Below are 131424 nucleotides of genomic sequence, written 5' to 3'. Positions count from 1 at the left end.
TGCAGTCTGATTCAGTGTATAGCAACCTACACAATTAGTGGTGCATTTTAACCAGAAACCATATGAATATTACAGCAAGGGTTTGAAAGCGAAGACTACATTCAGAGTTTTGTCATTTTCTCAGCCCGGCAAAACATAGTTAACATGTAAACTGCTGAATAAAGGTGAAAATCACGCACTAAATGTTTGTCTCGCCACGTATAATCAGACAGAAAGGCATCCATGGAAGAAAAGCGCAAATCCTGCAGCAGATTAACCTAAAAACAAAAATCATCGAACAAGAAAATATTACACCAGGGGCCTGTATCACGAAGCAGGATTTCTTGCTTAGCCGGATAGGTTGTTGGGTTTAAAGTAGTCTGGCCTATTTGGACCTTATCTTCATTCACTTACATTTAGCTCAGACTACCTTAAATCCAACAAGTTATCTAGCAAACAAGAAGTCCCGCTTCGTGGAACACGCCCCCAGAACTCACGTTTGCTTGTTTGGGTCAGATTCTGCAACGTTCTACCTGACGAACCACACGAAGTGCGATGCCCTCCACACCGCCACACTCGCCCCTGTGTGCCGCCCCGTCCGATGTGCATTTGTGTTATCAATCAACTTGCTTCTCCGAGCAAACAACAGACAAATGAATAAAGTAATTAGAAGCCACACAACAGTGTGATAGTCCTCCCACATTTAGGAGCCGATCGCTCCAGGTGAAGTAAATGAATTGGCCTGAGTGAAATGACTCAGCGGGGATCAGTATATCCGGGAACAGCGCAAACAGCCAATAAACAAAACATATTTACCTTCCTTATCAGCAGAAGAAGGAGGCTTCTTTTCAGCACAAAAATAAACACCAAAAAACGAAGTTTGCACATTGCCAGATTAATGGGCTGCAGCGTATTAGCATAATGCTATAGAACATCATTACTCTAATTGTGTTTCTATTTACAACAGCTATTCTAAATATGGCTTCATTACATGCGGATCTGAATGGGGCTGGACTGCAGCCTCACACATCCAAGGGTCAGGGGTTCGAATTTGGCACATCTAAATTGCCTATAGTGGACGTGTGTGTCTTGTGTAGATGACTGTCTTTTCATTTGAGGGTACCTGTGTTATTTATGGTTAGGATGTACAGTCTAGCCGCTACCTAGACCAAGATAAGCAGCGAGAGGGACAGACAGACAGAGAGACAGACAGAAAAGCAGAGAGAGACAGACAGAAAAACAGACAGACAGAAAAACAGACAGACAGAGAGAACGACAGAGAGACAATCAGACAGAAAGAGGGACAGAGAGTCACACAGAGGCAGACAGTGAGACAGTGAGACCCAGAGGTAGACAGAAAGACAGACAGGGTGACACACAGACAGTCAGACAGGTTGATTGATTTGAGGCTGACATCCCACCTGATAAGCCCTCCACCTGGCTCTGTCAGACACCAAACATAACCGGGGGACTGCATGGCTCCCGATTCCTCATCGGCATTTAGATTTCTCCCTCATTTCTATGGCTTAGTAACCTGCACGGGGTCCACATGCAGGGGCTGCATAAATCATGGCTGCCTCCTCTCTGCAAATGTACATCACTGCACAGTTACAGAGCATGATAGCACTGCAGGGAGGGCGACTCGGTCGACGCGCCAGGTTACGGAAAAGACAAATGACGCTTCGAAACGGCACAGAGTCTCGTGCGAAACCTGATGCATGGGACACAAGAGGCCAACAGCAGACCACAGACGTCGGGAAAGTTACTGTGAGTTCAGCAGAATCAGCTCCACTGAAAACAGAGGTGTCTTTATAAGCGTAAGAGGCGTGTCAGGGGCGTGACAAGAATGAAAGCAACTACACAGCATCCCATAAGAGATCCGGAACATTCCCTCCCAGCCTCATCAGCTACCGTTGCCAGAAACATACAAGCGTTCATGCCAGGCAGAGCTAGCAGAGATGGTGCATGGCGGGCAAGCCGAGGAGGGAGACCCATGTTGGCAGGCGGGCCCGCATGCACCAAACGGACCTGCCACATGCAGGGTACATGCGTGCGCTGCATGGTCGAGCTCACCTCCCTCCTGGCTCCGATGGGGGTTTCGACCTGCAAAGGACACAGTACTGTCAAGTACATTCCTACTATTTATAAGAGGTTTTCAGTTCTATTCCCCAATAAGCTAAATGTCACCGTTCCAGAACATTCTGGGTAAGCATAATATATAGTTGTTTGAGACTTTCTACGCAAGAGCACTTAAAAGATACACGGGAAAGCGCAAAGATAGGAATAGCAATCTGTTGGGCTCTGTTTAGGAACTTATCAAAACTCGCCTATTTTTAAACGAACCCCTTTAGCCAACAGCTTCGCCTGAACGCTCTGGCTGAGAAGTAGCAGTTCGGCTCGAGATGAAATTCACAGCAAGACAAAGGCTTCAGCAAGCTGTGAGTGGCGAGAACATTATGTTCACTAAATTTCACACAGAATGTATGATTCATTCTAAGAGGGTCTGTCTCACATGTGGGGGGGGGGGGGGGGGCAAAGGGAACGCACGTGAAGGCACAGACTTCCAGCCTCTAAATGAAACGTGAGATTATACAATTCCAACAGTCGTCACTGCGATATCCACTGTGGAAAAGGAGCAAGCTGACACCGAGCCGACCAGTTAAGGGTCCACTACACTCTCAGAAAAAAACTGTTTTCTACCCCATCATACAAAACAACATTAATGTCCCCCAATGGTACAGAACTGTACCTCAAAGTCCATTTCTGTACCTTAAAAGGTACATTTACCTACAGCTAAGGCACAATTGGCAGACGATTGAAAGTACAGCCCAAGTAATTGTACCCAGAAAGGGTCATTTTTTTCTGACAGCGTAGGTGAACCGAGGAGGTCCAAGGGCTGTGGGCCGCGCTCCACGAGAAGTAATCAGCATGTCTGCGTTTTCTCCAGTTCTGCTAAATTCTCCTTTAATCCTTAAAGGAGCTTTGTGTCGTTTTTTCCTATTTTTCTGTATTTCTGTCCTGCTGAGTAATGATAAGTTTTATATGGTGTGGTTCAAATAAACCTTTGGTCTGGCCCAGTTATAGTAGCCCTGTAACCACCAGTCAGGTGGATGTCTTTGTCTACCATAAGGTATTCCAGATCGCCTGAACACAGAGACCCAATGAGGCGTCTTACTGAACTGAAATGAAACTGCATTTGCCATACGTTCAAGTACAGGGACAGGGGATGCATTTTTTCACACATCCCATCTTCTTTAAAATGACCAGTTAAGACAAAAACGTAGATGTACCGTCAAAATGACATGATAAAATGAAAGGCATGAACATGCACCCCCACCCCTCCACTGGACCCTGTGGGAGTCGCAGCACTGGGGCAGCCAGTGCCCAGCTCCCTTGAACAGGGACACAGCTAAACCTTGTACAATGGGGTGGTGGGCTATTTACAGGTGGGGGGAGGGACACAACCACCTGAACACAACCAATGATCTTCCATGACAGACACAGGGTTCAAAGCCACAGAGCCACAGATCATCCTGCAACTAGAAAAAAAAAATGTAAGTTAATCTTGATAAATTGAACTATAAACTAGTAATACTCAGACATTAAATATATGCACATATATATACATATGGATACGTGCATGTCCAGGATAAATAGCGCAGTTGTAAGTAATAAGATGCACTGATGAATAATAAAAAATGATTCATCTGGTTATGCAGCCATCCCAGGACCAAGCACTTCTGCTGACAAGTTACACCAGCAATCAATGCAGGTTTCACATACAGCCCCTCAGTCCTGTGAGAATCTCCCCTGGCCACTGCTGGCTGTAGATGCATCTCTAGCTAGTAGGTTTGAGACATGACCTTCCTCCGTGAACCCTGCAGGTATGACAACTGGGTCATGTGTTTTTTCCTACTTCAGGAAAAGCTGGACTTAATCCACTCCTCGGAGATTCCAGTGCATTGTGTGAGCTGATTAGATTTTAAGGAGGTCCTGCGCATGTTTGGCATCTTCCCCATATCAGACGTCACACTCAAGGCCCATGAGTAAATCTGTCACGGCTCCCACGAGCATCCCTCCGCATACACAAAAGCGCCGTCTCTCCTCAGGACCCCTGCGTGGCCCCGCCCACCTCGGAGAATTCCGCTTAATTACAAAGCTGAAACCTGATTGGTCAGAGGCAAAGCCTGCCACTCAGCTGTTGGTTGGAACAAGCCGCCCAACTCTCTGTCCAGAAAGACCCACCATCACACAAGGACTGCGCTGCGTCCATTGACCGATACAGCGCTCACATCAGCTTTTATCACTAACACTATAAACTGATGCTCAATACCAGTCTTTCATCTTGTCCCTCAAGATTTCAGTTTCCAAAGTAGAAAAAAAAAGATATGAAAAAGATACAAAAATCTACAAATATGCACATAGCTATAGGAATTAACATCCCGTTAATTCCGATCAAAGCCTAACATAAATATACCATAACGTAAATATACGTTATTCGTTTATATGTGACCGATTCCCGCAAACCTGTGGTTCACACACCGGGAATGTTAAGAAAGACATTTTCTCATCCCGCTGGTAAATAACTGTCTTATTACATTCAAATATTCGAGCTCCTAGCCTCATGTTTGTATAAGTTAAGATTTCTTATGTATATTAAAATAAAATTAACGTGTGACTGAGAAGGGTGACTGGAGCAGAAAGTATGAGAGGAGATCGAGCCCGTTTCCCTGCCGCTTATAAATGCGCTTTATCTCCCAGCCCGCAGTTCCAACGCACCTGACCTACTTTAACACGAAAATACAGAAATACACGCATCTACGCCGGATACATCGATGGAGGATTGCCTTGCCTTTTAATTAATGTCGACCGGCTGCTACACGTTTACCTGGAAATAAACGCTTTATTAGATTCGCTGCAAACACGTATTTGGCGTTAGTGGTGTACATAGCCCACGTTTGGGAGAAAGCAGGCACGAATGCAATAGAAAATTAACAATTGATATAAACGTCCAGCTTCCAGTGAAATATTGTAAATGAGCCGATTAGTACAGGACATGGAATATCACAATGGAATATCATTACCGTCGGCAGCAGCGGCTCCATTTGCGCTCCTTGGTCCTTTGCGTCCATTCTTCCTTGCTGTTAATTCTCACGGTTTTACTGTGTTGCGTTCTTTCGCGTTAATATTTGGCGCTTCTGTGTCAGAATTAAATTTTACATAAATGAACTCTACATGGTCAGACGTCTGAAAGGATCCAGCAGCCTGTTCGTGCCGCCCGCTTTACTGCCAACTACCGCTAGTCGGATCGGACCGTGACAATTTATGACCGCCGCTCCTTATGTGAGGGACTTGCTCTGTTCTCATTGCCGCTTCCAGAGCACAGACACCAAAAGAAAGACAAATTAGTGGAAGTGTTTTAACAGAAATTAGTCGTGCAGCTGCAGGTAGCACATGTTTGATTAAATTTGTACTGTAAATAATGTGCATGTCAAAAAAATGTGAGATATGTCAGGGGTTTTAGAGAAGAGCTGTTCTCCACAAGTCAGTGATGATAAATCTCGAGTGAGTGGCCACTAGAGGGATGACCATCAAACCATTACTCTTACCATCCAATTTTTTATATTATAGATGCATTTTAACTGACGAAAACAGGGACACCTAATGTCAAAGATTCCATGTCATTGGGTTGCTTTCGTATACCAGAATTAACACATATCAAACATTTATCAGGAATTCTACTGGAACACAATTGTAATGTTCGTTCATTAATCGACCATGAAGTTTACTTATTCCCCCGATTCAACCTGAAGAATTTATACTGTGCCCTGCAAACAGTAGAAGGCCTGCATTTTGTAGCTTAACGTCGTCTTAAACACCGGGAGGCTCCTAAAATAGCGTCAAATGTAATAAATAATGTATTTCTGTAATTATAAAATCATCATCAGATGTCAGCCTTCCGTTTTGTGAGATGCCAAGCTGCACGTGACCGCAGCCTAGTCTGGAAATGCGGCATAATTCAGTCCTACTACTGTTGACCATGTGACCGTTTTCAACCAATAGCTTTTTACTTCGAGTCGATGGTGGAGATTTTCATAAACGCGAATAGATCGGCCTGTTTTCATATTCCTTTATGACGGTGGTAAGATTATGCACCTTAATCGTCATATGTACCTGGGTGCATGTAGTCACGTAAACCGTATTAAATAATTTTGGTTGTGATCGATGGGGGATTCGGTAAAGCTGGTTTGCTTATCGGATTAGTATAGCCGCCTTTCAACAGATCAGTCTCTGTGTATATGCTTATGCAAAAATAAAGATATTTACGAATTACGAATATTATCTATATAGAAATGTGCAGGGAGGGCGCCAGGGTGGTGCAGTGGTTTGAACTGTCGCCTCCCTGTCCACAGTCCAAAAACATGTTGAGGTTAATTGAAGTTACCAAATTGCTCGTAGGCGGCTGTGTGAATTAATGTGTCCTGTGATGGGGTGGTGCACCGTCCTGGGATCTTCCCTGGGATGGGCTCCGGACCGCTGGACCCTGAATAGGACAAAGCAGTAACAGAAGATGGATGGATTGAAATGTGCATATAGGTTTAAAAAACCCCAAGTTAAATAATGGCGACAAGAAGACTTAAGTACAGAATAACATGGACATCCGCCACATTCAGTGGAATAGTGTTTTTTACGAGTGTCCTGCTATCGTTTTGCATTACTTGGAACACAAGATGAGTTCCTAAATCATTAAATTTATTGCATTCATGCATTCGTTACTGTTTCTGCGTCATTTGTTTAGTGTCATTTTGTCCCTGAAAAGAGATCATTCTGATTTCAACTTGTAGTATGATGTAACTAATTATATCTGCTAAAAAGACATGTGCACCCGCAACAGTAGGCGACGTAAGGCAGTGACGCCAAACAGTCACAACCCTGGATGATTGTAGTTCCGCTAAGGAAAATGTCTTGCCCAGAAACGTGGTGCAGTAGCGCCCTCTACCAGAAAGTCTCTCCATTACTCCGCGAGGAAAGCAAAGATACTAGTGAACCAGCGATTCTGCTTCAAAAAATAATGCTTTAATAAATCGAGGCATGGTTCTGGGTGGATCTGTTGCTACCCAGGGGGTTTTGCCGATTGTCCGTTATTGGTTTCATCAAACTTAAATGCAAGAATTTCATACTGAATATATCAACATTGCTGGGCAATTCAAAGAGATGTTTCCTCATATAGGATTTATTTAAAAAAACATTTTTGGTAAAATTACATCACTGGGCAAAGAAAAGGTAAACTTGACATCCCACAGAAGTCCATCCACCCATTATCTGCCGCTTATCCAGGGTCGTGTCACTGGGGCAGTAGTCTCAGCAGGGATGCCCAGACCTCCCTCTCCCCAGCCACCTCCTCCAGCTCCTCTGGGGAATATCAAGGTGTTCCCAGGCCAGCCGAGAGACATCATCTCTCCAGTGTGTCCATTTTCTATACACACTGTCCTCTTCAGGGTTGTGGGAGGTCTGGGACCAATCCTGGAGGCTACGGGTTCAAGGCACCAACCCAGGATGGGGCACCAACTCATCTAAGGCATATTCAACACATTTAATAAATTATTGCTAAGGAACATTTTTGGCTAAATTGTCATCTTTTTCACATGACAACTTGCATATTTTCCATTTAATAGGGGAGACTGGGGATGGTTGTAACGTTTTTTTACATTTTTGCCTGAGTTTTTTTTATGGAATCCCATTTAAAATTTGATACCACCTACCCGTGTCTTCGGTTATATAGCACAGGTTTTATCTCTGTATCATAAACAGACAATGATTTGTTTAGCCTCAAACACACGGAGATAAATGTTACAATTTACCCCATAGCCAGGGATAGTTCTAACACAGCTCTTGGTTAAATGTAGCATTATGAATGATGAAAAAGGTTTTTTTTTGTTAACAAAATTTGTGGAGGTGTATACATAGGTGTACAATTTATATTAATCACAATTAAAATGAAAGATCATAATAAAACCAAATGTCCTGCTGTCCACCAATTTTAATAACTGAATAATAATGTGCATTGAGGGCATCATTAGGCCCATTTTATGGGGGCTTTAGTGCCGTAGTGGGTGGGTGGGTAGCTTGAGAGGCAGCCGGGTGGACATTTGGAGAAGTATCACTACAGGCTAGCAGTGAACAGGTTTACAAAAGAGCAAAAATGTTAGCACTCTGAACTTGTATAAAAGATATTAACATGGGCACGGATTTGTTTGTATAATGTACAAAGCTTGCAGTGCTATCACAAAACATAAATGACGTCAAAATAATACTTCCCTACCTCTAATCTCTTTTTTCCTTACAAATCTGAGTGTGTCTGTTACAGGTCGCTCCTTCTTCGTATGTGAAACAAAGGCTAAACTGAGCACATGCAGAGCGAACTGATCTGAGAAATACACTTTGTTACAACTATCCCAAGTTACAATCACCCCCGGTCTCCCCCATACCCGCATGTTTAACTTACGTTATCGTACACTAGGGGGCGTCCGAGGCACACGGAGGCTCTAGCAGTTTCCGTGGGCCCAGCACTTCACAGAAATACCAAAATGTACTGTCATCTACCAGGGTGACGCTGGCAGGGGGCCCCAAGGTGATCTTTTTGTCAAGGGGCCTGGAATTTTTAAGTACGCCCCCGCATACTCTATTTTACCTGCGAATTATAAGCAGTCGGGTGCAATCCTCAAAAGGCCCAGCTGTGTCTGCTGTATCTCAGCAACCGCGCGAGTAATACCAACGTCACTTTGCATAAGACATCGTTTTTTAAAGAATGCGCTTCATAACAAGTACTGTTAGCTTAGGCCTGAGAGAAATACCCATTTTATATACATTTTCCATAATCGTAGATCCAGTATAGGGCCGAGGTAATGGAGATATGTGAAATATAAAATTACTCAGAAATGCATTAAATGTGTGTAATTCGTGCAAAATCACTTTTGTAGTTATATTTACGTTTGGTTATGACATTATATTCGTTGCATTATTTCTTCTTTTTGCAGTTCCCCAAAATACGCTAATTATGAAATAATGATCAATCACTTTTTATTCCGGTAAATACTCAATATTGAACATATTAAATATACGCCTAACCTCATTAATATACGTCTAACAAATGTGTAACACATACGTCAGATGCAAAGTGTCCTTTTTGTGTTATTTGTTATTGTATTACTTGTCATCTGTATCCTGCGACGAAGTAACCACGTAACAGTTGTTACTAGACTGGACGTCCTGAGGCTCAGAGGTTAATATGGTCACGCGAGACTCCCAGGTTTGATTTTGCGTTCTTCTCAAATTGAGAGCAAAGATGCGATAAACAATTACCTGTCTTGATTAATCGGTGTATGTCCCATGATTTGGAGCTCGTGTTACGTGTTAATTGCCTCGTATTCCCTCAAAATTTTACACAGGAAGAGAGAATCCGTCTTTGCTGGTATGCTTAGACGCTTCTCAGAAAATCGATAAGAATTTGTTTTACGTGGAGGTATTATAATTGTCCACATTTGCATATTTCTAAAACAATTATTTTAGACGTGTTATAATAATGATCAAAATAGTTTACTGACCTTTTCCAATGTATTCCACCCTTATACGCCATTTTAAGAAATTGCTATCATAACAATGACTCAAATGAAATGTATTAATTTCAAAAGCGATTATTGCATCAAATTATGTTGGTGGAATGAACAAAATTTTAAAGTCACTCAAACGTCGGGAAATCTTATATGATATGCGGGAAATATCGTAAAAGGTCTACAGATTCGCTTTAACTTCACATGTTAATCTCAATGTTTAAACAATTTCGGAAAATCCATCCAGTTTTTTTTTAATTTTCCGCGCACACCAGGCTCCCGATCGATTGAAAATAGCCGAAAGTCAAAGTCACCATATACAGCAATTGCATACTACAAATCAGTGCACATTAACAGTTTATGAAAAATAAATACGTAAAATAAAAACAACAATTACGGGGAACTCGATTAGTCATCACAGTATTCGTTATTTGACGTGAATTTTAACTGAAAGATATAAATAATTTGGAAAAATTGCTAAATTCAATTCATTTTTGACACCAAAACAAGAAACAACATGATTTTCAGAACATATCCCAGTCATTCTATTTATGTGAATACAGACTTAAATAAACGGTCTCCATAGAGTAGTTTTTTCGCATGGTCGTGGCGTTTTCGGCTAACATATAGGGAACCGGTTTCCTTTCCTGATCCTGACTATGCTGCCTTGATCAAAGTAGCCAATCTGTGATCTTGATGGACGGAAGGCGAGATCGTCCAGTCCTTTTGGGTCTGTGTCTTCTTCAACCAGCTAGGTGACACGTAGACTTGTTGCCTGTTGTACTGGGTACTGAGTACTTAATCCCGAGGGATGTGTGTAGCATCGCAGCGGTGTAGCCGGCCAAGAGCCGGGGAGCAATGAAAATGTTTTTGCCCCGGCAACTTCGTAAGATAACAGGAGGCGTTTTCAGCAAAATCGGCAGCAACTTTCCCGCAAAATACATTATTAATTTCTTAGAAATATATTTAATTAGATATTATTGCATTAAACGGTGATTCAGCATCTTCAAAATATATTTTTACCAAGTCGTCAAACTGAAATATTTTCCAACTATGGTAGTTGAAAATAATCCCACTTAAATAGGGCAATAGTTGTAATCTGAAAGCCTTTTAACTAAATGTCCCGTTGCTGTTTAAAAATCTACCAAACGATACAAGAAACGACCCAGCATCTGAAGCATGAAAAGTTTAATATTATTCAAAATTGCAATATTAAAAAGAACTGACGTCCACTTCGCATTTTCTTCTCGCTTTCAAAAAGCACGTTTATTTATTTTATAGGGATCAATTATTTTATTCAGCGTTAAGCGCTATTTGTAATTACGTGTCATTTTTTCATATGCAATAGCATTTTAATTAATGCAGTAAATATACGTGGATCCCACATTTTGTAGTGGATATGAAAATGCTCGAGACACTGTTTAAATACAGCATCTGTCATTGTACATAATATGGCCTAATAAAGATCTTATAACCTGTCATGTCAAAAATGCCACATGGGACCCCCCCTGTCATGCCCGGCTCGTCCGCTCCTCGTGTGTGCCACGCCCCCTGCCTTCCCACGTGTATTTCCCTGATTGTACCCCGCTGTATCGGATTACTTTGATTAGTCTTGTCTGGTTTTAAGTCCTGGTCTTACTTGTTAGCGGTGTCCGTCATTGATGTTGTTGATATCTGTTGCCGTCCTGTTTCCCCGTTTCCCGGACTTCCCCATTAAACTCCCGTTTTGCCCCGTATTCCGCTTGCCTGCTTGCTCCTTCCACGCCTGCCCGCTTCGCCCGACCGCGTCCCGTGACACCCCCCCCCCCTTGAAATGTGCTATCAAATCCATTCCAGACATACTTAAGCTTAAACGCTCGACTACAGAAACAAACAAAATAACTCACTAAAACGTCATTCATGTAGCAATCTTACCGTTTCGTTAGTTTAAAAAATTCGCATTAAAAACAAGTAGTACGGCTATATTCCCAGAACATTAACGAATGCATGAAGTGATGACGTTAATGAAGTAATTTACATGCTCGTATTTAAAATAAAATATCCGATATGGTTAATTCTCCTCCCTACCCAAATAGCTGCAATATATTTTCCACATAAAAGGAAAGTATTTTATGCTTCCGAATATTGCTGTAAAAACTAATTGCCTCGTGAAATAAAGTACATTTAAATGCTATTTGCATTTTGATAATACGTTTATAGCCTTAGTAACGAAAGGATAAAAATAAACGCTTTTTAAAAATGAAAAAGCTTGATATGAGCGCACCTACTGTCCCTGGGGGTGATAATCATTTCTGTCTAATGTCTGAAGAGCTTGAGCCACAGGTGTCTGTAGGAACGAATCCACTTAGCGCTGCCGAGAAGCAGTAAAATAACTCCAGGTTGGTATGGCTGTGCGTAATACTATAGCCTGCGATGGAGTAACCCAGCTGTATTTAGCTAGACTAAATGAGATCGCTTTCACCGTCGATCCATGGAAAGTGTGATGAATGCCATCCGCCGGCGAGTAATTTGTCATCCTGCTAAATAAAAAAAAAATGTCCAGGTTTTAATCGATGAACATATTAGGCTGGTTTTTGTAAGACGACTTCAGGGTCGTCCAGCTACATATCTAAATGGTAAACAATCTGCTGCTTCTGTTAAAGAGAGGACCACAACACTTTGGAAGAAAACGTAAAATCCTTTCGCAACGTCAAATCAAACAACTAGTCCTGTATTTCCATCATAGGCATACCTATCGATTAGAATTATTCTGCCGTGGGTTGGCGTCCCATCCTGCGTTTTCCCGCCTTGCACTCGTAGCTTCCAGCATAGGCTCCAAACCCTCTGCGATGCTGAATAGTACAAGTCAGTATAGAAAATGGATGGAAGCATGAATGGATGTATAGGAATAATAAAATCTGCTCAAATGTCGATATACACTAAAGCAAAACACCAGCGCTGTATTTAAGGAGTTATTTAAACTTACAGGCGATCTGCATTGACGACTTTATTGGGGTTTCGCCGATATCAGCTGACAATTTATTCGAAGCTGAGTTTAACTCAAGTGAATAAACGTTGGAGGAACTGCCCAGTTAAGCCACAGCCATTGCTGACACAGGTGCATAATTTAAGTGTCACAAAGTCTTACGCAGGAGAGTGGTTGTACAGAAAATGTGACTTTCCACTTGGCACCAGCAGAGGACGCCATTTCTCCGAGTCAGCTGAAAATGCCAGTTTTAATCTTACGTCAAATATTCAAGTTATACAGAAATAAAGGATCATTTGAAGATTACATTTTTTCATCTTTTAAAGTATTTACCTGGCACCAAAATCTCTTGGATCTGATGAAATGTAATGGAAATATCCTGGACATTCGAATTAAAAATGAAAACCTCTTTATTGGTCAAAAACGATTTGAGAACAGGGCGTTTTTTAAAAAAAAAACAACTGAGAGAAATCTTGCATTACTTTGGCCCAACCATAAACTAAAAGACAAGACAACAGACATATTACAAGGCCTTTAAGAACACATCAAAAGCCGTGACATAAATGTCATGCATGTTACTGCTGTGAATGTGACAGCAACAACACTATAAATACCAGGACTCAGTTAAAACGATACATGTGTATTTTATTATTTGAGCAGCCTGTCCCTGTGCCCTTCAGACACACAGTTCAGCAGCAGTATGCCACACCCCGGGACACAGCGTGCACGCTGCTATTAATGCAGCTATTAATGCAGCTCACTTACGTACTGAAGCCATTATTTGCAAAGTCACCTGACTAGGAGTTTCAGGTCCAAAGTAAAAACATTTAGAAATCGCAGAAACAGGCTTGAGGGCGTAGATTCCAATCAGGGTTAGCAGGTCGCCGAAAACAAACGAGTAGATGAGCACGAGTTCCGGAACCGTGGAGGACAGGTCTGGGCAAAGGGTCAATTTTAATGTAGAAATTACATATGCAGGAAACCAGCAATCTCAGTCCAAGTTCAGACTTTTTAAATGTTTATTTCCAAAGGAAAAGCACAAAAAAAAAAAAAAAAAACAATATAATGTACAGACAGGCATCACTGAAAGACCACAGTATCCAACATGGCCGCTAGGCACTGCACGATATTCGACGTCATCAGGACATCCACGTGTTCCTCTAAGTGGCGTTTGGGGTCCTGTGAGGTGCAAGCAAGAGTAACAGAAAGGCTGTTCAGATTTAAGGCAGAGACGGCCTTAAATGTATTAATTAAATTTCATTATACATGCAATAAAATCCAAAAAAACTAATTGAACTGAGATACAGGCTTCAGTGAACAACTACTAACCAAGCTAACCCAGGATGTTTATGCATTTTCCCCAGTATTGAGGGGCATAATTCATAGTCAGGAGGAACAGACCAACTCCTGTGACACCTTACCTGCTTTCCAACATTCTTAATTGCGAGCTGTTCTGGGGTCATCTTGTCCTCTTCTTCTACAGCCTGAACAGGTCAGACAGAAAAGTGTGTCGGTCAGGTCATGTGATGCAGATACCACTGGCACGGCATCACCTCCCGCGGGCCGCAGAGCCGGGTCACCTTGTTGTAGTTCTTGGCCAGCTCCAGCATCTCCTTGACGATGGTCTCGTTAAGCTTGCAGTGCTCGCTGTAGTCCTGCAGCGTCAGACCTTCCATCCAGCTCTTCTTGTGTAGGTTCAGCAGCATCTGAGGGGCAGTGAGAGCGGGCATCATATCAAGGGGATTCCAGTAGGAGGACTGGCCGAGTGACGCCCCGAGATAAAATACGTCTCCCTCCCTCACACAAAATAGTCCCCACGCTCGCTCAAACCGCTGTGCTCCGTAACACGTCCTTGAGGAAACTAAACGTTCCTCCTTCCACCTTCTACTGCTGCGGTTTTAAAGCTACATAAGAGGTTACAAACCTTCTGCTCCAGCTCGTTTTTCCTGTAGTTGATGGTGATTGAGTAGTAATGCCTGTTCAGGCCGTGGATTAAAGCCTAGGAAGAAAGTACAAGCAGGGCAGCCGTAAGGGTGACTGAACTAACAGCCATTCATTAATGACAGCGACGCCACAAAATCCGACGAGAGCAAACTTAAAAGCCAATCAGCATTACAGCAAAACAAACCGCTCTTCCATTAACGATGCCTAATGCTAGTTATAACAAACAGATTCCGTCTATGAGAGCTTTTAGGTTCCACCGGGCAAAACTATTATGGTTAGAGAAGCAAATGTCACTCAGATATTATAGACATCTACTAAACCAGACAATTAGCTGGTGATGTGGACAAGGTGTGCATGAGCAGGGAGGTCTGCAAACTGTGTTGCAGACTGGCCCCCCAGGACTGGAAATGGGGAACCCTGATTCAAGCTGAAGAAGTCTATCATGAACAAGTTTGGATGAAGGCAGACAACTCCCCAGCACCCCAAGGAATAGGGCAATGCTATGGCTAGTGTAGGGTGCATTTCCACGTCCCACACGGGCCTGATTCGACAGGGGAGGCCCACCCCATCCTCCAGTGCCTTCTGGAGTATGTCAGAGCGACAGACATAAATGGAGGATCAACCGCCAACACGATGACTCGACATGGGTTATTAGTATGGTGTCGGGCCACGGCGTTACAGTATCTCCACGTCTACTCACCACGTCTACTCATCGGCCACTTCCGAGATACACCTGGCTGCAATCTAATTAGCTTCCTAGCTGTGGAGTTGCTTACTTGGATAGACGGCTTGTTCAGATGCCCGAGGTTGGATGTCGTTTGCCTTGGCTCGTGCCCCAGAACCATCATGTTGGCGTTGATAAGTCTAAAGGCGTCAATGACGACCTACAAAAACAGGATTCGGGGGGGAAAATAAGTGCCTGGCCTTTTCTTGAACTGAAAATAATGTTAGTCGTGTACAAGGGGCCCTCCTGGCAGTAGTGGTTTACAAGTCCGTATTAGTGGTACCCGCCAGGTGTCTACACCACCCAGAATGGCTGTCCGCGTTGGGGGGCACAAGTTGATTAAAAATGACCCAGTCTCACACCTCCCCACCTGCATCCTTGCTTAAAGAAAACTCACACCACCACCCACATATGACCACCTATCATCCAGCGTTACCAGCGGGACCAAAAGCCTGAGTAACCATCCTCGCACTTCACTGGCATTAACACTTCGCACTTTGCAGACGTGCTGTGTGTGGTGCGAACCCTCTGTCACACAGATTTACAGACTGAGCAGAGGAGACTGCTGACAGTCACCCCCTGCTGTCTATGAGCAGGAAATAAGGGCTTGGTTTGCAATGGCACACACGGTGGGGGGGGGGGGGGGGGGGGGGGGCACAAAAAAGGATGATGACAGTTTCCTTCCAAATAAAGCCCTTCAAAGAGAAGCTAACTAATCATTAACCTTCTCGCACTGCAAAAAAATGGAAAAATTCAGACAAAAATTTTACAAAACGCACGCATATCACACAGTACATACATCAAAAAGTCATTCTGATGAAGATTCGATACACTGAGCAAAGAAACTCAAAGTAAACTACCTCATACATATCCAGGTAACTAATACTTATCCTTAGACATAAAAATGACTGCAGCCCCTATAAGCTAACTCGCTACATCAACACCCAGCTGCCGATCTGAGATACTTTTGGACAGGTTACACCCCAACCCTGTCCCCTGGCTGGGGGCCCCGTCATACCTTTCCTTTGACACTCTGGATGGGATCAACCACCACGGCAACGGCACGCTCCGACAGGGCCTCGAAGCTCTGCTGGGTGTTGATGTCCACTCCTGAGAGCCAGCAGCCAAAACCAGGATGGCTGTGGTACCAGCCCACCACCATCTCAGGCCTGCAGCACACAGTGGAGGTCACAGATTCCAGTGAAAAGGGGAGGGGGTACGGGAAATCAGCAGGAATCAGGCTCTTATTCTGTGGCTATTACCCTGGAATTCCATCTCCCGGACCATCAACTGAACAGGAGGGCCAAGCAGGATATCAGACATCCAGACAAGACCCCTAGATCATTATCCTCGTTCATTACAAAGCACCAACCCCCAAAGTCAACCCACCTACATTCAAAACACAGTGATGAGAACATATAGACCAATATGAGCGGTGTTACACTCCGTAAAGCTACATGCTGGCTTTCGATTGGAGGGATCGGACGACAGGCTGCTCACCGGCCTGTCTGCTTGAGCATGTCCAACATCTTAGCCTGAAAGACGGGGTCCACCGCTTCCACACTCACGCCCTGTTTCAGGCAGAGATAGACGTCATCAGAGAAGCCATCCAGCTGACTGGAGTGCAAATGCAGACAGATTCACAGACGGCAACAGCAGAGAGCGGTGCTCACCGTTCCAGACTGCGGCATGGCGAACACGTCGATCACCCGCACGGTGTAGTCGTCCACGAACTCGCCCAGCATCAGGCCCATGACCTCCATCGGCACGCCGGCCCGACCGTGTTTCAGCATCTGCGAAAGACGCCGGTCTCCCTTAGTAACAGCCAAAGCCAGTCCCGTGGTCACGTGGCCCGAGATCCAGCTGCTGTTTCTGACCGTACCTTGAGCAGGGCCAGAGAGGAGATGTACACCTGCTCGGCCGTGTCCACTGCGGGGGCATCCGTTGGGGGGCCCTGTAAGAGCAAACATGCAGATCAGACATATTCTAGTGGGAAGTGGAAACAATGCTAGCATTAATGCTAAAAACATTTATTTGTACCAAAGTAGCAAACTGAGAAAGAGACCAACCACTGGACTCGAGATCGAAGATCTAGGAAATCTAGATCCCCCAAATCCAGTCCTGGAGGGCCAGTCTATACCACAGTTTGCAGATTTCAACCTTATTCAGCTGCCATCTTATTCACCTTATTCAGTTCAGCTAATCTGTAGGTTTAGTAGGTATGTTTGAGCAGAGAAATCTGCAAACTGCAGACTGGCCCCCCAGGGCTGGGATTGGGGGATCAACGCTGACTTCATCGACAAGACAAGACTCATCTCCGCAACAAACTTCTTGAAAAGTTCCATGGGAAAGACAATTCAAATGTACTGTACTTGGCAACTCCAGGAGAGCCGCAATTTAAAAACGACTGAAATACAAACATGAAATAAAATCCGTAAAGGCATCCAGTCTTCTTGATGACGAGACATCCATAACACAGCCTATGGGAGTTAAAGCCCTAAAATAGAATAATTACCAGGATCTGTACACACAGTCACTGGCATGTGCCACACGTTCAATAATGCCACATCAGAGTGGCTGACAGCAGCCCATGTGCCATGTGCTAAGGACAGACGTTTGCTGCTGCGAGGACCAATCACTGCCATATGCTTCACTGCAGGAAGTAACACAGTTATCCCAGCCGACCTCACCGGCACTGGGGTTTGAACTGCTACCAATTATTGGGCTAAACTTGGATCCTTTTATATATATATTAAAAAAAATGCAAAGGTGCTCACTAAGGACTCATGAGGCAGATACTGCAAAGGTATCCTGATGCAGCCAATATAACCTATCAGAGATCAACGCAAGCGAGCACCATGTTCAAAGTGATCATTTAACAGGCGCTTTGGGAGCAGAGCTGGAAACCCGGAACCACAAGCGAAAGTTAAGATTAAAACGATAAATCCGAGTACATGGCCGGGGCCAGTCCTCCTATATACACTTTAGTACTCAGTGAGGACAAACGAAGCGTCACCTCAGGAGGCACAGCATATCAAACACACCCCATTCACAAGCAGCGTCCAACAGCATCCACATGCCACACACAGAAACTGCTCTGATTTCCTTAAATAATGAAGAACATTCTAAGAAAGGGCTGCTGAATTTGAAATTGAAATAATCACACAATGTTAGACGCTGCAGTTTTGGCTTCCCCTCAAGTCCTACAGACTCAGAGTACTACAAAGGAGTACAATATAAGGGCAAGGTCACTCCCAAACCCAGTTCACTGAGAAGTAGCCTATTCTTAATCAACCTGTTAATTTTCTTCCCAAGATTTATATTTGTTAGCGAACACAATTCTGCAATTAGCAACACAGCATGGATGATGCAAAAATAAACTGAACAAGGAGACTCCAAGCTCAGGTCGAACAAAGGATGTGATTTTATAAAACTATGAATCCTATATTAGGACAGTCTTCCTTCAGTCTATTTTTAAATATGACATTAAGTCTTTCCAGCATTAAGCATTAAATGTTTGCAGAATTTTAAATGCTAGATGGATGAGAGACAAGTCCCCCCCCCCCCCCCAGGTCATTTGGGTGCATATATATATACACATACAACATTCCATCATTGGGGAAAGCAGTGCATACAAATGCTTTACAAATGAGCGCATACAGCTGGCATCCAACGAGGGGTTTATTCAGGACATAATGCGTACCTGTCCCAGGCCGGGCATCCCGCCCCCGAGTCTGAGCAGCCGGTCCATGATTCTGCAGGGAGAAGCAGCAAACAGGCACAAAACAAATCGTCATGAGCATATCTACAAGTCACTGGAGGCTCCGAAGACATCAAACCACAACGTACTGTTCGCCGATGTCAAAATAACCTGCCTAACAAACAAACATGAGGTCTTGTCTACCCCCAGGGCAATGCTTCGAAACCATGCAGCCGCCCTTCTCCACCTCCTCACGTGGAGTTTGACAGATCGGCCAGTAAACATGCCCGAGTCTGACCCACACCAAAAGCGAGGTCTGGGGGTGGCAGCGAGGGGCGCTGCCGGGCAGCTGCTGGGTTACGCTTCCAAATGCCACTAATGAACACATCCATTCCAACAACTGCGGTCTGCAAATAATCATAATGGTCAAGTAACCGAGACACTGTCAGAAACAGCTGAAGGTGTCCATTCTATCAATATGTTCATTAGCAAATAAAAAACGTTTAATCTTAATCATATACATGAGCGCAGAATAACGTTGATTAAAAAGCGATTAACTGCAATTCCTGGAAGAGTCAAGGACTGAATTAAGACGGTTTTTTTGTAAAACTCGTCGGAAGGTAGAGCAGCCATCTTAATCACTTCATACACTGCATTCTTATTACCAGAGAAATAGTTATTAACGATGAGAGACAACTATATAAACTCAAGACATTAACCTCAAAGAACTAAGAAGAGGAGTGAATTTTCATCTGCAATTCATGGTATATGTACAGTAAGCATTACCTTACAAATTCATAAACTGCACTACCGGCACAGCCTTATATACATCTATGTGCATGTATTAATCGCTTGTATTTCATTCCAATATCAATCCTCAAAAGCTAGTCGGGCTAACGGAGAAGCAAAACCAACGATAACACATTAAGTCCCTGACAGCTTACTTTCCCCCTGTAATTTTCGCCAAAAATGCCTCGCTTTTTTTTCGAGTTCGCAAACTCACTATTCGTTGATTTATTTGATTTATTGAAAGCCTTTATTAGTTTGTTGATATTCTTCCACGGCATTAACAAGGAGTGACAGTGCAGATGTCAGCTAGCAGGGAGGCGAACAACCACCGACGCGGCCCTGTACTAGATAGCCCCAGAGTTTTAGATATTGGCAGCATAGTTCTTGACCCGCGGAAATCTGCATTAATATTTTAGTAAAGTCATATGAGTGCGTCCCGAATAACCAGTCAGCTAATTAGCCAGTTCATGCTAAAGGCGTTCATGCTAACGTTAGCGCACTAGCATGCTAACAGAGCCGGCTAACACTTGCGGTATCCGCTATAAATTCGTCCATTATTGCTTTAACACAGAAGTCCGCCGCCATCAAATCTGACCCACGAGAAGAGAAATTTATCTGTTATACTAATAAATCTCCAATACCTGTATTAAACCCCCCTGAAAGCGGAACAAACAAAGACTCCGCGTTGAAAAAACTCGACGAAGCCCGCAATGAATCAGCCGGATTTCATTCAACACGGCGGGCGGCTGCGCCAGGAACGTATCCGGGGGCAGCGCGTGGAGCCCGCCCCTCCGGGTCGCGAGATCCGGTAAAAAACGCTAGACTGGTACGCCACGCGCCTGGCCTGCCAGTCGGGAAGTGGCAGGCAGAGTTTGTATCTATCGGATAATAGGCTTGATGAAAAATTAACAGGGATAAACCAAAAGTCGAACTAGCCTATATTGAAAACTGTACATGCTGTAAGCAAAATATGGAATTATACAAATTATGGACCTGCAGTGTACATTATATTATAGCTTACATTATACTTGGGCAGCTAAAGACAGACAGTCAGTGAATTAACCCATATTTGTATGGTTGGGCGAATAATTCTAAACTATTAAGGCGTATGATTATACAAAGTCATTATACAAAATACAAAATCAGTACAATCAGTTTGTGAAATATGCATGTATTTTTCTCATAAATGTATTTTATGAAAAATTAATTAATTGTTGAAGTGCATAGGTAGGTCTACTTTATTAGAGATGTGATAAAACATTCCATGAATGATGAAATAATAATTCATGTTGATATTTGTGTTTATTACGTCCATTACACAACACTGTAAAAAATTGCAATCCCTTTTTAATGTATAAGAAAGTTACTTTTGATGACATATGTGCGTATCCTTATACAAATGTCCATTCAAAACTATGGGTATTTTGGCAAATTAGCAAAAACTGAGCGATAGATTTTTTGCTACGGTAGCAAATTCTGGCAATGCAGCAAAAATGGCAGAATGCCTACGCCAAGCACTGCCAATATGACAGTGGAAGATAACTGAAAATAAATATAGCTGCTGATTTCCTGGCAAGCAGCAAGTCATACTGTCCTCACAAGTCGCACTCATCTTGCTGAACAGCGGCTCTCACCCACACGAGCAGCAGTGAAGATTCTTTGCAGCCCACAATATGCTGCAGTGCCTCCGTGGGCTGTCTCTTCCCACTTCTGATCTCTCCTCCTGAACCCAGGAACAAAGACACACCATGAAGGAAAATGCGCGCATGCATTTTTAATGTTAATGCATGCAGTATTTATAGACATCCCCCGAGAATACGTCTGCCAGTCCAGCGTTATCGGTAACAAAAACTAAAACTGCAAGAAAAAAAATCCGTAAACTGAAATTGTCAGGGTCAGCACCTGTTGTCCCAGTCTTTCGTATCCCTTCCCCATTTGGCCAGCAGGTGTCGCTGGCCATCCTGTCCCTCCTGTCACCCTTTGTTTTCCCCTGCTCCCTGTCAGCTGAGTCTGTGGCTATGTATTAACCCCTTTGTTGTGTGTTCAAATCCCGCCTCCTCTGTTTTTGTGTTTTGTTTAATTAGTTTCATCAGTTTTTCTAATTCCCGTGATTTTGTGGTTTGTTTTCTGTTTTGGTTTCTTGCTTTGTGCCTTGGTTGTGTTTTACCTGTCTTTCTTATTCCCTGGTGTTAGATTCTGTTTTCCTTGTTTTTTTTGTCAGTTTCTTAGTTTCCCAGTTTACTTTCTGAGTTCCTTGTTTTAATAGTTTCACCTCTTGCCTCTTTTCTTGGGTTAGTTCCTTTGTGTTCTCCCTGATTGGTTAATCAGGGAGATTGGCAGGACCGGATGGCTGTCTGTCTATGCTGGACTACCTCCACCTCCCCATTTCCGCCACCCATTGCAAGTCGTGTCATTTTTATGTTGTAAGGTGTAGTGACCATGTGCTTATGTTGCTGAGGTGTTTTTTTTTCAGTTCCTACAATGTCCTCCCCACTGGAGTACAGTCTGGGGGATGTTTTTTATTCTCCTCCTCTCTCCTCATGATATTCTGTTTCTTTTCTTCTCTCTGCCCGTCTCCCAACCGGTCTACCCCCTGACTGTGATGTTTTGTGTATATGTATGGTTGGTTGATGGTCAGTTTTTTTTTCCACTGGTACTTGTGACTAGTGACATGGTGTATTGCAACAGCAATAAAGGGTTTTCATCATCATCATCATCATCATCAATTGTTTCATGTTTCACTCCTGCTGTGTGGTTACCCGGTCCAAAGCAGTTCATTCTGTCAGGGATCCAGGCAGGTTTGGCACTGGGATGAGGCATGGTGCAGGCAAGAACAGGGATGTGGACGACCCACTTGCGACTCATGGGAACTGAAGGGGTTTATTAACGAAAACAGAAAACATTAGGAACATGACAAAATAAGAGGACCATGAGGGAAAAGGGACACGATAGACTGGTGCTGACTCTGACAGAAATGAAATAAGATATGCAACAAACACAACTAAATGAAAGTTATAAATATTGAGTCAGAAACTATAGTAATTATTTGTTTATCTTTAATTACGATTAATAATACTTGGAAAATATATATCTCATTTTGAGAACATTAGTAGAGTGAGTTCAGCAAACGTTTTGCCCTGTGTTACTGTGTAAATCAACAACCAATGAAGACAAGCAATGCTACAATCATAGCACAACACGGCTTGGGCTTCAAAAACTGCTTTCATTGGTGTGATGTTTATAATCGTTGTGTTCAGAATTTCAAGATATGCTGTGTAGCGCAAGTAAGACAGAAAACAATTACTTATTTGAAGTAGTTGGATCTTGGGAACAAAATGTTACAATGAATTTATTTATGGTTTATTTTCTCGGTCAATAAAACGTTGCTTTGTGTAATTAAAGTATATGTTCCTTCTATACGAAAAACGCCAACCCACTTTTGCAGAAGTGCTCCACTTTACCCAAACAAGCTCATCAAGAAATGAGAGGTGCCTCTCTATGTCTTAATCCCATTTCATTCTTAAATATTACAGAAATTGTTTAAATGTCCACACAGAACATTTTAAAGAGATATGCAGCTAATAGAAAAAGATATTTGTTTGAGCAAATGGCTTTCACGAGATTTTTCTAAATCATTTCCCAAAAAGTGTCTGCTTTCGCGTATTTAATTCTATGCCTACCTGACAATTCTGTGAAGATCAGAAACATAAAATAGTTTCACAACTTCCAGACTCTCCCTAGAAATAAAAATACTAAAACTTAAAGTAAAATTAAAATACAGTCGAACCTTCCGTGGGGCTTAGGGGTGCAGCCCCCCGCGATCTGGGAAAACCACGTAATTGTTTTGGTGCCCTGGGCAAGCCACATAAAAAAGACAGGAGACACGCGAGATACAACGATCACTGTGAGATATCACACGGATGGCGTCTTCAAAACCAGCACTGTACACAGATTTTACGCATTTACGAGTTACAAAACTCTTTCTGTGTCTGCAGCAAAACTCCCAAAAAAATCCTATTTCATTTCTTATGCTAACCCTGCGATATATTGAAACCGTTATCGTGTAAGTCGCGATGCAAAAGCATCAACTGTATATAACATCCACCCATCCATCCATCCATCCATTTTCCAAACCGCTTATCCTTTTGTATCGCGGGGGGTCCGGAGCCTATCCCGGAAGCTATGGGCAGTAGGCAGGGAACAACCTAGGATGGGGGGCCAGCCCATCATAGTTGTATATAACAATTAAATATAAATATATCTTTAAAATGGAGAATAAAAACTAATGAAACCACACAAAAAACGAACTCAAACTAAACTGGATTTCAAACGAAAATAATATAAAAATAAAAACTAAATAAAAAATGTAATCCAAGCCTAACAAAGCTGGTCTGTTAAGAAAAGGCGTTTTGCCTTGAACAGACCACAGGAGGAAATTTTACAATATTCGCTGTCGCCACCTACTGAATTAATTAATCCATGCATCTTTCAATGGCTTATCTTACAATGGACAGAAAGGGTCCACAGCCCATCACTGTACATATACAGGCATGCCACGGAAAATTCAGCGATGCCAGCCAACACAGTTGTGCATGTCTTCGGATATCTGCATAACTTGGAGCTGAAAACATAGGCCTGTAGAGAGCAGAAGTGAGATTCAGCAGATGTTCAGCAAAGGAGCAGCTGAGTATGTAGCCGAGGCCTGGTAAAGAACTTTGAGCTGCATTTCAGGTATAAAAGGTGCTATATAAATACAGATTATTATTGTTGTTGTTGTTGTTCTTAATTCTATTAATATAATGCAGTTTAGGGGGTGGCATGGTGGTGCAGTGGTTAGCACTGTTGCCTCACACCTCTGGGACCCGGGTTTGAGTCTCCGCCTGGGTCACATGTGTGTGGAGTTTGCATGTTCTCCCCATGTCGTCGTGGGGTTTCCTCCGGGTACTCCAGCTTCCTCTGGGTACACTGGTTTCCCCCCACAGTCCGAAGACATGCTGAGGCTAATTGGAGTTGCTGTAGGTGTGCATGTGTGAGTGAATGGTGTGTGAGTGTGCCCTGCGATGGGCTGGCCCCCCATCCTGGGTTGTTCCCTGCCTCGTGCCCATTGCTTCCGGGATAGGCTCTGGACCCCCCACGACCCAATAGGATAAGCGGTTTGGAAAATGGATGGATGGATGGATGGATGGATAATGCAGTTTTTTTCTACTCAAACTAGGACTGAGTATATGTCCATCCATCCATTTTCCAAACCGCTTATCCTACTGGGTCGCGGGGGGTCCGGAGCCTATCCCGGAAGCACTGGGCACGAGGCAGGGAACAACCCAGGATGGGGGGCCAGCCCATCGCAGGGCACACTCACACACCATTCACGCACACATGCACACCTATGGGCAATTTAGCAACTCCAATTAGCCTCAGCATGTCTTTGGACCGTGGGGGGAAACCGGAGTACCCGGAGGAAACCCCACGGCGACATAGGGAGAACATGCAAACTCCGCACACATGTGACCCAGGCGGAGACTCGAACCCGGGTCCCAGAGGTGTGAGGCAACAGTGCTAACCACTGCACCACCATGCCGCCCCCCTGAATATATGTATTTCCAAATTTATGAAATTTCAATCCTTTCCACTGTCAGTCCTTGGGGGGGCACATCTGGCGACAGGGTTTACCAGCCTGCTCAACATCTCCTTAGAACAGGCCGTCGTTCCCACCTGTCTCAAGACTGCTACCATTATACCTGATCCAAACCAGGCAGAAGTCAGGTCCCTGAATGACTGTCGTCCAGTGGCCCAGACCCCCATAATCATGAAGTGCTTTGAACGACTAGTCCCAAGTCACATAAAGAAATACACCTTACCTTCCCTGGACTCAACCCACCCCGAACCCAACCTCTTCATAGGTGTGCCATCTAGTGAGTGTTACAGTCTAATAGCTTCTATCCCCAGTCTGTCACACTGCTAAACAGACTGGGCCCACCCCCTCACAAGAGCACCACACTCACTCCCGCCTCACCCCCACCCCCTCACAAGAGCACCACACTCACCCCCGCCTCACCCCCACCCCCTCACAAGAGCACCACACTCACTCCCGCCTCACCCCCACCCCCTCACAAGAGCACCACACTCACTCCCGCCTCACCCCCACCCCCTCACAAGAGCACCACACTCACTCCCGCCTCACCCCCACCCCCTCACAAGAGCACCACACTCACCCCCGCCACACCCCCACCCCCTCACAAGAGCACCACACTCACCCCCGCCTCACCCCCACCCCCTCACAAGAGCACCACACTCACTCCCGCCTCACCCCCACCCCCTCACAAGAGCACCACACTCACTCCCGCCTCACCCCCACCCCCTCACAAGAGCACCACACTCACCCCCGCCTCACCCCCACCCCCTCACAAGAGCACCACACTCACTCCCGCCTCACCCCCACCCCCTCACAAGAGCACCACACTCACTCCCCGCCTCACCCCCACCCCCTCACAAGAGCACCACACTCACCCCCGCCTCACCCCCACCCCCTCACAAGAGCACCACACTCACCCCCGCCTCACCCCCACCCCCTCACAAGAGCACCACACTCACTCCCGCCTCACCCCCACCCCCTCACAAGAGCACCACACTCACCCCCGCCTCACCCCCACCCCCTCACAAGAGCACCACACTCTCCCCCGCCTCACCCCCACCCCCTCACAAGAGCACCACACTCACTCCCCGCCTCACCCCCACCCCCTCACAAGAGCACCACACTCACTCCCGCCTCACCCCCACCCCCTCACAAGAGCACCACACTCACTCCCCGCCTCACCCCCACCCCCTCACAAGAGCACCACACTCACCCCCGCCTCACCCCCACCCCCTCACAAGAGCACCACACTCACCCCCGCCTCACCCCCACCCCCTCACAAGAGCACCACACTCACCCCCGCCTCACCCCCACCCCCTCACAAGAGCACCACACTCACCCCCGCCTCACCCCCACCCCCTCACAAGAGCACCACACTCTCCCCCGCCTCACCCCCACCCCCTCACAAGAGCACCACACTCACCCCCGCCTCACCCCCACCCCCTCACAAGAGCACCACACTCACCCCCGCCTCACCCCCACCCCCTCACAAGAGCACCACACTCACTCCCGCCTCACCCCCACCCCCTCACAAGAGCACCACACTCTCCCCCGCCTCACCCCCACCCCCTCACAAGAGCACCACACTCACCCCCGCCTCACCCCCACCCCCTCACAAGAGCACCACACTCACCCCCCGCCTCACCCCCACCCCCTCACAAGAGCACCACACTCACTCCCGCCTCACCCCCACCCCCTCACAAGAGCACCACACTGAAATGTACTGACTTCTCCACACCACACACATCAGGCACTACACACACAGAATATGCACTCATGGTGACTGCATGACAATGCTGCTGTCACAGTGATCTTAGTATGCAGGTGGCTTAATAGGCAGGGAAGCACACTTGTAATTGAAAGATTGCTGGTTCAAATCCTCGACCAGCAAGGTTCCGCCCCCAAGCACTGCTGCCCGGGCACTGAATTAGCTGCCCCCTGCTATGTCACATATGGGTTAAATGCAGAGGACGCATTTCGTTGTTGTGTGCTGTGGTGTGTCAACAATGACAATTAATCACTAAATTCTAATTCTAGTACCACTATTGTGTTCTATGTAATCCATTATACTATGCAATTCTGCTGGACATGATCATTATCTTGCAGTAATACTACAACTCTCAACCGTTGCCCTTCTCAGGTGCAATAGGTATCCCATGTGCAATTATTCATGTGTAATACACCTCGTACGCTTTCAACTGAGTACTGCATTTTTGCATTTGTACATTGCAAATATTGTACAATATTGTACATTTGTACATTACATATGCATTTAACATATATCGGGTGATAAATGTGTCCACAATACTCATTCACAGTATTGCGCTGTAATGAGCTACATTATAACGCAATAGTCACTTTGGCTAATCGAACAATATGTAACACAGCTCCACAGTTTTTTGATACTGTAATTCTTTTATTGAAGCAATTTAAGTATCTTGCTCAAGCAGGTAAAGTTGATTCCCTCCCGGCGTGAATCAAAATGCCACTTCTGGTCCTCCAACGTCACCAGGTGCCCTAAAATAACATGGTACAGTATTACAGTGAGGAAGTATACGTGACATTTAAATTAACGAATGAGATTAAGTAAAACCACTTTTATCCTCGAAGCACTAACAGTTATTAATCATTAAAGGAAGTACCAACGGACCTTTCTGCATTACACTGCATATAATGCTACATTAGCTCGTTTATAACAGTAGGTTGGTAACTTCAGGCGTTTGTACCCAGCTTGTTTTTACGCAGTATTCTTACATTGCAAAACACATTTGAACCCACACTAACTTTAGCGAAACAACGAAAGCGGATGACTTAATGGCAAATGTTGCGACCCTGTACTGGGTAAGCGTTTAAAAGTTGGACGGATGTTTAATAACCAAAGAAATTTCTAACTTAATTGGACCTGCCTTAACATACTTCAATGAAGTTTTGACGTTTAGCAATATAACCCCGGAAGTGAAATTTCCTACGATGTTGTACTTGATTTTATTTATCTTGCGCCACCTACTGACATCCTCCAATGCTGCTTCATAGAAAAGATACCTTCCATCCATCCATCCATCCATCGTGCTGGGTATCGGGGAGCTGAATGCGACATGGTGGAGTGAGGAAACACTGCCGCTCACTTTGCCTTTGTTTAACCCTTATATATTATTTATGAAAAATAATAATGTATGTAGGCCTATCTCCCGCGACCTGGGCCAGGATAAACAACTGGAAGATGGGCAAATCATACAAAAACCTGCCATTTTAGCAGAGCTGTGTATACTTTTTATATTCACTGCCTGTTTATTTGTGCGATACCCTACCGACACAGTTGAAACGTTTCTAACAAAAACTAACTTAAGTAAAAATGTGCAAAACTCAATTAGAATTCCAACCCAGATGTGTACTGCATCAGCCGACAAGGTTCAAAATCGAAAACCAAGATTATTATGACAAACGTCACCTTTGTAACCCATTGAGTAAACGATGGTAAAAAGATATAGTTGCGATATCTCTGCATGACACGTGTTACGAAAACAGTGGGCAGAATTCTACCTACCGCTAGATGGCAGACTGAACGAATTTTAAAGTAACGAGGCTGGTGCCCCGAGTTACACTGCGGCCTTACGCTTACAGAGATGCGCATGCAGTGGTACGTTTGCAGGTTCTCTCGGGTTTCTGTGCGTTTCCTTTCGTTATGCGATGCCTCCAGATCACCTTGAGTGTGTCGGTGCGCTGCCTGCAGTCATGGGATTAATTCCGTGCTTGTCGCGACGCTGTATTCCGTAAACAATTCGGGGAAAATCAATGCATGAGAAAAAATTAAGTTTCTTCATTTTTTTCCAAGATCTCCAAGGACCGCTGTTTGAACCTGAAGCAGCTTTAGAAAATAGAAAAAAGTGCCGACATTAGCGTGCAATATTCATTCACCGCATCTTTACTGACAATTCAATCGTGGCTCATCAAAGATCTTATTTTTAACTCGTTAATTTTATTCCACGACTCTGTTCTGTAAAAGCGAATGGAAGATGGTTGGATGACAGAAAAAAACACAGACCCGTTGTATTAGCCGTATGGATATTAGTTAGTCATGTCAGATAAGATTAACCTAAGCGCTAAATTTCATACATCTGAGTAAGAGCACAGTTTAATCTAGGCTACATTTTACCGAATATGTATTACATTATGTACACATACCATACGTGACAAGGATTTTAAGAGGGTTCCCTCTGTGAATAAGGAGACCAGATGTTCCCTGCTTTCACACCAGCACTGCGCCCACGGCTAACTGTCCAATAAGCACGCTCAGCCTGAATGGTCTTGACAGGGTTAATAATTTATTACGTTTCCAACACACGCACAGCACAGACACAGGAACGATAAGGGAGCCCCACCGAAACGGGGTCTCGTGAACAGGTCACAATCAGTTCTTAGTGCGCCGTCTGTTCGTTTTAAAGCACCACAGTTTGGTTGAAATATAATTGGTGCTTAGATCTTTACCAGGCAGCTGCGGTTTGCTTCGACCTGCTTCCCATCGCTGAACATTCACCTGAGGTTATACGCAGAGGCCGCTTGCTGCTCGCGGGACAGCACGTGACCAAGCATTTCACGATGGCAGAGAATAAAAGGCCTTTTGGATGATATGGTTTTGGCATTGTGTGCATGTTCCAGGTGAGTCCTCCATATCTATCTTCACCCGTGTGTGTGTGTGTGTGTGTGTGTGTGTGTGTGTGTGTGTGTGTGTGTGTGTGTGTGTGTGTGTGTGTGTGTGTGTGTGTGTGTGACACAGGATGCTAGTAATTTTAACCAGCCTTTTCCTGGAAGTGCAGACGGCTAAGCTGTGAGCTGCCTGAAGCTGAAAGCACAGCGAATAAGGAAGCGGATGTGTGATTAGCAGTTTGCCGGTTCACATCGAAGAAAGGGGCATATTGCCTGTTTAAGAAGAACACTGGAGACCAGTCACAACCAGAGACACATCCACATGGTCAGGGGACCCCCCCCCCCCCCCCCCTAACATTTCTAGTGATTATGTAATTGTCAAGTGGGGAGTGGGGACTCGGTAAAAGTTATTGGCTGGGGGGGGGTTGTTTAAAATTTTAGTGAGAAAAGTTAATTGAGGCCTCATATTCGCAGAGGTCCCTGGTCTTCAGCCTGGGTGAACCTCTGCATTAAAGCACTTCTGTGTGTTTCTGAGTCAAATTGAATGTCAATAATATAAACGGGTAAAGTGAGGTGTAAGTGACACTGTTCACTTCAGACATATATATATATATATATATATATATATATATATATATATATATATATATATATATATATGAAGCATTGGTAAAAGCATTAGGAGATGTTATCCCGAGGACCAGTGATGTCATCAAATCAAATGGCCAATTAAGGGAAAGATAAGTGAAAACACGAGCCGGGATTGGCTTCTGGATTCCTGCAGCCCAGCAGTTTGGTCAGTGGGATCCCCGTGTCGCCCTCACCCCCCCCCCCCCCCCCCCCCCCCGCCTTGGCCTGCCACACCCTCAGCGTCTGCAACATTCCTCCTGCAACCTTCTGACCCCAGAAGACATAAAATACAGCCTCCAAGACATAGCTGTAAGGGGGGGGGTGCTAGATATTCAGAGGGACTTAATTTCCTCATATGAGCCGAGGTGCCAAGTGGGCTTGAAGTCAAAAAGAGAAAAGAGTTGGGATAATATTGACATTGACACATTCTTACGCTTATAATTCTTGCATGGCATTTAAAAACATTTATATATAACTTCATTAAACATGGCACATTAAAACAATATGGCACATTTTTATAAAACCATCATTGTTGGAACCTTGGTTTGAAAGCAGCTTCATAATCCTCTGAGTGTCAGTTCTGCTGTAAGAGTGTCAGCCTTTGTACTGAATAAGTAGAGTTAGGCTTGAAGTGTCCCTCCCCTGAGAGTTAAACATTCACCACAGGCCTTCCTAGTAGTCCAATCGGAGCCCAGAGGCAAAGGACACTTCCAATTGGTTACTAATCTGAGATGGACAGCACTGTCCTGCAATGAGACAGCTTAATCAGATTCATAATCTCATGAACAATTGGCAGTCATAATTAATTGCATGATTAATATTAAAATCTTAGGATGGTGAAAATCAATCGATGTTCTTCACACATTTGCATTTTGTTCTGGTTACTAGGTTAGCAATCGGATTTCAGTGGCTTTTGCGCGTCTCTGTCACGGCGGCCTGCATGTCGTGATAACTTACCCGGAGCCTCCACCCTTGAGTGCTCCCTATCCTCGGGAGATGGCCAACAAAGATAAAAGTCTGCATCTGAATTTTACCAATGGGAATGCAAATCCACAGTGACATCACAGGACGCACCGTGGAAGGAAAACAGGATTATGACACAGATTTATAAACATGTACCCGTTGTGAGAAACTGTCGAACTTTCAGAATTCTGCCTTTCTAATGAGCCTTTCCTCTGCCAGATCTTTGAAACAATTTCAGCTAAAGTCAATGTAACAGCCAAGAAAAGACTGAAATATTAATTTACTTGTGCATACCGACTCCTCTGTGGAACCTGTAGGAGGAGCCGTGCCAGAGCGTCAAAATATAAACATTGCAAAAAAGAGGTCGCTTCCTCAAACTCCTCTCATTAAGCTGAGGCAGCCATTACCATGTAGAGTGATGCTTTCCCATTCAGATCGGCGGTATAATGCTCCGCACGACATCTGTAGCGTTCCGGTATGTAGGTATCTTATTTCTCCTCACGGTCTGGAAACCAAAAATGGCAGCACGCTGACTTTTGTTAGAAACTCCTGTTGCCATGGGCAGGAAAATATTTTAAATTTAAATTTAGGATGCGCAGATTTTTCCACGAATCCCCGTAAGGATTATTTAGCCTCAGTCACAAAAGTTGGCACGTCTTGGACTCCTCTCATGCCTGAGCCTGGCTCCAGAGTGATGAGCGGGCAGCGACCACAGCACCACCAGGGTCGCCCTGATTAATGCCAGTACAGAATTCAGAAAACCGAACTGGCGACTGTTATTTCCAAGTGGGAATCAGGAAAGGGAGGACAAAGGCTTCCAAGCCCACAGTTGGTGGGCCTGTTCTGCTTTATTGGTCACAGGCTGCTTTCACCCACTTCCCATTGGCTACTTTATTGCTTCCCATGAGGTATAATGCAGGCAGTGACTGACAGCATGCAGTAATATCGCTCACCATGAGTTTTAAAGCCTGGTTTTTCCCCATTAGTGGTAGGAACCTGCCCTGTGGCACTTAATCCATCACTTGATATCCAGCTGAGAAAACAGGTGGAACTGTAAGTCGTTTAGCCCTGGATTGAAAAGAAACTAAAAAATGTGAGTTTTTCTGGGTAAAAGTGTGCACACGTGACATGAAAACACAGCTATTCCTGCACTGACATCATCTGGGGCTCGGTGCTTTGCCAAACACACAAAGAGCAGAAACAAACATGTTTTACCAAGCAGGTACATGCCGTTCCGACGGTCTGTGCATTCATTCTCCTGAACAGCTTGTTTGGACTGTAGTAAGACTTGTGACAGTGTCTCTTTCAGGTCGCGTCATTGTACGCCTGCGTTGATGACCGCCCGCTTCGGTACTTATATCTGACTTGTAAGTGGCCATGGAGATCTTCTACCCCATTAATAAATGCGAACATTTTTGTGCTTGTGGTTAGTCAGTAACCTGCCTGTATTCCGTTTGTTGTTCCGTATGAATGAACTGGAAGTGTTTGGAAGTCATTTTGGTTAGGGGACGAATAAAAGCCATTCTGCTGTAGAGATGCTATCGGTCTGTAACAAGAAAGATCAACAAACAGCCAGGAGAGAGATAAACAACTATCCTCTGGCATCGCTTGCAAGGGACAACTTAGCACTACTGGGTAATGCTGTACATTAACTGCACATTCATAATGCATTCATAGAACATTCATAAGCAGCATGAACTACCTTAACATACATTAATAACAAACTTCACATGGTTATATGATTATAATGTTTGTCATTAACGTATATTAAACCTGTTAGGGTATGTCAGGACCTTAACGTATACTTGCATGCTGCTTATGAATGTTCTACGAATGCTTTATGAAGGTGCCGTTAATGTAACACATTACCCACTATTGCTTATTTGGAGATAGGTGCTCTATGTCCCGGAAGGGTGTCCCGATTGTTCACGTTCAGGTGGAAGTGTGACCCCGTAACTCCTGCCAGTCTGAACATAGAGCATAGTAGCATGTTTTGAATACACAAATTAAGAAAATGCTGCCTCATCATCAATAAGTGAAGCCATAAGTTGTTTTTTGGGTATTGCCCTCTCTCACTGCCGACGTAAGAGGCAGAGTTAACCCTGGCTGGTACTGTGTCCTTACAGCGGATGGAAACAAGTAAAAACATTCAGCGGATTGTTCCTGAACATGTCTGGGCACAGGACTGCCATTATTTTCCTGTCACATCCACTAGATCTTTTCGAATCTCTGTTGAATTTCCGGTGGGTGGTCTACATTCTGCACTGTCTGACGTAACCAGCGACAGTTAGCAAGCATGAAAAATCCATTTCAAATCCATCCTTACATCTTGTGTTCTACATAGGCCTATGAGGTGATTTTTTTTTTATATTGCTGAAATTGCTTTCAGTTGCTGTCAAGGCAGCTGGGATGGAAATTCTCAGCAGCGGTGCGGTAAAGGGGACCCCCCCCTCGGAGAGGTTAGCATCACGGGATCCCAGGCCGTCACTGACTCGGCTGCAGCCACGCCCAGTAATCTCTCCGCGTTTCTTCGGATGGTCGTAGCGAACGACAGCGACCTACCTCGTCACAGACGCTGGCACGATCGCAAGCAGACACACAGATAGCAGTGCACCGGTCAGTGCCGTGGCAGTGTGAAGCAGTACACTGGTAAATTCCCTCTCTGCTTTAGTTTCATGCCAGTGCATCACAGGGCAGGTGAGCGATGCCAGTTAGACTAAGTGCATTAGACAGTACTAAGTGCATGTGGAACACTAAACCGGAGCGTGCCTCTGGATCTTTGTGCGTTAAGCTCAAAGTTCTATCCATCCATCCATCCATCCATCCATCCATCTTCCAAAACCGATTATCAATTACATGGTTATGTTGGGAAGCACAGGACCCAAGGCAGGGAACACTGTGCAGGATGTCAGTCCTTTGTAGGGCACACACACACACACACACACACACATACACTCACACACACACAGACACACACTTACACACTCATACACACACACACACAGTCACACACACAGACACACACACTCACACACACACAGTCACACACACACACACTCAGTCACACACACAGACACACACTCACACACACAGTCACACACTCACACACACTCAGTCACACACACTCACACACACATAGACACACACTCACACACACAGACACACACTCACACACACAGACACACATACACACACACACACACACACCAAGGACTCCAGCTAACCACGTGCTTTCAGACTGTTGGAGCCAAGCTGTGCAAACTAGAGGAGAGCATACAAACGGCACACACACACATACACACGCACACACACACACACAGAGCCAGAGATGTGGGCCAGAATTACTTCCGGAAAAATCCAGCTAAAGTCACAGCTAAAAATGTGGAATGGGGGAGAAATATGCCGTAACTCCATATGTGCCATGGCGTATGTGACTAAATGGCACAGCCTTGAATGTCCTCTATGGAGGGAGCCTGGGGGGCCGGAGGCCAGGCCTAGGGGGGGTGGGGGCAGAGCCATCCTCATCTGCCGCATGTGATCCTCTGCCCTCGCGTGCAGGGGCCACTAGACGGTTACCCTCTTATCCAGCAGCTGCGCAATCTGTCACCATCCCCCCCCAACCCCTCTCCACCATTAGCCCCGCCCCTTCCTCTCCACCTTTCCTGCTCAGACCGGGCTCCCACTGAACGACTTGATTAAACTCAGGAAAAGCAGCTTCACCTGGCCAACATCCCTGCCGCGGTGTCTCCCCGCTCAGATTCCCCTCCCAGCATGCCCTGCTCCTGCTCCTGGAACGCAGTGCTGTCATTCTCTTACGCTCTAACCTTTAAATGGGAAATGACCCTTCAGAACTCTGCTTTATTGGACCGGCGGAGGTAAAGTATACATTAACATTCGGAATCAGAAAACTTTTATTATCCTGGAGGAAATTGTTTGCATTGCATTGTGCCCCCAGGCTCCAGACCCCCACGACCTTGAAGAGGACTGGTGGTTACAGGAATCGGATGGATGGAAATTGTTTGCGATCACAGACTGCACAGTACAATACCACACAAAAAGACAGAGATAGGCGAGACGCAGTACCATATACAACGATTTCTGCATTAAAATAAATAAGTAAAAAATAGAGAGATGGTGATTAATAGGTGGATGATTATGATGATTAAAACAGTAAATATTACACTAGGCAGTTTAATAAAGAGAGATATTTATAGAAATAGGTGTCACTGCACAGGTGCCCTGAGTGATTCAGTGGTTGTACAGTTTCATGGCCGGCAGAAGGAATGATGTCCTGAGGCATCCAGCCGAGCATTTTCATTTGAGCAAGAGCTTGTTGTGCTCTTTGTTAAGCAATTAGTGATCGACAAATTGAAATTCAGACTTTATGTGTTCAGATCAGCCTTGTATCAGAAATGATTCTCTCATTAATTTTGTCCCTGAATGTGGTCGGCGGGAGGGGGGGGGGGGGGGGGGGGACTGACAGGGGCAAGTGGGAGGTAAGAAACCCCAAGAGGATAATAGGGTAGCTGGAATAGCACCTAGTGCTGTTCTTAGGGAACTGGTTTCATATCCAGAAGGATATTGGTTCTCATCTGTGCAATATGAGCCAATATCGGAATTGGATGAAGGGAAATTCAGGTATATAAATTAATAAGGACAGTAAAATAATAACCATTGGGTTGCTGGATTGAGGTGTTTGACGACGTGGGACGTTTCCCAGAAGAAACGCCTAAAACACCGTGAGTTCACAGCCACAGAGTTCTGACAGCACAGGAGATCCCAATATGCAGCAAGGACGCATCTCCTCTTACATCCATGAAGACGAAATCGCCAGAATAATGCAGCCTCATCCACAGGCTCCTGTTATGTCGGCGGAGTTTCAATGATCGGTCGCACCACTACGTCTTCTGGAAAGACCACCTGGCAGTATTTGAGAGAAGATCGGGGCCCAGTCAGCCATTATTCATGGTGCTAAGCCTGAAATTCAATACTCATATTTATGAAATATAAAATTATAAATCATCTGCAAACAGTCCCCGCCATGTCGCCGATTCCTAATCCGAGTCTCGGCACCCGGCTGTGCTGTTTTTTCCCCTAGCTGAGCTCGGAATTAATTATTTTTGATTAAGCTTCCTGAACGAATGACAAGATTGAATCGTGTTAAATCTAACGCATGCCAGACATTTTTTTTCACCCGAATTTATCCGAGGAAAATCTGTGACTGTTGAAGATAATGATAACGCTGCTTTAAAAATGTGGATGAATAGTACCCTGCAGTAATCGTTACTTTAATTAATAACAATTTATCAGTTAAATATATGTTTAGGCCTACGTTTCCGGCGCGTTTGTGCTTTAACTGCTGTTTTCTTTATATCATAATCAATGAAGTCAACGCTAAATTTACCGCTGAACAATATCATTTAAATTATATTATCAAATCCCTCCCTGATTGCTTGAGCACTAAAAACAATTGAAAAGTCATAGTGAGCCCTTAGATGCTTGTTCTTCTTAACACGTTTGGATATGTGCCATTTTTCCAATCAACAGCCCCCTTGGGGATAATTAATTTAGATGCTGACTGAGACTAAGAAAAAAAACAGGTTACATAGGCGGGGACACCCAGGGACACCCAGGGATATCCAGGGACAGCCCAGGACACCCAGGGACACCCAGGGACAGCCAGGGACACCCAGGGACATCCAGGGACACCCAGGGACAGCCCAGGACACCCAGGGACACCCAGGGACAGCCAGGGACACCCAGGGACATCCAGGGACACCCAGGGACAGCCCAGGACACCCAGGGACAGCCCAGGACACCCAGGGACAGCCAGGGACACCCAGGGACATCCAGGGACACCCAGGGACAGCCCAGGACATCCAGGGACACCCAGGGACAGCCCAGGACATCCAGGGACACCCAGGACAGCCAGGGACACCCAGGACACCCAGAACAGCCTGGGACACCCAGGGACAGCCCAGGACATCCAGGGACACCCAGGACACCCAGGGACACCCAGGGACACCCAGGACACCCAGGACAGCCTGGGACACCCAGGGACACCCAGGGAATGCCTTGGATGGTACCCAGCCTTACACACTCACAAACACCACCATAAATAATAATTATTATTACTGTCCATCCATCCATCCATCCATCCATTCATTTTCTTTACCCACTTGTCCTATTCAGGGTTGCAGGGAGTCCAGAATGTATCCCGGAGGCTGCGGATATAAGACAGAGATGGGTGCCAACCCATCACAGGGCACGCTCACACACCATCCATCCATCCATTTTCCAAACCGCTTATCCTACTGGGTTGCGGAGGGTCCGGAGCCTATCCCAGAAGCAATGGGCATGAGGCAGGGAACAACCCAGGATGGGGGGGCAGCCCATCGCAGGGCACACTCACACACCATTCACTCACACATGCACATCTACGGGCAATTTAGCGACTCGCTCACACAACATTATTTTTATTGTTATTATTATCATTATTTTTATTGTTATTATTATTATTATTATTATTATGCTAGTAGTAGAGAAGCAAAGACAAAGTAGTAAAGTGATATAATCCCAGTTACTATGTAACTGCAAAGGACATTTTCTGCAGTTGCTGCCGGCCGCTTTGTGCAGGATTAATCTGCTCGTCACCTGCAGCTCCCCTTCCCGCCGCTACCTGTCGGCATGCGTATCTGGACCAGCCACGCTTAGGAAATCTCAAGCGGGGGGGGGGGGGGGGGGGGGCTGGTGCTGCACGGTCCGCATCCAGACAGACGGGAAGAGATCCTGAAGCTTTGCTCCCCCCAAACCAAAGGAACACAAACAAACCGCTGTAGGTCTGATACATAGTAAAGGCTAGACTTTTGGTGGGGGGAGAGAAGGGGAAGTGGGGGAGGGGCAGTGCCAAAGGAATGTGTGTGTGTAGGGGGGGGGGAGCATATTTCAGGAACCTGGAGAACAAGTTTTTGAGGAATGTGCCAAGAAGGAGAAAGGGGGCGATTGCTGAATGATCTCCAACTTAAATAAAGGAGGAGGGCTATACATGTGTTGATGACTGTTTTCTTCTAACTACATGCTTAAAAAAGAACAAGGTCAGCCAAAAAGCCCCCCACCCCCTTCACGCCATAACAGGTCCAAATTCAATGCCGAGTTTCTCCCCCAGAGCTTCCCTTCGTGCCCCCGCGACACAAACACACACAAATGTCTTTTATAACTCTCTAAAAGGGGTCACAACTGCTGTGAGTCATGAAGCAGGCATGTCTGCATCTGGGGCTGGAAAAAAGCCGCCAACAGGAAGTCAGCCCCCCCCCCCCCCCCCCCACCACCACCACTTCCCAGATTCCCATCAGGAGCACAGTGCTGTGTGGAGCACTGCAGATAAGGGTGCAAAATTCATACTGGGGAAATTCAAGCTATCAGAGAGAAGATATGGAGGAAAGAGAAGGTGGACCACGCAGGAAGGAAGACCATCTCATTATTCTGCTTTTTTCTTACTTTATGTCAAACAGTCTGGTTTTATCCAGTTACACTTACGTATTACTAATCTCCTGGAATTATTCAGTGTAACTACTCTGTTCAAAGGTACAGCTCCTCGTATGCATTCAGACACATTCATACAAAGGAACATACATAATGATGATTTCGACCCCCCATTCATAAAATAGAACAGAACATTTCCCCAGAATAGTCTACGATATCTTTTTTCAATGCCATGACAGAATTTCTTTTCCTAGAATTCAGCCTCACAAACCATTAATGAGACATTTCATTCCATAATTATTGTCCATCCCTGTCCTGTGATAACATTTTAGAAGAATGTGTGGTGATTCATTTCTTAATTCATTTTAAAATTGGATTTTAATGTTTCTTTTCTCTGTAAATGCATTATGGTTCGGAGTATTACAACTGGCAGTTAATATGTTTTTATCAATCACTCAAAAAGACATAAACTGCTATATATTAAATTCTGACCGAAAATTCAAAAATCCCAAATTGCCTGTAGGTTAAATCTCTTTGAATGCACAAAAATAGAACATAAATACCTACTGACTGATGCTTCCATGAGATGATATAATTATCCTGAATAAAATTTGTTTTTTATCCAGAAAGCTGTAGGATTCACAAACTGTAAGATTATCCCAGAAAACACAGTAGAATCTCGATTCATCTGAGACGAGGGTTCGAGTGATTCATAACTGGACATTTAATATTGCATGTTTAAATCGGAAACTCATATAGAACCTTTCAGAAAGAGGCTGAATCTTCAGGGCACAAAATGATGGACTATCCTACACAGGAAGTGACCCGGAGCAAGTAAATTTAGTGATGTAACCGTGGCAGCAGTTTCCACCTCATGACACCGGGAAGATTAACATCCGGAGGGACCTGGCAACGATTATGGGCGTTGCTGCCAACTTATCTACGTCTATGACATCAGAGTCCGAAGGGAACCATTTTCAAATGATTTCTGAGGTGAATTAGAGGCAGGTACCTTCAGAACCATGTGCCGAAATCCAATTAGCCACTAATGGGGCATAAACAAGGATGTCAATAGTGGGTCATCAACTGGAACATTTGGTTAGCCAACCATTAGCAGCACTGGCACACTGACTGGTGTCACTGTCAGGCAGGTTAGGGTGGTGATACCGAATCTTACTGCTATCCGATCTTCCTGTTTCTGGGTTTTGATGGCCTCGATGAGTCAACGCTGAAAGTCACTCCGGATGAGTCAGCCATTTTTCAGAATGTCAGTATTAATCGTAGGTCCTCTGGGATTAAGTGCTGCGAATTCCTGCAGTGTCACCAACAGAGCTGTCGTCCGCTGAGTCATCAATATTCCCTCACGTTTACAACCTCGTTGTCCCCTATGATGACCCAAGATGGGTCTTACTGAAAATAATTCATACGAGTGAAGTAATTTCTTGAAAACTTGCGACAGGTGAACCAGGTATCGCCCAGGCAAGAATTATTGCGAAATGCACTAATGACAGCAAACACTCAACCTTTAATGGCATATTTTCTTGTGAACTCATGAAAATCAAAGATTTGTTGTTTAAAAGCAGGCGTGATGTGTCATTCAGGACTTATTAACTGATAATGCTGTATATCTGTTCTTTTAAGCCTTATGGTGGAGGCAGAACAATTCAAAACAATAGCTGGGTGGCAGAATGGAACAGCTCTCTGAAGCGTGGTTTAATATATGGTATGAAAGACGGAGGTGTTAGTCACCGTCACTGGGACGCCCAGCAGAGCAAACCCAACCAAGCTGACCCATCTGCAGCCCTGTGGTTGGATCACTTGGTCTCCGGGCTGAACGGGGTGTCTGTTTGTCAGAGGTTGTGAGGTGTGTCTGCGTGTTCCTCTTGCACAGTGGTGGCATTGCGTGCTCACCCACCTACATATCTCCACGCCAGGACCGGGTGTGTGTGTGTATGTGTGTGTGTGGGTGTGTGTGCTGCTTGCTGGCCTGCAGTCCACGTGATGCTGAGCGGCAGCCCCTGCACTCGCATTTGCCTTTGGCTGCCAAGCCTGCATTTGCGCTTGTCTTCCATGAACAATCCCGCCATTCCTGAGGATGTCTTTGCTCAGACTGTGATGTTATTCTCTGTCTGTCCTGAACACAAAAAGATACCATCAGGGCAGTCGGAGGGTCATGGACACCTGAGCAGATTCAGGAACCCCAGCATGTAAATCAGAGCTGCAAAATTTACTGCTGGGGGCCATTCACTGAACAAAATCTATTGAGCTTCCCCCCCCCTACCCCCGATCCGCCACTTGGCAAAAGTTTTTGTCCAGAAGCCTAGAATGTCTAGCTACACCTCCCAATATCATGTTAGCATTTGTGTTTTGCAAGTTTTCCATCTATGTCATTCCCATGTCCTTGGACGGAAATTCCCATGATTGTGTGTGTGTGTGTGTGTGTATGTGCTAATGCCACTTTATATGTGTGAAGTCCACAGAATTCCCCTGCCCTTATGCGGATCTGGCCGTAACCCCCCCCGGCCCCCCCCCCCACCTCCACACACAGGCTGGGCTCTTCCGCTCCACTGTCACTGGGCTCTCCTGCCACCGCACAGACCAGGGCAGCACCAGCAGAACCAGGACTCGGCCCCTATATTTCTCAACACCCCGGCTATATGATCCGGAACGAAAACCCGCTGTGAATGTTCAGTGCAGCACAGAAACCCGGAATAGCCAATCTGTGGTGAGTCAGTACGGAAAAGTTTGAGGAATTGTTCCCGTTGCCTTGAAATGACCCGTCAGAATTCACTTCCTAACCCTAAACCACATATATCCACCCCATACCCCCACCATTCCTGATTTTATATTAATTGTAATAAGGCACTAATACCATTTTTAAAGAGCCAAACCCTCATTAAGTCCTGCAATACATTCAAAAGAGTGTATACAGTATTATTCGCTGTGGATGGTTCAGTATTGATTTCCATCTGTTAGCGTGGAATGTTCTTGAATATTTTGCTCAAAATATGTATCGAGAGCATTTTACAATTACAAAGAGGGCGGAATGAGGTTTTTGCTTGCAAGAAAGATCCAAACAAAGCTAAATTCATTCCAAATGTCTGTCTGGTATCCATCGCTGTGTTCGCCTCTCTCGCGTGAATAAAACTAGGACTCCACAGCAAGGGGATCCCAAAATATATATTGTGGTTGCAGCTGAATATGTCAGGAATGTGAGCGTCGAAGAGCTCTGCGGACAGGTCTAACAGGCACCCGCCTCACCGGCCAGATCGCTGGCCGTGCCCTCGCTGCAGGTTCATCGAAATCGCCAGCAGATCCGTGTTTTATTTCATCCTGCAGGTGCTGTTAGGAATCATCACCGCTCTGTCACTGATCCAAATCTCAAGAAGACATGACTAGGCCCTAGAAAGTTCTTCCATTTAGAGTTAGGAGTGCCCTTCCGAACACCCCTCCAGCAAAATTCTGACTGAGGACATTATTGGTGACCACTTAGGTGGCTGGCTAATTTATTAACTATCCAAATATCAATATCTTAATGAGGGAGAGTGCATAAAGTATGCTACTCGTTTTAAAAATGAAAGATCAATAAAGATGACAAGCAATTATTACATACACTAGAATTATTCATACGATGCCGGCTGTGAAGGCGTCCCTCCGTTCGTTTCAGCGGTCTACAAAGAAGCGTCTTTATACGAATCTATAGCTGTAATTGTAAAGATGTGCGGAGCTCCCCGAAGAAATAAATGGCACCGTCGATTTAATTAATAATTTAACAAATTCATTATTAAAACGCCTTTCAACGGATCGGGCCTTAATGAGATCTACATTAACACGGATTAAATCAAACGTGCACGGTCCCGGATCTTGCTTTGCTAGGCTGCAGAGCCGGGCGGCGCGGGGAAGCTCGCGCGTGCCCTCGCTGCTCAGTCTCTCTTTGGGTGGGGGTGTGAGCCGGGATTTAGGACAAGCGGAACGGAACCGGGGGAAACGCAGGGCTGACATCCAGTTCCTGCGCGCTGCCTCTAAACTTGGATCTTCATGGGAAAAGAGTGGAAACGGCAGATGTACCCCCAGTATAATTACTACTATCCTCAATACCTGCCGACTAAGGTAATAAAAAAGGCTGATCGGCGAGCGCATCGGGAGATTGGAGGTTCATGTCTGCGGCTCATTGTTACTTCTTTCAGTATTTTTGAAGTTTTCGCACTTAACGCGATCGATCTTGTAACGGGAATAATATATGTCGGATTTCGGGAGTGGCTTTTAATGCCGAATTTGCAGTCGTGTTTCTAAGTGATAGATTAGGGGGGTGATTCTGTTTGTTTTGCGTTTAATCTTAAATTATAGCCGCACGCTTCCATGTTTCAAGGATAATCAGAAAAATAACCTTGCAGATTTTTTCCCGATCTTTTTTTTTTTTTACTACTATATCTCCATTTATAGTAGTGATCATGTAGATAACTGATGTTTCCCCTTCTTGTTTGGAAGTCTAGCTGTTTGTGAATAGCTACATTAAAGACCTTGCAGTACAAAGAAAAGGCTGATGTGAACAACGGGATTTTCGGCTTTTGTGAACATTATGATAAATTAATTTTCTGTTTTCTTGCACGCTTTCGGTTTAGTTGTAGGACTTGTGCCAAAGCTTATCTGCACAGTGCAGTCTTGCTGCGTCCATAATGCGCGCCTGTTGAGCAGTTACTGAAGTTCAAGTTCATGGTCGTCATACGGGACTTTTGCTTTTCAATCCTCTGCGTTACATCCATGTTTTCTTTTAAACTTTCATGTCTCATGTCGTGGCTCATTTCGAAACTGAATGTTTACGTAGCTTTCGATTTTTTTTTCTTTTTGCAGTTTCGGGCATGTTTTAAAGAACTTTAGCCGTGGTGTAGAACCAAGATTATTTTATTACATTTTTTCTTTTTAACATCTGTTGTTTCAAGACGGCAATTGTGTACATTGCGTGTTTACTTGGGCCTTTGTTACTTGTTTAGGCATTGAACGTTAATGTGGTTTGAACTATCGTTACTATGAGAAAGTATTAGGAAATTGTCACTGCAAGCTCTTTTGGGTAACTTAAAACCCTATAAAAATGGGAGTGTGTTAGTGATGGACTAGAAGGCAGCATCAATTAGATAATGAGTCATAGGAGGTCCAGCCCTGTGCCGAACCCTCCGCGGGATCTGGATACCTCTCAGTTTAGGCGTGTGCGAGCATTTATCTTGTAATCCCTAAAACCGAAAACCTGCAGCTCACCTACAGAACCGAGAGCAGGAATGTGAACCCTACGTGTTTGGCCCAAGTGTTCAATGGAGTCACCCATATTATGAATATCCATAATATAAATATTGAAAAATTAAAAGGCATTTAGTGAATCGTGTGAAGGAAAATATAGAAAAGACGATAATATTCTAAGTGGTAAATGGCGGAGAATCATATTGTTTACTTAATCCGTCCTTAACCAAAATTCTCGGGGGTGTTTGTCAAAGCAAAATTTCTCAGTTGGCTAGGTTAACTTAAGCTAGACGTCGTGATTGTTAAAGAATCTTCACATCACAACAGACCCACAAATTTATGGCTGCTGATGTCAACTCGGCAAGAGATCTGTAAGGAAGCAGAGGTGTGGGATTTTGTATGCTATCATCAAAATGCTGGTGGATCGAGTATCAAGATCTAAGACTCACCCTGGTGATCAATGCTGCAGGTCAGTCACATCGCAGAGGGACTGTAGGCTGTTTTGTTACTCCCCAGGAATCAGTAGGGTTCATTTAGGTGAAAAATAAGAGCCGCCGGCATTTGGTTGGTGTAAACGCTTTACTAATTGGGCCACTTTGCAGTCAGCGTATCTGAAAAAGCAGATGCGAAGAAATCGTCCTCGGTAACAGTACCGCACTGGGATTCCTCTGATGCAGGTGTCAGTGTGAAATTAACATGCTGTTGTGTCAGTTGCTGCATCTGACACTTTCCCGAATTGCTTTAGATCAGAGGTGTAAAATGGAGGAGGGGGGGGGCTTGTCTGCTAGTTTTTATTATGTTCTTTGGGGCTGCAATGATTTGCCCAGTTTAAAGATAAATATGACTTATTAGTGGCCTTACATTTGCCTCTGCTGTTATAAATTGACGAGTGAGAGGATCCAGTCGCAGAAGGTTTTATTTCTAGAACTGTACTCCAAGACACAAGACCGTACATAATAGAGCAGGAAAGCGTACCGCGAAGATAAACCAAAGTCCAAAAACCCACTCATGCCGGAGGTCCAGTCAATGCGAAACAGAGAAAGTTAACCAAATCCAAGACAATAACCAAGAACAGCAAGGCAATAGCTGAAACAAAAGCTGTACACAAAAGCGCATAACCAGCGACTGGCTGACCGCGCTTTCTCTCTGTTTGCGTCACTTTGGACGAAGGCATCTGATAAATAAATAAAATGTGAAATGTAAATAATCAGACAATGACAGATTAGTGTGATGCGAACATGCAGTACCTCACAATAAACTAAAGTACTCCGGAGTGAACGAGTCCTAAGCTACGTGTGCGCTACAGCCGGGACTAGGTGGTAGTGGCAACGAAATATGTAGGATAAAATGTTAATTTAGTCATTAAAACTTTCCCCAATTAGCGCTAATAAGGTAAATATCTTTCTTAAGCAATGGGGTCATAGTTTTATGCACAGGTTAGGCAGACAATGTGATGATTTATAGAAATGCAGAACTGAAAAGTTGTATTTCTTTTAAAATGTGCCTGTTTACGACTTGACATTCTCCTTATTCTGTATCTTGATGCATTACGAAAGCTCGAAGTTACGCGTGCTCAGCTTTCAACACGAGCGTGTCGACGGTACCCTGTGGTTAATTTCCCCACCTTTTTAATCGGTTTTCCTGATTAATTTTAAGAGCTGCAGCGGGGACTAAAAGTTAATGGCTTTAGAATAACAGCTAAAATTCAATGCCTCTGTGCAGGATGGTATTCTGCCAACGGAATAAAGGGCCTTTTGTCCCGCCAGTCATCGGTGAAATCCCCGTAACCTTCGGGGACAACAGAGCGCGCAATCAGCCAATTAAAAACAGCGCTGGGTGTCCTATCTGTTGGTGGCGCGTCCTTGTTAACCTTAACCTCCGACCGGGGGGTTCTGGGAGGGGGTTAAGCGTGTTAATTGCCGTCGGATATAACGTGCAGCATACGAAACAATGGGATTGTGCATCAGGCAAAAAAAAGCCGTGAGCACGGGTTACAATGCAGCTTGGAGAGCCGCCGGGCTGTGAAGGGCGCACCATCAAATGTGTCGCTTGCAGTCGGGCTAAAATGGGCGGCCTTTGTGCTGCTCTTGACTCTGGTCCTTGAAACTTTTGACAGGAGAAGAATGAGGGCCAGCTCGCTGCCTACGGACTGTCCGATCGCTGAAAAGAGCGAGCTTTAGCTGGGAGGCTGGTCGGGATTTTCTGATTCACGCCGGCACTGAATCCTTGAGTCCTGCAAAGACCCGCATGGCGACACAAATATACATTTAAATTCGTGTTCCGATCATGACCCCGTTTATTAAAACCTCCCAGTGAGATTGGCGTGCCGCTGGGCGCAAATAAATCGGACCCTCATTTTAAGCGTTCAAGATAAGCGGTATGGGAGCCACATTTATTTTGGTTTTAATTAATTCCGTCAGTGTCATTATTTCGCTCTGAACATATTTTTGAACACAATTCGTTTTTTTTTTTTGAACATGCATACGAGTGAAAATGGGGATTCCCATTGCGACGCATTTTTGATATCTTAAAGAAAAACACGTTCTAGTTATTTTAACACATCATCGATCTGAATGAGAAACGAAGATTTAATAACACTTGTGTTTTATTGAATTTTTGCCCGGGTTTCGCCGTAAATTTTTATAATACCGAACAAATTGAACTGGAGGTCTGTGGAGTTTTCCCTGCTAGATGTCTGGGACATCATTCTTTGGAAAGTTATTTGGCTGGATTACTTTTATTGGAAGAAGAGTCTGACGTGTCTGAATGCAATTTTACAGTAAATATCAGTAAATATTACGTTGCCATATCACTCTGAACATTGTGCTCTCAATCACTGAAAGTACCCAAAACTCAATGTTCTTGTAATGGAGAATCGTAATTTGTTGTATGCCTTGATGTTTTATTGCAGTTTTTCACGCATTGCACAAATTTAACGTCTATACTTTGCCAGGATCAACACCATTTGTTCGCCCGCTGAGCTCCCCCCTCCTGTTTAGATGTGGTGGATTTCGACACGTTGGGACTATTATAATAAAACCGCAGAAGGCTGTTTTCCCAGCAATCAAAGAGTCGGGGGGGCAAATCAGCTTTTGGATGGCATCCAGCACTGTTACCAGATGTGCAAACTATAGCCCCAAACGCCCTTTAAACGTCCATGTTGAACGCTTTGTAATGGAACTAAATGAACTCATAAGAAATGGTTTTAAATATATGTGCTCCACATAGATAGTGGGTCAACTTTCACTCTACCTTGTGATCCGTGCTGACTTATTAAGCCCTAGGAAATGGCGTAATTTACTGTCTTGACCATTGTAAATTAAGTTGTCATCTTGTCAGCTAAACTCGTTCTGAGGGGTATATGCCCTTGGCGTAACATGCATGTACCGTCTGGGCGATTAAAAAGCAAGACATCTTGGTTAATAGCGAATTTCTTAGGTTCAAACGGGAGACGAATGCGATACTGTGTTTTTCTGATCAGTGAGTCCCACGAAACATTTACATGGTTATTGGGGAAAAAAACATGAAATCCGGAGCAGGTAAAACGACCGACTAACTCGTGTCATATTTAACCTCCAGCGTTTATTTTCTTCCCGCTCAGACATATTAAACTGGCAAGGGTGAGTAATATATTTAAAATGTTTTGGTCGGTTTGCTTACACCATTCACGGGTGTGTCAATTCTGTAATCATCTTAAAAAAATCCAGAGTCTTAGGATTTATAATAAAGTATTTAACATCACTGCTTCTGCAGCTCTCTGGTCCAGTATGGGAAACTGGCTGCATGTTGTTGCCTGTTGATATATCCAAATGTATAATGTACGCTGTGACAGAAGACCGTTGTGTTGCATTGTCCATCAGGAACGTGCCTAGCTGTAGGCGTTAGGAAACTCTTGTGGAGTTAGGTGTCTGTAGACCAGCACCTCTCCCATAATCATAGTTGTCTGAATTCTGCTGTAGTGTAGTATCACTGTCACGTCATAATTCCGTTGCATGTTTTCTAGGTTAGTGGTTAAAACCTCTTCTCTGGGGCCCCCTCTCCCCCCACCTCTTCTTTGTATTTGTTACACCCCCCGCGGTACACCTGATTCTGCTAATTAATTGCTCATCAAGCCCTTGATAAACCAATTCAGGTGCACTGATGGAGGATCGTAAACACGTAGCATAGCTGCCGACCCTAGAGGAGAGACTGGCTCGCTGTCGGTTTCATCCAGGACTATATTTATTTGTCCCAGTCTGTGATGCATCCTCCAGTATCCCGCTACACTGATCCCACACTACAGAGCCCTAAGTGACAGTTACGGAGGTGAAATAAGTTACCCAGAAATGAGATGCGCTTGCGTCCCGCGCTTGGTGTAACATTTTCTCTGCTGCAGCCCCATGGCATTTATTGACTTGAATTGGCAAGTCCGTCCTCCTGCTCTGGAGAAAATAGCTTAACCATGACGACCTCCATAGAAACCAAAGGTCCCTTCTTGAGCAATGGACTGTTGACAGCAAAACGCAACAGGACGATATTGTATCTCAGATGGCTGTCGCCCAAGTAAACATCATCCACCATCTGAACGAAGGCCTGGTCTCTGTGTCATGTGACTCCCACCCCCCTTCTCCAGGGACCAGTGTGTTTGATGGAGGGAGGATTAATTCTTCATTGTGACAGAGTGTCCAATAACACAGGAGTTCCCAAATCTGGTCCAGGCACAAAACACAGGGTTGTTAAATCCTTTTGTTTAGAATCTGGCTCCATCTTTAACTAAACAAAATTATTGAACATAATTGCACAAATCATTTTTTAAATGATGTTTATATATATGTATTTTTAAATATTACAAACTGAATGATGCAAGACTTACACAAGGTAACAAGCCTCACCATCTGAATGTTACAGATCTATGTTTAAACTTAAACTGTTGCAAATTACAGTTATTTCAGCAATCGAATTACGTGTGAAGCTGCTTGATTCACTCGAGGACAGCAGGAGGCGTGGCGGCTAGGGACCTTGTCATTCTCAGTGAGGAGGAGGACCGTCCTTGTATGGCTGGATAATATACTGATTCATATATTTGCAGAGTGAGGTGCAGGTCGTCGCCGCCTCTTTGCTGTATGTATGGTATTTACGCTCCTGATTCGAGGCACTCGAAGCCCTTTTTATGTGCCTTCCTGCCCCACCCCCACCGCGCATACGCACGCAACTGCACCTCCCTCGGAGGCAGGTTTCTCGACTCACTGCAACAGCCAGCCAGTCTTCCTGCGCACGGGGCGTGCTTGCGCGTAAGCGCGCACACGCGCACACGTACGCAGTCGCGCGCTGCCAGCCCAGCGTGACGCCCCCGGAGCTGTCAGAGATGCTTCCCCCCCCGCCTCACAAGGGCTTCAGCTCCCGCGCCCACCTCTCGCAGCCGGCCAGGAAGGTAAATACGGCTTGTTTTTTGCCCGAGTTCTTTCGCAGTCCCCGTCCCTTGTTGTCTCTCTCTCCCTCTCCCTCCTCCTGTCAGTAATGACCGGAGCTGGAGGTTATGTTGGGGAAGAGGAAGTTACACGGGGAGAAGTTCGAGCTCTTTAAAAGGAAGTGTCGGTCCCCTCCGCGACGGCAGCCCGAGCCCCCGTCTGATGTCGCTCGGGACCCCTCGCGCGCATTACGTTGCCCCTTGCCAGTTTAGAGGAGAAAGCGAGGGATCATTTTACACGGCTCACAACTTTTTAAAGAGATTAGCTGACCAGCGGAGGTGGGGTTTAGGGTACGGAATGATGCTTTTGGCTTTTCTATCTTCATGTGTGTTTGTACAACCGGAGTTTCCCGTAAACAGCCATTAGGGGATCTGACGGAGATCCAGGGAGGGACGGAAGCTCTGCTGGTTTCTTCGGCAAGCAGGAGAAATGAAAATGAAAGGGGAGAGAGAGGAGGGGCGACTTGTTCTGGATCATTTGTGTGCTCTGTAGGCTCAGCAGACAGCTGTGTTGTGTCAAAACAACCACATTAGGAAGTAATGTGAGGTTTCGAGCCTGTGTGGTTTTTGCCAGGCCTTTACGGAAAAGCCCTCCGCAGGTCCGACAGATCTGAAGAACAAATAGCGGTATTGCGACCTCGTTTGGGAGGGACAGTATTGCAAGAGGCAGTATGTTTTTTTTTTTTTTTTTTGTTTTTGTTTTTTTTCTGGTTTCCTTAGCAGACTCCAAACAAAATCTGTGCAAAACCTATGGGTTCATGTTTCCTCTAGCTTATGAAGCAGCAGGATTAATGTGGGGATCTGATATTTTCTGGGAAGGTTTTTAAAATAAAGTTGACATACCCAAGATAATATCAACCCAGTTTTCCAATGTATTGGTACAGGGACTCAAGACATCTGTCCATTAATGAAATTCCATTACAATTACACAACATACTGTTCTACAAAGGATTGCTATTAATTTTATCCTAAACTGTAAAACTAATGAGACGGTAGGTTATCGCCAGGAATGTCGTATTTACCAGTTATGTTGTAATGAGTGATACTGAAATATTTTTGTGTAGCAGCATTCCACAGCCAGAAATGCAGACAGAAACGTTATACATTAGCATGTTTCCATTCAGAAGAGGGTGTTTCACTCACTGCCCGCTCACTGGCAGTGACCTCTGCACAGTGCTGATTCCCGTCTCTGTCCTCTGCCACCATACACCGCGCCTCTCCCCCGCCTCCGCCCCAGACCTTCTACTGCTGTTTCTGACCTCTGCCATTGTGAAAATCTCTGCTACATTGTAGTTCTGTTGTAAGCAGGACCGGGGTAGCAATTGGTACCGTCATTGTCACTGGAAGGTTCTGGGGCTCTGAGTATGGTACCCTGTTATACCATCAATGGCGATCATGCGGGCTGTGGAGCGTGGTCGGGGCTGAGTGAGCTGGCCACGTGTGGGGTACCCAGGACGTGTGAGGGGTATGCAGACAGCCAACACCAAAGGGGCGACACTGCCTGGAGAAGAAGGGAGCCTTAAAATAACGTTGTCAGAGATAGAGGAGCACCGAAGCTATTGGTTCACAGGTTGTGAACCGCTAAGTACGAGTCCCTGGAGGGGGAAGTGCTGTTGTACCCTAGAGCAAAGTCTGTGAAGTGCAAAAACTGTAAGGTGCTTTGGACAATATTATGAGCTGGTAGCAATGAAATGTACAGGTAAGAGTGACAAGAGAAGAAATGTCATGGTTATTGAGTAACATTTTTGAAAAGGTTCTGACTGGAGAATGATATTTATATTTTTTTCATTTCTCATGAATGATTTTGGGTGGTAGTGCTGCCTGACACCTCCAGGCTGCCTGGTTCGAATCTAGCCTTGGGTCTGTGTGTGCAGTTTGCGTGTTCTCCTTGTGCTGTGGTGCTTTCCACCCACAGACGGTACCTGTAGTGTAAGATTGTACATGCAAGTGTGCACCTGTGTGGGCCCTGTGATGATCTGGCATCCTGTTCAGGATGTACCCCAGCATGGCTCCCTACGTCACCCGGGACAGGCTCCAGGCTGCCCCCATGACCAGCTCCAATCAAGATCAATGGTTTTATAAATAGAAATAAGTTCAAAAAACCCCTCTTGCTTCACTTTTGACTCACTGCTCTGAGCCTGTTGTTGACATTGCCGTGTTTACAGTCATCAGAGGAACAGATGTCGTGAGCCGCGTTAGCCGTTAGCGCCAGGGCCGCCAGACTCGCTAGAGGAAACGTGCGAGGCGTACGGACAGTAAGTGTCCACCGAGCTTCGGCGACGCTAATCTAGCTAGCGGGGAGGTTGGCGTCGGAGCTCAGTCTTTGGGTCGCGCTGTTCGTTTTGAGGACAGGAAATGCAGCAAGGTAAGCGAAGGTATCTCTGCAGACTCTTCCCCCCCCAAATAGGGCTTTTAATGAGCCAAAGTGTCCATTCTGTTTTTATTTTTTGATATTTATTTTCTCCTGTAGATAAATATCGTTCTTTCAGTGCAGGGACCTACCTCCTCAGGGTGTGTATGGCTTTAATACTGGTGGCGGGAAGCTGCTTCTTGGTTCATTTCTGTCCCAGTCCAGGTGTTTTCTACTTACCGCCTCTTTTCTGCCACAGGAATGTTTGTGATTTGGCTGCGTGGCTGAGTGACTCTCTCTCTCTCTCTCTCTCTCTCTCTCTCTCTCGCTCTCTCTCTCTCTCTCTCGCTCTCTCTCTCTCTCGCTCTCTCTCGCTCTCTCTCGCTCTCTCTCGCTCTCTCCCCCTCCCCCCCTCCCCCGTGGTCCGTGGCAGCTGTTAGCCAGTGGCGTGCCTGGCGACACAGGCAGCTGGGGGCCACCTCCCCGGCTGTGACTCGCCAACCAGAACTTCCAGTTCTGACACGGCAACCGGCGGTTCCGGTTCACACCGTCGCGCCGGCCTGTTTTTCGGAGCGTGTCCAGGGGGCGGGGAAAGGAGACAGTTGCGTACATATCAGAATTGCTTTATTGGCCCTCGTCTCTGTCATTTGCTTAAGGGAGGGGCGCGACCTCTACTATCCGCAGGTGTGACTCCTGAGCTGGATTCCACAGCACATGTCTTGAATTTCTTGGGCTGTCCCCACTGTCCGTTGTGTGTCCCTGTGGGAAATTTAATACAATAGTGAGGGGGGAATATGTATGTGTCTGTGACGTGGGTTGGAAAACTGGTGCGGTCAATTGCTTCATATTGGAGGGGAATTGAATTGAATTCGACTGAATCACAATCACCGTTCCACCATTACTAGTATTAAAACGTGATTCATCCAAGTGCATTGAATGCATGAGCAAAATGTTAAGCATGTCTCCCTCGCTTTCGTCTGCCGCGACTCGATTGTTTGGTTTTTACGTACCTTCATTAATGTTTGGGACAAACACATTGTTGAACGGCAGTGTTTTGTAACCTGGACCCATAACTTCGACAGGAATTTTCTTAGGGTTGGGAAATTGCATTGCAGTATTGAGCATATGATTGCAGCTTCACTTCCTAAACCTGAAATTGGAATAATCTGGATGCAGTTCCCTTTGTCCTGGTTTGTGTCCAACCTGCTTTTTGTTTAACAGGGACAATCAGGGATTTAGCAGGAAGAAGCATTTGCAGTCTTTCAGTGTTGTGAGAGGAAAGAGAAAGGTTCAGTTAAATTGTTCTTTTTTATTCCCTGTTGCAAATGATTTATAATGCACTTTACACGAAAGCCTTTATGTGCTGGTCGTCGTTCTCTCTCTCGATTTTAAATCACCTCTGTAATAAGCAGACATCTTCTCTCCTGTTTGAGTCATTTGCACGTCACGAGATCGAAGGTGACGTTTCCGCAGTATGAGACGACTCGATCCTCCCGGGATCGTCGTTCCTGTGTTATTTTTGGGACGGTGTCCCTGGGAGTTTTCCCATCCCATGCGACGTGGTTGCCATTGCCGTCGCAGTTAGCCGCAGTTAGCCAGATTGGCAGTGGACGCCAGTGTATTTACGGCTTCACCTGATTTTTATATCATCTGTACAAACACTGTTAATAAACACTGGCGCCTAACAAACGGAAAGTACGTGGGCGGAGTGTGGAGAGGTTTGCATAGGGATATTGCATCCATCCATTCAGCTTCCAACTGCTTATCGATTACGAAGCTGTTGGAGCCTGGAGCTCATCCCAGGAAGCACAGGGCATGTGACTTTGGACGGGGCACCGGTTCACCGCGAGAGGCTTGGATGGTCACTCGCATTCTTCTGTTATCTTTCAATTGGGCTATTTCCTAAATGGATGCCTATATTTACATTTGTCTGCAGCTTTTACCTATTTGACAGACTGTTCTTCCAGACTGATCTATGTCAGTACATGCTCGTTTAACAGTGAAATAAAAGTGAAATAAAATATTATTAGTAGTGGTGGTGGTAGTGGTGTGCTCCTCTCCGTCTGTAGCGCCCCCCTCTTTTGTTGGCAAAAGTGCTCTAGCTAACGTGTGGCATCATTAATAATAGATGGTGAGACGTCAGAGTGCCGACTGTTTGAACAGAGTAGCATCTCTTTATCAGAGGGACCGGAGGCTCTCCAGTTTCTCCCGATGCGTCTCCCCGTCCCACTTGTGTCCGTTCACCACTTCCTCTTTGGAGTTATCTGGTGTTCAGCATCATGGACCAACATGGAGAATTAGGAACATTGCTGTTTGCTTTAGAAGTTGTACCTTTTACAATGTTTATTTAATGCATTTGTGTGTGTCTGTGGGTGGGATGAAGGCTTCTGTGTGTGTGTGTGTGTGTGTGTGTGTGTGTGTGTGTGTGTGTGTGTGTGTGTGTGTGTGTGTGTGTGTGTGTTAGCCTAACCCTCAGGTCATAGGTGACCAAAGGTTTCCTCCATTTAGGCTTTTATGAGGTTTTCGGGAGCGTGTGGTGAGGGGGTGCTGTGGGTTGTATGGGATTATGTGTTGCTGTGGGGGAGGGGTGACCAAATTCAGTCTGTCATGTCATTCAATCATGGAAATAGGACTATTGAGGGTCACTGCCATAGCATAGTAACTGATTGAAAATAGCATTAAATTAATTCTGGCTGCTGTGACCTTTAGTGTGGTTTACAGCAAGCTGAGCTCTCATCCCAGTTGAATATGTAGGAGACCGGGACAACATAAATGACATCGCGACGTCACCATTGAAATGTAAATGTCAGGGGATTGTCCTCAGGGTGCTTCGTGAAAAGCCTCAGACAAATATTTGGTCAGAGTTAAAAAGGGTGGGGTTGTGGATTTAGGGCCATACACACCTTTTAAACGTGTAAAATTTTGTCATACGACTGTGCTTTTCTGTAGCTGAGTTGAGGAGCGTTTTCTCTACGTGTGACTCATATGCCCCTTGGCCTTGTAAGAGACGGGTATTGTCGATAATTGAGAGAGGTTTAGGTTTAGCTGGAGTTCTCCCAGCATGGTGATGTTGATAAAAGTTTAATTTCTTTAGTTCAATGAAAGAAAAGTTGGCGCACACTCTAACTGCCTCCTGTTAAACTGTAGCGAAATAGACCCTGTTAGAATTATGAATGAAACGACATGTTCTTTGTTACTTGCGAAACTGTAAAAATTGCCTTCGGATTTCCACCGCTTTGACTACGGAGCAGTTTATGGCCACTGCATGGAATGCGTGGTATGCATTCCGGAATGAACTAACCTAGGCTGGCGGGGATAGCCATGGGGCACGGTAGCGTTATCGACACTTCCATCGGTAAGCAAAGAGCTTGCTGTCGCATGGTAGAATTTGTATTTTTTTATTAGTTTCACATATGTATGTCTTGTGTTTGAATAGTTGTATTGTTTAATCGAAAGTACGGTGCAGGATATTCTATGCAAACCCTGCGTGACATAGCCAAGTGGTTCCTTCCACGGTGGGTGGGTCCTTGCTGCGGCGAACTGAAGGGGGATCAATGAACTCAGCTGAATGTACTAGTCGGGCGATCGAAGTTAAGATTGATCTTGGATACATTGTTATCTTTCCCTGGCATAGCGATTATTTCGGTGACGAATACACGCAAGAATAAGGATTACAGTGGATCGCTTCGTAATATTTAGCTGTATGTTGCATTTAGCTCCGATTCACAACTTTACTTAACCAGGCTTGTGGATACAAATACATAAAATAAACGCGGGGTGTTGGAGAAACTGAAAATAAAATTAGGATGATTTTTTCAAATACGGTAAACCCAGTCAGGACTACGTACCGCAAGCAGGTAAGATAAACTTGATTTTTTTTGCTAGGAAGCGAACGATCGATGGTTACACAGCAGTTTCGAACCGTGGTAAATAGGCCAATAGATGTACTTTACACCTTCGGGACGGGGTGCTGCAATAACAACTGATTTCTAAAATATTTTTTGCACATAATATATGCTATTGGGAGAGTTATATCTGTGCCTTATTTGTATCCTGGCATTGGCACATATTTTTATACATTTTAACCTTTATTTAAACTCAGTCGTTCTGCGCTGGTTGGTCATTTAAGTCTCAAGTCGGACATACCAGGGGTCAATATTTTTCGACTTACTCCAAAACTACTTGGCCGTAGCCTCACAGTGTGTTATTTTTATTGCTGTTGTCATTTTTAGACGTCTGTGGGTGATTATGAGAGATGGATAGTGTCCGCAGTTGGAATCGGCTCCTCAAAAACAGTCTAATTACTATATACAATGGAGTCCAATAATAATCAATTAGCTGGCAGAAACATCGCATTTAATGGATTATATCATTAAACTGTAATTTTTTAAAACGAATTTTCTTTTCCCCCATACACCATGTTGACATTTGCTGGTAAAATCGTTAGCCTTCGGAAACGCACGCATTCCTCGATTTGGACATTATTCATCGAGGTGACCTACAGCCGACTTTGATTTTCACGGATTGAAAATGACCAATGAAATATTGTCCAGCTGCATGATTTAGCGCGGGTGATGCGGTGCAGCACATTCTGGGTGATTTAGACGGGATTTACGAAATGATCCTCTATTAGTTATTTCACCCAGCATCGATGTAATGGAAAAAATACTGCCCTCGTTATATAGTAAGCCTCGCTTCCCTTTTCCTTATAACTTCTTCAGACACTTCCAGCATGTTCATGTTCATCCCTACTAAGTTTTAGCTTGCCGTTTCGGTCAGTTTTAGCCACAGTGCTTGATTTTATTTTATTTGTCCACGGGTTGAACTCTCGGTAGGAGATTAAAGAAATCGGATGTGAATCGCCAGTATGCGGTAGACTTTGATGAACCGGTCTCGGTCGCCGTGGGTGGAGGAATTAGAAGTGGGCTGGGGCTCGCTGGGCGAGGCTTGTTATTGGAAACCTCGTGGGTTGCCGTTGTGGATACGACGCACTCGGGCGGTCTGGAGCAGCCAGATAAGCAGAGGGATGCACTAGCTACCGCCATCCGCGTCGTCAAACCCCCCAGTCCCAGCTCTGCCCCGGGCTGCCGTCGCCGGACTATTTATGTGTGTGCGTAATTATGTGCGCTTGTGTATATTTATGCATATGTATGTATTTACCCACCCTATAGCGCCCAAGGCCGCTTGTCCGGCGTGGCAGCCCCGCGTCCTTTGGTGCGGTGATCAGATGATCGGTTGTCACGAACGGGGTCTTGTATTGCGGCCGTAACAAATTATATCACAAGATCTACAGCAGACACCGTGTGCTCCGGTCTCCCTGAGCAACAGAGAGGGCTGACCTTCCAAGAATTGTGTTTGACATTTTCCAGAATTTGCCGAGATTCACTTTTTAAGGTTTTATCATCGCTTGTGGTTATTAATGTTATGTTTATTTGGTAGGACCACGCATTTAGGCCTCGTTGTCTGATTTTCTCCAAATCTTGTTTAAATAAATGTACCAGAATTAAGTCTTGACTATTCCATAAATTACAGTCCCATCTGTATGAAACAAAAAGGTTTCACATAACATGGTACCTGTTACTTAATGAACAGTGCTGAGTTGCATCCTGAAAAAGACTTTGACAGCTTCTTACTTTTAAGACGCTGGGTAGAAGGAAGGCTTTGGTCTGAGTTATTTTCCTCTATCAGCTTGAGGGAGAATATTAAAATGGTGACATGCGTAGTTATGGGGGACTCGCTGATTACAGGGTGGGGAAAAAAACTGTCAGTGTCCAGTCCATGAACCCATGATTTAACAGCCGGAGAATCCAGTCAGTATCTCATTGCCTGTCAGTGTCGGGTGGTTGAAAGGTCACCCCCCCCCCCCCCCCCCATTAAGGAAGCCCACCATGGAAGCGGGGCCAATCTGTTACGGCAGCTTCCGCTTCTGACCCTGCTTCAGGCACGCCAGCCTTGACCTCTTCCCTCCGCCACGGCCATTTTGGAAGCACTGAGTGTGCCGTGCTTTAAGCGGGACCCTGTGGGATCCTGCAGGATCCCTGAAATCTTGTTTGCAGCCTCCTCATAAAGATCACTTTCTTGTTTTAATTTGGCCTGTCTTCCTCACTTATTTCCTTATTTTTAGTGCTACAGGTTGTTAATGTGGACGTTGCACTTTGCTCCGGGAGCGCCTCGCGCTTGATTAATAGGAGCACTGCGGATGCACGCCAGATTTGGGTCCTTCTTCGCCTGGGCTAATTGGATGCTTTCTCGGTACAAAGTGGGTCAGCAAGCCAGAAAGTGTGCAATTGTTCCCCCGGCGTTGGCGAGAGGCACTCTGCTCCAGAGGCCGCTTGTTAGTCCTCGATCTGACCCCCCCCTCCCGCCCACCCACTTGGTTATGCTTCTGCTCTGCGGAAAAGGTGGTATGCGGGGTAGGTGCTGTCAAAACTGTTGCTTGACAATTAACTGTGTTGAGTCAAGGGGACTGCTGTGACTTTTTGTTCAAATGAGGGCATTAGGTCCCAATTAGGAGTCATCATCTGTGATCTTAAGCTCTAGAAATGACTGAAGGTTGGGGCCGGGGGCTTTATGACCTGGAAGGGTGAATTCCTGGGCAACATAAAATGGCATGTCCACCGAGAGCTGGACATACAGAGATTGCAGAAGTGCCCTGATAGGTGGCGTCTGCATATTTACCAGAGGGCCTGTTTTTGGAGGAGAGTCCAGTTGCATTTTGCATTTGAGAGTCTCCCTTCCCACACGTGAGCTAAGGTGTGGATCGTAGGTGGCACGTGCAAGTTGCCATCTTGCTCTCAGTTGCCAGTATGTTTCCCCCCATGATGCGGTAGATTTATTGGGGAAACTGGGGTTTTAAAAGATCACACAGTTTAGGGGTTGCGTGGAATAAATTTATTAGGGAAAGTGCATAAGGCCAGAATTTTCAGTTCTGGAAATTGATTGGTTTGCATACAAAAAAACCAGTGATTCTCTGAGGCATAAATTCTGCTCTCTGCCATTTCCCAGTAGAAAGTTAAACACACCAGCATACTTTTGTTTTCAACTGGGAGTTTTTTTCCTGGAAAACAAAGGGACCATTCTCTTTTTAATATGCCGTTCTAGGTATTTGAGTAAAACAGTTTCTTTTGGTTATGTGAGAACAGCTCAGAAAATGAATAAACTGTCATTTTAGGTATAATATCCCTTTTAATGTTTCCTCAGGTTTTTTTCTGCCATAAAACTTTATTGATTGAAAATATTCATATATGCCATTTTTTTAAAACTGTTTCCTGTTCTTAAATCATGTTCTGATGTTTGAGGTGTTTCTCAGGTGCTGTAACGGTCAGCTGTGCTAACTTCATGTTCCGTTTCAGATTTGGGACATCATCAGAAATCGTCTCCTTTACCGATGTAAATTTTTCTGTGATTATGAGCTTTACTGCTCCTCGATAGAGTTGTTCATCCAAATCACTGTGGTCTTTTCACGTTCCTCTGGGTTTTTTTTCCTTTATAAATGACCTAGACAGGCTTTTGTTGTTGAAATGCTGCTTACGGAATTGGAATAGAGTTCTGGAAAAAGAGCCCTTTCTGGTTCCGATGGTGGATCCGTGGTTCCCGTTCGCGCATACCTGTGTTCGGGGGCCCAAGCATTCCCAGCCGAGGTGCCCTGTGTGCCCTGCGTCGTTATGCCTGTAGCTGTCCGTCTCCAAGACTGCAGTGGCGGGGTGGGGGGGGTCGGGGGCTGGTAAAGCACTTAAGCTGTTTTGACGGGGAGGCGAACAAAGACGCAAACGCCAAGTCGCCACGGGTCGTCCCGCGGCTGACTGTCGCCGCCGAGGCCTGTGCATGTCGTTAGGGGGCCAGAGCTGACGGTCGCCCCGCTTGGAAATCGCACCGTCTGCTCCCAGCCTCGCGTTGCAGCCCCGTCCCGCCAGGCATGCCGATAAATACATCCCTGTCGCCGAATGCTGCTCGTCCCCCCCGCCCTGCGGTGTAATGCCACACACACGGATGCCGAGGAGCTGATGTAACCCTGATATTCCTTCTTGGGGGGGAGAACTCGGCATGAGAATGAGGAAAAAAGATTGAGGCCATTTTATTTACATGCAAGATCATGGCACTTGGAGCTATTGTGAGTTTGCTGATAGTCCCCATCATTGGATGGAAAGCAATGGTTATTTGTGCGCGATAATTTTCTGAATAACTGTTTACCAGTTGTCACCTTCGATCTCATTCGCAGTATGTTGTTTGAGTCTGCGGAGATTCGTTCGCCTTGTGGGGGCTTGAGACAATACAGACATGTGGACACAGTCATATTTTCTTGACCGGAGAGGAATTTTTAAAGGCCTTGTTGTTTTTAAATGTCGTTGGTGTCGTAAGAATCGCACTGCAGATCGGGGGCTCCGGCGTGCACGCAGCTAGGGAAAGGCGAAGCCTGGGCGCCTGGAAAGCAGATAGCGAGCCCCCACCCCCAGGATTGAAGGAGTCCGAGTCCCACAGGAGAGACCCTGGACTTGGCTTACGGCCAGCTGAAAATGGCTGCTTTCAGTCAGTACTTCATGCTTCAGATTCCATGCGTTTCCTGGGGATGTGGGGGGGGGGGGGGGGTGTGGGTGTTGGGGGAGGGGAGCCATCTCACACATGCAGAAGTTTAGGAAGCACGCCATATTCGGCCTGCCTCTGCTAGCTGGACGTCATCCTGTATTCCTCATGCGGGGGTAGGAATACGGAGGATCGCTGTTGTGTGTGTCTGTCTTTGAATGAAGGTGACACTGTTGTTATGGTGATTTGATACTCCCCCCCCCCCCCTCCCTTCATTCTGTTCGGCCATTTAATATGTTCGGCTCCTAGCGGTCACATTTTATTACCAGTGGGTGACCGGGGGTAGAATTAACGACTCTCATAGTCCTTCTGGTCCCATGATCAAAATATTGCTCCGTTTGGCAAGTGCGAAATCGCATACCCCGTGATATGTGATTTGCGCTGGGCTGTGGTAGGGGGATCCACTGAAATTCAATAACTTTTACAGTTAGCAGTTTGCTACTATTAGCATTTCCATGTTTTCCTAGCCAGGGTTACATTATGAAGGCTCTCTGTTATTTCTGTTGCCCTGCAAAGACCTCTGGGTAATAAAGAGCTGCAGGAGTTGTTGTTTTTCGTGCAGACATGACTGGGTGGGAACCTTTATTTGGAAAGTTAAATGACAGCCTGATAGACAGTCTGGAATAATACACACTGGGTGTGGATACTGACGACTTGCAAAGTGCAATAAATGTGAACTTCCAGTCGTAATGTCACGACTTAAGCTGCAGAAACAGCCGCCCAGATTGAGATGCAACGGCTGTGTTCTTACAGATGTGTAGGAACTTGCCTGGTGATCAACAAAATGAGCTTTCATTTGTAGGTGGCAGTCTCGCATCTGTTATGTTGGCTGTTTTTTCTTAGCAGTGAATGAGGGGGTGAAGAGAGGAAGGGTGGGAACCATGCGATTCTGACGCGATGCTGGGGGGTGTGGGGCTCTGGAAGTGGAAGCCGACTTGTTTGGTCAGTTGTCTGTGGCGGGAGTGTTTACACAGAGACACACACACACACACACAGAGACACACACACACACACACAGAGACACACACACAGACAGGGCTAATGCTATGCTATGCTAATCCTGCTGCAACTGTGCCACCCACGCTATGCTAATGTGCTAAGCCCGCTGGATGCGTGGTTGCACCATCCTGATGCGCGATGCCTGTTGCGAGTGCCTCCGTAGCGTCACGCTAATGAGCATAGACTGCCGCTTCAGTAGCTGCTGGCGCCAGGATAATGCACGACGCCTTCTGCATGCGCAAATGCACCGCCGGCGCTGCGCTAACGTCCGGGGCCTGCCACTTCCTTAGCTTTCAGCGCTTTGCTACCGTGTCAAGCCTGCTGCCTGTGGAGCTGCTGCATCCAGGCTATGCTGTCGTCCGGAGCCTGCCGCTTGGGTAACCGTTGGCGCTATGCTAATGCGCGAAGCCTGCTACGTGCGCAGCAGCCACGGCTGCACCAGGCCGAGGCGCCAAGCCTTCTGCAGCGCTGGCTTGCATTGTGCTTGCATGCAGTACCTGCCACTTCTACAGCTGTCAGCGCCATGCTAATGGGTAAAGCTCTACACGTGGAGTCGTCTCATCGACGCTACGCTGACATGCAGAGCCTGTCTCTTCTGCGGCCGCATGCGTACAGCCCCCTACGTGTGCAGCCGCAGTGCTGGTGCTAATGCACAGAGCTATCAGTTCCCTTAACTGTCCTGTAGGGCAGCCAGGAAGTGTCTACCGAGTTCAGGTCCAGGACAGGGGGGCGACACTCTGGACCTAAGATCCCGCCCCCCTGCGTCCAGCCGCATCTACATCGTAGCTGGATTCTATCTTGTTCCGACGGTCTCCCCATCCACGCTGTCCTGCATTTCGTCCTTGACTTTGGCATAAACGTTTATGCGGCTAATTAATGCCCGCTGATATAAAATGTTATGTGATTCTTTTTAAGGCGGGGGGGGGGGGGGGGGTGGTCCTTCCGCTTGTGTAAAAAAAAAAAAAAAAAGTCTCTTAGCCGTTCTTGAAGTTGTATTACTGTGAACTAGCATGATTTTGAGACCGATCCAGTACTGATCCCCCTGTATGCTTCCCCCCCCCCCCCCCGCAGCCCCCAGCTGTGCCCTCCGGCCCACCCATGGCCCCCCCCAGCCCCAGCAGCAGCGCCAACCACAGCAGCAGCAACAGCAGCACGGCGGGCTGGGATCAGCTGAGCAAGACCAATCTGTACATCCGGGGTCTGCCGCCCGCAACCACTGACCACGACCTGGTCAAGCTCTGCCAGCCGTGAGTAACCAGTGATCCCTCTGGCCACGGCGTAGCACAGGAAGCGCAGAGCCCACCTGATAATTATATTTCGGCCATGGTATTGGGGGGGGGGGGGGCGGCCATTTTTAACTTGAAACTGAGCGCGAAGCACAGTTAGCATGTCGTCATGCTAATGAACAGGAGATATTTTATACTTACAGAGCTCACAGAAAGTCCTGGGGTGCTTGCTTAATTCTGTACAAACACTGCAAATTTAGTGGTTGCATAAGAAAAACCATTACTTCATTCGTTTACAAAAAGTATTAGGAACAACTGGAAGTTTTAAAGTGAATTATTCAGATACTTATAAATTGAAACCCAAATTATAGTTCTAAAGGAGCTGTTCTGATTTAGAAAGTTCATTGACAAGTAGTTGGCTGCTTTTTAATTAGTAACAACTTTGCATGTAACATAAAACACCAAACCTTTGTGTTTAGTATCCCTTTGGGAGCCAGTGACTACAATTGAAATTAATAGCCGAATGGCAAAAACAGAACTGAATGAGTTAAAAAATCATGACAATAAAAAGAAAATGTCTGCGGAAGATATGTGCAGATATGTTACACATTGCTTGTCAATGGACTTTTGTTATGAAACCAATAAATTTCGAACACTTAAGCATTCCAACACTTTCTGTGAGTGCTGCATGAAATCAGAGGACCCCCTAAAATCACCCTGAAGCGATTACTTCAGATTTGTTTCCATCAAAAAGTCCTTCAGAAAAATGTGAGTGAAGGGGCCATTTTAATTTACAATATTAATTTAAATCAGATTTTTGTAAATTTAATTATATACAATATGTGATGCGTAATTTAATTAAAGGAGTAATTATATTAATGCAGCAGCTGGTATTCCGGTATATTGCCATGTAACCTGGCTGTGAGAGACCTTTTGTCCTGTATCGTAACTAATCTGTGGTCATGCATGTATGTTGGATTTAAACAGTTTAGAGCACAGCTGGGTGCCTATAGAGGCCCAGTTTTGTGTGTTAATCCACATTGTGTCCTCTGCACTAAAAGCTAAAAGCAGTATTGGGGGGGGCTGGGTGTTATAGTGACAGACCGCAGCATGGTTGGTCACGCTGGGGAGTCTCCGAGGGCGATCGGTTTTAATTTGTGGGGAGAAATGACACGGCAGCCTGGGAGGGGGGGGCATGGGGAGTGGTTCCAGCTGACAGAATGGCGGGCAGAATCATTGTATTTCGCTGAGCTACGGTGACCTTAGAACCTTCATGCCCCCACCATCATGCCCCCACCTCCCCATCACTCCTCACTGCGGTGTCTCGCTTGTTGCCGTGGGAAACGTCTGTGAGTGAGATTCCGGTCTCTGGGGGCGCCCTAAGGCAGACTTTAAGAGTGGGGATTAATGCTAGGTGGTGGCGTTTGGGGTCAGCCGGTGCCTCCCCCCAACCCGTGTTCACGGCTCCCAGCTAATCCATGTCCAGATACTTGAAAGGTTTGACCTCTGACCTCTCCCTGCCAGCCCACTCGCTGTTGTCATTACTGGCGATTAGGTGGTATGTGCTAATCAAGATGTTTTTAAAGACCCTTCATGGCAGCTTAAAACTGCAGTGCTGCAGTTACGCTTGCGCTGTGCACTATGCGCGGGATGGCAGCGGTGCGGGACCCACCCATTTGGCCACTGCGTTGGTGCGTGTGTCCCACTGGGCCCCACCTCCAGCCATGACTGCCAGCACATTTTCGGACCGGGAATTTTGCTTGCATGCCTGCTCGTTTCCCTGCAGCATAACATGAGTGTGTCATGTGGATAGCGTGCGTGTGGCTGTGTGTTTTGTATTGAAACCTTACACAGTAGTGGTATCTGTGTGGGGTTCAGCCGCAAGACGCTCCAGTTTTGCATCTCCCCGCCTCCTCAGGAGCTTGGAGCAGTGCATGCCTGTCTCTGCATTACACCGCAGTGTGGGTGAAGGACACCTTTCCACCACTGGTGTCTGCGTCTTTTTCTACTCAAGTGTGAGATGCATGGTAACTGGAGTCTCAGGAGATCAGAAAAACCAGCCAGACCATCCGGCTGAGGGTTCGCCCACTGCGTTGTCATGGGAAGTGGGAAGGCTATAACAGCAGCTGATGTCGCCCCAATTAACCCCCCACTCCTTAAACGCTCTGTCCATGCAGCATGGAGCCAGTGTGCCTTTAGTCATGGCCCGCCTCTCCCCAGGCCACCCCCTCTGGAATACTAATCAGCCACTACGACTCGCTCGTTCGTCTTGCTGCGTGGACTGTCACATCGCGTCCTCTTCGCGGTCCAAAATTCTCACTTCATTTCTTAATCTTTGGGCACTCAGTTTATCGTAAATTCATGAAGCTTGCAGAAATGCAGAGCACGCTGTCTAACCATTTTCCATAACCGCTTACTCGGATGCGGGATTGCAGTGGCGGGGACAGGAAGTGAACGCACGGCCCTGGAGCCGTGAGACCGCTGTGCTGTCCCTTACAGAATATAATTAGTGATTAATATTAATAAAGATGGATAACCAGCTGAGTCGGCACCCTGTAAATGAAAACCTGCTGTTATCCTGCATCTCTACGTAACAGCTCTTTCATTACATGGTGTTTCTTGCAATTATCTGCAAACTGCTCTTTGGGACGTACCCACAAATTATCATTTTTTCCATTTCTGTGAGAGGGCTTGTTGTTTAATGGCACCGCCGTGATTCTTATCTGATTAATATAACACAGTTGGCCTCCAGATACGGTCCCCGTGATTCATTCGCAGTGGTAGGATGACTGCAGAAGCGCACGGTTCTGCTGGGGTCCTGCTCGCAGGCAGATTTGCATCGGTGTTTCCGCTTGGGGGGGGTGGCCCTCTCTGACTCGTGACGAGGTGCAGAAGACAGGCTGACAGCCTTGATCCTGCCCAGCTGTAGGGGTTGGAACAGCAGGTCACCCAGCTGCCTGTGCACGCTTGTTTGTGTGAACCACACTCATGTTGCATTTGGCATCTTTGGGTCAAGGTTTATTCACGTGTACGCTGCCCGATCGCTTCCCGGAAAGGGCCAAAGGTCAGCATTTTCTCTGACAGGAGCTCTCCTCTGCTTTCAGTCGGCTTCTGGGGCCTGCGTCATGCTTCCCGGCTCCCATTGGGCCTTGCAGTTCCGGTAGGCATGTTTCCGGATGCTGGAAAAAGCCCTCGCCCATATCCTCATTTTTGTGACGCATCTTGAATGCAAGTTTCTTCTCCGTTATCCTAACTTCTCGCAGCTGAGGGCTGGGCATGCTTGTTCTCTCCGCCTTTTTGACCACTAACCAGCGCAGTGCAGTATGAATTCCCGCATTCCTGCGAGGCCAGGGCAGCTAGCCATGGCGCTAACCAGAGGCACTGCGCTGGAGGGCTCATTTGCGGGATGTTCTGCTCTGCCCCTGGCATGCTGGAAGGGCCGTCTTTCGGTCTGTGGATTTTATGATGTTATTTCACTGCATTTGCTTCAGTTTTCAGTGAAATGCGAGTTCCTCAGTCCAGATGAGCAAACCAAAGTCCTCAAGCAGAGGCACGCTGGGGTGTGCATAATGACTGATGGGATTTATCCTCATGAGTTAAAGACTGCTGTTTTACACCTCTTGAGTGGGGGGGGGGCACCCTTCAGTCAGTCGTAAACATTTGCTTCAGTAAAAATCCCTTTCTCTAAAATAAGTACTAAATACCATAATGCAGAAGTGTCTTTGAAGCAAGGAAATGTGTAAATGGTTCCAGTGAGCATGAACTGTATCATGTAGCTAAAAGTTTAAATGTTTTCTAACAGTTTTATTTAAGATGTCGAACCTCCCTCCTCACTTCCCGTTCAGTCATTCTGCTGATCGTTGACATTCACACTGGCCGTCTCAGAATCATCAGCATGTCACCTGTATTAAGACAGACTCCTCCTCCTTAACTTTTGACCCCTGGCATTTACTGGGTGGCCCAGGTGGACAGCGTGCCGCCGACGTGCATTGACAGTCTTTGTGGTCGAAATGGGGGTGGTGGTGTGTGTTTTTTTTTTTTTTCCCCAGGGACAAAAGGCTTTTGGTTGGCGATTTGGGCTGTCGGCTCCTTCTGACACCCATGCACCCTCTCCCAGATCTCCTTGCTGCTCTTTTGTCGGGGTGATGTCGCCACTAGCAGCAGAGACGCTGCTCTACACTGGTCTCTGCTTGAACTCGGCCAACGATACAATTCTCTGTTCGCAGGTACGGGAAGATCGTTTCGACGAAGGCCATCCTTGACAAGACAACAAACAAATGCAAAGGTATGTATCGTTGATTGCTTGGATTTCACCTCATCATAAGGTGTGTGTGCGTGCGTGTGTGTGTGTGTTGCGGGATTGAGGGGTCTCCAGGCTGTGTTGTTCATTCACTTCAGACTAATTTTGATCCTGGGTACCAAGTCCTGTAAAGAATGTGTTACAGACCCGCATGGATAGTAGACAGTCATAGTTAAGTATCATGTAGTTAAATCAGATCTGGGAAATGGCTTATTTGTGTGTGTGGTTATGGTTCTTTAGCTCTGCTTTGTGTATTTGTCTGTTTACGGTAATAATTTCATTTCACTCAAGTGACATACTAGCAACCACTATGGTTGTTGACCATGACAAAGTAGATCAGTGCTTCCCAACTTCCACATTTTTGCTCCTTCCCAGATTTTTACCCGACAGCCCACATTTTCACTACTTGGAGCAAAAACGCGGCCGATCCCCGAGCGCCTGAGGACCGGGTTGGGAAACACGGCTTTAGGAAGCTGTGTGTGTGGAAGTCCGGCCTTGAGCCGTCTCTGGGAACCTCAGTCATGCTGAGGTCTTTGCTGTGCCTACAGCACACAGCCACCATCCCGTGTGTGAATGAGTGTTTTATCGTTAGAGTTCAAATAAGCCGCTCCAGCACCTTGGAACCCTTCGTCCTCCCGGGAGTTAGTTCCTGAGCTCCGTGTAGAGCAGGAGGTCAACGGGGGTCAAACGGGTGGCCGTATCAGCCAGGAACATGGGGGCAACTGAACGCCTCAGTCTGCCTGATAGTGACATCACAGCTCATTTTCATTAGTATTATTAGTAATATGTAGCTAGTTAAGTCAGGAGGTTTACGCCTGTGTCCTTACCTCTCACACTCCTGCTCTGGGGGAATCTAGCTGCGCTCTAGGTAATTTGGTCGCGGCCCCACTGACTGTTAATGCTGTTCCGAATGTACACTGCCCGCCTCACTCCCTGCCCGCCTCACTCCCTGCCCGCCTCACTCCCTGCCTGCCTTCTCTCCTAGGTTATGGCTTTGTGGATTTCGATAGCCCATCTGCCGCCCAGAAAGCCGTCGCTGCCTTGAAGACCACCGGTGTCCAGGTGCAGATGGCGAAGGTGAGGGTATGGCTCCATCCAGCCGTGCATGCTGCAGCCACCACCACTAGTCGGGGGGGGGGGGGGGGGGTCACATCAGCACAACCACACAACCACAACTCGACATCCATCCTCAGAATCCCCCTCCCCCATGTTCTGGGCCTCATGCCTCTATCACATCTCCAAGCCGAGGTCCCCCCCAACTTAGAACACAGTGATTGAATATGATTGACTATAACAATTTGGGTGAGATTTGTGGGGATTTTGGAGTGGGGGGGGGCATGTCATTGGCTGTCTTGCACAGAAGACTGTGATGCAATTCAACAGGGCGACTTGAAACTATGACTTTGTCTAGCGGCGCTTTCCCACGGCCACCATGAGCCAAGCAGAACCGCAAAGAGACTGTTTGTTTTCCATTATAAAGTATGCCAGTTGTACGTGAGCCGTGCCCACACTGTCATGGCCCCGCTTACTGCTAACCGAGCTGATTGGGTCGCCACCATCACTGGTTAAAATGCACAGAGATTCCGGTGTTCGGCATCGACATGCACAGAGATTCCGGCGTTCGGCATCGACATGCACAGAGATTCCGGCGTTCGGCATCGACATGCACAGAGATTCCGGCGTTCGGCATCGACATGCGCAGAGATTCCGGCGTTCGGCATCGACATGCGCAGAGATTCCGGTGTTCGGCATCGACATGCGCAGAGATTCCGGCGTTCGGCATCGACATGCGCAGAGATTCCGGCGTTCGGCATCGACATGCGCAGAGATTCCGGCGTTCGGCATCGACATGCGCAGAGATTCCGGCGTTCGGCATCGACATGCGCAGAGATTCCGGCGTTCGGCATCGACATGCGCAGAGATTCCGGCGTTCGGCATCGACATGCGCAGAGTTTCCGGCGTTCGGCATCGACTTGCGCAGAGTTTCCGGCGTTCGGCATCGACTTGCGCAGAGATACCGGCGTTCGGCATCGACATGCGCAGAGATACCGGCGTTCGGCATCGACATGCGCAGAGATACCGGCGTTCGGCATCGACATGCGCAGAGATACCGGCGTTCGGCATCGACATGCACAGATTATCTGAAGGAAAAATAAATTTTTAGTAGTATTCATTATTAGTAGTATTGCACATCGTGATGCATTCTCGATTTACTTCCAAGTTATAGAACAGCTGAACAGAATGCATTCATCATGCAGAATGCTAATTCCGCTACCGTTTGGTACTGACATAACACGGCGACTGTCACAGATGTGCTAGTGGAAATTAGTTAAGAGGTATACGGCGTGTGAACAGTAAATAAGCACCAAATGCCTTTACCAAGCCGCCCCTTCTGCAGTGGAAAACCGAAGTGAGCTGGAACCGCAGTGTAACCGGGCTGTGGCCTGTCTCTCTTCGCGGTACAGGCCAGGTACAGCCTGGTTCCTGTTTGCCAGTGGAAAAGTTCCATAATGTTGGCTCTCATTTTCACCCTAAACTTCTTCAGGTGTTCTGTAGCTCGCAGGGTTAGGGGTATGTGCCTACGTCCAGTGGGTTTAATTTAATTTCGTGACCATGGCTGATATGATCCTCTCTGCTATGTACCCAGCAGGAAGGGGGGGGAAGCTACAAACCAAAGGAAGCCATGTGAGCTGGAGTGGGTTGTGGGTTGGAGTGCTAACAGGAACAGGCAGGAGACATCGGGGGGGGGGGGGGGGCATCATCCTTGGCTCATCTAGGGACCCACAGCCGTCCGTGACCGTACCCGCCAATGGGATGTGGACCTGAACTCCTCTTGGCTTACCGGCTGCACCTTCACCGAAGCGAGACATGCCCCAAAGCCAAGAGCGGTCATTGGTCGTCATTTAACCACGGTCCCACTGAATTCAAGTCCTTCGTTCTCGTGGCCATGTGAGCTCAGTGTGCATGAGTCCCTTGAAGCGCGCGGGGGAGAACAGCAGCAGACTCCGTGTCTCATAGTCCATCACGGCTGGGGGCCCGAGGGGACGGGGGCTCCACGGCGACTTGGGGGGGGAACAAACAGCGTTACTCTCCCAGACATAGGAAATGGGAAGCGTGGTAATTGGAGGTTGTCACAGCAACCAGCTCCGTAAGCTGGGAAAGCGGAGCCCGTAAATCCGGGCAAGAATACGAGAATCTAATTCCCCACCAATCTCAGAATGCTAATGCCATCTTTGCAAAATTCCTCCGCCCTCGTTTCATTTTTAATTAAGATAAAACAGTTCTGGTGGGCTTGGCCGACTCTAATCCAGGTATTGTTCACCGTAAAGGCTATTAAAAATCTCAAGCCTTTCCGTTGACTTTTTTTTTTATTACCGAGACTTAGTGGGAGTTAATGGACTGGCTGACAAAGGCCTTTTCAAGCGTGCTTGTCTTTTCCAACAGAGGTATTCAAATACAGAGTCATTATTTAAATGGTGCCGGATGGAGAGGGGGGCTCTGTGTAGGGTGTAGCTGTAACGAGTTTCCTCCCAATTACGGAGGGGGTCCGGATCGCTCCCACTTTCCGTCCATTGCTGATTGCAGCACTTCACCCTGTTTACTCTCTCGGCCGTCAGTTCGAGACGCAGCAGCGGCAGCGTAAGCCGGTGAAAATGAGGCCCATCGTGGAGGGGTGCCTGTCCTCCGGCGCCCGCACCAAACACGCTCCGTCCTGGCCTCGGCATGTCCACTTCACCCCGCAGTCCCGAAAGTAGGCTGACCCAAACCGGCCGGCACCCTTTCCTCTAGCCCATCGTTTTCATAGAGCAGTTCAGCTCAGACTCGTGTCAGTGTGACTGCTCCCCCACCACCTGTGGTGACACATCTCCAAATGGCTGGTTAATGACGCACGATATGCTCGGAAGGATGTCGTATCCAGACCGGTAGGAGGCGGACTCTGTGTATGTATGAGGCGCCCCTGCACGCTTACCCCAGAGAACTTTCCGGAATGTGCCTCCCAGCTTTCACCTCTGAGACCCCCCCCCGTTCTACTGTTAGTCCTTTTCCATCACCAGCCCGTCTGATTCAAGTAATTAACACATGAAGATGATTAACTACTCATCGCACTCTCTATTGGTCGACCCAGGTGTGCTTTGCGCCGGTTCACCTGCCACATCTCCATGCGGTGATGTTACACAGCTGCTGCTCTCATCTATCTAAAGAGGGAGATGTGACCTTTCGAGCCACAGATCACGATGAGGGGGCTGCATCTTTAAAGAACTTCTTATATAAAGTACTTGTTGTTTTGACTGAAAATATAATGATCTGTTTAAGAAGTTCTGCTGGATTTCATTCAGCTTTTGTAAACACGAGCTCTGCATCGCGTCTCTGCTCCTGCCTGTGATGTTTATTTCTACGTGGGCTTTTTGTGCAAGAAGGTGTCTTGTGCGCAGGTTGCTGTCTGCTTGGCATAGCCTGATGTCTCCAGGTGAGCCAAGATGGTGGACAGTCTGCTGTTCACCACTATAGCTTATAATAATGGTGATGATAATGGTAAAAACCCAGAAAGGTGGGGGTGGAAGTGCCGGATCTTCTCAGCCTAAATACAGTGTAACTGGAGGATCTGCCGAGTTGAGGGTGATAAGGCTGCTAAATGCTGCTCTTTACTCCATTTGTAATGCGATCCTGCTGAAGTGACTAATTGCGTATCGATATACCGGGTGGGCGGGGTGGAGCATGTGAAAGCATGTGACGTAGACGTGGCGCTCTTTGGCAAGACCGCCAATCAGGCGCTCTCCATGAGCAGGCTGCAGTCACATGACTTTCAATGACAGGCTGATTGGCTGGTGTCACTGAACACTGCAGAAACAGATGTCTTGGTTTCTTGCCAGTTATCTGTCCACGGCCCACGGAGGCAGACAGACGGTACAGTTGTTTGCCTGTCTAAAATCTTTGAGTCGAAGACTGTCTCGCTTCAGATGGGAGCTTAAACAGCCTCTGTAAAATGCATCATTTTTACCCATAATGCAGTGTGGCTCGAGGTGCTGAAAGCCCTTCCTGTAACCCCACTGTTAGGCAAACATGAGAAGCAGCATTATTTTTCTCGGTTATAAACACGGTACTGGTGATGGTTTAAGGGTGAAGGACCAAAACGCAGAGGCCGTATGAACCAGCACACCACCTCAAAGTGTTATGTAAGGATGATCGTCTGCCTATGTCGTTTGATGTCCACGGCCCAGTATCGGCTCACACACAGCGACAGGAGGCCAGTCATGACACGGCCAATCGGAGCAGAGCAGAGGAAGTGGGAAATGCGCAAGAACATGAACAGTGGGGAGGCGCTGAATGCTGCCCTGGGAACGTGGACCTTTTTGCCCCATTTAAAGCCGCAAGCTGAGAAGCAATTTAACCCCCCCCCAAGCTGAAGAGATGCTCGCTTTGGCTAAACAAACCTCCCCTTCCCACCTTGCCAAACACTGATTGCAGCCTCCCCCCCCCCCCGGCCTGCATTAAGCCAGGCCCGTCCCCCAGCTGGTTGTCCAGTGTGCGCGTTCATTTTTTTTTATATTTGGTGTTATTTATTTATTTTAAAATCCCCGTCAGCGATTTGCCCTGGTAATCCAATCCGGGCCCGCGCAGGGCGCGAAGACGGCGGTTTGCTGATGAATATTAATGCGCCGGAGCCGTCCGCGGGGAGGGGGTGGCGCAGCGGTTGTGCTGACGCGGGCAGAAGGAGAGGCGGTGTGGGCTGGAGCAAACTGCAGGCAGCATGCTGATCGCCGGCTGGCCATGACCCGGCCCTGTGAAGGGAGTGGGCCCCACACAGCCCACGGGGGCCTAGAGGAGGAGATGTATTTTATTTAAGATGTTTTCCCCCCCGCCACCCGGAAGCGTTGTCGACCTCCCTATAATCTGTCTGTCCCGGGTAACTCTGGCACCGGTAGTGACCCGCACGGCTTACTGGAATGCTCAGCGGGTCCCCAGTCACGTCCGGGATCGTCTGTCTTGCTTCAGAGCAGAAACGCGATCCGGCTCCTTCAGTACGGAGAATTCGGCCCTCGAGCGCCGTGAGAAGGCCAGCCGCGGAGCGAGTGACTGTTTTCTGTTTGTGGGAACGCGCACAGCCCATGGATTTAGGAGCAACCAACAGGCCTGGTTCCCCTGGGGGAAGGGGGGGGCGAGAGGGTTGATGCCAGCCAGTGGTTTTTTTTTTTATTTATTATTCTAAAGCAAGGCAAACTGTTTCTTTAAGACAGACACTTTGAACTCTTACACCCAACACCCGCCAACCCCTCCCAGAGAATTCCACACTGCATCTGTAATTACGGGTTATCCTGGAGATTGCTTTGATTTTTGCTCTGGGCTGAGAGCCTTTCTGTAAATGAACACGATCTCTGTGTAGTTTCCAGTTTAAGGTCCCGGCCTCTCTCTCCCCCCCAGCAACAAGAGCAGGACCCGACGAATCTGTACATCTCCAACCTGCCGCTGTCCATGGACGAGCAGGAGCTGGAGAGCATGCTGAAGCCTTTCGGACAGGTCATCTCCACGCGGATCCTCAGGGATTCTAACGGTGCTAGCCGGGGGGTGGGCTTCGCCAGGTGAGGGTGCCGCGCCTGATCCTGGATCAGCTTTCCATTTCAAAGGGGAACCGAGGACGCAACATGCATTACGTTCTAATGTTCGGTTTCGCAGTGTCTCAGGATTGCTTTGACGCACCAACTACTGAAATGGAACTGGTCTGACCACTGCTGTGCCAACATTGTTCCTATCTGGGGTTTTCTGTGCCTTCTAGGGTGTTACACTAACATTTCCCCCTGGCATAAATGAAATACTATCTCATCTTCCGATACCACATAGATATGCCCCTGCCCATTTTAGCACCTGAGCAATAGTTAGCATGATGGTCCCTTCAGTTTATCACCATTGATGGTCTGTAAGATTCTCTTGACATGTTATTGGTTAAATTATGAAACCTTTGGCCCCCTCCCCTGGAGGTCGTCGTAACAGCAGAGGGTCACCTGAGTACTGATTACATTCCGTGGGGGTCCCACCCTGAGCACCTCCTTTCCGGCTCGCCGAGCCACTTGGCCAATTAGCTAGAAAACCAGACTCATACCCCTGCCCACCCCTTCCCTGCCAAGCCGTGATTCGTGTGTCCTGACACACCGGAGGTGCACCGGAATCCTTAAGGCAGCACGCAGACTAGCCACTGCTGCAGGGGGGACATTCATTGGGACTTTCTGTTGGACCCATAAGCCAAGTGCGTAGCTTGAAGCCGTGGACACGGGCAGTCGCTAAGCTAATCGGGCAGTCGTTGGTGCAGGACAGTCGTGTGAATCATCGCAGCGTGTCACTCACCTGTGCACACGTGTCTTTCAGGATGGAGTCGACGGAGAAGTGTGACGCCGTGATCTCGCACTTCAACGGGAAGTTCATCAAGCTGCCGCAGGGAGGTCTGGGTAAGCAAACGAGCACAAGAGGCCCCACCTTCTCTGCCAGTTTCGTGCCCTCACGCACACACGATGTTTTGAGGAACTCAAACCCTGTGTGATGCTATCAAGCGAAACAAATGAAATCTCCATATGTCAGACCCCTTGGGTTGTCTTCAGACACCTGGCTGATGTTCGCCTGAACATCCGGGGTAGTCTCCAGCTCTCCTGAGAGGTGGTGGTGACAGGTGATTCATAGCTTAAGTTCCCTCTGTTGGCTAAAAAAAACAGTTCTTTCTTAAGACTGATGAGGAAGCTGCATTTTTGGCAGGCCTGTCCGACAGAAACGTCACTGCCAAGTAAAATGTAGCAAGCGGCCCAGGGTCTTAGTGTCATCCATAGACGTCCGCAATCCTGTTGGGTCGGTGATGCAGGCCTTCGGGGCTGTCTGTGAGGGTGCGGTCCTCATCCCGCTGTGTCCTGCAGCTCCCTCGGAGCCTCTGCTCTGCAAATTCGCCGACGGCGGACAGAAGAAACGCCAGAGCCAGAGCAAGTACGTGCAGAACGGTCGTCCCTGGCTGCGGGACGAGGTGAGGCTTGTGAGTACTGCCTTCGCATTTCTGGACAACGTGGGGGGGGGGCTGCACAATCTGGCACGTCTCTGCATGTTGGGGGGGGGGGAATTGTGGGAAACCTTGGTGTGACCATTCCTTTGTTGGGCCCCACCCCCCCAGGCCGGGATGACCCTCACCTATGACCCCACCACCGTAGCCCTGCAGAACGGGTAAGGGGGGCTCGGGCCGAGAGGATGTTGCTCTGCTGTAAATGTGGCGGCCTGCTGACCAATCCCTTTCTTTGTTCCTGCCATGTTCAGGTTCTATCCGTCACCGTACAGTATTGCGAACCGGATGATGCAGACGTCCATGAGCCCATACATCTCGCCCATCTCTACCTATCAGGTGGCTGTCTATCTCGTCGTGTGGCTCCCGTGAGGGTGGGGCCGTGCGGGTAGATGCATACTTGCTGTCCCGTGCTGTAGTCCTGGTTGCTGACGCAGGCATGTCCGTCCTCTTCCAGGTGCCGAGCCCCTCCTGGGTGTCCCATCAGCCTTACATCATGCAGCACCCGGTAAGAGCAGAGCAGCCTGATATTCTGTCTTCCTCAGTCCTCTTCATCATCTTCCTCCCATCGTTTTGATTTCATTTCCCTCCTGCAATCACAGGGGGGCCTTGAACTCCCTCCCCCCCACCAATTCCCACTTTCCTTTCGTACCATCTGCACGTCTAATTCTATTAGTCAGCTGTTATCCAACCCCTGATTATCCCAGTCAGGCATGCAGGTGGTGCAGGAACACATGTGGACCTTCTGGGTGTGTGTGTGTGTGTGTTGTCTGTGTGTGTGTCTGTGTGTGTGTGTGGGGAGGGGGGTACCTTTGTAATTCGAATCTGAAGGGTTTTCAAACGGCTGTTTGCTAGGTTTTATTGTATCATTCCCATTTATTTATCGCTGGTGCGCAGCGAGCACTGTGACTGGACACGCTGGCCCCCGTCGCTCTGCTCGTGTGCAGCCATCGGAGCCGTGTTGGCAAGTGCGGTCGCAGGAAATGCGTAGATGTCGTAGCTGAGGCTTTTCACTGACAACGTGGAATAAACCCCGCCCCCTCGTCTTCGCTGGCCCGCTCGCACCTTTTGCTTTTGCTCCAGCGCTGCAGGATGGCAGATGGCTCCAGCAGAGGGCGCGTCTGAGCGAGATGGCGGGTGCTCGCCTCAGACCGCGAGCACCGCGTGACACCCCCGCTCTGTTCCCGCCCTCTGTTGCTGCGGGCTGCCTCTTCCTGACAGTAGCCCAGCTCCGCGCAGTAACGTGTGTGACCGCCTGGCAGGCCGCTATCCGCCGCCTGTGCTTTGACACCGCGGCCGGCCGTACCATGTGACGCGCGGACTTGCTGCCGCCACCCGCCAGCTCCGTGCGATACGCAGTCAGCTCTCGGGTTGCTCTTTGCAGTCAGGCCCGGGCTCAGACGTTTCCCTAACTGGGAGGAGAGCTGGTGCAGCCCGGCCTGCTCCAGTAAAGGCGGCGCTGGCTTTGCTGGGGCCCCCAGTGGCCGTTTCTGTGTATCTTATGGCTCCGTGACAGGAGATGAGTTCTCTTCTACCTCTCAAGGGCTTTCGCTTCCTCTAAACCAGGAAATTCACACGTCTTTTTATGCCCTGTCTTTAAGAGTTTTGTTTTTAACACCAGAAACATTCAGCTATAAAACTGTTTTGTTATTGCCATCTTTTAAATAGTACATGTGATTGCGTTTGGTTTTCCATGTCATTGTTTCTCTGTGGTTTTCGGTATTGGGTATGTCTATAAATCATACTTTCAGAGAAAACGACTTTTGCGCAATGATTTCTGGGGCAGTTCCTGTTGCTAACCATCAGAGGGAACTAACTCGCCCTGCTCCTTCAGCTACCGATCCTCGCCTGCCCAAGAAGCCGACTCTCTTCCCTTTCCCCAATCCAGGCAGCAGTTTTTTCGCCCTCTATGGACCATGCTATGTCACTGCAGCCCACGTCCATGATGAACCCCCTGACTCAGCAGATGGGCCAGCTGTCCATTAGCAGCACCGGCACGGTGAGGCGAAGCGAGGCTCCAGCTCAGGGCAGAGCCCGTATTTCAACTCGCGTGACGAAGCGCCGAGTCCTATCAGCATGTGGTGTCATATTGTGAGGCAGCGTTTGATGTGAACGTGCTGTTTTCTTTGTCTCCGTCTACAGTTCATGCCAGCCAACACATCTATTCCGACAGCCTTCATTCCACAGTACGCCCACATACAGACTACGGGAGTTCAAGCTGAGGTCTGTCATCTCTCTTATTCAAAGCATCAGTTTCGCTTCAGGGTTGACCTTGAAGAGCTCTGGGTTTTTTCACAGAAAGGGCCAATGCGGAGTGTAAAATGAGCATGAACTTTTATGGTACCACAGAAGGTCATCAGGAGAAGGTTTGAGAACATCTGTGAGGCTCCTGCCCTGACAGTGGCACCTCCTTTCTTCTGTCTTATCTTCAGGAGAACAGCGGGCAGCATGCGGTGGAGTCATCCAGCGATCACTCTCCTTACGCTTATCAGCAAACCAAGTAGACTTCAGGTATGGGCTTGCCGAACTCCGTCACATCGTGACGGCAAGCTGCCGGCGTTGTCTTAAGAAACTGAATGTCGGAGCAAGTAGGTTGTGGGTTCCAATCCCAAAAGGGAGACGCGCACTCTCACCGTTTAGCCTGACTTACAGACACCAGAAAGCGAGTAAGAGAACAGCACATGCTCCGCTCTATGTCCCAGAGAAGGCAGCAGTTTGAAATAACGGTAATGTCACGTGTAGGAAAACTCACCTGTCCTGATGTCTCGCTCCATCCCTTCTCAGATGTACGTGGGAGGCCCACAGGAGGAATCTGCCCACACAGCTGACGCGGTCCTCGCTTTCGACTTTGGTTCAGCTTTACAAGACATGTCAGCGGTTTGCACAGGTTCTACAGAGAATTTCTTTTGGTTGTCTTTTGTTTGTTTTTTTTCATTTGTTTTATAACAGGACTCAATGGAAGCTACTTTGGCAAGAGTTCCAGGAAACGCGAAACATGCTTAGTTTCATCAAGGGATGCTAATTAAAAAGAAAAAAAGGAAAACAAAAACATTTTTATTTTAATAAAGAAAGAACGTTTATTTTTTACCAATTGCCACATGGACAAAAGGACTTCAATCATGGGGGATTGTGTGAAGTTTGGTGCATGACAGCAGAGATGTCTTATTTTTTTATCTTTTATGATTTTTAAAGCTTTTTGGTTTGTTCTGTTTTATACGGAGATCATTAATTAGCTAGACATGTTAAAATGAGTTGTTTCTTTATGTGGTTGCTGTGTGAGTGTTGCTATGGTGAAGTAAGACTCTGTTACGACCCCCGCCCCCAAGAAGACATCGTCTTTTAGTCCCGGCTAATCCTACTGTTGTTCGATTTGCCTTACGTTTTCTAAACAGCTATGTTTTAAGGCTTACAGAGCAAGGAAAGAACTCTGAAAACAATTGCCTTGTAAATTAGCTAAGTAGGACTTTTTTAACATTGAACTGAATCCATTCGATGTTGCTTGCTGTTTTATTTTGTTTTATCCCCTGATGATATCTGCTGAATATTAGAAATAGAAGATTTAGGATAGAACAGTAGGATAGACATGTTTTGAGTGGCGTTTGAGAATCTCATCTTCTTTTGATAGGGTGTATTGTTTGTACAATCAGAAATTTAAACTTGGCTCTTTTTTGAATGTGGTAGAAATTTATGAACTGAATGCTGAATGATGAACTTTTCAATCTTCTTTGTTTTAAAGATGTGTAGTTTTAGGAAAAGGAAAAAATGTTGCAGTGGGAGTTCTAGGTCAGGGGAGGGGGGGATTATTGTCAGATTGGTGGGATTGCAATTTTTTGTGTATTTGTTCAGTTAAAATGCAAATAGACAAACCTGGACTTATGATGCAACAACACTCTAACAGAAAGCCTTTTTTAAACTGTGGCAAAAGTTCATTGTAGTTCAGACTTAGGCAAGTCGCGAGGTGGGAAATAGACTTTACTAAACTAGCTCTTTGATAGTAATAACTAAAAAGCATGGCACTTTCCAAAAGTTTACTTCACCAAAGAACTGTGAGCTAGCAAATGAGGACCCGGCGTGATGCTGTGCTTCGACTTGAAGATCCGACGTTACTGACGTTCTCCCCCGTCCTCCCTGTTCCCGCCAGCTGCCCTCGCCTAGATCGCCATTCGGAGAATGTGCCTTTTTTGTACATTTGCGTTCAGTTTTTTTTTTTTTTTTTCTTCTCCTCCTATCTCGTTAACTTATGGACACAACAGAATGAAGGACGATTTCCTTGAACCAGCGGGGGTCGTTGTACCCTCCGATTTCATCACTACAAAAAGAAAGAAATGCAATACATGTGTTCGGTGCAAAAAAAAACAATGGAGGAAGAACAGACAGCTTGATATAAGGAGAACATGTTTGATGGCAAGCAGGTCATTCGGTTTGAAATCGTAACATTTCAAAAAAGGCTTTAAATTGAGTTGTCTTCCACCAGACTATGTTGTGCCCTGATCTTTGGTCTGGCTGACCAGTTATCTACCTCAGACTTCTTTTTGCCATTCTTTAGCCCCCCCTCTCCTTTTGTATTGGGTCGGGCTTGCAGGTCCAGCCCACCCCCATTCTACACACACATACACGCACACACACACATACACGCACGCACGCACACACACACACACACCATCCTCTCCCAGACTAAAAGCTGAGCTCAGGAGCTAGCTATATAATCTCTTTTCTACCGCCCCCACTCGCGCCTGGTACCCCCCCACCCCACCCCACCCCCTTCCCCAGAACATGGTTATCGTCGTGCGCGGAGACGTCGTGCGCCAGCCGCCACTGTCTGCAGGGCGGCCGTCCGCAGGGCCGCCGCTGTCTGCAGGGCGGCCGTCCGCAGGGCCGCCGCTGTCTGCAGGGCGGCCGTCCGCAGGGCCGCCGCTGTCTGCAGGGCGGCCGTCCGCAGGGCCGCCGCTGTCTGCAGGGCGGCCGTCCGCAGGGCCGCCGCTGTCTGCAGGGCGGCCGTCCGCAGGGCCGCCGCTGTCTGCAGGGCGGCCGTCCGCAGGGCCGCCGCTGTCTGCAGGGCGGCCGTCTGCAGGGCCGCTTTCCCAGCTGGAAGCAGAGGGGTCCTGCTTGTCGCGAAGCAGCCGCCAGGCACCCGAGAGGCGTTTTGCTGCTAGTTGTGTCTGAATCAAGTGCCACACGTCGTCTGGGTCCAGAGTTTGAAGAGGAATTTGGGAAAGGAATGTGCATTTAATCAACCATCTTGTACTAGACAGCCATTAAATTATATTAAAAAAAAAAAAGTAATAATTTATGAAGAAAGAACTTTTGTACAGACTGTTTGAAGAAATTTAAAAAAAAAAAAGATTTTCATAGATGTCTATATGATCAAGAGGATTTTTCGTTCTCTGGACTTTGCCAGAGGCAGCCTGTCTTTCCAGTGACACGACAGACTTTACTCTGTTTTTCTTTCTAGTCTTGGTTACAGCCAAAAAGACATTTTAACTGTAAATTTGATTTTGATTTAAGTTTATTTCTGTTAAATTTTGTTGAAATGTTTGAATAAAATCTTGTTGGACCTATGACTGACTGACTTCTGGCTACATGTAACTTAGGGGGGGGGGGGTCACTGCTATGTTTCGCCTTCAAGGGCTCCTGTACTGCATCAGCCGGACTGCAAGGCTTGGCCCTAGTCCTGGGCCTTGCAGAAAACAGCCTGGCGTAGGCTGGTGTGTTGTGCTGTTTGATCCATATCGCCTCCCTGTGGGGCTCTCGCATCACTGCACCATCATCAAGGTCAAGACATTCTGACTGATTTCTTAATCATCACGAGGGTTGTAGACCATGGAACATTGTGTAAGGCCTTCAAATTTTTCTCATTGCGGAATTCTTGGTATGTTATGGTGTATGATGGGTAATCTGAGAAGGAGAAGGGAAGACGTTATGTGTGTGCATCATGCAGGCTGTGAACTGCTACTCGTCCCTCTGGATGCTGTGTGAATGTCAGACTTGCTGTGACTATTTCCAGTTGTTGGTATTTAGTCTGTTCCTGCAGGACATGAGCATTGCTTGGTCTGATCACTAGGGGCAGTAGCCCTGAGTGTTACCACTGCTGCAGGTCTTCATTCACTGAAATACAGAAAGTCAAGCCTGGGGTAAACTTGACGAAGGCCCTGATTTTTTTTTTTTAGGTTAGAAACATGCCCTCTGTTGGAGCTTCTGTCACCTCAGACAAACTTGGATCTTGTGACTTCAAAAACCCTCACAAAAGCAATAGTCCTTCTGAATTCAGTGTGAATCAGAATTTGCTTCATTTACCAGATACTGTATCATGGTGCATTAGGCAAGGAAAAAAAGAGTGAAACTTGGGGTCTGAGCGCTGGTTCGGCCTTTCAGGCTTTAGGAGTCGTGCTCGAGGGCCCAACAGAAGTGTTCCTGCTGTGCTGAATACAGGACTGTCCAATCACAGGCATAGAGGCCTAACTCACTGAGCCACCCCCCAACAGGTAAATAGATCAGAAAGCATGTCTGTCCAACACTGAACAAATGTGGAGTCAGAATATGCCTCTCCAAGGCTTATCAAAAGTGATGTTACAGCTGATTTACGCCTCTCCAAAGCCTATCAAAAGTGATGTGTCAAGACTGATTTACGCCTCTCCAAAGCCTATCAAAAGTGATGTGTCAAGGCTGATTTACGCCTCTCCAAAGCCTATCAAAAGTGATGTGTCAAGACTGATTTACGCCTCTCCAAAGCCTATCAAAAGTGATGTGTCAAGACTGATTTACACCTCTCCAAAGCCTATCAAAAGTGATGTCACGGCTTATTTTTGCTTATGCATTGAGCCTATGCAGACCTTACACCCTGTCCTACACCACTGCCAGCACTTATACTGGTGTGTGGTCTGTGTCGCTGCAAGGGATAATTTCTGGGGAGGTGTGTCAATATGCTGTACTCGCCGTACACCGACAGATTCTGTTCAGTGTGAAATAGCCTTACATTTTGTTAGTGGAATGAAGAGTCTGAAGTACCTAAGCCACATAAATGGGTGCTGGCGGTTTGTAACTGTATGACTTTCCAGGTTACACAAAGGTGTTATCTAGTGAACTAAGGTAAAATATGGGTGGCCATAAATTATTTATATGCAATGACTGGTTACTCCTGTCCTCCAGTGGACAGAGAGGACTATGGTCTCCGGTTAGCCGTTAAGGCAGTTGCTGGGCTTCAGATTTCAGCAGTAAAACAGTGTGAGAGAGGCCCGTTCACAACCTGCTGCTGCTTCTGCTGATACTGAGATGCTGAAGGTCCATCCATTTGGTTCTGTGGCTCCTGCAGGATGGAATGAAAGAAATCTTCTGGTATGATGTCCTCTCTGGATACTGAGACATATCAGACAGCGAGAGATGTGTCCCAAGGAACGTTAGTCACTCAAACACTTTACATAAAGCATCACCATTTCGTTATATTATACAAATGTTTATCACAGTTAAATTACAGATTTTTCTCATCAAGGATTTTTTTTCATCACAATGAATGTTACATATGTACTACGAATAAACGTGCTGTAGTATGTGCAAAAACAAGTCAAAAATGTTTTAAACATTGCTGTTAACAGTCTTTTTTCCATTGTGGGTTTAGTTTATGACGATCTGCATAAACAACTCAGAGTAAACTCTTTAATTGATGCCGCATGAGACATAGCGGGTCTGTCTTTACTGTGTATCCGAAGCGCCACCTCTTGGAAAGACGCCGTCATTTTTTGTAATTATCTGCAAATGTCGCTGCTCATTGTGAACGCAAGTTCCATAACTAATATGATATATATAAATATCTTCTGGTTAATTGGCCAAATAAAATGATGCATTATATGTATTTATCCTTTATGCGTTATTGCTAAAAAAAAAAAAAAAAACAAGTTTCAGTAATGGGACACATCGAAACAATTGATAAATGTTATTCGTCATCAATCGGACTTCCCAGGCCAAAGATGTGGTATGGTCAATGATACCCTTCACGGGTTTGAAGAATAATTTCGGATTAAACTAACAGACATGTTTTTATTTGGATATAACTGAATGTTTTCGCCAGCTAACGAAACCAAATGTTAGCTGTTATCTGGAGATTGTGCCCACGCCCACTTATAAACACTTGGAATCTTCCCACAGCCCAAGTTCGCTGAAAGTCGGCCTAAGTCTCCCCACATGTCCGGTCTTGTTAGATGATGCAGTCATGCTGTGTAATGCGCAACTGTTTCTAATGCCGGTGAAATTTTCTTAGCCGAAAATAAGACGGGATCATTTTTCTGCATTATATTATTGTGCAATAATGAGTTTATGAATGCGAGCGATTTAATGGGGGGTTCAATTTTATTCTGATATTCCGGATTTAGGATCCTTGCTTATTTTAAATCCTACTCCGCTGCTAGGATATATATCTCTGTATCTGTTCTTGGACTTCTTTTGTTAATTTATACACTTCCCTTTGGCTAGACCATTTAAAGATTTGGGTTTAATTACTGCCCTATATTTTCACGAGAATGACATAAAAATCTAGGCCATAACAAAGGGAAATATTGATGCGTGACATTTGCAGCGCATTAACTTCCTTCAGGCAATCACCGGCGGGCTGAAACTTGATTTTTTATTTTTAATAACTCAAATGCAATAAAGTGCTGTTGTGCTCTGCCGGGCATTATGCAAGAGCGGATAAACGAGTCCATTTTCATCAGTCGTCCATGATGACAGTTATTTGTACTTTTTCGTGTCACGTTTTACTCGAAGAAATAAAAAGCGGAAAGCTGCAACTTTTTCAAAAAATGTATATGCATCCTTTTATTTCTGTTTTAATGTAAACCGAAGGGTCTTTTACCTTCAGTAGTGTGGGAATCGGTAGCTGGAACAATGCATAATAAAGTTTAAATGCGGTTTTGGAAATATGTTATTAATGTAAATTTATGGTTAAAACTTAAAATATGTTTTGATAATAGATAATGTAAATTATCGATATGCAGTAGGCCTGTTCAACTCCCTTCATATTCGCAAATCTGGGACATTAGTCGTTTCGGTTACTCGACAGTTGGTCGTGAACAATCGGGAAAAAAGTGTTCGACTTTACGGATAATATGGCAGAAACTAGTAAACCACGCGTAAGCCAAAAACACTTCTGAAAATGATTGGATCGCAAATATTTAAATCATATCATATTTAAATTATAGCGATATGTTAGGCCTAATGTAGGCGCGTGCCATATCTTTAATATTTAAACCTTTTGACAAGTCTGCGCCTGAGTAGTGTGCTTTAACCATTATCTGAATCTCTCCACTGCACTTGCTCAAATTAGCTGGTGGCAGCATGTAGCTGTTAGGACTTAGGACCTAGATCTGAAACACAAAAGCTACACGACTGGAAATTTTAGTGGATCGATAGGCCTACATGATCTCATATCCCGCAAATGTGTTAGAAAAATAAAGTTACCGAGACTATTTGGCTGTAAGTTAGCCAGTGATCTCTCCCATAAATGTCAATATACACATTTATAAATACCATTCATTTGCCACTTATTTTATGATACAATATTTTGGCAAATTTTCCGTTATTAGTTTTTCGTTGTTTGTTATTCTGTGCCACTCTTTGGGGTTCAGTTGTTCCTACCTCTCTTTTTCCAGGCTACTTCTCTTTTTATTTTTGATTTATCCTTTATTTTTCCAGGCAACAGAACAATTTCTGATTTATATTGACGGCCTGCAAAAGACAAAAAATAACCTTTTTAGGACAATGGGTAAAAGAGATAAAGACAAAAAAACATATTGCGAACATAAATAATACAAATACAATAATCCGAATACGAAATACTGTATAAACATCAACAATTATTCAGATCCTTTAACCTCTGGTAATGCTGCTACTCACTGTAATTCTTTGATGTAGGCACTATTAACTGACATTTTGCATAAGTCTATATGACAATAAACGTAAAGAAAATACATGTTAATCATTGTCCTCGGACTTTACCACTGTAAATGAGACTAAGGGTGACGATACACAGAGAAACTTTTTGTTGCCTGGCACTGTTTCCCATTGATATTGGGCAATAAATTTCTGCTTGAATAACTTTGATCGTCAGTGGGATCATTTTCGCTATTATCCCGATCCAGATGAGCTGCCATTTCGTTGCCAATTGCCCAGCAACTTTGCTCAAAATGTTGCCACGCATGTGTATCATCACCTTTAGGGGCTGCTAACCTCAAAGAATTAAATAGTGAAGTTGTTTTATTATTATTATTACAACCACAGCATGTTTGATTATTCTACAGAAGAGTCGGTATATATTTGCCTTCCATATAACAAATAATTGCGAGGAACGCACCGGGTAATTCATCATGAGACTAACCTGGCTTTGCAGATAAGAGGTTTCTCTTCCACGGGAGCCTCATTAAAACCAGCATTTCTCTCTGTTTATCTACTGCACTCATTTACAATAGATGATTAGAGTGCAGCTGAAATATATAAGGGACAAGCCTGTTTTGTTTGCTTTCGAACGTTGTCTAATCAAGGCCACAATTATCTACTGAAAGTGACACAACATGTTACGATCTATATTTACAACCTAAATACCAAAAAAAATCGGATTTAGACACAACGTGCAGGGTTTTACACAACAGATAACAATATTAAGCACTGATCTAGTGTAGATTGAATAGGAATGAGAGGTGGGCGGTGCAGCGCAGGAATGCATTACACACTTTGTTACGTATTTACGCCTAGGCTGTCTACTTCTGGGAAACGTTTTGTCACAACAAAGCCAAGGTTAATTTGCCAAGTTAGTTGACTTCATATTCAGTACACCTCGGTCCAAATGGCAGCTCTTCTTACACAGCCTATGATTTGTGATTTCTTGTAACTGACACACGGCTATGCTTTTTTTGTCTTTTTTTTTTTTTTTTTAAAAAAAACAGATTTTATTGTCGTCACTTCAAATACCTATAATACCCACCACACCCAAGGGAGCCCGAAGCACAGACTCGTGTTAGTTTCCCCTCCCCCATCTATGGAGGAGTTATTTTTAACATAAAACTGTTTGCGCCGCGCAACGTCCTTCCGTGTCACTCCCTTTACAGTGTTTGGGTTTTCAGGTCGTTGTGATAGTTGAGCTGTTTTTTTTTTGTTTTATGTTTTCAATATTCCCTTGTTGTCTCTTCGGAATGTAAATTTAACCAGAATAATGAATTTGAACCTACGCCTGTGATCAAGGCTGTGACCGCACAACACTAAGAAGCCTGATTTTTTTTTTCTTGTGTATTTATATGTAGGCGTGGTCATCCGGGCGTGACGCCGAAACGGATGACCAATCGCGGAGGCGCGTCTATGAATAGGGGCGGGAAAAAGTTGGGAGGGGAGAGAGGGGGAAAAAAATGGCCATAACAGCGAGTCGAGGCGGGGAAGGTGTGAGCCGCGCTGTCAAAGTCGTTGTTTTCGCCTTGCAGGTCGCTCGTCTTTGAAGCTCCTGATTCCTAAAATAAAACCTGATAGATAAAACCAGGTGATACTTCCGTAGATATGGGAAAGAGTGCGCAGGCGGCGCTCTGCTTGTGTCTACCCCTGCTTGCGGGACTCCTGAAGGCGGATTCCGGCAGCGCGGGTCTGGCGCGATCTGGTAAGATCGGGCTTCGGAAAGTGCGACCGCCTCGCTGTCACTCAGAGTCACCCTGGCCCCTCAGCTTTTAATGCCGTAGAAGGAGTTTCGTGACGGATATACATCACTTTAACGGCGCATTGTTTTAAGTTACGTGTTTGCAAAAGCAATAAGCGGCATCGACTCTGCAAGCTTTATGCGTGACGTTGGTCCCGGGGTCCGAAAGTCTGCTCCGCTTTGGGACGGAAAGTGTACAAAGAAACGGAATATATATCATTTGATGTTATTGCATATTATTGTCCCTGCCCCTAATAAAAAAAAATCAAATCCACTTTCTTTTGCCGGGGATATGCTGGAAACACCCGTAAACTGAAACTAAATGTGGCCCCGGCGAGGCGAGATAGAGGCGTCGCGGCACGGAAGCTGTGCAAATAATCAATAATATTAAGAATTATACATATTTTAAAGATGCAAAAATGCGCATTCTGTAGCCGATAGTCTAATCTGCATAGCGGGCAGGCAGTGCGAGGTAAAGGGACTGCTGCCTAAATCTGTGCTGGAAGTTTTCAGCCGACGAGAAACGCTGCGGAATGTTTCACCTCGAAGCCTATTTGGCTGATACATTTCAACTTGGTTAAAAAGAGGATAAATGTTACCAAATAGCATTATATTTGGCTCTAGCTTTTCCTTTCTTCCTGCAATGATCTTTGCGAGCATGATTTATATTCCCCTCAAAATGGTGACATTTTATTCTCTATATTTGACGATTGTCCATTTTTTATTCCTTAAGAGCATTTCTTAAGCTCAGTTCCTCTTTTTAAACTATGTTTACATAGGCGTCTATCACTGTAAGCATTACTAGGTCTTTATATCCCGAAATTACCAGTTTAACTCGCAGCCCAGAGATCTGCCCTAAGATAATCTAGGCCCACTTGTCACTTTCATTGGTAGTGATCATGCTAGTTTTTCTGTTTGATAGGTAATCAGTGAGTCATGATTAGGAAGGGGCATGTACACCTCCCTCTAATTTAATTTGTTGTTCTTTTGTAATTGAATCAAGATTTTAGTAGAATGACGTCCCCTGGATTATCCTGCCCCTTGGAAATTTGTTGCTGAAAGTCAATTGGATTTTGTTTTTGTTTTTTTGGTGGGTGGGGGGTAGCTAAGCGGGGATGTCTATGAATAATTTACAGGATCATAATGCTGTTTCCTTATTGGGTGCTGTTTTTTTTTTTTTTTTTTGGACGGGAGTGACTGTTTACTGAAGAATCATGGCACATGACGGGCCTGTAGGTTCTCCTGAGATGTTTACGCTTTTTTTTAATGTGTGGTCCTGTTTAGTTCTAGCTGTGTCTGAGACTGTCCTTCAAGCTCACTCCGTTCAGGTTACTCGTGTCTCAGAGATACAGGATAGGAGCCATTGACCGATCGTCGGACAGGCAGGCTTGCGCAAGTCAGTTCCTTTTCTCTCTTTCCCAGGTGATGACGCCTTCACTATCCGTCATGCCAGCTCAGGGAAGTGCATCTTGGCAGACGAGCAGCAGCAGCTGCAGGTGGCTGAGTGCAGCGGCTCCCAGGCGGAGATCTGGAAGTGGGGGACTGAGCGTCGCCTCTTCCACGTGTCCAGCACCAAGTGTCTGGGCCTGGAGGTGCGCAACAAGGTGCTGCGGCTGCTCGACTGCGGCGACCCCGGCAACATGCTCTGGTGGCATTGCATGGATGGGGCTGTGCACACAGAGTACCGGATGGGCCTGGCTGTGGTGAATGGCACCATCACCGCCAAGCGGGACTCAGCTGACCGGTGGACCAGGGGCAAGTCCTGGAACAGCATCTGCCAGCAGCCCTACCTGGGTCAGTCAGCTCTGTTGCAGCAACATCTGGTCCAACTGCTTGGTTGTTTGTTTGTTTGCCTGCTTGGTTGTTTGTTTGTTTGCCTGCTTGGTTGGTTGGTTTTTTGCCTGCTTGGTTGGTTGGTTTTTTGCCTGCTTGGTTGGTTGGTAGTGGGTGTAGAATGAGTTGGGTGGATGTTGAAATGTTAGTCTATTTTTTTACTCTTGGTAAAGTGTGACAGTCAAATTTTTTTGTCTTGTTAGGCATATTTACCAGGATACGATATGTAGTTTCTTTGCTCTCCGGAAGCTATGATTAATGATATTGCTGTACTGGTACGGCGGTGCCACTCTTTGGTGACTGGTTTTCAGAATGCACTGCTTGCCTAGTCAGGCACATCTTGAAACTGTGTCAGCTGGACCTCTGCTGCTTCATCAGCTATGCCAGAAGAGGCCTTTCTGACAGCCAACATTATCTGTTATTTAGAGAGAAGACACTTCGATCTCAGCAGCTCCAGTTTCTTTGGCACAGTGCAGTTTAACCTGGATGCTTTGAGTCATGCAGCCCAATTATGCCTGTACAAGAGAATTTCCCCCAGGGATCAATAACGTATATCTTATCTTTACCAGTTGTTTTAAGTGAGTTGTATATAATTGCGCTGGTATGTTTGTGTCATAGTTCTGTAATAATTCTCCTGAAATGTTCTCGAGGTATATTACGCCTGAAACGAAACTTTTTGCTCTCCTTGCCGACAGGAAGTCGTACACTTTGTCAGTTTGGTCTCCAAAAGCGTGTCTGTTCCCATCCCCCTCTAGCATTTTTCCTTCCTTTTGTCTTATTATAGACGTCTGTGACAAATGCCAAAGAAAAGGGATCCTTTCTTAAATTGGAATCTGTTTAGGGAAGCGTTTTGAGTTTCGCTGCGGTGATGTGATGTTCTCTGTGGTGGCAGGGAGGGGGGGTCGGGTAACAAGATGACATCGCTGCTGAAGCTGTATGTTTTCACCCCCCCCATTCCTGACTTGCCCCCATAGTCATGCACACCACCCTGGGGAATTCCTATGGAGCACCCTGCAGTTTCCCCTTTCTCTACAATGGCAGCTGGGTCCATGGATGCCTCCCAAACGACCCGGATGATGGGCGCTCCTGGTGCTCCACCACCGCCAGCTTCGACGTGGACAGGAAGTGGGGACACTGCCTCAAACCCGGCAAGTGCCTCCCTCCTCCGTCCAACTGCGAGAGGTCCAATTTGGACAGTGGTGTGCGGAGAGCTCCCATCACTGTGGATGGTAACTAGGTCAGGGAGGCATGAACTGACTTTGTGACCAGACACTGGGACTGGGGCTGTCATACCTGTGAGAAAGCGAATCCAAATGCCTTCTGCGGATCGTTCGGCAGCTATAAGAAACGTTTCTTTTACCTTAGCATAATTCCGAATTCTGCCTTCAATTTTGGAATTGCGCTACAGCCTCTGACTGGTTCTCAGCCTTCTTTATTTGTTACAGTTTGGGTTTCACTCCCAGTTGTGCAGAGGGTTGCATTAGGACCTGGAATGTTCCTTAAGGCTCTTAGCTCACAGGTGTTCCTCTGTAATCCGTCATTAACAGGCAAGCGAGGCAGGATCCTGGACGGCTCCGGCTGTCTAGCAGGACCTCGCTTAATGGACCATTAAAACTGCGCGTTGCCTTTGTTCAAACCCCATCACTTTGTCTGATTTTTTTGTGCTTCACATCATAGACCTTCCGCAGTATGATTGACACTGTTTATTAATATAATATGACAGTTATAAGCGACTGTGCATATGTGCACTGTAATCTCTTGCGAAGTTTCTCACTGTTTTTGCCTTCCATTCACAGAGAGCGGCTGCAAGGTATTATGGGAGAATTTGAGCTGGGGGTCTTGCTACCAGCACAACCTGCAGTCAGCTCTCCCCTGGCATGAAGCCCGTGCTTCCTGCCGTAGTCAAGGCGCCGACCTGCTGAGCATCACAACCCCGCAGGAGCTGGAATTGTTTTCAGGTGAGGCATCGGACCTTCGTACAAAGCATCGCCATGCCTGCCACTCTGCAGTACCGTTCTGGAAAGGATTAACGGGGTGGCCTTCACCTGCCCTCAGAGCCGCAGTCCGGTCCGCCGCAGAAAATCCCATTTGCACTTCAGCGTGCCTGAATTGGCAGGACTTTCACAGCAAGCAGCACTCAGAAATTTAACTGCGAATAAAGAAGCAGCAGCTTTTGGCTAAAAGTAAGCTTCGGCGTAGGTGTTGAGCACCTGGACTTAACTCCGCACCGATGTGCTGGGTGTCTGCGTACCTTCTGGTGCCTCATGCAGCACCACATTTCCTCATAAATAACTCGGTTCAATCAAAACTTTCTACTCACACACGTATAAGAATAGTGATAATATTAGCAGTGACGAGTGTAGCATGCCGCAGCTAATGGAACGGAGTTGCACAAAACCCGGACAGGCCTCATATCAGGAAGGCCGCTCTCTGTAAACATGCTCCTTCTTTTTCTCTACATCCAGCAAGGGCAGGTTCTCCTGCTCAGGTTTGGATCGGGTTGGAGCAGCTGGACATGAATCAGGGCTGGCAGTGGTCCGACGGATCACCCCTCGCCTTAGTCCACTGGGAAGAAGGTGATTATCGGTGCCGAGCAGCATCAAGGAGGCCGTGCCCGGGAGCGCGCCACCCGCCGCTTGGCAGGGGGGGCGCAAACAAAGGAGTCCTTTGTTAAGATCGAGGTCACTGGGCACACGGCGTCTGGGCATTGTTAGGGACCTTGAATAACACACCAGTGTGCTGAATGCGTCCTTTATGGGCTGGCTGAACGCGGGGACGCCTCTGCTGCGACTAACGCGTGGGGCCGTGCCTGTCCTTCCCACTCCTGTTATTGCAGTTATGTACGTGACTATGGAGGTTGCAGGTTCAAGTCCCGTAAGGTGGGACCTGCTGTTAACCCCAAGTATGTCAGTAAAAAAAAAAATAATTTATAGTGTAACAGTGTATGCAGCTTTGCAGGAGATGAAACATTGTTAGGCGATTGCTAGCTGGGCTCCTGCGTCGATCCTGGTTGCCTCCTTTCCCCAGGAATGCCGAGCACCTCCGTCTTGAGCACACTGGACTGTGGGGTGATGAACTCCAAAGGATTCTGGGAGAGTGCAGACTGTGACGAGAAGCTGCCATACATTTGCAAAAAATCCCTGAACCAGACAAATCCTGAATCATCAGGTGAGCCTCTGATGCTGCCTTTTGGGGGAGCGTTCAGCCCTGCAGTCCTCGTAAGCAGTGAAATGGAGATTCCAGTGTCTGCTTCCAGGACGTGTTCCCCTGGGAATGCAGTGAATGCGGCCCCATCTCTGTCATTGCTCCCCCCAGCACGCTGGGTGGACCGGCCCACGAGTTGTGAGGCAGGTTGGCTGCCCTGGAACGGCTTCTGCTACAAGCTGGAGAGGGAGCCCCCACGCCCCATGTTTGAGGCCCAGCAGCGCTGCGGGCAGATGGGCGCCAACCTGCTCAGCGTGAACAGCCTCGCCCACGTGGAGGCGCTCAGCTCTGCCTTCCATGCCAGTATGCCCCGCCTACATCCCCAGCTGCACCACTATACTCAGTATATTATTTAGGAGTAGTGTATTGTGGTAAAGACTAGTAAACAAGGTTAACATAAGCTGCAGCATACGTTTGGAGTGAAAGGATGGTGCTGCAGCCTGTGAGAGCAGGGACAGCCTGTGAGAGCAGGGACAGCCTGTGAGATCTGCTCATCCCGAGCTCAGTGCACTCCAGAGCCCTGCGGGTGTTTGTGTCTGGTTCACGGGTGTGAGTGGGTGTGCCCAGGCTTGTGACTAGGCCGCGACACTGAGCTCGGTCTTCGCAGATGACAGTTTTGACGTCTGGACCGGCTTGAGGAGTGAGGGCCAGCAAGTTCTTTTCCATTGGGCTGATGAGTCACCGGTCACCTTCACCTACTGGGCCAGGAACCAGCCAGCTACACAAGGGAATTCCACTTGTGTCTCCTATTCAGGAAAGGTATATCTCTCTGGGACCTTCCTTCCCAAAGCCTGAACCGCTTTAACTATATGAGGGGAAAATCTGTAAATGCGATATTAAAATAATAACGATAAAACATGTAAAATGCGGATATGACGTTGAGCTTTAATATGGGAACATTCACGTCGATCCTCGTGTGAAGCTTGCTTACCAGCTGATTTTTATTCTCATGCAAGAAACGACGAATCCTTAAGCTTCCACTTTTCTCTGTGAACAGGGTCTCCTGTGGAGAACCGTCCCGTGTGAGAGAAAGCAGGCGTTCATGTGCATGAAGAAGGGAGAGGTGAACGACAGCGTGCTGATGACTGGCTGCCCGGAGGGTGGGGTGAGTCCTGTTGGGACGGCCTGTCTGCCCTTCCCGAGGGACAGAAAATACAATAAGCCAGCCCAAATAATAATAAGCCCAAAGTGCCTTAGCGTGAGCTCAGCTGGGCAGGCAGGTGTCAGTGCGGGGGCTGTGTGAGTCAGCCTGAGTGAGACGCCTGATAACCAGGGAATGGTGCGATCTCCTGTTGGATCGTCCCCAGCGCTGAAGTCCCTCCGTCTGTCTCTCAGGACTGGAGACGGCACGGTAAAGCCTGCTACAAGGTGGACTCCAGTGAGATTTACTTCAAAGACCGGTGTAACCTTACCATAATGAACAGGTGAGCGAGGTTGAGCGGGCAGTCGCAACCCCGCATCCTACTGGCCGTGGTTTTACCCAAACTGTGCCGTGCCCACTGCAGGTTTGAGCAGGCCTTCATAAACAGCCTGATCCGGGACTACCAGACGGCCAACGAGTCGTACTTCTGGATCGGGCTGCAGGACGTGAAGAACACTGGGGAGTACCAGTGGATGGTGGGCGAGAGCCCGGGCGACCGCGTCACCTACACCAACTGGCAGGCGTTTCAGCCAGGTAGGCGGTGCGAGAGCGATCCGGCACTCTGGGGTGGATTACACGGCCTGGCTGAGAAGTGGAGGAGGGGCCAGAGCAGGAAAGCCATCGGCTGTAGTTATGAAATCGCATTGCTGAGTCTCGAGGTTGAAGGTTACCAGCATGAGCACTAGAGGCTGAACACAGATCCCAGTGTGCCATACCGTGCTCCCTTTCAAGCGTTAATCACGAGTTAATGCAGCTGGTATTATTGCATTATTTTGGGCTATGACCTTTTGCTGCAGTGTTGCCGATCCACCTAGCGGGGGCGCAGTTCTGTCGCGCGCTTTCCCTCCACCGAGCGTGTGTCCGGTCCTGCTCGCAGATTTGGTGGGGGGCTGCGCTGTGCTGTCCACCGGCAAATCACGGGGCAAGTGGGAGGCGAAGAACTGCACCTCGTTCAAGGCCGGCTCCATCTGCAAGGTGGAAATCGGGCCCCACATGTCGCCAGAACCAGAACCGGACCTCAGCCTCCAGTGCAGTCCTGGGTGGGTCTCCAGTCCCAACATCCACTACTGCTACAAGGTAAAAAAATAGCCATTGGGTTCGGGAGTGTGGCCACTTGGGGGGTGAGAGGGGCAGTATGTGTGCAGTATGGGTTCTCTGGGTGTCTGTTTCTGACGCTTGCGCCCCCTGCAGGTCTTCCACAAGGAGAGGGTGAGCCGCAAACGCACCTGGGAGGAGGCGGAGCAGTTCTGCCAAGCCCTGGGGGCTCACCTGGCAAGCTTCAGCCACGTTGACGAGATGAAGGCCTTGCACGGCCTCCTCCGGGACTCTGTCAGGTCAGGCTCCTGGTGACCTTTGACCTCCACAGGGCAGGGTAGGAGCTCGGCAGGTCGGGGTCCATGCGTGTCGTCTTGTGACACTGAGTGCCAGCCTGGCTTTGAGGAGATGGGCCGGTGTTCAGTGGGTTCGGTTGCAGTGAGACGGGCAGAGTCCTGTCTCATGTACTTTAGGGCGTGTTGTCACAGCGGGTGTGTTTAACGGAAGAATGTGAACAATGCGGAGACTGGGATGGTCGCTCAGCCCTCCCCGGCCCTCCTGGCTCTCACACCCCCTTCCACCAAGAGGACCAGGCAGGCGGAGTACGGAGGCCTGAGTGGAGGAGTCTGTGATCAGCCGCATGTGCAGCATGTCTGCCCGTCCTTCCTGATCCTGCCCCCCCTGCAGGACGCTCCACTGTCACAGGCCTGCCTGGCACTCGCTCACTCGCTCGCTCACCCCGGCTGTCTGTCTGCAGCCACCGGGAACAGCATGTTCGCCTGACGTAGTGATGCAGGGCCTGGCCTTCCTGCCAGCACTGACTTTTGCGGTTCATGTTGATACTCGCGATGTTCTTCCCAACAGTTTCTTATTCCACCTTGTCCTGGTCTCCCCACAGTAATGATCGGTACTTCTGGATTGGGCTGAACCGGAGAAACCCCAGCGCTGAGAATACCTGGGAGTGGTCTGATGGAAGACCAGTGAGTCCAGGCCACCACACTCAAACCGTCACTAGTGCAGACTAGTGGTCACTGAAGTTACATTACACTTTGTGATGTGCTGTCAATCACGGTCTGATTAGATTGGTGCCAATGAGGTAACCAAGGGGAGGCGGTTGAAACCAGTCAGTGACCAATCGCCCCTCCCACTATAGGAATGAAAGCCTCATTTCCTCTGTCAGTATTGTGCACTATTAGAAGCATTTCACAGATGGTGGTGAAGGCACGTTAGAAACTGACTCTATGACCCTCTTGCAGGTTTCCACCTCCATGTTCCAGGGCGAGTTTCTCGAGGATGATGCGTACAGTCGAGAGTGCACAGCCTTCAGGGTAAATATGACATGGGGACCAGACCCCGGCCATCCCTCGGGATTATGCTCGCTGTTCCCCAGCTATGGTGAGAAGCTTCTCCTGCCCCCACATGGATGGGACAGGAAGTGCAGTTCGGTCGGCGGGCATATTGTGGCAGAACACGCGGGTGGTTTCGGGGAGTTCAGATGGCCATGTTAGTCATACCTGGAGCGCTTCGTGGACTTCTTTGTGACCGCTGACCTGCGGTTATCCGTCCTCTGTGTCGACACAGATGCAGGTGAGAACCTTAACAACGTTCTTGTTCATCCTGAACCTGCCGCTGAGGACCTTCTATGCCAGCCCGTTCAACTGCGCCGCCCAGCTGGAGTGGGTGTGTCAGATCCCGCGGGGTAAATGTCACACTGCCTCTCTACGTTCCCTGGCTGATTTTCTGCTCCTTGGCCGTCCTAACTGATGTTCCCTCCCATTGTAAACCCCCCCCCAGGCAAAGTCCCAGAAACCCCAGAATGGTATAATCCAGGTAAGCTTTCCTCTCCACTCGTCACAAGCATGCTTTAGTTCTCGTCATGAATATGACGTGACATTTTTTTTGCTTGCAAATCTACCCTTTGCCCCCCCCCCCAGCCATGAGGTAACCTGCATCCCGGTGTGTGTGTTTACTTCAGATGGACACCATGAAACCTCCATCTTCATCGACGGGAGCGAGTTCTGGTTTGTGAGCAGGCCCGCCCTCACCCACGAGGAGGCCAGCCTTTACTGCTCCTTCAACCACAGCAAGCTGGCACAACCTCCAACTATTAATGCCTTGAAGCAGATCAATATCCAATTAAGCAAGGCAAGGTCCTTACATTGCTTTCATTTCAACAACAGCAGTAGGCTGCACTGTGGTTAGTCTTCCGGGCCTGGAAGTTGACTGTTCAGGTGGCAGATGATAGTGTTGCTGAGTGCTGGATACAAATGTGCACAGTAAGCGTGTGTAGGAACATACATACAGCACTGTCGCTAATCTGCAAAACACAAATTGGCTCATCCATGGTACATATGGAAGAGATGTGTAAGTAGCGCCACTCTTTCTGTCATCGATCTTGATATGTTTTCATCCCTGGCATTTATTACGAGTCTTGTCGGAATCCACTGGGCAGTGAACTCAGCCCGTCAACGTGCCTGGTTTTGAAAACACTGAAACTATCCCAGGGTTGGGAAAATGAGTGAACAAGAGGACAGAGTGTCAAATTGTAGTGGGGATTAAATATTCAGCTGTTGAATGTTGGAGAAAAGCTTTAAGCCAAAGACAAGCTTGACATAAAAAATCACGCATAACGGTCAGCGGTTTGCTGCTTATGTTCCGGGGGGGGGGGGGGGGGGCTGCTAACCTAATTTTTTCCGCACACCCTGTTTTTATTGCTTATTTTTCCCTAACATGGTTTCTGCCGCTTGATAGCAGAACTGTGCGTTGGGGGATGCGGATCCTGAGGTCTGACTATGTTGCTTTCATTATTGTTCTTTTGTTTGTGTTTGTGGAGCTGTTGCCGACGAGAATGGAGGCCGTCGTTTGGAGAATGATGCTCAGTGGAGGCTATTGAGCAAGACCTTTAATTTCCCCAGAAACAAAGTTGCTTTGTTGCCACTTCTGTGACACGGGGATCGCACACCACAACTGGCAGCCCTGAGAGCAGGGCATGCTGGGATTGTAGGCCTGGGGTGGGGCTGCGACGTGTAAGTGATGGTCTGCGATGTCTTCTCAGATGTCCGACAGCAAGCAGAGTTGGTGGGTGGACATGGAACACCCTGGGCCTCACCATCCCATAATGTGAGTCTACGTTGCCATTCTCACACACACACACACACACACACACACACACATATACAAACCTGTACTCATGTCTTTGTGGTGACCATCCATTCATTTCTGTGGGCGAAACCCTAATCAAAACAATGATGACCTTAACCCCCTACCCAGCCTTAACCTTAACCATAGGTAACCAAACAAAATACAAGATTTGCCATTTTTAGTTTTTTAGCCTGCAGTCACAGATTTTTTGTAAAACGAGTTACCTGTTGTGGGGACCAAAAAAGTGATCAAAATAGCAGGTTTTTATTACATTGTAAGGATATTTTGGTTCCCATAATGATATATAGTGGAACCATGGTTCTCGAACATCTTGCCTCCCGTATAATTTGGTTCATATTGTTGTTCATATTGACCGACCAACCAACCATTTTGTGCTAAAACCTGCCTTAACAGAGCACGTGTCTTTTTATACATAAAGGAGAGAACGTGTGCGTATGCATCGAATGTTAATGCTTACGTGATGAACGTCTCTGCCGAATTGTGCTGAGAAGGTTGGTGATGGTAGCGAACGAAAAAGGAAATTCGTGAGAACCGGAGTTTAAAAAGTATGTAATTGTATGTCATTAGCTCTTCACAGTGCAGGGAAATTGCAGTTAAAATTTCATGTATTTCATTTTATTTTCCGGTTCTAAAGTTTTTATTTCTGGTTTTAGCATTAGGTGTGTATTTACATAGGCAGTCATTTGGGGGTCTGAAAGGATTCATCCAATTTACGTTATTTCTTATGGAAAAAATTGATTTGGTTTTCGACCAAATCAGGTCTCAAACAGCCTTCTGGAACAGATTAATTTCGAAACCCAAGGTTCTACTGTATATACTTAACCTACAAAGACACACACACACTCATTCACACACACTAGGGTTATTATCGTTAACTTTTTTTCGTAAACAGAAATAAAATAAGATACAAACATCAAATTAAAAAATTTCAGCTAAACGAAAACTATAAATACTGATTTCAAAACTAACTGAAATGAAAAGAAAACAAATGTGACATATTTCCCATTTCTGATTTTTAATAATATTTAGGTAAGCAGTGAGCTGTTTACCGCTAATTCCTGGAACGTCTGCCCATTTTGGAGACATAAATACATAATGTGCACTGTGTTTTCATGTAGGATTCTCTAAAAATTAGACACATTCAACTTTCAGTCTATCTTTTTCCGTAAAGTTAAACTGAAACCAAAACTGATTCTTGCCTGTTGTAACTGCTGGGCTTTTTAACTGCGGCTGTAAACCACATGGGGCCAAGCATACGTCAGAGGGGCCCCACCTGGGTCTGGAGGGGCCCCACCCTGTCTCTTAATGTCCTCTTACTGAGGAATCCGAAGTCGTCACCTTCTGCAGATAATCACCATGATCATTCTCACTCCTCAGATCGAGCCGCCTGCAGTACTATCAGTCGGTCTTCTTGGGCCAGTGCTCATCACTGAGCATGGCGTCCATAATCCCAGGTAAGCCGCTGTCATGCCCTTTGCATTCAGCCTCTTCGCAGAACATAAAAGCCACTTCCTGTCTCGTGACCGAAAGCTCTTTAGCGGATGACGTCACGCAGCCTCGTGCCCCCAGCGTCTCGCTCGCCACCGCGCCCGTGCGCTGTATCTGATATGATGCCTGGCCCCCTTCCCAGAATACAGCTACAAATGCAAGCAGGCTCTTCCGTTCATATGCGAGAAGCTGAACATCACGTCGGTGGAGAAGGACCACAAGCCCCCTCCGGCCAGCCTTCCCTGTGATGGAAACTCTTTGGCTTTCAGAGACAAGGTTGCGCCCCTAACCCTAACCCCGACTCGCGGCTCTGGGGCTTTAACCATGTGTTAAATTGCACTTAGATATTTTTACTGTTAATCCTGCTGGTACAGTCCATACATTGTTAACCAGTACAAGGTCACTTTGAGCCTGGAGCCTGTTAGTAATAATTTTCCTCCAATTAGTGTCCCATAATTGTTGGTTCTGATGTATTTAGTTCTGCGGTAATGATGGGTTTTGGTGATGAGGGCCGGTGGGAAGCTAGTCCCACATGCGGCCGAGCCTGCGGGTGACTGCTAATCGCGTCGGGGGCGGCCTGCCTGCCTGTCTGATGGTGTCTGTTTGCACTCGCAGTGCTACATGCCGTTCAGGCCTCTCTACATGTCCTTCGGAAATGCCAACGATCACTGCCATACTATGATGGGAACGCTGCTCACCATCTCCAGCCAGGTGGAGCAGGGTGAGTGACCCCATCCCCCAAAAGCCCAGAACCGCTCTGTTTCAAACCCGTTCCATCTCCATGGGCCCGTCTTGCCGTGCCTCCTCAGACTTCATCATCTCGGCCTTGCCGAACCTTCCCCCGAAGTCCTGGATAGGCCTGAGACTGAGACTGCAGGACACGCACTGGGTGGACGGCTCCTCTCTCAACTTCCTCAACTTCAACCCCCTGCTGCTGGGGCAGGTGCGGCCCATAGTGGTCAACGTAAGTCGTCTCCACCCCCCATTCTCCGACATTGGCTTCTTCCTCCTCCCCACAAATACTACAGCCTCCCAGAATGTACCATGAAGGTGTCCCTGATGGAGGAACCTAGCTGACCCTGTCTCCCTGTCCCCCCCACATGCCAGTTTTTTGAGCCCGATAGCATAGGGATGTGCGCCTACATGTTCAACCAGCCCTTGGCCATGATGGGCACCTGGGACTATGCGTCCTGCAAGGAGCTGCATTACGTCTCCGTGTGCCAGCGGTATATAGGTGGGTATGTCCCGGGACAGTGACGATGGCGCTGATGGTGATAAAGTGTGGCATGGTGATGAAGAGCTGGCATTTTTATTTGTGGCCATCAGCTTCAGTGGGCCAACTGCTGTGTCTGCAGTTTTTGCTCCAGTAGAATCGCTCAATCACGTAACTGTAAATTGTAGACCATTTCGCTGGGCATCTCTGCTGATGGTTTGGAGGCCGAGGGCCTGCTACTCGCTCTGCCTTCTGCATGTTTGCTTCCATAAAGCTTGTGTGTCTAAAACTGCGGGTCTCCCTGTTCGCAGAACCAGTGAACCATTCCGTGCCCGAGGGGAACTTCACTGTGGGCAACCACACCTACAGCGTGCTGCTGGGCAACATGACGTGGGCGGGGGCCCTGAGGAGCTGCAGGTTGCAGGGCATGGACCTGGCCAGTGTGTCGGACACCTTCCAGCAGGCCGGCCTCTCCGTCACCGTCAACAAGGCCAACACCTCCATGTGGATCGGCCTCATCAGCAGAGACGTAGGTGCCTCTCATGATCATCGCCCAGCCTCACATCAAAATGTCGACGGAGGTACTGAGCATGTGGGGTACTGCTGTGTGTGGCAAGGGTGTAGGTCTGGTGTCAATATTGGTAGGAACCAAATCAGCCTCAACCCCCCTCCAAAATACACGGTATTATCACAGTATTGGTAGTACGTGTCCTTACCATCGATAAAGGGAAAGTACAAGAATTACAGAAAATACAATATTTATAAATTATAGAAAATTAACATCCTGGGCTTCAAGTTAGCAAAAAAATCATGACACATTAGCTACGTATATTTTTAGCCTTATTCTCCAAAAGCAATAGAGCAAAGAGAAAATTCTTATGTATCAAGGGATGAAGGAGCAATGAAAATCATGCGCTTTATCCCCCTCAGAGGATGAAATAATGAAAAGACGTAAGTTTTTCTGTTTCGGACCACAGATAGGGGGGACTTCTCTAGTTTGCTGCCCGTCAAGTGAATGTTTAATGTAAAATTGAATGAAGTTTTTTGACCCCACATGCGTTCAGCATACCGTCACAAAAGATTAACCACGGAAAACGCGCCGACTGCAATAACTCTACCAAACATAATTATCTGAAATCCTTTTGATGTGCGATTATAATAAAAAGCCGAACCATATGGATACTCGCTCACTGCGCTCTGGTTTCGAGCGGCTGCACCCCCCCGTCACGACTTGGAGCCAGAAAGCTCACGTGACGCGAAACTGCACATAGGTCAGGCTTCGCATTTCTAGGTTCCATCCTGCATCTCCGTGAACTTCAAAGGGGACAACAATGGGTTAACGAGAGCAGACATGGAGGGGAAGCAGACACCACTGGGGGGCCACCCTTGATTTTGCACAGCAAATGCCAGCAGAAGGAAATGCGTTTCCTTTAATTCTACTCTGAGGATCTTAACGGGAAAAAAATTTGGAGGTTACTAAAAATATTTGTAGGGACATTTTGGATTCTCCTGTAATATTCGTTGGTCCCTACTATCCATACCAAAATCTACGTCCTTGGTGTGTGGGACTTCATTTTCCATGAGGCTCGGTGAAATCCCAGGGGGTGCATCTTTAAAGGTCAAAGGTCACATTTAAGTGTCAATAAGCTATGCACTTCAATTATGAATTCACAAATTTAAAGGTGCTTAGTCATGATCGAAGGTGCCGCTCACTAATATACTTTGCTCATTCTCTGTTTGACTGAAGATTAATCTGATGTACATAATCCTGGTCATTGGCAAACTGCAACGTAACAAACATACTCCTGTCTCCGGAGCCGGTAGTTTCCAGCATTTTCTGCTTTATTTCCTCTTCCAAGCAAAGCCGAATTTTTCCGGGAAAGGCGCACAAGCGTTTGATCTCTTTCCAGAGACTGGCAGGTCTGTCTCGCAGAGCAGGCCTCCTTCTCTCAGCGCGAAACAGGCCTCGCCAGTATCTGCAGGCCTACGCGGGCATGCTGAGTCATCGCGAGTCAGCGCTCGGGGGCAGTTTGACCCATCGATACCACATGACTCTGTTAGCCAGTGATCTGGACCCCACATTCGCCAGAGAATAAGTGCTGTCATGGCAGCCGGCCCTGACGCTGTGGGGGGTGGGTGCTCCTGTGAGCGGGGTGATGCTTTACTTTGTCATTCTAGGTGAGAATGAGGAACGGAAAATGAAGAGAAGTGTATTTTGTTTGGTTACTTATGGTTTTGGTTAAGGCTGGGTAGGGGTTCAGGTTGTCATAGTTAGCATTAGCATAACAAGGCAAGATGCTCCCAGTACAAAGGGCCAAAAAACAAACCCGTGTGCAGCCATATGCTGGCAAGTACAGGCGGCTGCACAGTGGCTGCACGGCGGCTGCACGGCGGCTGCACGGCGGCTGTACAGGCGGCTGCACGGCGGCTGCACGGCGGCTGTACAGGCGGCTGCACGGCGGCTGCACGGCGGCTGCACGGCGGCTGCACGGTGGCTGCACGGCGGCTGCACGGCGGCTGTACAGGCGGCTGCACGGCGGCTGCACGGCGGCCTCGACATGGCCTGGCTCCGTTTGATAAGTCCGAGCAGAGACAGAGACAGAGACCCCCTGGGTCGGGGGCTGCGTTCCCTCCTCAGTCGGTTTTGTCATTTTCATAGTCATGTTTCTTGGGGTCCTGCCTCCTCCCCCCCCTCCCAATTACCAGGACATTCTGATTTAGTCCAGTATCAGGGAAGTGAGGGGCCAGTACTGCAGGGTAACACCTTTATCCCCCCCCCCCCCCCTTCCTCCCTCAGGGTGGGACCCACTACCACTGGACAGATAACAGCCACACCGTGTTCAGCCGGTGGACCTCGGAGCCCACGGCGGGGGACTGCGTCTACCTGGACACCGACGGCTTCTGGAAGGCCACAGACTGCATGGAGGAGCTTGGTGGGGCCATCTGCCATGTCCCTATCGGTAAGTGCAGCATAACCCTTCTGACCAGCAGAGGGCGTAGTGGTTAGGGAATCAGCTAAAATAGCTTCTGTTAAACATTGAATGGGCTGTTATGTAGGGGAAGAGTAATTAGGGTTGATATCTCTTTAGATGACTGTATTATAGGTGGATTTTTCTGGTGTGTTAGTAGTTAATGCCATTGCAGCTGTACACCGGGCAAGTTAGCACTAAAGACAGGTAAGGGTCCCCCCTCAGAGTGCTGGGTGCCCAGCTGCTGGTGTTTCTGGCCCAGTGAGCCTCACTCTCCCCTTCCTGCAGAAGAGATGAGCAACACGACAGACCAGCCCAGAGCGAGGTGCTCGCACAAGGGCAGTGGTCCTAACTGGATCCCCTTCGGGAACAGCTGTTACAACTTCCAGCTGGCCTCCACCCGGTGGGGCGACTCGGGCGGGAACGTCACCAACACGTGTAGCAAGCTGGGTACGTGGCGCCTGCCTCAGAGGGTAAAGGTCACCGTGGGCGTGACCGCGACAGAACCAGGAAGTGAAGAATCTGTCTATGTTCTTCCTGTCAGACCCCAAAGCTGATATACTGACCATCAGGAATGAGGCAGAAAACCGCTTTGTGAAGGACCAGTTGTGGCATTTCAAGGACCTGGTGCAGTTTGTCTGGCTTGGAATGATCAGATCTGGCAGTAGTGAGTTCCTGCCTTTGTCTCTTCCTGAGAGTATAATGTATTTTTTTTTTCTATGAGCTGATTTCCACTAATAGAGTATGCACCCCTCTGGTGAAAATGGTTCAGTCCAGACGCTCGTCATCATATGATGCTTGATGAAGCCGTCGGCCTGGTTCTGATTTGTACCCCCTGCCATTTTCTGGGGCACAGAGAACAGCTTTCAGTGGTTAGATGGCACCAACGTCCAGTACTCCAACTGGCGGAGCGGCAGACCCAACGTCACGCAGCCATTCATGGTGGGCCTGAGTCTGGAGGGCTATTGGGAATTCTTCAGCAACCCCCTGCAGTTCCCCACCTTCAAGCAGAGAAGCATCGTGGCCTGCAAAATCGAGAACGGTCAGTTTCCATCCTGTGCCAGCAACCGGAAATAGACTGATTATCGGAGGGCATTTAATACGAGATTAACAGACGGCTGAATTACAGCCACTCTTCAAACCAAATACAGAGCTTGGCTAAAAATGCGCTTCTCCTTTCCCAAGACCCAAAAGACGAGTTCAAAAAATCGGCAAACGACACCGGGGTGTATGGCAACTGGAGTTACTACGCTGTCCAGGGTAGGATGACGTGGTTCGAGGCGGCACAGGCCTGCGGGAGCGGGGGGGGCCACCTCGCCAGTGTCCACAGCCGCGCCCAGGATGCCCACCTGGGGCCCATCTCCAGGCGAGATGGATTCTCCCTTTGGGTCGGCTTGTCCAATCTGAACGTAAGTGCTGCTTACAGTGCTTACAGTTTCCAGGCCTACGGGCTTCCGCTGTGACCCAGACACTAAATAAAATGGTTTCTGGTCAGAGGTGCGATTTCAGGTCCAGAAATTAAACATCCATGTCAGTATTTTGTTTCAGCCAATCTGTTGAGTGACTATGACTCTTTGTACTCAGCTGGTTGGTTGAAATAAATCTTGGTTCTGGATTTGAACTTTCTGTATCTCTGTTTAAAATACAACAGCTGTTAACTTACTGGTCCTTGCATGTGTTTTCTTGTAGATAGATAGATAGATAGATAGATAGATAGAAATATAGATAGATAGAAAGAAAGAAAGAAAGAAAGAAAGAAAGAAAGAAACTTTATTAATCCCTCGGGTAGATTCCTCTGGGAAATTCGGTAAATTGTACAGTACTGTGCAAAAATATTAGGCAGTCAAAGAAAATAATGTTTAAATAATCTTCACGTTGGTGTAAATGAGACTCGTCATGTCAGCTTAGCCAGTGTCCCACAGTCTCCCTGTTATTCCCAACAACCATACAACACCCCCGACCACTAGCACGCCTCGTATATCCGATCAATACCTCATCAAAATATTTAATTAAGCTAATTAATTGGGCTGGTGGTGAAATTTAGCAAATACGTGGAATGGCTGAGGTGCCCCAGAGGTTTTGGGGCTGAAGAGGTGCTCATTTAACTCTTCACCACAAAGTGTTTAGGGATCAGAAATAATTCTTGTTGATTTTTTGTGTTGCTGTTGATTTGCATACGTTTTATAACGTTGAATTTTTGTTCTGGGAGAACGTACACTGTCCTGACAGATCAATAGCCTTAAACATTTCCTTTAACTGCCTGAGACTTTTTCTGTAGGTGATAAACATGATCATGTGACGTGCTTATGATGAACAGCTCTCATCAGTCAGCTCTGTGACCGGTCACCTCTGCCCTCCATCCCCCACCCCCCGCAGGAGAGTGGTCAGTCCTTCGAGTGGTCAGATGGAACCGAATACAACTATAGACCACAGGAGCTTGTGGGCCAGGAGCTGAAGGACCACTGCCTATCTCTGAGCCCCAAGGGATCTTGGGAGTTTGTGGACTGCCTGGCCAAGCTGGAGGGAGCCATCTGCTACAATGCCAGTGCTCAACGTAGGCACCTCTGATGACGTCCCTGCTGGGTGCAGTGATGTTATACACATTGTACAGGAGCTGAACCACACTCACCCACTTAACTGCTATTCCACCTGCTGTTCAGACACAGAACTGCCCCAGGTGACCTGAGCTCTCTGCATCCACAGGGTTGAGCCAGCGGTCCACCGAGGCAAGGATTGGCTGCCCCGAGTCTGTAGGCTCCTCTGAGTGGGTGCAGTACGAGGAATTCTGCTACATGTTCGACATGGCCTTCTTCAACTACAGCATCTTCTCCATGCAGGATGCCAAAGCGGCCTGCGACCAGCTAGGTGGGCCACCCAAAAACTCCCATAGTGCCTTGCTGGGCCTGAACACTGACCATTCAGCATTACTAACAGTATTTGTAGGCTGCAGTTCATTATCTATGGACCGTTCGATAAAAATCTGAAACTTTGGCCAAATAGCATATTTCCTGAGTTGCTGTTGTCATATGAAATTTTTTCCAGTGTAAAAATGTTAAATGTTGAAATTATTTAGATTTAATATGAAAGACAGCTGCTTGCACCTGACGATCTAGTAAGTGCATGATAATTCTTGCCATCTCTCCAAGCCATTTATATGCACAGAAGAGTACGTGCCCTTAACCACTATGCCCCCTAATGGCACTGAAAGGCAGGACTGCTGAAAAAAATAAGAGGGCAGGAAAAGAGAAATCCTGTAGCAGTGCGACTATATCTGCAAGGATTCTGTTCCCTCACAGGCAACTCTGCTGAACTGCTGGCCATCCACAACAGCAAGGAGAATGAGTTCGTGTCGAGGTACGTGTCAGAGAACCCATTCATCACCAGCCGCGTCTGGATCAGCACCAGTCTCAGCTCCCCAGGTACGATGGAGTGATTGCTGTGGAATTGCTTCCCAGAGTGGGAGATCTGCATGTCCCCTTGTGTGTCTCTGTTCCAAAGGTTTTGAACTCTCCCTTGCTTGTGGGCTGTATCTGAGGTCAGTCCTACGCACAGAGACCGTCAGCCTCAGAACAGGAGTCGTATTTAATCGGAAACAAAAAGCACATTTAGTGACTGTTAGCAGCGTTAGCCCTCGTGCAGAAAGCTGCCCTGCCCCCCAGCGTGTTCCAGCACAGATACCGCATTCATCCTAAACATGACAGACGTGCATCACCACTGTGCCGTCCCCTACGTTCCTGCTGCAGGTCAGTCAGCGGGTGCCAGTGAGGTTTACTCCAACTGGGAGAGCGGCGTGGTGGTCAGCCTGCCGACCAAGCCTGTCTGCGGCGTCCTGTCCGCCAGGGGAGGCTCATGGAGCCAGGTCAGCTGCGAGAGAGGCCTGGGCCGCGCCGTCTGCAAAGCACCTGCCCGTGAGTGTCTCCCCTGCACCTGGCCAGGCCCCGTCTGGCTGCTCTACACCTTTTGATACTTGTTCTTTAAAGTCTTTGTACAAATGGGTCGAACGGGTAATTCGAGGGGAGGGGAGGTAAAACGGCATCTGGCAAGCAGGTAATTCTGATTGGCTGGCATCCTTTGGGCTGTTAACGAGCTCCACCTGACAAATACTGCCCTGAATGTGCCGCTCCCATCTGGTGACCCATCCCGTGTGCCTGCGCCGCAGGCTCCAGAGGTTCCCCCGTCGCACTGGTCTTCTTCATCATCATCACCATCATACTGGTTGCCGTGGCCGCATTCATCATCTACAGGAAGAGCCGGGCCCGGTTCTCCTCGACGGTGCGGTACAAGAGGAACTTCGACGAGGCCGACAGCACGAGCATCATAACGCAGACCGAGTGAGTCGCCTTGGGTGCGTGAGCCTTAGAAGAAAACGAACGAGCGAATGAACAAAGAAACAAAACTAAGGCCTTTTCGTCGGCGGGACGTCAGCTGGTGGCCGAGCAGCCTGCATGGGTGTGTCTGTGGCCAGAATCCCTCAGTACTCCTCTGGGGTGAACATTCACAGGGGGATCTGCTATCTGCTTTTAGCCCCCCCCCCCCCGCCCCCGCCCATCAATGTCCCTTCACGCCAGGTCAGTTGAGCGACTGCACTGCTGAGACACAACCTCTCCCTCATAAGTCTGCAGCTGGTCAGGTGGGTTTTTTTTTGGCTTTTGAACAGAAGTACTGAGGATGTTCTTTTAAATGTCTTTTTTTTTTTGTGGAGGATTTTTAATGATTATATAAGTGTAGATAATTTTAATTTCTTAACCCTTCTATACGAGTGTGTGGCGCTCAGGAATGAGCAGAAACTTTGTCTCGCTGCGATTCGCAGAAATCGAAATACTGTCTGTCCCGATTAGGCAGGTGTTTAAATGGTGAAGTGGAATTATCTGCATTTTGCTAAATTGTGTACAATTACAGAATCTAAAGCCATATAACAGCCAAGCATAGGGCTGAGCCTGCACTCGGCGCACTGCACCACCCTTGTAATCATTAATTGAAGTATTTCATGTGTAAAAGTTCATTCATAGGCTGTTTATATAACTGATATATGCACTTAAACTACTGCAGGTTCTGAGCACTTTAAGATTTCACTTTGTGTCCTTATTGGTTCCGTCTGAACTTTTAAGCACAAATATTTGGAGAAAAATGCCTGAAATTGCACTCGTTGTACAGTCATGGCTACTTTTGTAAATAGTTGAACTTATTTTAAAATATCAGTAAAATCTAAACCAAAGATGCTTTTCAATCTTAGCAGTGACATTCCTCGTGTGTTGATCAGCTTGCAGTCACACTCCTATTAATACGGCTGCATAAACATAAAATGGTTTTTCTTTGCCTCCATTTGGTCTTCCAATAAACTCCCTTTAAAGGACGCTCAAGTGGTATTTTGTGTTCTCTGGGTTTGGATCGGTATTTAGGAAGCTCATACTGGAACATTAGTTGTGAACCTCCTCACATGCTGGAGCTTGTAGACAGGAGCTGCACCTGCTGGGCCTGTATGAGAATGGATACACCGACAAGATACCACAGTTATAATTGAGGATTAAAACATCTCACCCCAATTTGTAATCTGTCACCCTGCAATAAATCTGCCAGTCATGGATGGAGCGCACAAGTAATGCAAAGCAGCAGAGTGAGATTAACGAACAGATCACAGGAAAGGTGAATCAACTGGCTCGCTCTCCAACCTGCACACGCTCGCAACAGGAAGTTTCTGCAGCCGTTTGAACAAACGTAAAGGCCTCATGCCCAGCTTGAGCTGCTGGAATTGTCATGCGGCCATCAGGAGAAATGGACAGTGCTCACAGATTGGGGAAACTGCAAATCCGGGTACTCAGATTTCAACCAGTAACCATCACAGAACCTTCACAATTAGGACAACACTTTGCAGTGAAGTACAGCAGCGAGGCTATTAAATCGGGACAAACTGCCAGAGCCACAAGGCTGGTGTTCAAAGCAAAAGTGAGACAATATAGTTAACAGCAAGGGCAACAACCTCACCTCTATACCCCACCAAACCTACAAAAAAACCCTGAAGAAGCCTATTTCCATGTCACATTTTCCAGACCTAAGAACATCTTGGAGTGTCATTTTTTTCAAGGCTTAAAATTAGGCTTAAGAATTAGAATGCAAATCTTACGCATGAAGGACAGAAACGCGCCTTTGAAACCCAAGGTGAGCAGAACATCAGTGCTGGCTTTAACCCAGGGGGAAGCTGAAGTAACCAATGAGGTTTAGCCTAACAGTGATTGACAGTGCAGAAAAATCTCTCTCAGGGCATTTTCACCCCAAACAAAACTCCTCGTTCAGCTAAACATTCAGGCTAAAAGGGGCGTTAAGGTTTAAGTCTTGCCTCAAATTCCCCCAGAATAGGTCTGGTTATAAGTGCTTTGTCCTACCATCTTGGAGCCTTCAAAAAAAAAAATCATCATTAGTCCACTGTGGATGAAATAAAGGAATTCTATTTTCTGAGCAGATTTGGGGCCAGATGTCCCTACAGGCAAAAAGGAAGACAGGATACGTCTGCCGCTTCTTTAACCAGCAATTGACACATTATACATCAGATTTATTTATTAAATTTTAATTATTAAAACATGAACAACCAGCTTCACCAAGGAAATTACATTTTATATCCCAACCTAAAGAGCAGGCAAAAGGTTGACGAACAATTTCACTATAATTCAGTGGTGAAAAACTTTTTTCCCCCCCAGATCTCTCCCCCCCCACCCCCAATCTAGGTAATTAAAGCAACACACAATAAGTAAAGAATCCATCTTTCATTTTTAACCTTAATTTGACAGGGAAAGATGAATGAAAACTGGTGAAAGTCACCTTTGGGGCAAGACAATGTCAAGATAACTTTACACCAGAACTCCTGTCTATATGGCTAGTGGGCAATCAATCATTCATATGAACAGACCCCATGCATTCAATGGGGGGGGTGGGGGAAACAACCTAATCACATTTAAATCAGCGATAGAACCCCTACAGGAAAACAAGTGTTCAATGCCATAGGCTTGCTTCTGCCAAGCTATACAAGAAAGAAAAACACAGCACTGGAAAATCTGCCAGAAAACTCAAAGGTCAGAGGGCTTTTCAATATTCTTCATCATCATCATCATCATCGTCGTCGTCCAAGTCGCAGAAGTGAATGGCAGGCCTGTGATCAGGCACGTCTTCTTCGGAGTCTCCGTTGGAGCCTGGGGTGGGGAAAAGTAGCCCGGTGAGGATAACTACGCACAACCAAAACCAGCAAACTTAGAAATGTGAAATAGGTTTATGAGATCAGCCAAGTCAAATGACATTGACCATGATAAAAAAAAAAAGCACTTTGTATTATGACTTCTGACCTGCACGGCCGAGTTTCCTGCATGCTTAAGAGGCGCGGTAAAGCTTCTCTTAGCATTTCAGTAACCTGCGGTACTTACGGATCACGTGCCTTCAGACTACATTTGCGGCAAAAAGCCCCTATTGCATTTTCTTCAGTGTCTGTGAACCCAATCTGTAACCTTACGGGGCCTGCGTCCCTCGACATGCATGATCGATAGACACTCGGACGCGGGTCCCCTCGGGCTGAGACACACGCTTGTGACCACATAAAGACCAGCCAGAGGAGTTGACATACTTTCGAGCTCGTCCATGTACTCATGAAGAGTTCTCGCCATGTTGAAAAACTGGGCGAGAGGGAGAGAGAGTTTTCAGCCGCATTCCTTCATACACTCACAAATCAGACATTAAGCAGTTAGAATCTTATTTACACGCACAAATTCCTCGCGTGAGAGGCGCCGGCACGAATGCAGCACAGCTCCCAATCTCTCACCCCGGCATCATTGGCTGCTCCCAGCACATCTGAGAAACGCTGCTCGCACAGGTGCAGCAGGACCACCAGGTAGAGGCCGCAGCTGATGAACTCATTCTCTGACTGTGGGGCAGAGACGGGGATGACAGTGAGGTTCCTCAGGGGTCCATCCATGGTGCTGTTTATTTGGGGCAGTCCTCCCCTCCGCTCCTTACCCTCTCACGCATCCTGTACAGCTCATTGATGTCAAAGTTGTCGATGTTGAGCTGTAGCTTCTCCTTGCACAGCTCACATGTGGTGATGGTGTCCAGGGCAGAACCTGGGAGTTACAGTGTCACATTAAACGGTGAATGGAGAGGACCGGACCCTCAGCCGGCAAGGCCCTTACCTGAGCTGATCTTAGAGCTCAGCCACTTCTTCATGCAGTCCTGGTGAACATATTGCAGGCTCCCGGTGCACCGGCATGGTGCGATCAGCGGGTTGGAGGGCGACGACTCTACCATCTGACAGATGCGGCAAAGGTCACCCTCCTCATCAGACTCCTCCAGCAACAGACTGACGGGGGGCAGGGGGCAGAAATTCAATATGGCTGATCATACTAAAAAAAAAAAAACTTACAGTACTTTTCCCCTACTCCGGTCACACAAACAGAAATCAAATTCCTTCCCATCACAGGGGTGCTTAGCTTCTCTCCCTGGTTTACCTCTCCTTGATCTTCCGGAGCTTCTCAGGATCCCGTGAAGAGGCAAGCTTCTTCTCAGGGCCACTTCTCCCAGTAGCCATGATGTCCACTGTGATCATCACGTTGTCGGGCAGTGAGCTCTCCAGAGAGGGCGACACAGAGACGTGGAACAGAGAGTTGGGTGTGACCCCGGCCATCCGGTGAGCTCTGCCTGCCTGGGGGGGACACGGCACAGTGGTGTTTGAAGCCACCGTGGCCCCCGGCGACCCCGCTGCTCCAGTGCTTTCAGGTTCCTCCTCATCATCCTCTTCCTCATCGGTGGCTTTGGTTTCTGGAGAAGCTCGTCTCCGCAAAGGGAAAGGAGAGCTCCGATACGGCTGCCGTGCCTCATCTTCCTGGAGACCCTCCCGCCTTCTGCAGGAAAACAGAGGGGTACAGCGACTCCTCAGGGATGACGACAGCCAGGAGGTTCCCGCCCTTGGAGGGTCGGGGTCGGCGCCATGCGTTTCCCGCGCCGCCTGACGGCGGCGGCGAAGGAAGGGCAGGCCTTGGGAAGGATCGGTGCTGCTACTTCTGCTACTGCCGGCACTGGATGGGGAGCTCTCCTCTCGCTGGGCATCGGCAGAGTCCTCCAAGGAGTCGAAGGAGCAAGATGCAGAGTCAGAGCTGCTGGAGTCCTGACTGGGCCTCCTGGAGAACAGCGTGGAGGACATGCTGCTGGCCAGACGGGAGAGCAGCTGCCTGGTGGCACATCGCCCCTCGGGACCCCCACCGTCAGCCGCTTGCCTGCGGGGGGCACTGGTGCTGCTGGCAATAGTCTCTGACGACCCCGCTGAGCTGGTGTACCAGGAACGGGAGCGGGACGGTCCGGCCCAAGGGGTGGCGGGTCTGCATGGGTCACGGGACAGCGGGGAGGGTTCATAGTGGCCGGGCCGGCGCCGGGTCGTGGCACCCGCCTGACCCGAGGTGAAGCTCTCTTTTGGCCGGGCCCCTTGTGCGTAAGATGACACCGCACGCTCAGGATCTGAATGGCAACCAAAGACGGGGGGAGGAGATATTTCATAACATCACCCACACACACACACACAGACTACCAGCACTAATTTTATATATATTAGTTAGTGTGCCACTACAGCAAATATCCCCCATCTGTGGTCCAGAAAATCCTCCACAGGCTGAAGCAACTTTAACACACAAAACTGTAGCATTACACCATTTCATAGAACAAAGCATTTTAATCTGACTTTGTGAAGAATCCTTTTTATGTAACATCACAAAGTGTCCAATACACCAAGCAGTATGGATGTCCCTCCATCACACTGCAGAACACCACGTACCAAAACCAAGATCAGAAACACCTTAGAAATTACGCCAACTCATCACCCTGACAGCTGATCGGTTCACGCTGTCATGGTAACTTGAGAGATCAGGCCCAGTAACCATGTCTAGTTTCATGCGGTTATTGAGTCGAGCTGTTTACGTCCCATTGCGCATTTAATACACGGGGGAGCTTGCAATAACAGCACTCGCATTCTCCGCCATGCATTTACCGCCGCGACCAGAGTGAAGGAGGAAGGTCACTGAAACGCTGAGCTAGATGCTGACTCAGAGAGGCCGATACCGAACGATCCGGCATGAGAGCTACTAATGGTAGCAACCACCATATTCCCATCCGGATCATTCCATTCAGCCCAACAAAAAGGAACGATCCATTTTATCAGAGTAACAAGCAAGCAAAGACACTTTAGGCGTGTATACGCACACAGCGAGGACGCCAGGTCAGCCGCCCTGGGGGTCTGCAAGGAAAGACCATCGGGACGAGACCACACACCCTCGGAGGGAGACGAGGACGAGGATCGGGAGCGGGCGCTACGCAGCTGCCATGACGGATCTAAACAGAGGGGTCATGTTGGTTATTCCCGTGTACATTAAAGAGAAATAAAGTTGTTAAAGTTACTCACTGACCAAACATCTCCACCCCCAGGTTAAAAACAAAGGAAAATTTTCTTGCTTCCAATGACATACATATTGCCACACACACACATTAAATGAGCACTACATGACGTTGGCCCCCCACCCTCCGAGATCAGCCCATACCCGGGTTGCAGTAGGCTCCACTCAGCACGGGCGAGCACGGCTCTCTCGAGTACGGCGTTCTGCTGCAGTAGGAGATCTTGGCTCTTTTCATATCGCTGTCCTGGGTTCCGCTCAGGAAGCCGGAACAGGCCCCCAGTGGCTCAGAACCACCCTATAAATTAACACCACTGATTTGCCCAGAGTTCTGGTGCAGATACTGAGCAGTGCAGCTTGGAAGTTGAGAAAATGAATTTCATTCATTTTTGATCATTGAACCAAATGCAAGGTAATTATCCCTGTTTTAAGCAGAGACTCAACTGGACAGATTGTTGGGGACTGCCCTACCGGTCTGCTCCTGCTCCCCACCGGGGAGTTGGCCCATGGACGGTCACATGACGTGACTGCTGTCAAGGCAGAGGACACCTTCCAGCTGGAGCGGCGGCTGTCGGAGATCCCGTATTCTCTAGAGGAGCTGAACCTGGAAGCCTGTGTCCCAAAGGTAGTACATGAGATCACACCCAGCTCTGGGAGGGCCGCTACCTTCCAGCAAACTTGCCCAGAATTACTCCAGGAAAACACACAGATGTATAACAGAGTGGATCAATTAACTAAAACGTAAACCAAGCTGGTGTCCACAGTCCGCCGGCAGCGGGGGCTTTATTCAGAGACGACCTGTAACTGCAGCTTTAACCGATTCAAACCACATTGGCGAGTCATCTTCAGGGGGGCTTTTCCTCTAAAAGTGCACAAACTGAAACCATTTTGAAGACAAAACACACCATCTCCACCTTTAATCTTTAACAGTAACAGCATCTGGAATCCAGAAGATGACCCACTTCAAAGCCCTTAATGCTTACAGAAGCTCCGGCTGCAAACTAGCTCCAGAAGCCGCGTTACAAAAGCTTCCAAAACAAAGGGGGCGTTTTTTCTCCCGATGAGTCCGTTACGCCCCCACAGCTCCTCTTGTGTCCAAAAGCCTCGATCTGTCTCAATGCTGTCTCTTGCTCGCATCGCCCTCAGTGAGGCGCTGAGAAAAAACAGCCCTGTAACTCAATCCTCGCGATCAGCTCCTGACAGGCAGGCAGAAATATGCACGACGACGGAGCTGGGCTCAGCTATAAAAAGACGGGCTAATACAGCTGCAGTAACCTGAATACCTGGATTCGAAAAGGTTCCTGCTCCAAGGCCGACCTACAGTGTTACTAAACAACCTCGCTGCAGAACACGAGGTGGGAGCTTAATCTCCAAAGGAGACGATGCTATACAAGATTGGTTCTCCTCCCATGAGAGTACAATCCATAATTAGAGAATTTCAGTCTCTGTGGGATTAAATCACATTTTCTCTTGCTTAGCTAGTTTATATCTACAGGATGTAAGAACCACAGCAAGAACACTGTGGCACCAGAACTTGTATCGATGGCCCTGTGCTGATCCTCTGAAACATCAGTGGACACATGTTCTCCCCGAGCAAGCACATTAACTATACTGGCATATTGCCAGGCAAATATAGTTAAATCATCTTTAGCTATTGGAGAACTGGAAAAAAACATGCATATTCATGCATGTAGGACTGGGAATTCCAATGCTACACCGAAATTGGTGCCCCCAGAAGCAGGATCATTAAACAATTGCAAAAATAAGCAAACCCATGTACCACTAATACAGAACCTTCCCTTGCATGACATCTCTGTTCACAAATCATGAAGGAAATGGGGGGTGGGTCAACCCCCTTTTCCTTCAATACCTCAAGATCTGAATCCAGCTTGATAGATGTGGCCCTAGCATATCCATCACCGGCAAGAGCTCGACTTCTGCTGTGCAGGCGACTGGCCCCCAGGCGAGTGGATGAGGGGGACAGGGACGTCGCTCCCGGTGGTGTAAATGAGAGCCTAAAGGGTCTTGAATCCATTCCTGAATGGGCGAGAAGTGACCAGGAATGAAAACAAAAGACTAAACATATAAGAGGCAGCAGCTAAAAACACAAAATTCCTTTAATAGTTTTTCAGGTCGAGAGAGAGAGAAAAAAAAAAACCACACCAGAACTTTGGATTATAACAGGGGTCATCTGGTATTTACCAGAGAACAGGTGTGGCTCAGTAGCTCCCCAGGACCCGAGTTAGAGACCCCTGGATTATGACAAGACGCAAAGTATTGCGCCAGCCAACAAGTTCGCCTCCATTACACTCCCACATTTAGCAGTGCCCACAAACTCTGTCACCCCTTTGATTTATACCAGAACAGCACAGCACAGCAAACCCCGCGGGGGTCAGTCAGAACATCGCCAGTTTAGGGCAGCTTCTACCAGGAGCAATGACATTATGAAGGGTGGGGTGCGAGTTAAGGCGACAAGGCCACGCCGTGCCCCGGTTACACCAGCATGAAGACGGCAGCTGTAAACTCATCCAGGCTTAAAAAGCAAATGAGCACGAAACCAAACGCCCTTTCCCTCTTAAATACAACCATCACCTCCATTAAAGAAGTCGAAGCGTCTGTCATCTGAACCGTTAACAGAGGGAGGATTACATATCAGCAAGGGCAAACATTAACTAGCAGTCCGTGGCATTAGCTAGTTCAACACTTAAGTGGAACACAGCACAGCAACATACATAGCTGTGGCTATTTATATACCAGCCAGAAGGTGGAAATGAGTACAATAACGGTATGCTTTCACTAACGTGCGCATACTGTACATCCGGCGGCCTAAATTTTTATTTTTATAACAGGGGAAATGCCCAAATGTCCATTTTACGCATTTATTTTAGCAAAAATATTAATCGACTGCCGTGATTTACCGATTTACAGCCAAATGACAGACGCGTTAAACTGCAGCGTGCAATCAGACGGCGCCGGTTCCCCTCACGGCTGAACCTGCAGGTTTGTCATTATCGGAAACGAGGACGGTAGCGAGCCCGGGTCCTCGGAGCGCCGCAGCCTCTCGGCACCTATGCGGGCTTTCAAGACGGGCTACCCTCAGCCCCGCGTAGGCCCTATTCACCGGACGCGAACCAGAGGGCCAGGAAAGGAAACCATTCGTCATCAGGATGCCCTTATCCGAAGCCTGCGCTCGTGCCCACATGAGTCAGCGTTTTAAGGCCTTTGACAGTGCTTCCCGGGAGAAGACCGAGACTCACCTCCAGCTTCCCCTTAGCTTTGCTTCTCTCACCATTAGAAAAATGGCACCGGTGTGTTGATATAGAGGATGTCACGTGGCAAGTATGCCCCGCCCAAATAATTTGACCGCTGTCTCTTACAGCCAATGAGCATCGGCTTTTTATACCAGACGTCCCTCCCCTGGTTCATGGCCTGATACATCAGTGTCTCGCGATCAGCACCCCTCACCGCTAGAAAAATGTAAGGACATCAACAACTACAACAGCAATGGCTGCTCATTAAAATGATTGTAAATAACACACCGTGCATGCCATTATTTGGCATTCTTGAACAGGAAAAAGAAAACCTTGGCGTAAACAAATAATCACGCACACCAAAGAAATATTTTCCTTGCAATTACTGACTGAAGGTAGCAATGCAGCCACAGAAAAATCGGAATGGCTGTTTTTAGGAAATAGTTATCTTGATACGATTTGATATGTTAATTGAATGTGACGTGTTATGGTAATTTAATTAAACAGGCATTTCATCAACATAAGTAATATTTTTTAAATAATACCATGTCAATACTTCAGATGGCAGTAGTGGGCTACAGTACGCAAAATGATAACAGAAATACGACCGACTACTGTGTGTGTGTGGAGTTTGCACGTTCTCCTGTCTCACATGGGTTCCTTTCGGGTACTCCGGTTTCCTCGCGCAGTTCGAAGACGTGCAGCAGGCTAATTGGTGTCATTATATTTCCCAGAGAGAATGACTGTGTGCGTGTGTTCCCTGTGCTAAACCGGCATCCTGTTCAGGGTGTAACCCATCCGTGTGCCCGATGCAGCCTACAGTAAGATTGGCTCCCGGCCCCCTGACCAGGATAAGCGGTTAGAAATTAGAGGAATGAATGAAATAAAGATTGATGCTTACCTGCCTGCTGTTCCCCTATTTTTGTCCAACAGTAATTTGTTTCCGCTATTATATTATTTTACTTATTCAAATCTAATGAATAAAACTGTTTCTTATTAGCGACGTATTGTCGTTAACGCGATGTAGATGTAGGCACCTAGTTAATGGTAATACAACAACAAAATGGTTGTATTGTATTAATGGAACTATATAAACCCAACTTTACCACGACTGACCAGTATAAACAGTTGGAAGCTGGATGGATCGACCTGGCTTATTGTGCACGGTTGCTTAAACTCATTAACTGACAGAATTATACGTTTTCATTCACTTCTATGGGTGTAGGTTTGGTTTCATACCTAAATCTATGCCCTCGTTCACAAAGGAGTATGGGGGACACCGGACAAGGATGAGCACAAGGTTTCAGGACCAGACACAGGAGAGCTTGGGTCTTCAGCGATGTGGGACAGGGCTCTGGAGTGCAGGAACAGCGACGGCACTCCGGAACTGGCACAGGGTCTTGGCCTTCAAAACAGGTCTAGAACCCAGACTGGCGGCATCTGTTGGTTTGGGATTGGATCATTGTGTCACAGATTGCCAAACGCAGGTAATGGGAGAAGCTTGGGAGGCAGGGATGCAGGTGCGAGTAAATGGGCTGTAATGAGGTAGGCAGTGGACAAAGGCAAGGTGACAGGAGCAGGGAAACTGTGTGGCTCGAGATCAGGAACAAAACTCAAGTTGACAAGATTTACAAACCAGGAACAAGACAAGGGTACAGGGAGCGAGGGCCCAGGTAATGACAAATGCTCAGCTGGTGAGGCAGCACCTAAACCAAGGGTGGACAATCTTATTCAGAAAGGGTAGTTTTGTGCCTGGGTTTTCACTGCAACTCCCAAATTAGATTATTAATTAGAGGACTGATTGGCTGAAGAGTCCTCACACCTGGGTTTGAACAGCTGACCTAAAGGTTATCCCAAAAACCTGCATACACGCTGGCCCTTTGTGGAAAAGATTGGTCACCCCTGATCTAAATCCGTTCATATAAGGGGAAACCGGTGCAACACATGCAGACAACCAGAGGGCGATGGCTTTAGGTATATACTTCTGTACTGCATAGTATTCCTTCCGTTTCGGCGAATCTGATTGTTATTAATGTTACAGCTGGTGTGTACCCATGCGATGCAGTCATTAAATGTTTGATACGGCGTTCGTTTTTCTCCGGTGACCTTAAACATTTATTTTAATCTCGAGAATAATAAAGTCGTTAGATCACCAACCGCTATTGTCAAACTTGCTAAATTTCTCTCAATGCATTTTTTTGGCGGCGTCGAAAAAGGGTCGTTTTTTTATCTTGATATATTGATCTCTGAAGACGCGCTCTTATAAATTCGAAGTTTATCTTTATCCGTTCGTGCTAATGATCATCATGGATCCCGCCTTGTTCGCTTAAAATAGTTTATAAGCTCACTTGATTATTACCTGGACAGAAACCAAACCACATCGTGATCTTTTTTTAAAAGTAATTGAAAACCTTCCGATCCCGTCTGACCACAGTTTCTCATCCTAAATTATAAGTGGGTATATATTTAGCATCTCATTTATTTTCATTAAGCCTGTTGAGTTTTTCACGCTGTAAAATGCAAGTTGATATAATGTTTTTCATTTCACCTTCGCACAAATGAGTTGTTTGGAGACGAGAGTCCTATAATCTTGAAGTTTTAGGGTATATTCACATAGGTTGCCTTTAAATATCCTGACAAGAAACAGTTACATCTCACTTGAGTAGAAGTTCGCCTCTGAAGACGATCCTTTGATCACACGCCGAAGAAACTGCTGAAGTGGGAGTTCGCCTGCTGTCACGTTAATCCCGTGGATTTAATTGCAATAAAGTAAAACAAATGTTGTGTAAAATACGTCGTGTAGTAAATATAGGTCTAACCTTTCAGAGCAGGTCCTCACCCAGTACCTTTTTTCGTCATTTCAGCTTCCAAACGTTATTTGATAATCTCGTTGACACATATCCAAACGCTGTGCAGGTTTTATTGATTGTATTTATTGCTTAAATATAATTGCACACTTAGCTGTTATTACTATTAATAGTCCTAAAATATAATAATTATTGTTGTTGTTATTGTTACAGCTACTTTCAGCTGTAGTTAGACCTGTCCTGCTGTTCCTGTTTTAACTTCTCCATCGGTGATACCCGTGAGAATCACCTTGTGACATTTCCTTCTCAATCCCCTAAGAAGCAGGGAGCTCATTTATGAAAACGTTCATACCGTCAGGATCGGTGCCCAACTGGCCGTGTCCCATGTGTTTTATCCCTGTTGGGCCAGCAGGTGTTGCTGGCCATCCTGTTCCTGCCTCTGTCTTGTAGCCCCTTAGACCCTAGTATGCTTACCTGGTCTCCAGGCTGATGCATGCCTTAATAGGCTAAGTGGCTGCCCACTATTCCCAAATCCTCTTTTGTGGTTGTGGGTTTGTCTGGCCAGAAACTAGCCTCAACTAATTATTATTTAATGCCTGTTGTTTTTGAAGTTCTCCTGCTTTAATGTTTGTATAGGTATTTCAGTTACAGTTCCTTGTTTTCCTCATTGTTTTCTGTTCATTCAGTTATCCTAGTTTCGGTTTCGTTTTCCCTTAGAGTTTGGTCCTTTCCCCCTATTTGTTAATTGACCTCTCTGTGCCTGTTAATTGTAACTACCCCACCTTGATTGGGTCGTCCTCACTCGGTCCTCGTTGCTCCTAATTCTGTGCAGCCACACCTGTCCCTTGTTAGTTGCTGTAAACAGTGTATTTTAGTGCCTGCCTTTGTTCTGTTTGTCAGTCAGTCGTCTTGTTCATGTTCCTGCATGTTTGTAGGTCTGCTCCAGCTCCTTGTTTTATGCTGGTCCTTGGTTGCATTTACATGGTTTCATTCACACCTGGGTTCATTCTTCATTTTTCCTGTTTGATCTTGACTCCTTGTACTCCCTTTATTTTGTGTTTTTCCCTGGTGTGTAGAGCGTTAATAAAATCCCTGCCTCTCAGAGACGTTCCTTGGATTGTCGTCTTTTCCCTGCCTGTCCCTTGCCCCACCATAACGCACACATTCTTGTGGAAGAATAAACGTAGGCCTGTGTATGAAAACTCTGTTCGGACCAGCACTGTATGTCAGATTCATAAAACCTTGCGTACTGTGAGATACACATAGCTCATATTTATAAATCCTGCTTACCGTATAAATACTTGTATGCGCTCTAAGAGATCGCTCTGTTCCTACCCCGAATCGGCAATGCAAATTAGCCACGTGTATACATAAATACGCATATAGGCCTCATTTGTAATGCCATTTTAGAGACAATGGAGACACAAAGGAGATGAAAAAAAATTCTCAGAATGTGAAGTGCGAGCTTCGGTGTCCGATGTAGAGGAATGTCAAACCATTTTATTTGGTAGTACATCTGCCGGTGTTTCAAACAACAAAATTGTGGAATGGCAGCGTGTGACTGCTGATGTTAATGCGGTCCGCTCAACAAGCCGGACAGTGATCGAATTTTTTTTTTAAAGTGGGTGAATTTAAAATCCATTGAACACGTGTTGCTTTACTCTATGTGGAAAATTGGACATTGCTGAAAATTGCATTGCAATATTTGCCTGTACATCCACACCAGGGAAATGTAATACTGTATACTGCCTTGATAGATGGATGCTACAACTTTATAGGAATAATGGCAGTCGGTGTGGGCTGGGAATCCCCCGATCTCTCAGCCTGTTCTTGTCGTCATGTCCCTGTTGACAGAAACCCAAATGTCGTCAGTACTTAAAGATGGAACGACATGATTTTGTAATGGAGGTTGTTCAGAAGCTGGGGCCACAAATCATCTTTGGAAAAATAATCATGGTGATCTTTAAATACTCACTCCCTTCATCTTTAGCTGCATTTAATGTCCTCTGACAAAGCTAAATATGCCATGAGTTTGCTGCGTGTGACATACTTACTGCACAGGCATTTTTGTAGGCCTACCTATTACATGTGGCTGCACAGGTGTTGATGCCTGTGTTGACTTTTCAATAGACACAACTTAGATTGTACGAAATAAATGTACTGGCATGTATATTGTCCTTCATTTAAACCAATGTTGATTCACTCAGTATAACTGTTGAATGTTAGTTGCATATCAGACATAAAAAATCTTTCTGCATTTCGTCAAGCACTAAAAATAAGCTAAACTTCAAATGTAAAATTAGATGCACATTTTGACTGAACTGTAGATGTCACATTTTTTCCACAATTTCCCCTAAAACGTTCGTACGACTGTTTTGCGACATTCATAAGTGTGCGGACTTATTCAGGATAAGTTTTTTCTTTTTAAATCCAAAAACCTTCGGATAAACGAATGAATGTTTCTCGTCCTTTTCGTTAGTAAGAAACCTTTATCAATGAGCTCCCAGGTCCCCTGATCAGGCGCGTGTGTAGAGTTGGAAAACACCTAACTGCGGACGCTTCATCGTCAGAAAACGTTTTGTTTCCTTACGGTATGAACATTTCCTTTTATTTCACTCTAAGTAAAATGAGAGACTAACAATTAAACGGAATATCGATACAGGCCTAGTGGACCTGTGCCGTACTGTAAAATTCATGTCATTATATAGCGGGATTAAAAAAAATGTCTGCGAGGCAGCATTGCAGGAGATATTTTTAAATTGATGTTTTCTTTACGCCTGAAGGCGATTATCATAATTAATTGTCATGTTAATGTGGAAACAAAAGTCTTTCTCAAGATCCTTGAAAATGATTGGGCCCGTTCACATTGTAATTACATTGTCTGACAAAGCTCTTTATTTTCCAGACAGACTTACGAGCGTGTAGTCCATCATGCTTCCCCATTTTAATCTGGCGTTTTTTAGGGGGTGGGGGCCCGTACATGTAGCAGTGACTTATAAGGGGGCGATCGCCATTTACGATTATTTTTGAAACGGAATGTTTTTTGAGCAATAGCACCGAGTGGCCATTACACATTTATATCACCGTGGCCCAGAGATGAGCTGTGTTTTCTGCGACCCGAAATAGCTAATTAAAATAGACAGCGTTGAAAAAAAAGCAGAGCGCTAACAGAGAGTGACAGTTGGTATAAAACTGTTCAGGGGCCAAGCTGAGCGCAAGACATGAGGATGACAATGGCCTGCCATTAAAAAAGACCGAACGGCAGCTATAGCAAACAGGAGATGTAGCTTTGCATAAAATGCGCTCATTAATTTATGGCTCATTATTCTATACGCTGTTGTCTCAGTTTTAGCGTTACGGTGAATCTCAACACCCGTCCTCCAAGGCTGACACTAAAACAATCGCGCCTGGGGTCATTTCAAGTGATTTCATTACAGCGCTATTTATAGGTGCCTAATATTTCACATCATACATGTATAATTTACAGGTGCAATGAGGGCATTCTGTGTTCCGCGGACGATCAATGTGTGTTTTTAAGACGCTAGTATCTTTACAAACTAGGAATCGGCTAAAGGATGTTGACAGTTAATCAAAGTGTGAAAGTTGCATTTCGGGAAAAAAACATCCCAGGATCACCTTGCAACCTTTGTTAAGTATTGTTTTGTATAGCGTAGAGGAACGTCGCCTTACAGGGTAGCAGTGAAGGTGGACTATGTCACTATCTCATCTCACTTCCATTCCAGGTTACATTTCATGTCTTTTGTTGCTTTAGACACCAATATTGTCTCCTCGTTTGTTTTTTCTCATATTTTTCTATGCAGCGGTAAACAGCCGTTTCCCATGGAGCACCTGTCTCCCGTGACGCATTACGTCCCCCCCGCTCATCCTCCGTCCCGAAGCTTGTCGATGAAAACAAAAAATGAAGTGTGGCTGCTGTCACATTGACTGCACTCCAGAAAGGTCTTTAAAAGAAGAAGGAGCAAAGTTATTGAAATAACCCCGTTTCCTCGGGCTGCGTTTACTTCAGTGCATCTTACTTTCATACCCTGGCTCAAAGTTACAAAGAACTATAAGCTGGTTAAGAACTAACTTCAGAAAACAAACATAATAATACAGACAAGCACGCCGTTGGATGGCGTTATATACCCCGAAAATGCATTTTCAGTTTCCGAGTAAGCAAAAGTTTGGACAGCTGGTTTAATGAAACTGGGAGTCCTAAATAATTTAACTGTAAAAACAAAATACTAAAGAATTCCTGGTGTTTTGTTGTTATAATTGTATGTAAAGTAACTGCAGTAGTAAAGTGTCCTGCCTGCCAGGCACTTACAAACTTGAATGTTGAATATTTTAATTTAAAGTGGTCTTATATCATTAATTAGTCTTATTACTGCATTTTACAATATCAAGCTCACTTACTGATGGAATGAGCTCTCAACAAACCAGTTTTCGTTTAGTGGTTTATTTCTCATAAACAACTGTGTTTGTTTTTCCAGTTAACATACAGCCCAGATCAGCCAACTAATCCTGCCTGACAGATTTGTGCTGGTTTTACTTCAGTGCCTCACCAATACACCATCATATTAATGCAGGTATTGTTTTTTTCTGTATAGCAGGTGACTAATCCCTTGATTTATTATATCTGAGAAGATCTGGAACAGACGAACAAGGAGAAAGGCGTATATATAGAACATCTTCACATTTTTAGACCAGTCTTCACAGAGAACCGCATCGTCTTTGACAAAGCTCAGTAATGAGAGTGACTTGTACAAACAGAGGAAAGGCCAGTCCAGACCGGTGTTAGTGCACCGTTTCGTCTGCGAGACCAGGCACATGATCCACCCAGAGAGCCAAGGCCCAGCGCTGATCACTCACCTCATCTCACATTTCATTAAACGTCCGCATGCTTCTTTTTTTCGATGTCCCTCCCAAAGTCATCATTTATGAGCACACTCAAGGACTGCAAAATTTACATTCTGTTTAATAATTACTTGCGAAAGAACGGCGTGTTTTCAGACACGCTCCAGACAAGCCGTGTCTCAGATTTGCTCTTGCCGTCTCTGAGTAACGACTGACATCACTGGGGCTGGTCACCGGGCACGCGCTGATGTAACTGCGCTCTGCAGATTCCGAGTCTCTGACCTTCAGCTCCGGTTTGGAATCCCACGGCAGAAGGCGTGAAAGACGACAGGAGTGCTAATCCGTATCCCACCCCCCGCCTCCTCCAAATTAGAAGTGTACCTTCAAATGCTCCGATGTCACCCAACTTCCTGCTGTTGTCTAGCACAGAGGTCAAAGGTCAGTATATTCCTCATCGGAAATGAATTCCTGAGGGTCTGGGGTCAAATAACTCTGTAAGTGTGCAGAAATGGAGAAGCCTGAAGTATCTGAAAGGGCCCCTTATTATTACCGTTTTGTGGTGCAGAGAAATGTGCAAATTGCGACGTTTCATTGGTGATAACGGGCAAGTTTTGACTCACTTAAAGGCTGTTTAGTTCCTTACATCAACAATGGATCTGAAGAGACCTGAGAGAATCTTCACTTAGCCATAGTTTGCTTACAGCAGTATATGGTGACATTTTCATTAGTTTTTTCCGAAACGTTTGTTAAAATCATTGCTTTTAAATGAAGAGATACGGCAATATAGAAACAACCGCGTCTCATTTGTCCTCAGAAATCAGCATGTCCATAAAAACACATTTCAGTTAATGCGTGTCATATGCCCTGTAAAACGCATTTATAAACTTCTTTATTTTAATTATCATAATTTACTTAATTATGCCATTAAAAGCATGTCCTAATAAGAATAGTTACACGATCACGTGATTAAAATTACGTTTAGGCATACCACAGTCCCATCTGGAAAACAGCAGATATCATACCTTGCGGATTTCTTACTTTCTCTGCATTTCGCTCAGTCTGCTTTCAAACTCTGCCAGGAAAAAAAAATGGCAGAACTGAAATTTGATTTGTAAACATCACACACACGCGTATTGGGGTTGTGTGAGCCTCTGAAATCATCAGCATGACAGGCGCCCCCCACGGCCCTTTAACGGTGCTTTTGATGCGCAGTCAACATCGAAAGCCGGTTCATTTTCCAATACTCTAACAATTACTGCGGGTGTATTGGAGAATTATGCAATAATTTGGAGAACATTTCCAGCAAAAATACAAACATAAGCAGTGATAGAGGAAAAATAGATACGCAGATATAGAGCACATACATTCTGTCTAATTATATGAAGACATACATTCACCAAGACGCCCACGGGTACCGGCACTCTTAAACGAAATTAAATGTAGAGCGTGACAGTAATTTATTCACAACATACCGTATTCTAATACAATAATAGATCTGCTGCGGGCTGTTTCGAAGGTTATTCAAAACATTGAAACATCTATTCAGTTTAATTTGTTTTTAATTTGATGCAGGTTAGTAATATAATATTAGGCGACTATTGTCTTTATTACCGCTAATAGCTAAAGCGTATGAGACAGAGGCATTGGCGTGAACGACTCTGGATTAAATTAAGTATATAAAAACCTTAGGCCACGACTGCTTTGAAAGACACTGTTTGTAGCTCCCGGAGAAATTTGTCTCACAAAATGAAATGAAATACATTCGTGGCGCTGGAAGGTCCTTGTTTTAATGGAATTACACAATGCGCTGCAGTGAGATGATTAAAATCTGTATTCTTCGCACGTGTCCGGCACAAAATCAATAACGGAGAGCGCAGCCCTGTGGTCCGATGGCCATCGCTAGCTGCCCTGAGACTAATAGAAAAGTAATAATTAAAAATGAATCGCCACATTAATTTGTTTTCCATCGGACTCAGAAAGGGATCATCCATACAGGCTCTTTCAGTGGTTCATTATACTTTCTAATCAAGACGCTTTTAAAAATCCCTTTTAAGGAGTTGGGCCGGGTGCCCTCCCACCTCCTTATTGTGCGCTTCCATTGCAGTCATTGTACTTGCACTTATTATGTTACAAATGACCGCGGTACGGCTACCATTCTCTCAGCATGCGAGAGGGGGCCAGACCCACGAGGCGCGGTGTAATGAAGCGGCTCTGAGCGCGCTCCCCAAATGCTGCCGCTAATGAAGATTCTCCCGTACAATAAAAAAAAACCCTACGTCTGGCCCACGTTGCGGCAAATACATCCAATCATTTTGCCGACCCCAAGCCCACCACCATCCCGCCACTTCTCCAGCAGGGACTCCATGAGTCCTGGCCTCCCCCCTTTACCCCGCCCCCTTTCAACTGCAGATTCTCCTTCTGCGGCCTGACCACCATTTCTTCACTTAGAAGGAAAAGAAATCAATGAGCAAACAAGATGGTGAACAGGCGCACAAAAGCGTCTTAAATTCTAAAATTCGAATGACCCAACCCTACTTATTCAAGAGTGACTTTGTAGACGAATTACTATATCAAATTAACTGTAATGCGAACAATTAGGTCTGAGTAAATAAATACATCTGTAATGAAATAATAATTGATCTCAGAAAAAGCTGAAATTATTAAATGTGCCTCTCAGTCTTTCGCTGACCAGATAGTGTTCTCGGAACTCAATCCAAATTCAAAGCGCTACATTAAACAACGTTACCCTACAACCGGATCACACAGTATCTTAATTACATTTCTTATGGGAAATTCAGAATGGATCTTCTAAATGCAGTTTGACTGTCTCGACACTAACGCTATGCTAAATATGTCCCCCTCATTTCCTGTAATCGGTCGGTCAATAAGCAAATAAATTCGAGACAAGTCGCATAAATGTAACGCTGCCGCTATTTGCACAGAATTAATTTGCCTTTCTACAGTGAGTCCTGATTGCATCATATTCACAGATGAGCTGGTTTTCACGCTCCGGCTATTGTCTGAGGGCGATCTGCGCAATGTATGAGGCTGACTGTGCCCAAAACTAGGTGTAAAGGTCTCCGCCAGCCTGTTGCTGAATTTTACATGCACACACACACACACACACACACACACACACACACACACACACACACACACGTACGTACAGGCAGAGAGGGGGGAAAAACTCAGATTAAGCACAGATGGCAGCCTTTGACTAACTGGAGTTACGCTATTAAATAAATGACAAATCTGAAATTGTCCAGATGTAATTAAATCAAAAGATCATTGGGCTCCCATTTGAAATGATGTCTTCCAGGTCTGTTTTTTTATGCAGATACATTACAATATCCAGGATTGCACTTCATATGTTGGATTTAAAATGGCCACTCGGTTTCCCCCTACAGTGATTATGAGGCACGAGGTCAGATGAGCATGTGTCAGTATTTATTTTTAGCGATTTTGGGCACAATTCCACAAATAGCATGCATTCATATTTTGTATAATATCCAGTCCTCTGACGCGCGTATGCTGATACTTGCAGAATTATTTCAAGTATTATTTCAAGTGTACCTCCCAGCGTGAAACAAGTGGGGTTCGCTAATTCCTTCTTTAAGATATCACAATCGTATTAATTCTAAAAATAGTATAATATTTCTACTATAATTAAAAAAAACGTAATCTCCCAGCCCACGAGTCACGTTTAAACCCAAAATACATTAACCGAGTAACATGGGTATTAGCTTAATACATTACCTCAGAGCACACTGCCCCCTAGCACAGACTAATGCAAACATTAATATAAACGCTTGGTTTCTGGTGTAGACCTTGTGTTATTCTAATACTCTCTGCCTTATTGACTTATCTGGCATGCTAGTTTCTGTTATATATCAAAGTCTGAGTATTGTTTTTTGTTTGTTTGTCAGTCGCGTGATGTCTTTACAAATCAACTTAGTACTTTACTAATGTGGAAATATTTTGTAACAAAATATTATCATTACTAGCGACCTTGATCAGGAGAAGCGTTTGGGAGATGAATGGGTGGAATTTATTATTATTACAGATTTTTATTACAAAAATAATTAGGTTTCAGTAGCATATGAACTTTATATCATTATTGATTAATAATATCCATATGTTCTCGCGTTTAAATATAACATAATTCAGCTAATCCTTGTCCCATGTATTGTCATTAGTCTTTATGTATTTCCTTGTGCACTGTGCAATATCAAGTTCTATGCTGACTTTCAGGAGTTCGCATAGATGCTGCTATTGACCAGGACGCTGTTTACGGAAAATAATCTATGGCAGATAACAGTCTTTGCTGGGTGTCTGCGTGATATTTTAACGCATCTTTTTTTTTTCTTCTGCGGGCGATTTTTCTAAAGCACGGACGAAGCTAAAAGCGTTGGACATTCACTGTCATTTATTGTAAATTAGTTAGCCGCCGCTATTGCAATTTTATGGGATTTAAGTTTTCCTTTTTATTATTATAGTAATGTAGTTGCGAAGAGATTGTTAGCTGACGTCATTTCAGTTCCTTGAAGTGAAGCTGAATAAACCTTGAGAAGAGTCTCCTTCAATCTGCCGTTGGTCGCTATCTAACACTAACACACACACACACACACACACACACACACACGCATACACACTCACTCAGTCACTCAGTCACACAGACTCAATTACTGCTCAATTCCCTTCTTTATCATCTCCGGCTACCGGCCTCTATCTAACACGAAACCGAGAAGGAAAAGAGACATAAAGCTTACTTGAAATAATACTTGAAACCAAGTCGGGGGAGGGGGGGAATACCTATAAGTCTAGAAAGCAAGGTAAGTTTTAATTTCTTCTAATATACGCGTTTGGCTGATACGTATCAAAGCCGTCCAGCACACTGGAGACTCAGTGTTGTGCAGCTTCCCAGTCCGCAAGATTTCTTAGCCAACATTAGCAAGCTAACAAGCCGTAGTTGTCTCTTTTCGTGCGATCTTTGGCGTGTTTGATACAAACTTATTTATTCCACGATACGGCGGAATACGTAGGTGTAGCTGCATATAGCGTGACAAAATATCGGTAATTAAATGTATAACTTTAAGTTTGGACCAAGTCGATCTTGTCGCTTTTGATCAAGGTGGTTAAAGACTTGGGATCACTCGGCGTGAATCGTCATTGTGTCCTCACTCGTGCGGTTAAACTGTTACATTAAAAAAACCAAACAAACAAAAACATGTTTCACATGTGTAATAGTGAGTTGTTACACATTTTGCCCGCGGCTTATGTTTTGTTCACACTATCGTGGTTGGCTTTTAGTTTTAAATGCATTAAAACGATGCGGGAATCGATGGCAGAGCAGAACCTCGGTCATTTTATTATGTCTAATCCAGATGATGACAAACACCTAACAGCTCTGCCGTGAGCAAACGGCACTCTGAAGTCACAAATTAAGCATCTTATATTATTAAGGATCGAGAATGTGCTTTTATACGCGTGCATTTGGTATTTTATCCTAAGAAATGTCCCCGGTTCCCCGGGCAGACCGCTCTGCGAGTTCGGAGGCTTTTTTTCTCCTCTTATCTATTGTGTTGCTTCCTTATAAAGAGAAGCAGCTGCAGCCGGCTGAGTTGTTGAAATTTATCCCTTTGTGTATATTACAATATCCTCCATTTTTTCCCCTCTGCCCCCTAAACAACAAGGCTCTCGCCATCTTGGGTCACTTTAATTCCCGGATCCTTTTCATTTGAATTTATTTATTTCCCAAACACTCGGATCCATGCCCCCAAACACTGAAAGTTATGAAATGTTTCAAAGGGACACGCTGACGTCATGTGAAGTTTAAGTAAAATTTATCCGTGCCGGTTGTGTCGCCTTTACGCTGCGCTGCGGTGTTTTGCTGCAAAGGGGGAATCAGTCTCGCAATTGCGGAGAGCTTTTTGATCTGATGAAGGGGGCCATCAAGAAATGCCTGTAGCAATATTATTACTATTATAATTTGTGCGGGTGACAGGTTGAGAGCGGGGGCACCCCACGAATGTGACGATGTTATTAACGGCTTTGCAAACGTTTATATGTGGAAGTTGTCAGATTGGAAATATAGCCTTTGTGTATTTATTTTTGTGGTTTTGTGGTGGTTTATATGAAAATTTCATGTGGGCCCCGGGCGTTTGGAAATCGATATATAGAAAAACAATTTCTTCGACTTATCCAGTTGCTGTACGAAATTATACCCGAACAATTATTTACTATAAAATAAATTGAGTGGATCTGAACAGGACTCTTGGAGTGAATGTTGGATGAATTTATAGTAAACTGGAATTAGCTCTTTGATGCATATAAATAGTGCAGAAAAACACGCAGTAACAGTTACTCGGTTTATTTTTCGCACGCATCGTCATGCCACGGTTCCTGGATGAAACCGCAAGATAAAAAAGAGGAAGTGTGCACTTTTTGTTACATGCGGTATTACTTACGTGCATTTACAAGGGCCTCAACAAATTACTTGTTTGTCATGGATTTATTTTAAACGTATGGCGGTGTTGCATCTTTAAAAACGGCTTTGTACGTCAATACACGCATACGGGGCCTGCTCCTTGGGGTTTTGGCGAACCTTCTTCCGTGGCTGTAAACGCAAGACCAGCTATCCGGCCTCCCCCCCTCTTTAAGGCTCAGAGTGAGTGAAGACGTGAAGATTTGCTACGCCAGATGGGACCATTGTGCCGTTTAAGTGACCTCAAGAGGAGGGGAAATCTTATTTTCATAATGGTATCTTGTAGATTTTTTAAGTAGGATAGAAAGGGAATGCTTTAACATTGCTTTAACCCAGGTTTCCACCTACAACTAATCCTGAACTGGAAGTGAAACTCAAGAAATTGACAAATGACCATTTTTTTAAAGGAAGAAAAAAAAAAATCTGTGATCTGGGCTGAGTCAGATTGCATTTCGAAGGGCGCTTAGATTGAATTTCAAAGTTAGGTTCTCCGGAGCGTTGTTATTTGAACGAAGGCATACCTAAGATCATGTTAGATATCTTTTCAGGTTTCATTCAGCTCTGTTATCCTGGCGCCCCCCCCCTCCCTAGAGGCAAACCAGTGGGACTGGGCCAGGCCTACGCTGGACCTGTAAACTGGCTTTATGTTCATGATGCTTACAGCGTTCGGTGCCTGTGGTT

General features: G+C 46.5%; 6 protein-coding genes and 2 long non-coding RNA genes across 16 annotated transcripts in view; 4 read left to right on the top strand and 4 right to left on the bottom strand.

The window, feature by feature from the left end:
• The window catches only part of LOC125709661 (sodium-driven chloride bicarbonate exchanger-like), a 38784-nt gene extending 33450 nt beyond the window's left edge, over positions 1-5334 (bottom strand). Inside the window, exons 1-2 of the mRNA XM_048978318.1 lie at positions 5064-5334; positions 2053-2082 (exon numbers count right to left, since the gene is read on the bottom strand). Of these exons, the coding sequence (XP_048834275.1) occupies positions 2053-2082; positions 5064-5111 (78 nt within the window). The 5' untranslated portion in view covers positions 5112-5334. The remainder of the gene's footprint in view (positions 1-2052; positions 2083-5063) is intronic.
• A 7613-nt stretch (positions 5335-12947) lies between these two features.
• Positions 12948-21743, bottom strand: psmd14 (proteasome 26S subunit, non-ATPase 14). Its single transcript, XM_048978343.1, has 11 exons — positions 21734-21743; positions 18927-18981; positions 17106-17177; positions 16897-17016; positions 16724-16794; positions 16242-16392; positions 15276-15383; positions 14480-14554; positions 14136-14261; positions 13977-14039; positions 12948-13734 (listed from the first exon to the last, which is right to left on the bottom strand). Exons 2-11 carry the CDS (start codon positions 18972-18974, stop codon positions 13636-13638), a joined length of 933 nt encoding a protein of 310 aa, XP_048834300.1. The 5' UTR covers positions 18975-18981; positions 21734-21743; the 3' UTR covers positions 12948-13635.
• Positions 20423-27071, top strand: LOC125709412 (uncharacterized). Its single transcript, XM_048977791.1, has 2 exons — positions 20423-20520; positions 25679-27071. Exons 1-2 carry the CDS (start codon positions 20423-20425, stop codon positions 27069-27071), a joined length of 1491 nt encoding a protein of 496 aa, XP_048833748.1.
• A 15856-nt stretch (positions 27072-42927) lies between these two features.
• LOC125709666 (RNA-binding motif, single-stranded-interacting protein 1-like) lies at positions 42928-80783 on the top strand. Of its 6 annotated transcripts, none has more exons than XM_048978334.1 (14): positions 42928-43173; positions 62742-62917; positions 67123-67181; positions 68182-68273; positions 73617-73774; positions 74556-74635; positions 75092-75204; positions 75340-75389; positions 75480-75564; positions 75683-75733; positions 77114-77224; positions 77368-77448; positions 77658-77736; positions 78010-80783. In XM_048978334.1, the coding sequence occupies exons 1-13, from the start codon at positions 43102-43104 to the stop codon at positions 77727-77729; spliced, it is 1200 nt and encodes a 399-aa protein (XP_048834291.1). In that variant the 5' UTR covers positions 42928-43101; the 3' UTR covers positions 77730-77736; positions 78010-80783. The 6 variants fall into 6 exon arrangements, with proteins under 6 accessions (XP_048834291.1, XP_048834290.1, XP_048834286.1 ...); XM_048978333.1 differs by lacking the exon at positions 42928-43173 and adding an exon at positions 49430-49705 and having other exon boundaries at positions 75092-75195; XM_048978329.1 differs by lacking the exon at positions 42928-43173 and adding an exon at positions 49430-49705.
• Positions 80784-80811: 28 nt separating this feature from the next.
• LOC125709678 (uncharacterized) lies at positions 80812-86469 on the bottom strand. Of its 2 annotated transcripts, XR_007382806.1 has the most exons (4): positions 86192-86469; positions 85589-85694; positions 84850-84939; positions 80812-82578 (listed from the first exon to the last, which is right to left on the bottom strand). It is a non-coding gene; the product is annotated as an uncharacterized LOC125709678 (long non-coding RNA). The 2 variants fall into 2 exon arrangements; XR_007382805.1 differs by having other exon boundaries at positions 85589-86469.
• A 125-nt stretch (positions 86470-86594) lies between these two features.
• ly75 (lymphocyte antigen 75) lies at positions 86595-108286 on the top strand. Its single transcript, XM_048978317.1, has 35 exons — positions 86595-86851; positions 88310-88681; positions 89695-89868; positions 90517-90678; positions 91186-91296; positions 91748-91888; positions 92036-92227; positions 92532-92683; positions 92922-93029; positions 93260-93348; positions 93430-93599; positions 93943-94142; positions 94257-94399; positions 94999-95080; positions 95357-95428; positions 95682-95799; positions 95895-95930; positions 96076-96245; positions 97156-97220; positions 98640-98716; positions 98893-99026; positions 99366-99471; positions 99560-99714; positions 99858-99984; positions 100275-100492; positions 102761-102923; positions 103221-103382; positions 103477-103599; positions 103789-103974; positions 104118-104341; positions 105309-105486; positions 105636-105797; positions 106229-106351; positions 106676-106840; positions 107092-108286. The coding sequence occupies exons 1-35, from the start codon at positions 86755-86757 to the stop codon at positions 107265-107267; spliced, it is 5133 nt and encodes a 1710-aa protein (XP_048834274.1). The 5' UTR covers positions 86595-86754; the 3' UTR covers positions 107268-108286.
• On the top strand, positions 100502-102750 carry LOC125709679 (uncharacterized). The gene is made up of 3 exons (XR_007382807.1): positions 100502-102331; positions 102411-102454; positions 102489-102750. It is a non-coding gene; the product is annotated as an uncharacterized LOC125709679 (long non-coding RNA).
• Positions 108287-109466: 1180 nt separating the features above from the next.
• LOC125709663 (E3 ubiquitin-protein ligase MARCHF7-like) lies at positions 109467-116727 on the bottom strand. Of its 3 annotated transcripts, none has more exons than XM_048978322.1 (11): positions 116602-116727; positions 115215-115381; positions 113789-113956; positions 113492-113642; positions 113157-113285; positions 111416-112418; positions 111101-111267; positions 110928-111031; positions 110734-110835; positions 110539-110587; positions 109467-110113 (listed from the first exon to the last, which is right to left on the bottom strand). In XM_048978322.1, the coding sequence occupies exons 2-11, from the start codon at positions 115377-115379 to the stop codon at positions 110010-110012; spliced, it is 2142 nt and encodes a 713-aa protein (XP_048834279.1). In that variant the 5' UTR covers positions 115380-115381; positions 116602-116727; the 3' UTR covers positions 109467-110009. The 3 variants fall into 3 exon arrangements, with proteins under 3 accessions (XP_048834279.1, XP_048834281.1, XP_048834280.1); XM_048978324.1 differs by having other exon boundaries at positions 113816-113956; positions 116602-116726; XM_048978323.1 differs by lacking the exon at positions 116602-116727 and adding an exon at positions 115547-115814.
• Positions 116728-131424: the final 14697 nt, after the last annotated feature.

Source organism: Brienomyrus brachyistius, chromosome 16, assembly GCF_023856365.1.
Source record: "Brienomyrus brachyistius isolate T26 chromosome 16, BBRACH_0.4, whole genome shotgun sequence".
Lineage (NCBI taxonomy): Eukaryota > Metazoa > Chordata > Actinopteri > Osteoglossiformes > Mormyridae > Brienomyrus > Brienomyrus brachyistius.
This window is presented reverse-complemented; position numbering and strand designations above follow the sequence as displayed.

Coding starts and splice junctions, on each gene's coding strand:
- psmd14 (XM_048978343.1), bottom strand. CDS start 18,974: ATGGACCGGCTGCTCAGACTCGGGGGCGGGATGCCCGGCCTGGGACAG. Junction 16,795..16,896: donor CCATGCCGCAGTCTGGAACG/GTGAGCACCGCT, acceptor TGCCTGAAACAG/GGCGTGAGTGTGGAAGCGGT. Junction 14,555..15,275: donor TGAACAAGCCGTCTATCCAA/GTAAGCAACTCC, acceptor CTTTCTTCCTAG/GCTTTAATCCACGGCCTGAA.
- LOC125709412 (XM_048977791.1), top strand. CDS start 20,423: ATGAATCAGCCGGATTTCATTCAACACGGCGGGCGGCTGCGCCAGGAA. Junction 20,521..25,678: donor CCTCCGGGTCGCGAGATCCG/GTAAAAAACGCT, acceptor ACTGCTAAACAG/ACTGGGCCCACCCCCTCACA.
- LOC125709666 (XM_048978328.1), top strand. CDS start 49,445: ATGTGCCTTCCTGCCCCACCCCCACCGCGCATACGCACGCAACTGCAC. Junction 62,918..67,122: donor CTGGTCAAGCTCTGCCAGCC/GTGAGTAACCAG, acceptor CTCTGTTCGCAG/GTACGGGAAGATCGTTTCGA. Junction 75,390..75,479: donor ACCGTAGCCCTGCAGAACGG/GTAAGGGGGGCT, acceptor TGCCATGTTCAG/GTTCTATCCGTCACCGTACA.
- ly75 (XM_048978317.1), top strand. CDS start 86,755: ATGGGAAAGAGTGCGCAGGCGGCGCTCTGCTTGTGTCTACCCCTGCTT. Junction 95,800..95,894: donor GGTGTGTCAGATCCCGCGGG/GTAAATGTCACA, acceptor ACCCCCCCCCAG/GCAAAGTCCCAGAAACCCCA. Junction 97,221..98,639: donor GGGCCTCACCATCCCATAAT/GTGAGTCTACGT, acceptor CTCACTCCTCAG/ATCGAGCCGCCTGCAGTACT.
- LOC125709663 (XM_048978322.1), bottom strand. CDS start 115,379: ATGGATTCAAGACCCTTTAGGCTCTCATTTACACCACCGGGAGCGACG. Junction 111,268..111,415: donor CTCCGGAAGATCAAGGAGAG/GTAAACCAGGGA, acceptor GCCCCCCGTCAG/TCTGTTGCTGGAGGAGTCTG. Junction 111,032..111,100: donor GAGCTCTAAGATCAGCTCAG/GTAAGGGCCTTG, acceptor TGTAACTCCCAG/GTTCTGCCCTGGACACCATC.